This window comes from Erinaceus europaeus, chromosome 7, assembly GCF_950295315.1.
Source record: "Erinaceus europaeus chromosome 7, mEriEur2.1, whole genome shotgun sequence".
Classification (NCBI taxonomy): domain Eukaryota; kingdom Metazoa; phylum Chordata; class Mammalia; order Eulipotyphla; family Erinaceidae; genus Erinaceus; species Erinaceus europaeus.
In genome coordinates, this window is record NC_080168.1 from 84924073 (window position 1) to 85068251 (window position 144179).

The 144179-nt window shown below is 42.6% G+C and overlaps 1 long non-coding RNA gene and 1 pseudogene across 2 annotated transcripts; one reads left to right on the plus strand and one right to left on the minus strand.

The window, feature by feature from the left end:
• Positions 1 to 4033: 4033 nt before the first annotated feature.
• Positions 4034 to 117956, plus strand: LOC132539293 (uncharacterized). 2 transcript variants are annotated; one of them, XR_009550551.1, is made up of 4 exons: positions 4034 to 4167; positions 22471 to 22509; positions 27108 to 27171; positions 116874 to 117956. It is a non-coding gene; the product is annotated as an uncharacterized LOC132539293 (long non-coding RNA). The 2 variants fall into 2 exon arrangements; XR_009550550.1 differs by lacking the exon at positions 27108 to 27171.
• LOC103112198 (proline-rich protein 14-like) lies at positions 56358 to 58198 on the minus strand (annotated as a pseudogene).
• Positions 117957 to 144179: the final 26223 nt, after the last annotated feature.

A 144179-nucleotide genomic window follows, 5' to 3' on the forward strand; every position in this document is an offset into this window, starting at 1 on the left:
CCAGAGTTAAATAGTAGCCTGGTAGTACTTTGTCTAAAAATTATATCTCTATCTGTATCTGTAAATACACACACACACACACACACACACACACACACACACACACATACACACACACACACACACATACACACACACACACACCTGAGCTTTATGCATATGCAGGTTCACCACTCTGAACCATTCATACATCCATCTAGATTCACTCAGATGGATAGATACATAGATATATAGAGACAGAGAAAAGGAGAGAAGCCACAGCACAGGAGTTTTCTCTGTTTCCATAGTATCATTCATGTGCTGTAGGTGCTTAAATATGGGCTGTGTGCACGTCGTGCAGATCCTCTCCTTGTGAGCTATCTTTCTGACCTCAAAATACTTATCATTCAGGACTGGGGTGGTAGCGCAGTGGGTTAAGCGCAGGTGGCACAAAGCACAAGGACCAGTGTAAAGATCCCAGTTTGAGCCCCTGGCTCCCTACCTGCAGGGGGTTTGCTTCACAGGCAGTGAAGCAGGTCTGTAGGTGTCTAACTTTCTCTTCCCCCTCTGTCTTCCCCTCCTCTCTCCATTTCTCTCTGTCCTATCCAACAATAGCAACAATAATAACTACAACAATAAAACAACAAGGGCAACAAAAGGGAATAAATAAATAAATATTAAAAAAATACTTATCGTTCATCCCCACAAATCTGTGTCTTCTTTATTAGCTACTGGAAATGTAATATGTTTATATATCATCTTAAACATGAAGTTTTAAAAATGAAATCTTTCTTAACCTGAAATGTTCAGGACCAAAAAGGATAGTCATGAACAATAGAGAACTGTGAAGGGACAGAGAACATCAATTGTGCCAGAGCAGGGCCCAGGTTTTGAATTAATTAATTAATTAACTAATTAATTAATTAATCTATTTATTTATTTCAGAGAGAGAGAGAGAGACCTTCAACAGCAGTGCTTCACTGCTCTTGAAACTTCTCCCCTGCAAGGAGGGACTGGGGGCTTCAAACCGGGACCTTGCACACTAATACATGTGTTCAACCAGGTGCACCACCACCCAGCTCTGCCAGTTGGTAATTTTAAAGCTTCTTTCTTTCTCGGCTTTCTTTAGGGGACTTATGGAGGCCAATGCAGGTTCAGAAGACTAAGACAAGCTGCAGATGGGGTTGGGTAGTGGCACACTCAGTTGATCACACATGTCACCATATGCAAAGACCCAGGTTCAAGCCCCTGACCCACACCTGCAGGAGGAAGATTCATGAGCAGTGAAGCAATGCTGCATCTCTCTTTCTCTCCCTTGTTCTTTCTATAGCTCCACTTTCTTTTCAGTATTTATTTATTCCCTTCTGTTGCCCTTGTTTTTTTATTGTTGTAGTTATTATTTTTTTTATTACTGATGTTGCTGTTGTTGGATAGGACAGAGAAATGGAGAGAGGAGGGGAAGACAGAGAGGGAGATAGATAGACACCTGCAGACTTGCTTCACTTGTGAAGCGACTTCCCTGCAGGTGTGGAGCTGGGGGCTCAAACCGGGATCCTTATGCCGGTCCTTGCGCTTTGTGCCACCTGTGCTTAACCTGCTGTGCTACCACCTGACTCCCTATCTACACTTTTTAAATTTCTCTCTGTCTATATCCAAAATAAAGAAAACATTTTTGGGCCTGATAGTGACGTACCTTTTTAAGCGCACACATTACAATGCCCAAGGACCTGGATTCGAGCCCCCAGCCCCTACCTGCAGGGGGAAACTTTACAAGTGGTGAAGCAGGGCTGCGGGTGTCTCTCTGTCTCTCTCCCTCTCTATTCCCCTCTCAACTTCTGTCTGACTGTATCCAATAATAAACAAATAAATAATAAAAAATAAAATATATTTCTTAAAAAAAAGAAAATATTTTTAAAGTTTCTTTTTTTTAAAGATAAACTGCAGAGAACAGACTTGCTCAACCTTCTATGTGAAATTCTAAAAGCAGAGCTTGACACACAGCCAATCCTTAATCAATGTCCATCATAGTCACTGCCATCAGCATTTTCACTGTCTCCTGAAGGGGTAGGAGGGTGGAGATTACTGGGTAGGGGCAGCAGTGGAGGAATCAAGAATGAAAGAATATGTGACAAAGAGCAGATGACTTTAGTGGTTCCAGTCTCCTGAATGTTCTGGGTTCTGATGGAGACCACAAATAAGTCTTTGCTGAAAAAGGTGATGTGGAAGAATTAGAGTGAGGGGGGTAAGGAAGGAGTGGGCACCATATATGAGAAAAGCACATCAGTAAGAATTGCTTTTCTAGGGAAGGGTGGTAGTATGTAAAATTGAACACACACATTACCATGTACAAGGACCTGGGTTCGAGCCCCTAGTCCCCACATTCAAGGGAGGAAATCACTAGTGGTAAAGCTGTGCCGCAGGTGTCTCTCTTCCTCTCTATCTCCCCCTGCCGTCTAAATATCTCTCTGCCTCTATCCAGAAAAAGGAAGAAAAGAGAAAGAAAAGAAGCAAAAGAAAGGAAGAAGGAAAAAAGGAAGAAAGAAAGAAAGAAAGAAAGAAAGAAAAAAAGGAAGGAAGGAAGGAAGGAAGGAAGGAAGGAAGGAAGGAAGGAAGAAAGAACCACTTGGTGAGCCCTCCTTGTCACTCCGGAGAGAATCTGAGATTGGAGTTCATCTTGCTGAATTATGAATTACCTGATTAGGGAGGGGCCTCATCTCCATCTGAGAAGCTCAAGATATTACAACTGTGTTGCTATGCCCAGGTAGTCCTGGGCAAGACAAGCTTGGCAGGAAAAGGCGAGAAAAGCATTGGGTCAGTAGAAATTCAGGTGCTTGCAGAAGGCGAGGTGGGCACATGTGGGGAGATGAGAGAGTTAGGGACAGAGTCACAGTTGCAAAGGGAAAGATGCTTGTTGGACTTTATGCAAAGAGAGAGGTCCAGAAAAAAGTGCGCTCCCCTTCCCCCAGGAGGCCAATGCAGAGGTGGCAGGCTAACTCAATGGAAAGAGCCCAGATGGGGAGAGAGGTGGCCACACAGGGATGACTAAGAGAGGAGCAGAGTGGGCAGTGGGAAGGGAGCCACAGTCTCCCTGATTGAGCTCCTTGGCACACGGCGTCAGGAAGGCACTTCAGTCCAGTCTACATTTGCAGTAGGCAAGAGGGAGGCGAGGACAGAGAAAAGCTGTCTGTGACGCAGCTGGGGATGTAAACAACTGGCCAGATGTTTTAGACACCTACCCCACACAGTCATCTGAAATGTGCCAGTTGTGCACACTACTGAATAAGCAGGAGCAGTGTGTGTGTGTGTGTGTGTGTGTGTGTGTGTATGCGAGCCTGAAGTGACTCTGGGCTCTGCTGAGTTAATGAGAAACTTGGCCTCAGAGCTGGAACCTGGCAGGGGAGGTGAGAGATAGAGTTTACAGCAACCTTGGAGAACCCAGAGCTTGCTATTTGGACTGTGATTGATGGATTAGGGCTCAAGGGTGCAGCCATGTTAGAACATCCTGTTCCTGTCAGCACGGTGTGGCCCAAGCTCAGCTCTCTTGTTGGTGGGCCATTTTGTGCCTGCTCCTGTATTCTGGGGCTGTGCAGGGAATCCTTGGGGCAAGTCACAGAAGTCCTGCTTGGTAACAGCCTTTCTCTTAACTCTCCAAGAACACTTGTCATGGGAGTTTTTCAACCCTGAATGAGCAGACTTGTTGTCTTGGGCTGACTGTCTTTGAGGGCATTGGTTGGGGAAGGAGCTGGCTACAGTCCAGAGCCCACAGCCCTGTGTCTGCCGTGGGGTGGGTGGTTAGTTCTCTGTGCAGCAACTTAGGTTCAGGACTACCTTGGACACTTCTGGCTTGCTGTACCCAATTAATTCCCTTCCTCCCTCTCTAAGCGTGAGCTGGGCAACTGTTCCAACATCCAACATGAACAGACAGGGAAGTAAGCAAAAAAAAAAAAAAGTGTGTCAGCACAAACAAAATGTCAGCTAGCAACATTCAAGACTGGCAGATGCTTGGGTAGCGCGAGACACGCAGATCACTCACTAGTACAGCTCTGATGGAGTGGGTTTCTGGAACAGGTGCTGGCGATGGCATGAGAGGGAACAACGGAGGAGAAAAGGTGCCTGAAATGTGAGCAGGCACAGATGTGGGCTGCTGAGCTGGAAAAGGAGAGACAGGAAACAGACTGGATGGCAGAGGTGAGGGTCCTGACCCCTGTGAGTCCAGAGTCCGTATGATGACAACAGAGGCCTGTGTCCTACAACCAGCTGGGCAGCAGGGAGACCTGGAGATACAGCAGAGGCTGCCCAGGTGTTGGGTGGGACATCGGGGTGCCATTTGGAAGTGCATTATGAATGAGGGGGGGTATGGCACTCTCTGGGGACCTGGGGATGAGCTGTCATTTGTGTGAGGCTGCAGGTGGAGGTAGAGAACAGAGGCCTTGAGAGGCGGGAGTCACTGCAAGATTGGTAAGAGGACTGCAGGGTTCTCTCCTTGAAAGAAACCACTGGAGTTTAGATCCCAATCTAAACTCCATTTCTTGCTGATTAGAAAGTATGACTTTATATTCATAGTGTATCTAGGAAAAAAATGAATCTGTTGTGTGGAATTGTACCCCTCTTATCCTATGGTCTTGTCAATATTTCCATTTTATAAATAAAAATTTAAAAAAATGAATCTAGATAAGCATTCCCCCCCCCCGAAGAAAAAAAGAAAGAAAGTATGACTTGGGGCCAGGCAATGGCACACCTGATTGAACACATATATTACGATGTACAAGGGTTCAAGTCCTCAGTCCTCACCTGCAGAGGGGAAGCTTCCCAAACAGTGAAACAGTGCTGTAGATTTTTTTTGTTTTCTCTCTCCTAGTCTATCAAATAAAAGAAAAAAAATTAAAGTGAAAAGAAAATAAGGCTTGAGGAGCTTTGCTGTGAGAACTCTTTATGATTTCTCTGTCTTTCCTCCTCCCACCCCTTCACATTTTCTCAGCCGAGAAAAATGCTTTTTCAGCCAATCAGGTAGCCTGGATCCTTCAGCTCGATGTAGTGTTCCTGTTTGTGCAAGTGCTTGCACCTTGTGAACATGGTCAATGACTTGAATTATAGGCCTTTCATTGCCTCTTTTCTCCCACACTCTTAAAAACTGATTCTCTTGTCACCCCAAACCCTGAAGCAGCATTGCCACTGGGGACCATTTGCACCATTTGCATCACTGTTTATTAGTCCTATGCAAAGTTTGGGGTCAGCCATCTTGGTGTGCTGAACAAGGAACCAAGAATGAGGTTCTCCAGAGACTCATTGGACAAATTTCCTGTATGCTCACATCTTCCCCAAGGATGTGTTTGATCTACAAATGCCCAAGGAACATCAATTTGGTGTAAGGGACTATCTTGAGCTCTTGAGGCTCTGAAGATGAAGGCAAGGCAACCCTGTCTTCATTCTCTCTGCAACAGGGACTTCAGGAGGCATTCAGGGAGCTTAGCTTCTAATAATGAACAACAGGCATTTTCCTGAATAACCATCGTATAAAGCAGCGTGTGATAAGTAAGCCAAGGGGTGTTTAGATTTAAATGCTTGGGGAGTTCAAAGGAGGAGAGATTTACTGTGCATGTTGGAATCATATTCAAGTACAAGTTGTTCTGGGAGAAGATAAATAACCTATTCGTTTCACAGAAATATAATAAATAAAATAGTATTGACATGGCTGGCAGAGGTGGCTAATACCATTTGGGTGTTGCGAAAAGGGACACATAAATAGACATGGATTTGTAGAACCACAGAGTCTAGAAGGCTAGCAGTGCTGCAAGAGAGCTTGGAAGACTTCCAGCTCAACCTCCTCATTTTGCAAATTTACAAACAGATGTCCAGATAGATTAAGTCAATTACCCAAGATCGCAGACTTCATTTGTGGCCAAGGCAGGGGCAGAGGCCAGAACTGCTTACTCTCTGTTCACACTGGAGTGGTGACATCAGCCACTGGGCTGCCTCTGCCCAATAAGCATCTTGAAAAATACTCTGGTTACAGGGTTTATAGCCCTACTGCACCTTTCCTCCCTTCCCCTACCCTTTACTTTCACCCTTTCTCCCTTCCTCCCTTCCTCCCTTCTTTCCTTCCTTCCTTCCTTCTTCCCTCCCTCCCTCTCTTCCTTCCTTCCTTCCTTCCCTCCTTCCTTCTTCCCTCCCTCCCTCCCTCCCTCTCTTCCTTCTTTCTTTCTTTCTTTCCTTCCTTGCTTTCTTTCTTTCTGGACTTGAGACCTAAAACATGCATGCTTTCCCCAACTTGCACTGCGTTTTTCATTCAGCTAAAGAGACAGCGATACCATCACATCTGGGGTAGGTAGAAAGTGCCGCAGAACCCCTAGGGATTACCTGGGTTGAACCTAGGGTGAATGCACGGCAAGGCACATGCCCTACCCAGTGAGCTATCTCTCCACTCCTCTTGCATCTATCTTTCTTACTAGAATGTCTCTATAGCTCATTCTCTGCTTAGTGTGAAGAATGTGTTCGCTTTAAGAATTAAGATGGATTAAAGATAAACCAGAACAAGGGAAGAAACAATGGTGGACTGGAATGTTTTGCTTTTATAATTTTGTAGATTCTTGAAATTTTTTTTCTCTTGATGCATAGAGACAGAGAGAAACCTAGAGGGAACGGGGAGATAGAAGGCCACCTGCAGCATTGCTTCACCACTGGTAAAGTGTCCCCCTGCCACTGGGGACTGGGGCCTTGAACCTGGGTCCTTGTGTTTGATAATGTAAGTGCTTGTCTATGGCCATACCACCTGATCTCATCTGATAATGTAAGTGCTCTACCAAGTGTACCATTGACCAGCCCCCTTTTAGAGGATTTTTTTTCTCCAGGGCTCTGGGTTCCAGATTGAATCTAGGACTTTTGGTGCCTCAGACATTAAAGTCTTTTTGCATAACAATTATGCTATCACTCCCACTCTGCCCTCTTAAGAATTTTGAGAAGGAAGATCTGATTGTTTGGTCCCCTAAGCTAATGCCTAGTCTCACTTCTTGTGTCACTTTTCTGTCAGACTATCTCAAATAATAGCCATTTGGTTTGTTATTCCTTTCTGTCTAATTCTTTTCCTTCTGTTTCCCTATCAATTCTCCTCCTCCTCCTCCTCTTCCTCCTTCTTCTTTTTCTCCTTCTCCTCCTCCTCCTGCTCCTCCTCCTCCTCCTCCTCCTCCTCCTCCTCCTCCTCCTCCTCCTCCTCCTCCATCTTCTACCAGAACACTGTTCAGTTCTGGCTTATGGTGGTGCGGGGGATTGAACGTTGGAGTCTCAGGCATACCTATCAATAATTCTTTCTCAGTCTTTTCTCTCACTGTTAAGGGCTGCATAATTTCTCAATCATTGTAGTTTTGTTTATCTCCTAGTTTAATCCCCAACTTTCTCATCAAGAAAGTCATCTGTGGCTCCCATGCTAAGTCCTGACTCCTTTCAGATTTTCTTTCCAAGCCTCTGCCAGCCTCTTGCTCCAGACTCAAAGCCACATCCCCAAACACGATGCCCAATGGGCTCAGTTCATCTTTTCTCTTCTGGTTGTGCTGTTACCTAATTTAAATGTCTCCTCTGGATCAGTTGTTCCAAAACAGGTTTCTTTGCACACCACGTGGTCATGTGCAGTTGCCCACAAATCAGGCTCACAAGGGGTGAGGATGGGTTTGGTGGCCCTGGTGTCCATTCAGTCATTTTTTCAGGACTCTGTTTAGTCAACTGGTCCTTCTCCCATGATACCAGTAGCCTGTTGGTTATGAAACTCATGTGTCACTTTTGTGACTCTGCCTTGGCCTTTAGGACGGCCTTCCGTCTTTATAACATTAGGATTTAATGTATAATAGGAACCCCAATTTGAGCAATTTATGTCAGATTTGGACACTGTCTTTCACAGAGATGGTTCAGAATAAGAGAGACTCTGAATTTTCCATAAATCCATGAACCTACTCAGGCACAGCCTCCCTGCACCATTAACACCTCCCAACCAAAGTGGTGTATTTGCTACACCACGTTGTATTTGACCTAGACTCTATCTCCCAAAGTCCTTTCATAGTGCGCACTCTTGATGTTGCTTCAGTTGGACTATTTTTGGGGACTTCTTTGTGGATTGGTAAAATCTATTTACAGGACTAGGTTCTGGATACATGACATTATATTATAGTAGTCAAAGTGACACAGATACCACTACCATGACTGATAGAACCTTTCTGCCAGGTACCCTCCAGAAACACTTAGCATACTTTATCTCATTTAATCCTAACCACAGCCTTATCAAATAAGCACCCTTATCTCCTTTCTTCCAGATATGGACACTGAGTTTCAAAAAGGTTGAGAAACTCACCCAAGATCACAGAGCACGTAACAGAAGTGCTGGGCTTCTAACTAACATTTAGTGCAAATCTGAATTAACTGATGGGTGTTATTGGCAGAATAATGGAGTGAGAGTCTTCTTATTTTATTTTATTTTATTTTATTTTATTTTATCTTTTAAGCACTTTATTTATTCACAAGAAAGATGTGAAAAAGAAAGAAACAGATATCACTCTGGTACATGTGCTGCCAGGAATTGAACTCAGGCTTTCATGCTTGATAGTCAGTGTTTTATCCACACTGTACCACCTCCTGGACCATGAGTCTTAACTTCTTATTTAGCTAACATGCTAGTGTGTGCAAGACCTCTTTTGCAGCCATTTTGCTTTGAAATATATATGTTCTCCACCACAACCCCCTTGGTTTATTCAGTGACATTCTTATATAAATGGATAGTACTTTTTTTTTTTTAATCTTCTTTCAGATTTTTCCTTCCAAAACAAATCATTAATTGCCCTGCTTCTGAAGCTTATGTCACTCTTTGATCCTTGGCATCTGAATTGCTATTAAAACATTTTTTTGCAGTTATTCCCTAGGACATTACAGCCTGGGTTCTTGCAGCATAAATCCACTTGCTGGCTTTTCCCCTTTGCTTTGAGTTGGGATGATGAATGTTGACATAACGCTCCTAATATCTGCCTTTCTGTCTTCAGAGACTGATTGCCAGTGGCCTCCTCTTTACTTTTGATGCCCCTGTTCGCCTTCTGCAATGGGCAGGGATTAAAAGTATTTTTCCCAAAATATTTTGCTTTGGAAATTCCAGTTTCCCTCTATTTCATTAACTTATTTATTTTTCTCTATTTCTTTTTTATGTCATTTATTTATTTTTGGCAACTTGTGTAATTTCACTGCTTCCTTTTTAATTTCAGATAGATAGGTAGGTAGGTAGGTAGGTAGATAGATAGATAGATAGATAGATAGATAGATAGATAGATAGAATGTTTCTTCGTTCTGGCCACTCCGTTCTGGCTTTGCTCTCTAGTCCTGTGCTCCCTTGCAGCTCCAACCATGTGACAAAATCCTGAATCTTTAGCTCATTCGTGGAATGGGTGCCATAGTGCCCCTCTGTGCCTTTCTCTCAGGCTTCCTCCAGAGTTGCTATTGCAGAGCCCTCCTCATGGTCTCCTTGTTGCCTCTGGTCGCAGCCGAGGGCGGTCCTTCATCTGTTTGTCTTGGTTGCAGGGAAGTGACTGCCCTGCCATTGATGCTTCCATTCAGTGTGCATTTATGAACCTCTTTTTGGTGTGGCTGCAGAGTGGAAGACATGATCTTAGAGACTTGTGAAATTTAGATATTTTGATTTTTTTAAATTTATTTTTTATTTAAGAAAGGATAAATTAACAAAACCATAGGGTAGGAGGGGTATAACTCCACACAATTCCCACCACCCAATCTCCATATCCCCTCCCCTCCCTTGATAGCTTTCCCATTCTCTATCCCTCTGGGAGCATGGACCCAGGGTCATTGTGGGTTGCAGAAGGTAGAAGGTCTGGCTTCTGTCTGGCTTCTGGTCTCTCTTCTGTCCCAGTCTGCCTCTCTCTTTCCACAGAAGGGTGGGTCTCTGGGGAAGCGGAGCTTCAGGACACATTGGTGGGGTCTTCAGTCCAGGGAAGCCTGGCCGGCATCCTGATGGCATCTGGAACCTGGTGACTGAAAAGAGAGTTAACATACAAAGCCAAACAAATTGTTGAGCAATCATGGACCCAAAGCTTGGAATAGTGGAGAGGAAGTGTTAGGGGGTACTCACTGCAAACTCTAGTGTACTTCTGCTTTCAGGTATACATTCTGCACTAGTTTAGGGATACGTGTGAACATATGCTCTCTCTCAGAGAACCTGGTCTATATCTAGGTTTGGGGACTTTGTTAGAAAGTGATCCACCTGGGATGGAATTAGAGAATACTATGAAAGGAAAGGTCTTACCCGAGTAATGAAGCTGAAGGGTTGTCATTCCACACGTGAAGTCTCTGGACACAATCTGAGCTGAAGCATGTTGAGGTGGTAATTCTTGCGTTGATTAGGTTGCAATCGGCAGATGCAATATTATTTGATATGGATTGGGAGAGGCATGCGGGAAAGTGGGCCCTATCCTAAGGTTCTAGGACTGGGGGAAATATAGGCTCTATAGTGGAGATGTGAGGTTCCTGCTATCTTAGGGTTCAAAAAGACAATGGATAGTTAATGTTATCATCACATTATTTGGTAATTGTGTTAACTTTGAAAAGTCCTTTTGTTAGGGTTTGCTGTATAGTACCCAGTATCTTATATAGCTGTGCCACTGGTTGCTTCTGGTTTACTTGGTCTAGGCTTTTGAGAGAGTTCACATATCAAATACACAGCCTGTATATTAAAAAGACTCAGTCAGTGTTTTAAAAACTTTGAGACATACAATTAATTTTCCCCCTCTCATATTAATTAACTAGTGATTTATATGACTACACTTTACTAGGAGTGTACATAAACACCATTCCCACCACCAAAAGACTGTGTCCCATCCCACCCGACCACCCCCACCCCCCACCGGCCCAGGAAGCTGCATGTCCACCCTCCCTCTCACCACAGGGTTTTTACTTTGGTGCCCTAGAGATTTTGATTTTTGACAGCAAGTTGAAAGTACAGAGAGTTCTTGTTGACCCCTAGTCCCATTCAGGCACAGCCTCCCTGCTGTGGGCTCCTGCACCAGAGTGACACATTTGTGGCAATTGGTGAACTACCTTGATACGTTATCACCCCATGTCCTTGACTTTCTTCAGATTCCTTCTGGCATACAAATTCTGTGAGTCTGGACAAATGTTCATAGACATGTACCTGCATTATACTATGATGCAGAACAGTTTCATTACCCTAAAGCCCTCTGTGCCTTTGTATTTTCATAGCCTGTAAAAGAGACTGGAATATAAAAATCTCAACAGACTTATTTTTTTTAGTTTTATTTATTTAATATTAAAGAAATTGTGTTTTACAAGGTCATTGTCATAGGGGCACACTTTCACTATCTCCCCCAAATTGGTGTCAGCACACCTCATCTACCATTTGCAAACTTGTCTGCTTTATTCTTCTATTTTCCAAACATGAGTGAAGCCTTCTGTAGTCAAAATGTATGTGATCTCTCTATTAGCATTGAGAGTTACTAGACCTTTCAGGAGTGATGGGACCCCACCTCCCCACACAGCCAGCTACTACTGCCTTCTGCCATCCAGGCTGCTGTGAAATAGAAACTTTAGTTCAAATCACAGCTCGGGAGGGAGCTGACTACCAGCCCCAGGTCTCATAAAAGGAATGGATGATTGATCCAGGAAACTACACAGTTGGGCACACCCCACTCCCCAGATTGGTACAAGCCCCATGTCATGTCCCCTTCCTTGGAAACAGAGGGAGATCATTATCCTGAGAGACATGGATGTTGCTTAGTAACCTCAATCAGCCAGAAAGCATGACCCATAGTCTGACAGAGCATTCAGGATGAATTGCTCCCATTGCTGAGTGTGCACAGTTCAGGATCTTCTTGGCAACCCCAAGATTACATGGAAAAGGGACAGGAAGAGAGAATGAGCGTCCAAGGAGAGAGGAAGCAAAGGGACTCGACACTGGCAAGAGGTAGTCCACCCTAGTACACAGATTTAATGTTCTGCCCGTCTGCTGTTGCTGCTGCTGTTTTCTGAGCTCTCAGCCCAGCAGGCAGCTTCTCCAGCTGTTTACTGGCCAGGGAGGCAATGCTGGGGCCCTCTCTGAGTCAGGGTACCAGACACTGGAGAGAATTTCCTCAGGAGGATCTTCAAGTGCACCATTCTATAACAGTCAATGTTATCTACCCTAAGTGTTACTATTTTTAAAAAGTGATTTATTTATTTGGTAAAGACAGGGAGAAATTAAGAGGGAAGGAGGAGAGAGGGAGAGAGAGAGAGAGAAAGAGAGACACCTGCAGCACTTCTTTATTGATTGTGAAGCTTCCCCCCATAGGTGGAAACCGTGACCTTGAACCATTGGGATCACTGGGTCCTTGTTCATGATAACATGTATATTCTGTCAGGTGCAGAACCACTCAACCCCTCTACTATGATGATGATGATGATGAAGATGATGATGAAGTCAGGGAGGGAGAGAGGGACTGAGAGAGAGGAAAGACAGAAAGAGAGAGACTTCAGCAATGAAGCACCTTCAATGCTGTAGGGGCTGGATTTGAATATGGGTCACATATATGGCTAAACAGTGCACTATCCAAGTGAGCTAATTGATAGGCCAAAGTGTTACTATTCTTGACTCATATTCTGATAGGAGACTTTAGTGGCAATTCTGGAGACACCTGGGAGCATCTCGAGTCCACACTCCATGCCACCTTGTGTGGGTGTGGGTCAGGAGGAGACTCAGTGGATGAGATTGGCATCCTCCAAACCTGCAAGACATCAGAGTCCCTGGGAGAACAAACATACAAACAATCAGAGACAAACAAGCCCCAGGCAAGCCCCAAACAGGCAAGAGTCCTCAGCCTCGCCAAGCCCAGAGAACCCGCCCAGGGAGCAATGCTGGTGCACAGCCAGGGTTGCAAAATCATAGAGAACTGTTTAGGGCAAAGAGAGTCTCATTGGCTTTCCCTGCATTGGGAAATTTCCCATGTTTGGAATGAAGGATTCTAGTAGCCGAATCCTTAAGGCCCTGGTAGCTTTACCCATCACATGAAAGCCTGGGACATGTGGACCATGGGAGAGTAAGTGGGGCATTTCTATCATCACGATGTCCTGTGGATTGGAAGCAGGAGGTGTTCTATTGCCTGGTGAGCTCGGATGATTACTTCACTTCTCTTTTTCTCAGTTTCTCTCATCTACACAATGAAGCTCTTGCTCTGTGTGACAGAATTCTGAGTTTCCTGTTGGGTCCCAGATCTGTGACCAGCATTGTTCCTCTCAGCAGTGACCTTTCCTTTCTTTTTTATTTTTAAATTAAATTTATTTTGCTTTTAATGAAAGAGATATAGAGAGGAATACACACACACACACACACACACACACACACACACACACACATCAGAGAACTGCTCAGTTCTGGCTTCTGGTGTTGCTAGAGATTGAACCTGGGATTTTGGAACCTTAAGCATGAAAGTCTTTTGAATAACCATTTTGTTGTCTCTCCAACCTGACCTTTTAAATTTACTTTTTTAATATTATTTGCCACCAGAGTTGTCACTGGGGCTCAGTGCCTGCACAACAAACTCTGCCCCCCAGCCCCACTTCTGGCAGCCATTTTATTTGATAGGCCAGAGAGAAATTGAGAAGAGAGGGGGAAATAGAGAGGGAGAGAGATAGAGAAACACCTGCAGTGCTTGCTTCACCACTTGTGAAGCTTCCCACCAACCCTGTTCTTTCTTAGGTAGTGAGCAGGGGCTCAAACTCAGGTCCCTGTGCATAGTAATGTGTCCTTAACCAGGTGTGCACTGCCTACCCCCTCTTTAAAATATATATTTTAATAGTAATTCAATCATGACATAACATAATAGAGGTGTAATTCCACACCACTTCAGCCACCGAAGTTCTGTGCTTTTGACCCCCTCTAATGGTTCTCCAAGGTCATAGATATGGATTGACTATATCTATCTATCTATCTATCTATCTATCTATCTATCTATCTATTTCTATCTATCTATCTATCTATCTATCTATCTATCTATCTATCTATCTATCTATCTATCTTTCCTCTTTTCATGTTCATGTGTTTCAATTATCTGTCCATTACATATGAGTGAAATCACCCCATAGTGTCCTTCACTTCCTTCCTTACTTTACTAAGCATAATCATGGCCAGTTTTATCTGTTTAGTCCCAAAGGACACATTATAGTTTTTAAAATTCTGAGTAGTCCTCCATTGAATATGTCCCATGATTTCTTCTTTTTAAATTTTATTTATAAGACTGAAATTAGTGACTTTTATTCCATTGTTAAAGTCCTTCCTCCCACTCCCTACTCCCAGCTCTATCTAAATGTACTTCATAGAGTTTTCCCTCCTGATATTTTAATTTTTTTATCAGGAAAATGAAAAGGCCAGGGAAGCATGTGGCCCATTTAGGCAAAGATGGATAACTATATGGAAGCTGATGCCTTTTTTTATTCACTTCTAAGGCCCTGCCTTTACTTCCTTTCTAAGCTACACCTGCACCTATTACTACTTCTAGGTGTCTTTTCTTTTTCTTCTTCCCTCTCAGAAAAGAGAAACAGCATCTGACTTCCCCAGGTGTTCTTCAGATTCTCTTCCTACTCAGTCATAGGTTAAAAACAAAGGTTCCAGGTCACAAAAATTCCCGGTCCTGATGGAATTGGGGTTCAGGGACCTCTGGTCATCTTCCCCTCACATTTCTTCCTCTGGAAGTATTTACCAGAATTATTTTTGGGTGCAGAAAGGAGTTTTAACAATTCCTTCTCCACTGGACATGAGCATTGACAGGTTTATCCATACCCTGAGCCTGTTTCTATCTTTGTGTAGTAGGGAAGGGCTACACAGAGGTGAGGTTCTGGGATACACTGGGGTGGTCATCTGCCTAGGGAGGTCAAGGTGCGATCCTAGTTGTAGAAAAAAAAGTAAGAACTACTGAGGGCTATTGCTGGGAGTTATAAAAGCAGCAGGTTTATTAAAAAAATAAAAACCATGAAGAGAAGACAGGAGAAAAAGGCTACCTAGACATGTGGATGTAGCCATGAGTCCTTAAACTTAGTTCACCAGCATTCAGCTACAGTATTCTCAGGTCCTGGAAAAAGGTTTTGACAGGAACAGCAACAGCAAAGAAGGCACAGAAAAAAGAGCGAAATTCCTCCAATTGCTCACATAAATAATGTCATATATCCACAATCCCTCAAGAGTTTAGCTGTATGCTAATTATATACATGGCCCACAGTCCCTCTTGTTTACAATCAGTAAAGCACAGCATTCCCAACCCAACACCTAGTAGCATCTAGAACTTGGGGCCCAGCCCAACCTACCTTTTCTTTTCCCTTCCTTCTTTTTTTTCACCCAACTGGGGCCTCACACATAAACATATTCTCCACTGTGGGCTGCCTTCTAAGTCAGAGAGAGAGAGAGAGAGAGAGAGAGAGAGAGAGAGATACCCAAGCACTGGAGCTGGTTACAGTGACACAGCACCTTGCATGTGGTGCCAGAGTTTGAACCTGCCAGCACTCACAGCAAATAGCACACCCTTCCTAGTGAGCTATCTCTCCTGCCATGGAGCAGCCTTTTTTGTCTAGTGATTGAAATAAAATGATCAAGTATTTGCTGAACATGTTCCATGTGTCCAGAACCCGAAATTACTTGCAAAGTTGCCTGTGGCATGAAAACAGAGGCAGGGGCAGGGAAGAGAAGGGGCAGATGCCAGTGAAGAGATATGGTGGAACCCAGTAGCTCAGACTTTTTGATCTCTAATAGCGCCTGGATTGTCTCCTATAGAGTCCTTTTCTGTGGTGTAAGTATGGTCTGCAGTGAAATCCACAAACAGACATTCCCTGCTTGATGGTAACCACGAAACTCAGCCCTTTGGATGACAAATATTGCTAGGTGATAAGAAGCACTAATGCATCAGGTGCTAAGCTGGTGCAAAAATGCTGCATCAGGAAAAATGTTTTCCCAGAAAGGTAATACTGACAATTTGATGGACAGGAACAGCTGGAGACCCCAACATCCATCCAGATTGGAAACAGGAAAAAGATAAAAACAGAAGTTGAATATTATGTACAAGGAATTAGTTTGGGTTGCATTTCTCAGATATCTGTTCTTACTGCTGAAGGTTTGGGAGGGTGGGGATTGTATTATCTGCAGTTATATGCAGGGTTCAGATTTTGAATTTTATGGCACAGTGGAAGCCTTGGTCACTGAAAAGCCCTTGGTACAATGACCATGTGTGTGTGTGTGTGTGTGTGTGTGTGTGTGTGTGCGCGCGCGTGCGTAGCAGCTGGGCTGGGCTGGGCTGGGCTGGGCTGGGCTGAGGTGGAGCCACCCAGTGACTTCAGTTACCATTTCAGAGGAGCACTGAAGGAGAAGTGGGTCTGAGGCAGAAAGAAACAACATGATGTCACCAACATCTCTTTCACTCAGGCCCATTCTGCTCCTGCCTGCTGGGTCTCTAGGGCTCTAAGCCAGATGTTAAGATAGTTGAGCAGCTGGCAGGACTCAGAGCTACACGGGTGGTACTGACTGCCTACTTGGCAAAGCAAAGGGGGATGAAGATTGAGTGTTTGGTCACCCAATTTGTTGGGGCAGTGACTGATTGTGTGTGGGCTGAGTTTGCTGGATCACATGACCAACCACTGCACCAGTAAACGTGCAACAGTCACTCTACAAACACACCTTGAATGAATCATTAATGAGGAACACAAACTGAGTAAGGTATCAGTGTATTAATAGAAATGCTGGGATAGATGTATTAATAGAAAACACTTTCCTGAGCCCGAGTGGTGGTGCACCCCACTGAGAGCACACATTACCATGAGCAAGGTTCAAATCCCTGCTCCCTATCTTCAAGGGGGAAGCTTTAGGAGTGGTGAAGCACTGCTGCAGGTATCTCTCTTTCTCTCTCTCCTTCTCTATCCCCCACTTCCTCCTCAATTTCTCTCTGACCTATGAAAATAAAAGAAAAAAACCTGATTGAGCACACATGTTACAGTGCACAAGGACCTGGGTTTGAGTCTCTGGTCCCCACCTGTAAGTGGAAAGCTTCACAAGTGGTTGATGCAAGGCTGCAGGTATCTCTCTGTCTCTTTCTCTCTCTATCTTTCTTTTCCCTTTTAATTTCTCTGTGTTTCTATTCAATAATAAGTAAGAAAGAAAGAAAGAAAGAAAGAAAGAGGGAAAGAAAGAAACAAAGAAAGAAAGGAAGGAAGGAAGGAAGGATGATTGAAAGAAAGTTGTAGGCACTGTGCCCCAGTGACAAGCCTAGTGAAAGGCATTAAAAAACAAAATAACTCTATTCCCCAGAAGGGGACTTTACACTGAATCAAAACCTGGTCTTTACTTATTATATAAAGTTGCTGAAAACTTGAGGTGCATCACATGCATAATTTCACTGCTCTTAAGCCTCTTTTTCCTGCAGACAGCTAGACTGAGACAGAGAGGGAGAACAGTGCTTCTGCCATATCACTCCCACAAACTTGGGTCTTGGGCATGACAAGACATACACCCTACCCAGGATGCTACTTCTCCAGCTCTTGACATGGTTCCCTGATTGTCTGGCACTAGTTATAGTTTGTGTGTCTGAGGTAAGCTTGCTGCTATGTCATCCTGACAAAGCTAATATTCTGCAATGGAAAAGCCTTGGGTGGAGTCAGAGATAGATACCTTCTTCCTTTCCTTTTTTTTTTTTTTCTTGGAAAACATATCAGATGGTGTTTCTCTCCAGTATTTTTTTTGGAGGGGGGAAGGATAGCAACCCCAATGAAACATATAACCTGATGTGCAAGGGGATTCACTGAATTCCTCAGTCAACTGGGAGGTAGGTAAAGAAAGCTCCAGGCGAGAAAGACAGACATGCATACTTGTGACCTTCTTCTGGGTGTTAGAAGAGCATTGATTGAGAACCTTTGACTGATTCAGGATTGCTGTCCTGGGAGAGAGTGGGCACAGGGTCAGGCTTAGAGTGTGCACACTTAGAAGCTAATTTACTAGGCCACTTGTCAAAGGTCCTCCATTTGTGCTCAGTGCTGTCCTCTCTAGAACAAAGTCTTCTCTGAAAGCAGGTTGGCCAGAATCTTCCTCCAGAAAGACAGGTAGAATTCTTCTGCCCAGGGCTGGCATTCAACCTTTCTTCATGGTGTGGTGACCAGATTGCCTATAGCCAGTGTCCATTCTGACTGTCTGTGCATGTTGTTTATTATATAAATAATACCTCTCGCCATCTCCATAATGGTGATTAAGAGAATCTCTAGCCAGTTCCACAGGCCTCTATTCTTATCTTTGCCCCTAACCAATGACTCTGAAGAAATGGTATAAAGTATCGTTTGGTGATGAAGCAAGTTTGGTATCTAGGTATCTTGTTATATAGTTAGATGTTTTCTTGGGTCTTGGTTTACGTGTTTCCTCTCTGGAGATGCTCTCAATAATCACCATATAAGCCCATAGCTCACTTGTTTAGGATTAATGATTGAAAGTTTCTAAAAGTATGGTTTAGTTGAATATGCATAACAAAAATCTACCCATCAAGTACATATTTTAAAATAAAAAGTTCATTGGCTCATTGGTCATAACCTTTTTTTGAGAGAAGAATGGAATTCTATCATTATTATTTTATTTTAATAAGAGAGATATAGACAGAAAGGTACACAGTATAAAGTTACAGAGTACTGCTCAACGCTAGCTTCTGGTGGTGCTAGGGACTGAAACTGGGACCTTGGAGCCTCAGGCATGAAAGCCTTTTGCATAATCGTTATGCTGTCTCTCCAGCCCAGAAAGGGACTCTCTATTATTGAGTATTGTAACAGTGGTACCTGTACCTTGGATGCAACAATTTTCTAGCACATATCTATTAAATGAATGAATGAACAGGTTATGAAATCCTTTTCATCTTCTATTAAAGAACTAAACAGACAGTTTTATTTTATTTATTTATTTTTCTATTATATTTATTTATTTATTGGATAGAAACACCCAGAAATCCAGAGGGAAGGGGGCAATAGAGAGGGACAGAGACAGAGAGACACCTGCAACACAGCTTCACCACTTGCAAAGCTTTCCCCTTACAGGTGGGGACCCCGGTCCTTGAGCATTGTAACATGTATGCTCAACCAGGTGTGCCACCACTCAGCCCCTGAAATCATTTTCATCTTGATGTTGAAATTAGTGTCTACACCACTAGAATTAGGTGAAATAGTTCTTACCACATTATATTCCAACTTTTCTTTTGACATCTCCATTTCTTCTCTTTTTCTTTTAAAAATATTTTATTTATTCCCTTTTGCTGCCCTTGTTTTATTGTTGTGGTTACTGTTGTTGCTATTAATGTTGTTGTGTTAGATAGGACAGAGAGAAATGGAGAGAGGTGGGGAAGACAGAGAAGGGGAGAGAAAGATAGACACCAGCAGACCTGCTTCACCGCTTGTGAGCTTGTGAAGCGACTCCCTTGCAGGTAGGGATCCAGGGACTTGAACCCATATCCTGATGCCTGTCCTTGTGCTTGCGCCACCTGCGCTTAACCTGCTGTGCTACTGCCTGACTCCCAACATCTTCATTTCTGACTAGACGATGAGCCCATCAAAGATAGGGTGGTATCTGATTATGCTCATTCTAGTTCCTGCAGGTGTTCATTAAGTAGGGGATCATAGAAATTAATATAGTTGTTATTATTATTATTATTACTGAAATCAGTTCTATTTAAGAGTGAAGGGTGTGCTGACCAGATGGGAACCAGTCCCACCCCCTGCACAGGCAAATAGGCACCATGTGGGACAGACCAGAATGCATTGCTGCCCTTATTAGTGTGCACTGTGGAATGAATACAAAATGACTGAGTTTCAGGAGCCATCACCGACAGGGTGTGCAAATGGTCCCCTTATACTGAGATTTGAAGCTGCTCCCTGGGAATTCCACCCACTGGGCTCAGTTCTGTTTGACTAGACACACAGAATGCGTCTAGACTTTCTTTCATGTGGCATTTAAATATTTAAATTCATTTACTGCTTCCCTTGGGCTGCATGTTCTCTGTGTCAATATAAACATTCCTGACATTGTCATCCATTCCTTATTTTGCCTGGCATTTGGTGCTGTGGCTTTTGGACTCTTTGCTGTGGATGGGCTTCTATTTGACAAACTCAGTTTCAGAACTGCCTACATGGCCCCAGTATGTGTGTCTCCATCCCACTGTAATTGGCCCCTTCATACCTGCCATCTTTTCTGTCTTCTCACACCTCAGGTTCCTTGGTCCCAATCTTTTAAAAATCTTTTTTCTTTTTTTTTTTCTTTTAATTTAATTTACTGGGTAGAGACAGAGAAATTGAGATGGGAGGGGGAGGTAGATAGGAAAGGAGAGAGATATTGAAGACCTGCTTCACCACTCATGAAGCCCCCCCCCCCATACCCCAACACACACACACACACACACACACCCCACACGGAAGACAGGGGCTTGAACCTGAGTCCTTATAACATGTGCACTCAAGCAGGCATACCACCTCCTGGTTCCAGTCCCACCTTTTTCCTGCCCACTCAAACTTGACAGAATCAGGAAGGAGTTGTGGCCACAGCAGAGGGAATTTAGAACATTCTGGATCCTTGTTCTGTAGCTTTGCAGCTTAACCTCACAAAGTCTTCATACTGGCCCCTCCCTCTCCTGGAGACCCAGTTCTCACCTCTGTGTCTTGTCTCAAGGCACCACTTCCCTTGGTCCTAGTTCTGACAACAGGCCCTCTCTCCTGGTTGGTTGGATTGAGCTTGTGTTGGTCATTGTTTTGTTCTTACTCCTCCATCTGTTTCTGACCTCAAGGATGTGGCCTAGGCCCATGAGACCTTGCAGGGAGTTGTCTCTTTCAGTTCGTTGTGTCAGATTTCTATCCTCTGTCTGCTTGGATCCTTATCATTATGTCTGGATTGGGGGTTCTGCCTGCTTACTTGGAGGCCTTCCTACACCTGCTGAATCATCCGGTTATATAGGGACACTCCCTGGCTATGGCATAGTTGCCCTTTTCCTATCTCATTGTGTTTTTGTGTTTTGTTTTCTTTCTTTTTATTTAATCTGATGCTGGGGAATGAGCTCACATGCTCATGCTACCATTCGAGGGTCTCCCCAGTCCAAGTTTTTATGAAAGAGAAAGATAGATATAAAGTTAGATAGAAATAGAGGTAGATAGAATATATATATATATATATATATATATATATATATATATATACATACATATAGAGAGAGAGAGACAGAGACAGAGAGAGAAAGAGAGAGAGACACACACAGAGAGAGGTGAGGGCTAGAGATAGAGATAAAAAGTGAAGAGACAGCAGAGCACTGCTCCACCACCCATGTATCTCCACAGATGTCATTCATTCCCATTCTTCTGGGACTTGAACCTGGGCCTCAAGCATAGCAAGGCATGTGCTTTACCAAGTGATCTATATCCAGACCATTTTCTTTCCTATTCACTTCTTTCCATCTATTCTTATTGTCTTTCTGTTTTCTCCATATTCTATTCTTTTTTTTTTCAATTTTTAACCTTTTTATTTTATTTATTTATTATTGGATAGAATCAGAGAGAAATTTGAGAGGATAGGGGAGCTAGTGTGGGGAAGAGACAGAAACATCTGCAGCCCTGCTTCAGCACTTGTGAAGATTTCTCCCTGCCAGTGGGGACCAGGGGCTTGAACTGGGGTCCTTGCACACTGTAATATGTGCACTTAAACAGGTGCATCACCACCTGGTCCCCTTCTTTTTCTTTTCTAGATTTAATTAACAGTCTTGAGGAAGACAGGGAGCTCTCAGTTATACTGTTGCTCTTTGTTTTCTTTCTTTTGACTTTTGCATTTACTAGCTTTCAGTACAGGGTAAAATTACTTATTTCTCTATACCATTTTAAAAGTTAATTAACTAATTAATTAATTTTTATTTGATAGGACAGAGAGAAATTTGAGAGAGGAAGGGGAGGTAGAGAGGGTGAGAGAGACACTTGCCACACTGCTTCACTATGAGAGAAGCTTCCATCCTGCAGGTGGGATTTGATCCTAGGTCCTTGTGCATAGTGACTTGTGTGCTCAACCAGGCACACCACCACCCAGTCTCTGCTCTTTGTTTTTATGTGAGAACAAAAGGGAAAATATCTCAAGGTCTCGAAATTCCTTGCAGCCAGGGGCTGAGCTTTCTGCCTACTCCCCACATATTCTCCTGCCCTGGGAAGTCGCCCATCTCTCTGCAAATTGACTATCACTTCAAAACATAACCAAGAGATAATAAAATCTTCTATTTTCTTCCCTTGGTGGAAATCACTCTGTATAAATAAATGTATAAATGTATAGCATTACTATCAGATTTCTGGCAATCCCTGAAGAAGAAACTGACCTTTTTCAAGTTAAGTCACATTATACCCTTGAGCTACATGCCCCATAAATTCTGGAATAAAACTCGAGGTCTCCAAAAGGTTAATACTCTCAACTGAAAAGGGATTTTTTTTCTTTTTCAGGAAAGGATGATGACATAGCTCAGCAGTCACTAACACCAGGTGAGTAGGTCTAGCTGCACTATGGGGGGTGGAGGGGAGGGGGAGTAAATAAAACAGCTTAGTCCTTTAAACTTCACACCGTGTCTCCTCGCTCTATTTCTCTGTGGCCATCTGAGAGTGCTAGGGAAACTTTTTTTTTTTTCATTCTAGGTCTTATCCTTTTATTCCTAAAAAGTGGTTGGAGGCTGAGTGGCCTCTAAAATTTTTTTTACAGTGCTTGCATCTGATAATTCAACACCAACACTAAGAAATAACAATTCTGCCAGGCTTATCATGCAAATAGATGCAGGATTTTCTGTGATTGTGACTTGTGTCCAGAATGACAACACCAGCACAAAGAGGCTCTTGCCCACATCCTGGAGTCTGGAAACTCTCCATGGCATCAGAATCTAACTCCGTGCAGTGGGTTAGAGCTCAGCAGACAAGATAGAGACAAGACAGTGCCACAGAATACATCACTTGGTTGCTTTTTTTTTTTTTTAATTGAAAAATGAGTGAATAGTGGAATGAGAGGTCAAAGCACTGCTGCACTGTTTATGATGTTCTATATGCTCCCCTCCCCCACAGTTTTCCTTATTGGGCAAAATACAATAGTTTGTACATGTGTAACATTTCCCAGTTTTCCACATAACAGTTCACCCCCCTCCGCTAGGTCCTCCTCTGCCATCATATTTTAGGACCTGAACCCTTCCCACTCACCCCAGAGTCTCTTACTTTGGTGCAATATACCAGCTCCAGTCAGAGTTCTCCTTAGTGTTTTGTTCTATTTGCTTTTAGGCAGTACTGGGGATCTTCGAACCCCAGGCTTAACTCATGCAAACCATGCTCTAGGCCTCTGAGCCACCTCCCTGGCCTCCCACTTAGCCACTCTTGAAGTATCATGTGTCAAATGTGTGTAATAAAAGTACCAGCTTTGAAGGGCATGGAGGAGGGATTAAAGGAAGTACTGTGTAAAAGTCTCACTTTGTCCTGGAGACAGAGTACATGGTCAGTGAATGTTTGTTGTCATGGCTTCTCATCTGTGATAGTGGGCTATGTAGATAATGGCATATATCATCTCTGGGGTCCCTTCCAGTCTAAACAACTGTGACTCATATGGATTTGTAGAAATAGAGCACCAAGTCACCTCCAGGATGAGGCTGAAGATCACATGAAAGTTCTAAGACCATTTTACCACACAGACATAAGGGAGCTTTTGGAAGTTAAGTATGTCTCTTGGAGGCATTCCTAGTCTGCTTCTTCAGTTTTGTTTTCTTCTGGGAGGTGGAAGAAGCCAGGGATGTATTTTGTGAGACCTCTTCTAGGAGGCAGAGTTAGATATACTGACCTCTTAGAAATGTATTGACTGATGAAAACAGTTCCTGAAGTGAATCTGAAATGATCACAATGGAAGAAGCAACATCACTATCTAGTCATTCATAGGGTGGAATGGCGTGTCCAGGGCTAGGTCTGAGCACAATCACAATCCAAATCTGGATCCAGAGTCCACAAGCTTAAAGCTCCTTGCTAGTTCTGCTTGAGGAAGACCAACTAAGACTTAGTGAAAGACTTGTTCTCCTGGGCGCCAGTGTCCTGCACTCTGGAAGTACTGGGACGTCATGATAGACCTTTGTGACTCTCCCACCTGCATGTACTTCTGACTGTGATGCTGACTAGTCTAGAACAGCTGGGCTAGCTCAGCTGATGGTCATGTGGGCATGAGGACTGCTGTAACTGGGCTTCGGAGATCTTGTAGGCAGCGGCAAAAGAAACAAGCAACTTGGGTAGTCCGGTAAGTGGTGCAGCAGAAGAGTACAGGTCTTACAAGCATGAGGTGCTGAGTTCAGAGATTAATAGCACCTATACCAAAGTGATGTTCTGGTTCTCCTTCCCTATCAGTAAGTAAATAAATCATTAAAAATTTTATTTATTTATTTATTAGATAGAGACAGAGAGAAACTGAGGAGGGAGGGGGGATAAAGAGGGAAAGACACAGAGAGTCACCTGCAGGCTTACTTCACCACTCATGAAAACTTCACCCTACAGGCGGGACCAGAGGCTTGAACCAGGTTCCTTGCGCACTGTAATGTGTGTGCTTACCCAGGTGTGCCAACACCTCAGCCCCAATAAATCTTTTTTTTTTTCTCAAGAAAGTTATGAGCAACTCTGAAACTTAATGTTTTGAAACTCAGTGTATAGTGACTATGATGGGGCTCTTGTATTTCCATGTGAACTTCGACCTGCAATCTATTATATCCAATGATTGGCTTTTAGGGTAATGTTCACAAAATTAAAGTGCTGACTGGTGGCACACTTGGTAGAGCGCACACATTAACACAGGCAAGGACCCAAGTTTAAGCCCCTGTCCCTACCTGCAGAGGAGATTTGTCAGGGGGGGAAGCAGTACTACATGTATCTCTCTCTCTTTCTAGCAAAAGAGAGAAGAAAAAAGGTGTCCAGGAGCAGTGGATTAGTCATGTGGGCACTGAGCTCCAGAGATAACCCTGGTGGCAATAAAAAAATTACATTAAAAGTAAAAGCAACTAAGAAAATGAACTCAAAGGAACTGCTCAGTAAAGTAGGCATATAACAGTGTGAAAGTAGCTGGGTTCATGTTCCCAGTTCCCATTTGCAGAGAGGATAGCTTCACGAATAATGAAGTAGTGTTGCATCCTCTCCCTCTCCCTCTCCCTCTCCCTCTCCCTCTCCCTCTCCCTCTCCCTCTCCCTCTCCCTCTCCCTCTCCCTCTCCCTCTCCCTCTCCCTCTCCCTCTCCCTCTCCCTCTCCCTCTCCCTCTCTCTCTCCCTCTCCCTCTCCCTCTCCCTCTCCTTCTCTCTCTCCCTCTCCCTCTCCCTCTCCTTCTCCCTCTCCGTCTCCCTCTCTCTGCCTCTAAGGTTGTCACTGGGGCTACATTACAAATCCACTGTTCCTGGTGGCCATTTTTAATTGATTTTATTGAATAGGACAGAGAGAAGTCGAGAGGGGAGGAGAAGATAGAGAGGAGGAGAGAAAGATAGACACCTGCTGGCCTGCTTCACCACTTGTGAAGTGACACCCCTGCAGGTGGGGAGCTGGGAATTGGAACTGGAATCCTTAAGCGGGTCCTTGGTGCTTTGTACTATGTGTGCTTATCCAGTGCATCACTGCCCAGCCCCCCATCTTTTTCCCTTTCCCTCTCAATTTCTTTGTCTCTATTTCAAAATAAATAAATAAATAAATAAAATATTTTAAAAAAGAAAATTGACCCAAGACATAGAAAAGTGTTGTGAGAAGGAATTCATATCAATTCAATGCATGTCCATCCACGTTTAATAGTAAATAGTAGGATCTGTCAGCCAAACTGAATGATCTGTTAACTACAGGTAAAAAGAAATTGGAACCAGTGTAAATCTGGAAGAACTACGGATAGTATGCTTGATTTGGGAAGTTGTATTTTTTAAAATCTTATCCCATTCAGCCCCTGCACTTCCTTCTTGACTGGCAGTGCCAACTTCTTTATACAAAGAGGGCAGAGTGTGGTTTCTTTCCGGGTTTATGATCTTCTGTTGGCTGTGGAGTTGTCATAATATATGTATCAGGCACAGGGTGGAGGCTGTTATTAGTAAGATCAAAGATAAGATGAAAGGCACACAGATAAGTAATACTAAAAAAAAAATCAAGTTTCATTTAGGTCCAAGTAAACTAGAAGTTGAGTTGTGAAATTAAGCCAAAATGAATCTTACTTGACCCTTGATTCCTATAAGGGACTTTTTCTATTACAGCCTCTAAGGTGCAGCTACAGTCTTCTGCTTAGTGTGACCTGTTTACAATGAGGTCATGTCCTGCCAGTCTCCTGTGACCAAGCAGGACTCCCTTGTTCTCTGCTCTGCCACCTCCAGTCTTGTGCCTGGCTCTGATTTGCTATGGCTCATGCAGATCCACTCCCAGTGTGGCTCCAGGCTCCTCTGTTCATGGCAGATGCCTTGTGGGTATCTGGGGCCCTGAGTGAGTCATCTGCCTGGGAGTGGGCCCTCAGCTGGCCTTGTGCTCTAGTACCCGTGTTCCGCTAGCGTCTGCAGCTGAAGCACTCCTGTTGGCTAGATCCCTGCCCGCTGGCATGCTTCTGCTCCTCCATCCAATGTGTTCCCTATGCTATTTGTCTATAGGCTCTTGGCCCTGCCTTATCTCTTTGTGAGTTGATATCTCTATAAAGCTGTTGCCTCCTCCCATCTCTCCTACCCCATCTCCCCCAGTTCTTCTCACAGAATGCTGACCTAGATTCACGGCTGGAGTCACTCTCCAGTGGACAGTAGCTTTACCTGTCTCAAAAGGGATTCGTAGACCTGATGATGAGACCATGTTTTTAGGCATTACTTTTCTATTCATCTATTTTCTCTGTAAAGTGTGCATTTAGCTATTTTGTCCACTAAGAAGAAAAAATTGGACTGCTTTCTTCTATTGAGTTTTTCATTCTCAATACAGAGCTTTTGCTTGAATATGCTTTGCAAAATTCTCTCCCACACTGTGCTTGCCTTTTCATTCTCACTAATATACTCAAATGAATAGATGCATTTAGTTTTAAAACCATTTAATCATGAATAATTCTTATTTTGTTATTTAATTAATTTATTTATTACCAGAGAACTGCTCAGTTTTGGCTTTTGGAAGTACTGAGGATTGAAGTTTGGACCTTTGGTGCCTTAGGTATGAACTAATGAATTATTTAATGAATAGTATTGTTTTTTCTTTTGTACTCTCTAAGAAATCTTTGTCTAGTCAAAGTTGATTTGTGACCATATTTTTTGTGTTTCTAATCATATCTTGTCTGTCTCTATATATTTACATATCTATATGCATATATCTCTATCTGTATTGGGTGAAGTCACATTGGAGTTCATCATTTTTTCACTGAAGGAGTAGCCATGATGAAATGTCACTACATATCTATAGGAACAGATTAAAAGTAAAAAGACTGGCCATACCAGTTGCTGATCAGGATTTGGGATCCAGACTATTTCTGGGACTGCAAAGTGGTCTAACTACTTTGGCAAAAAGCTTGATTGTTTCACAAAAAGTTAACCAGATACCATAATTATTTAGGGATTTACCTCCAAAGAACTGAGAGCATGTATCTGTCCAAGGACTTGCACATGAAAGTGTGCTGCTACTCACTTTGTAATAACCCTTAATGGAAACAACACCAGTGTCCACACATAGGAAAATGAATAAAGTGTGTCCTACCCACGCAGTGGAATATTCAAAAGCATTGATGTGGGTGAATCTCAAATAATTATGGTGAATGAAAAGAGCCATACAGTTATGATAGAAATTGGGGAGTCGGGCTGTAGCACAGTGGGTTAAGCGCAGGTGGCGCAAAGCACAAGGACTGGCATAAGGATCCCGGTTCGAACCCCGGCTCCCCACCTGCAGGGGAGTCGCTTCACAGGCGGTGAAGCAGGTCTGCAGGTGTCTATCTTTCTCTCCTCCTCTCTGTCTTCCCCTCCTCTCTCCATTTCTCTCTGTCCTAACCAACAACGACAACAACAATAAAACAAGGGCAACAAAAGGGAATAAATAAATAAAATAAAATATTAAAAAAAAAAGAAATTATAGAAAATACAAACTGATCAACCGTAATAGAAAGAACTGTAGTTGTGTGGATATGGGAGTGAGAGTGACACAAAGAGATTATGAAGGGACATGAGGATTTGTAAAAATTTGTAGGATTAGGGATATGTCCCATCATCTTGCTTACGGTGATAGTTTCACATAGCATCAAAAAGTGCCAGACTGTACACTTAAATTTGTGTATCCTACTAAAATTATTAAGTGGAAAGATGTTTGGAATAAATATTCAGCAATGTAAAGAAATAAGTGGATTCTATTTCAGGTTCTACTTGTATTTTCTTTTCTGATCTTGTTTTTCAACTTCTGCCTGAGAGTGAGATCATCCCATATTCATCCTTCTGTTTCTGACTTATTTCACTCAACATGATTTTTTCAAGGTCCATCCAAGATTGGCTGAAAACGGTGAAATGGAATTGGCATATTGCACCAAAGTAAAAGACTCTGGGGTGGGTGGGTGGGGAGAATACAGGTCCATGAAGGATGATAAATGACATAGTGGGGATTGTATTGTTAAATGGGAAACTGGGGAATGTTATGCATGTACAAACTATTGTATTTACTGTTGAATGTAAAACATTAATTCCCCAATAAAGAAATAAATTAAAAAAAAAGAAATAAGAGGATTCTAAGTCCCTAGTGAGGTAATGCCCAGGAAACTTCATAATTAGCTGTAATCTGCCAGAAAAACGTGCATTGCCATTATTATCTGCACCACAAAGACTAGGCAAGTTTCCTAGATGGGAGATAGACCACTTTCTGGGAAGATGCTAGACTCTAGCTTTCCTAACCCAGCCAACGGAAAATGCCAAACTGTGATTGTAACGTACATTACTGCACCAAGGCCTGGTTGTGTGCATTGATTCAGACCATCAGGGGATTTCTTTCACTACTTGACCCCATTTCAGCACCCTCAGCCCTATCATCCACTCCCATGACCCAGAGAATCTGTGTCTTAGATCCCAAGGGTTTCCTGTATATTTGATACAGGAGCTTTCAAGCCACTGCAGAGCAGAATTTATTGGGATACTTTCAGGAGATGCTGACACCTGAGAATTCTAGTTTGCTTTCTAGGTTTTCTTTCTTTCTTTTTAATATTTTGTTTACTTATTATTTACTGGATAGAGACTGAGAGAAATCTATCTATCAGATAAATAAAGATAAAAAACATTCAAAAAAGTGAAATCAAGAGAAAAGGGGGAGATAGAAAGGCAGGTCAGGATGGAAGGATTTAACTGCATTATTGCTTCACTACTCGCAAAGCTTCTCCTTGCAGGTAGACACCAAGGCCTTGAACCTGGACCCTTGTGCATGGTAACCTGTGTGTGGGCCACTTCCCAGCCCCTGCTTTTTCACTTTAAGAACTCTCTCAGTGATTCTGAAGTGTAGCTCGGGTGCAGAAACTCTGAGCTGGGACCCTCTATTTGCATCACCTTCTCCCAGGTATTCATCACATCACCAGTTCTTTTATTATTAATTTTCTGTTCAACTAGTGTCCCGAGCAGTCAGGAGACGTTGATTATGATGACAGGAATAGCTGACATTGCAGTAGTGCTCACTTGGATATTTTTCAGAGTCTCCAGGAGCATTTTCTCATGGTGTCTCATCAACAGCCCTAGAAATCGATGAGAGGACCCGATGATAACCTTCATTGCCTTTTCCCTGAACAACTCTACGTGCAATAAGTGGCTGTTAAGACTTTTTTAAAGACCATGAAAACTGTGAAGAAAGAGAAAAAAATTACACGGAGTCCAATCTCTCAGAGAAAATCAGAATTGACATTTGGCTTCTTTTAATTCAGATACACGATGATATACTTACTTAAAAAGAAACAACACAAGATTTAAGCTGCATCTTTGTTTTGTAACCTGTACTCTTCACTTACTACTTTGTAATAATTTACTACATGTTTTTAAATTTTTTAAGTTATTTTATTTTTTATTCATTTTTTAAATAGATAAAAACAGAGAGAAACTGAGAGGGAAGGGAGAGGTAGCGAATGAGAGAGAAAGAGACACCTGCAGCTCCGCTTTACTAATTACGAAATGGTCCCCCTGAAGGTGGGGACTAGGGGCTTGAACCTGGATCCTTATGCATTGTAACATGTGCACTCTACCAGATGCATGGCCACTCAACTCCATAATGTACCATATCTTTTAACATGCTTTGGGAGTAATAATTTCTTTTTTTTAATATTTATTATATTTGTTTATTCCCTTTTGTTGACCTTATTGTTTTATTGTTGTAGTTATTATTGCTATCTTTGTTGTTGGATAGAACAGAGAAAAATGGAGAGAGGAGGGGAAGACAGAGATGGGGAGAGAAAGATAGACACCTGCAGACTTGCTTCACCGCCTGTGAAGTGACTCCCCTGCAGGTGGGGAGCCTTGTACTTCGTGCCACATGCGCTTAACCTGCTTCGCTACCACCCGACTCCCGGGAGTAATAATTTTGAGGATTGTATTCTATTATGATGTGTGGAAAAAATCATAATGTATCTAAGATTGACAGCTTATTTTCCAAGTTCCCTATATGAAAGAAATAACTATGTGTTATCCTTATTTGTCACAAAAATTTTCCTGTACTTCTGGTGGGACTGTAAGTTTGTGTAACTACTCTGGAAAACATTGGGCAGAATCTTCCAATGTTAAATATATGTATGCTATGATTTACAACATCTCTGCCAGCATATAGCCTCAAAAAATGTTTTTATGTTTTCAACCAAAAAAGGTAGGAGAGTAGGGGCAGTGAAACATTTCACTGGAATGGTATGTTGCCTTGCTATGTATGCAACCCAGGTTTGAGCCCTGCCCCTATTGCATTGAAGGAAGCTTTGGTTCTTCCTTCTCTCTCTCTCCTCTCTCTCCTTTCTCTATCCCCATTTACAACAAGAAAAAAAAAAAAACCCTACAGGAGTGTTTACAGTGACTTTACTAGTTATCACTCAAATTGGAGACAACTCACATATCCATCAATAAAAAAAGGCATCAATTAATGGTAACATGTTCATTAGGTACATCAGTGATAACTAATAAATTATAAGACTTCCCAATAAAATGATGACTCCTACAGATATAATTCCAAGTGAGAAAATCAAATGAAAGAGAATCCATACAAATAGTTTACCTTGTTAAGAGCTAGGTTAGTCCCAACTCCTGGAGAAGGGGCAAAAAGAGACTCTTGGCTTGCCCCTTGGGCTGGTGGGTGAAGAAACTGGATTTGCTAACTTTATGAATAGTCATTGAACTATGGATTTTTAAAAAAGATTTCATTTATTTATTCATGAGACATGATACAAGAGAGAGAGAGAAAAAAAAACAGACATCACTCTGGTACATGTGCTTCCAGGGATTGAACTCAGGACCTCATGCTCAAGAGTACAATGCCTTATCCACTGCACCACCTCCCAGACCACTGAGCTATGAATTTATGACCTGTATTTCTTCCTATGTTTCTTGCTAGAGTAAACACTTAAGTAAAACTGCCATATATTTCACTATATCTTCATACATTGCAAGGCAACTCTTTTTACCTCCTTCTTTTGGCTGGCAGAAAATGTGACTTTGGAATGCTTGTGGTCTTGAGTTATGGCTTCCCCTAATTCATATACTCAAACCCTAGTTCCTAGTGCCTCAGAAGGTGACTCTGGAGGTAAGGCTTTGAAAGATATAACTAAGTTTCTCTTTAAAAGTGAGGTGTTGGGCCTGGGGGGTGGCTTTTCCAGTTGAGTACACACACTACCATGTGCAAGGACCCTGCTTCAAGACTTCATTCCCCACCTGCACGAGGGAAATTCCATGAACAGGGAAGCTGGTTTTAAGGTGTCTCTCTTTCACCCTTTCTACATCTCTCCTCCATTTCTCTCTGTCAAATAAACAAATACAATTGATTAATTTTTTTAAAATGCTTTTGTTAGGATGAGCACTAATCCAGTCTGACTGGTGGTCTTATAAGAATTGGGAGTTTGGACACAAAATCAGAGATAGCCACCCGAGGAGGACACAGTGAGAAGATGATGCCTATGAGTCAGGAAGAGAGACCTCAGGAGGAATGAAACCTGCTGGCACATTCTTTGATTTTTGACTCCAGTCTTTTGCAGAGTGAATACATTTCTGTAGTTTGGACTCCCAGCCTGTGATATTTGGCAGGACAGCCCTAGGAAACCAATATGAAAACTGAGGCCATTATTATTATTATTATTTTTAAATTATCACACATATAACAAGTGGTTGAGTAGGATTCCTAATTCTGACTCCATCACCTGACTTCACATTTCATAGCTTTTTCATCATCTGTGAGAGATTGCCCCCAATGAATCAACAACTGCTCTAAAGAGGATATTTTCCAAGATTGCCAAGAGGTCACCTGCTACAAGCAGGCCAGAACATCTTTTCTTCTCTCAGGCTGCCTTCTCAGGTGTTATGACCATTCAGTGTAGGAGACTTTCTGGAGGAAGATGATTTAAAAAAATTTTTTATATTTATTTTCCCTTTTGTTGCCCTTGTTTTTTTAATTGTTGTAGTTATTATTGTTGTTGTTATTGATGTCATCATTGTTAGATAAGACAGAGAGAAATGGAGAGAAGAAGGGAAGAGAGGAGGAGAGAAAGATAGACACCTGCAGACCTGCTTCACCACCTGTGAAGCAACTTCCCTGCAGGTGGGGAGCTGGGGGCTCAAACTGGGATCCTTATGCTGGTCCTTGTGCTTTGTGCCACATGAGCTTAACCCACTGAGCTACTGCCCGACTCCCAGTTATTTTTTTTAACCAGCGCAGGACTTTTTACTGGGCAGTATTGTGTAGTAATTAATTATTTCTGCTTATTAAAAGTTACCTTAGTCTTCAAAAGCATTCTGAGAAATGACTATGAGCAATAGCAATACTACCCTATTTCTCTTGTCTTCTGGGAGCAGAAACACTCTGTTTTCATATTTATTTGTTCTTGATTTTTATAATGTTCACATTTAAGGCATATCGTGTGAAGCTTTCTTCAGGATGTGAAATTGTGTTTCTGAATCTTAGAAAAGAGAAAATTAATGCTTATTTGATGTTTAATTCTAAATCCATCAGAATAAAAATGCGTGTTTGACCCACCTTCTGGAATTTTCCTGATTGACAAATGGAGAAAAGGGACGTGAATGGTTTTCTGGAGAATGAATTTGGGAAGTCACCCATCCTGTGAAGGTCTTAGTTTTTCCCACTTTGGAAGGTGTTTATGACTTTCTTTCAGGTTAGCAAATCTTAGTTGAAAACTTACTCTCCTTGCTGGATATCATATTACAAAGAGAAGAAAAGAGAGTACCTTCATCAAAAACTCATGAGCTTGGACTGGGCAGTGGTGCACCTGGTTGAGTACAGTGATAGAACGTGCAAGGACCTGGGTTCAAGCCTCCAGCCCTCACATGCAGAAGGAAAGCTTCAGGAGTGCTGAAGCAGTGCTGCAAGTGTCTCTCTTCCTCTTTCCCTCTCAATCTCTTCCCTTTCCTTTTGGTTTCTCTCCATCTCTATCCAATAAACAAACAAAGAAATAAACACATACCAAAAAATTCATGATTAGTTGTGTAGGAAAGTGGCTTGGAGTCTCTGCTCAGGGTTCCCTTGACTTCCTCTACTGAGAGTATTTTCACACAATGACACAGAAAAGGTGACTCAGGCAGGGGCTCCCTGAATTGAGAAAGCCCAGTTGAGAACCTCTCCAGAGTTCAGAGAACAGGACACGAAAGAAGCAATTGCACAGAAAGGGAAAACACACATTCAGAGAGGGCCCCTCTCAAGTACTGGTTCATCTGTGCGCATGTGGAGACTCCCTGAGTCTGGGGAAAACCGATGAGAGGAAGTGATGCCAGGTGCCCTCACAGGCCAGGGATAGCACCTTTCCACACCCACCAGAAGGGGAAAAGTCACCATCTGGGTCAGGAGCTAGCAATTCTTGCAAGAGTTGTTATCAGTAGTGGGCCAATTAGTTACCTGTGAACGGAGCTCTTTTTTAGTCTTAACAAACTTTGAATTTAAAATGATCCCCAAATATAGAAACTTTTCCCAATAAATACAACTGTGAACCAGAGTATAATTGAAGACTATTTACAGCAATACAGAAGTACTCAGTAATACTGTAAATGACACTATGTCTGGAGCTAAAACAAAATTTACCAGGCATGTGAAGAAATAATAAAGTACAAATTAAATGAAGATAAAAATTTGATCTACTGATGGGGCTGGGTAGTGGCGCACCTGGTTGAGCACACTTGTTACAGTGCGCAAGGACCCAGGTTTGAGTTCCTGGTCCCCACCTGCAGGGGGAAAGCTTCACAAGTGGTGAAGCAGTGCTGCAGGTGTCTCTGTCTTTCTTCCTCTCTATCCCCCCTTTCCCTCTTGATTTCTGGCTGTCTCTATCCAACAACTAAATAAAGATAATAAAAAAATTGATCTATTGAGACAAACACATTTAATTTAGAACTGACAAAGAGGTTTAAATTGGCAGGAAAGAACATTATAATAGTTACTAAGCTGTATTTTATACATTAAAAATGATGTCTAGAGTCATGGAACATAGGAAAAACATTTATCAAGGTTCACAAGAGGAACATTACAGTGTCTGAGATGGAAAAACATAAGATTGACTAGATTACACATTATAAAAGTAGTTAAAAGAAACTTTATTATTATTATTTTAAAATTTATTGCTGCCAGGGTTATCACTGGAGCTTGGTACTTGCATAAGGAACCCACCACTTCCAGGGGTCATTCTTTTCCCCTTCCTCCCTCCCTCCCTCCCTCCCTTCCTTTCTTCCTTTATATTTATTTTTATTTATAAACAGAGAGAGAGAGATAGAGAAAGAAGGAGAATATAGAGATGAGGAGAGAAAGAGAAACACCTGTAGCCCCGCTTCACCACTTATGAAGCTTCCCCCTACAGGTGGGGAGTGGGGTTTGAACTTGGGTCCTTAAACATGGGAACGTGTGCTCAACCAAATACTCCACTTACTCCACTGCCTGGCCCCCACAGAACCTTTTCTTTTCTTGTTTTTCTTTTTCTTTTTTTCCTTTCTTTTCTTTCTTTCTTTCTTTCCTTCTTTCTTTTTTAGAACTTCTATTAGTGACTGAATAGTGGTTTGGTTTACAAAATTACAAGACTACAGGATAGAGATTCATACTGCATCTATCATCATAATTCTGTGCCTTCAGGACATAGAGACTTAAACGAACCGAAGTTCCATATATAAGAGAAACGGGATGGTGTTGGCTGAAGGAGGTTAAAGGGCACTAATGATCTGTGGAATAACTTCTAGCTGCCTATTTGGACTATATTCGGAACCCATTTGAGATGGAAGAACATAGAAAATCACGTGAAGAAACAATTGTTCAAAGTTTTATACATTCGATGGAGAGTATAAATTCATAGTTCCAAAAAGTTCCATGAACCCCAACAATGAGATACCTGAAGAAAACTACGTCAAGTCACATCATTGTCAAATTGTTCAAAATTCATGATAAAGCTCTATTTAAGTAAGAATAAAAGCAATTAAGTATGACATTCATGGCATATAAAAATCAAAATTCATGACAGCAAGTTAAAGCCAACACAAGCAAAAGAAAAAAAAATAAAGAGCTTTGACTATTGAATCTGCTTCATTGGAACCAGTGAAGGAGAAATAAAAAAAACAAAAGGAAAATCAGTTAAATCAAAAGTTGGTTTTTTTGAGTTACTCAGTCAATCAAATGGATAAAACTAAAGTCAACTTGATTAGAAGAAGAAGAGGATACAGTAATTACAGTCAAGAATGAGAGGGCCCAGGAGATTGCTTCCCTGGTACATTTTACCTTGCAGAAGGGTCTAGGATCACACCTTTGACACAATATGGCAGTGCTGTCTACAGCACTGAGGGAAGCTCTGTGGAGTGGTGCTGTGGTGTCTCTCCTCCTCTCTCTGACTCTCCCTTTCTGTGAAATTAAAAGTTAAAGGAAAAAAAAAAACTTCCAAGAGTGGTAGAATTCTGGAGGCAGAAGAATCCAGTGGATAAAAAGGAACAAAAATTAAAAAGATAAATGAATGAGGAAGGTAGCATCACTAGAGATTTTACACACGTGTACTTATGCACATGCTCGTGCGTTTGTGCATGTGTGTGATGAACAACTTCTGCTAGTTAACTTGACAGTTTAATTAAAATAGAATGATCATTAAAAGGCAAAAGCTACCAAAATGCATGTAAGGAGAAACATATACCTATACAAATATTCAATTTAAACATTTTTCTCTCTCTTTTTTTTCCTATAGAGAGAACTCCAGATTTAGGTGATTTACTTAGAATATATATATATATTTTGCCAAACACAGAAAAAAAGCAGTTACCACAACTCTATACTCACTCTTACAGAATTCAAAATGAAAAGAAAATCATTCTGAATCACTGAATAATTGGTATTAAATAGCTATGACACAGAAGCTGGGCAGTGGAACACCTAGTTGAGTATTTGAGTTACCATGCACATGAACCCTGGGTTCAAGCCTCTGGTCCCACCTACACTGGGAAATCTTTATGAGCAGTGAAACTGTGTTGCAAGTGTCTTTCTCTCCCCCCCCTCTACCCCTTTTCTCTCAATTTCGGTCTCTTATTCAAATATATGTGTGTGTGTGTGTGTGTGTGTGTGTGTTATAATAGTGACACCACAGAATATATTGCAAGGAAAGAAAGATCCAGACCACTTCCAGTCATAAATACAGAAGCAAAATAATTTAAGTCAATTTTTGGCAAATTTAATGCAACAGCGTATAAAAATGGTAATACATGTTGATCAAGTGGGATTCCAGCTGGTTTACCATTCTAAAAGCCATCAATATAATATACCATATTAGTGAACTAAAAATGACAAAAACATATATAGTCTCATATCAATAACATTTGCTAAAACCCAGTGTCTATTCTTGAAAAACTTTCTTAGTAAACTGGGAGTAGAATGGAACTTTTTCCACCTGAAGATACAACATCAATTAAATATATAATGGTAACATTTTACAAAAATAACTTAATGTGAATAATTGACTTAAACCTATATAAAACATCTAGAAGAGGGGCCAAGTAGTAGCACATCTGGTTGAGTGCACATGCGACAATGCACAAGAACCCTGGTTCAAGCCCCAGGTCCTCACCTGCAGGGAAAAAGCTTCATAAGTGGTAAAGCAGTGCTGCATCTCTCTCTCTCTCTCTCTCTCTCTCTCTCTCTCTCTCTCTCCTCCCCTTTCAATTTCTCTGTGTCTTCCAATTAAAAATAAATAAATAAAAATTTTTAAATATCTAGATGAAAGCAAGGGTACTAAATTGGAACAGGGAGAAGAACCAAAGGAATCAACCAACTAAGGGCCTGCCTTCTTTGGAAAAAGAACATTTGGAAGTGGCAAGGGCAGGTCAGACAAGCACCATTTGCTATGCTGTCCCATTCACAGAGTCCCTGGAGATGTTCTGTTCTCTGTGCTTAACAACCCATGAAAACAATAGTGTGTTCCCAACAAGGCTGATCTGCCAATATAGGTAACATTTCAAGGAGGCCAATTATTGCTAATGGATCTGAGACAGAAGACAAGGAGCAGGAAATACTACGGCTTACAAGGGGACCTGTGCCTGTTGGGGGCGGGGTACAGACAACAACAATGCTGGTCTACTTGAGTTCATGTAAGGTCTTACATTTGCTTTTTTTTTTTAAACAAAGATTACTTACTTTATGACCCACAGAGAGAACTATAATATCATTTTGTCATATGTGATGCCAGTGATCAAGCTGGGGCCTCAGACATGCAAGTCCTGCACTCTACCACTGAGCCACTCTCTGGCTGTATGGCTTACACGTGGATGACAGTGACCTGAACACAGTGTGTATGTAAGAGGTGGAGGAAGATATCTGAGGAACATATTTTCCTCACACTGTACAGGTGATCCCTGACTTATGATGATCAGACTGATATCTATATCTATACATACATTCATACATATACACATACATACATATTTAATGTCACAGTGGTGCAAAAGCAATCTACATTTGGTAGGAGTAATATGTTGGAGTTTGGATTTTGATCTTTTCCTGGGCTAGTGACATACCATCCAAAACCCGCCTGTGATCCCGGGGAGTCACAATGAGGCCCAGCCCTCAGTCAGGGTAATTTACTCTTTAAACTGTTTCCATTTTCAGTTCAGTCTTCAATAAAGTATGGGAGAATTCCATACTGTATTCATTGCCAATACAGGGCTGTGTGAGATAATTTTGCTCAACTGTAGGCTCCTGTAAGTGTTCAGAGCTATTCTAGACAGGCTAGACTAAGCTATGATGTTCAGGTTAGGCGTATCAAATACATTGTCTACTTCTGACAACTCCAACTTGCAAATCACACTGTAAGTTGAGGAAGATTTACATTATGTGCCCAATCCTGACAGGCACTTGATATGTGTTATTTCATTTCATCCCTATAATGATCCTGGTAGTAGGTACTTTTCTCATGTTATATAGACTCATAGAAACTATGTAACTTGACTAGGTTCAGCAGCTGCAAAATACTAAAATTTGTCTGATCATTGTTTTTTTTTTCCTATTTTCTCCCCACATTTCCCATTGTGTGTTTTGTCTCTGTAAGAGCAAAAAAGGTTTTGCTAGATTTCAAAGAATATCATGGCTATCTAACACTTGAAAATTGTGTTCCCAGAAATCTTTTGTTCCTCTATGAAAAAGTGATACAAAAACCTTGCCAAATCTTGAGCACTTGAAAGTTTTGAAGCCAAAACATTAAAAAATGTTTACAGTTGGATTCATACATTTTATTTATTTATTTATTCATTGGATAGAGACAAAGAGAAGTTGAGAGGGAAGGAGGAGATGGAGAGGGAGAGAGAAAGTGAGACATCTACAGTACTGGTTCACCAGTTTTGAAACTTCTCTCCCTGTAAGTGGGGACCTGGGGCTTGACCCTAGATCCTTGTACATGGTGACATGTGTACTCTACCAGGTGTGCCACACCTTGCCCCTATGAATGTTTCTTAATAAAAAGTCTTAACTGATTCTTGAAACAAACAAACAAAAATGTTTGAACAAATATGGCACCAGTGATGCCAATAGAACTCAGCTTCACAAGGCTAGGAATTGATGATAAACCCAACAAGTCATGATCCCACAGAGGACTTTTGTGATTTTTCAGGACTCAATTTTAATCAAAGCCCATTGAGTAGATTTAGAAAATGGATAGAAGTTTAACATTGCTTGTTAAGACAATTCTGGAACACCAGAGAAAGAGCAGTGAGTCCATCCAGGGGTTGATTTTATGCAGGAGTTGAACTATCCCTGTAGTGATAATAGCAGGGACCCCTCCCTCCAAAAGAATATCTTTGGTGAAAACTTTCTTGTCCTACAACTTTCAAAGTGGTCACAGATAGACTAGTTGCTTTTACAGTAGAAGCTAATAGATGAATAAAAGCTTTTCCCCTCCATTGTTCAGGTTTCTTATTTTGTATGTACAGTGAAAGACTTCTAAAGAGCCCCCACTAGCTTTTAAAAACATTTTACCATTAAGTTTTCAAAAATGCACTAAAGCAGAGACTCTTCTCTTTCTGGATTCAGTGATTAGCAAGATTTGACCAGAGTATCTATAGTTATTTCTTCCTCACTGATGAATAGCTTTGCCCCTGCCTTCTTGAAAAATAATTTCCAGTGAAAAGTCATTTTAGTACTTTCATTAGGTCCCTAGATGGCTGATAAAGAAGCTTAACATTCTTAGTAGATATGTAAAGTTGTGTTCACTCTGGATCCAGCCTCTTTTTGCAGTTTTTTTTTTCTCCCAGTGTGCCCCAGCATGAATTCTCAGTTAGAGACAATTTCACCTGATCATAATCCCTGAATACATATTGAAAATCCTTGTCCTGAGTCTTCCTACCTGGTGTGTCTTCCCTCATATTAACCTGGCGAGGAAATATCCTCCCTACCAGCCAGACCCTAGTTCTCTGTTCCTCTAGCAGACGGTGTTTCCTAGGCTCCTTCTCTGTTATCTGTGGTGAAGTTGATTTGCACTACCTCAGGCCTGCTGTATGTTGGCATGCTGCATGTAAATACCAAGACAATTTTGCTATTCAAGTTAGAGCAGCGAGTGGAACCTTCACCCACATAGTCCCTAAAAGACTGCATGGCACAGAGCCTCTCTTCTATGTTTTGGAACTTCTTTTAAAAGATTAATTTTATTGATTATATGACAGAGATGCAGAGAGAGTAGCCAGAACACCACTCTGGCACATACAGTGCTGAGGAACAAATTTGTAACCTCAGGCATGCAAGTCTAATGGTCTACCAGTTCAGCTATTCCTCCAGTCACAGTTGTTTGAAACTTTCATATGTTATTGACAGATGACCATGCAGCTTATGTTTTATGATTTAGCTCTTAGGGTAGTGTTACCTTAGAAGATAATAATTGTCCTTTAAGCCTGATTCAGATCTCCTCTTCACTTTTATATCAGCTTTTTAAATTGCTCCTTTCCTTTCATTGTTACAGCATAGTGTGTGTGTGTGTGTGTGTATGTTTGTGTGTGTGTGTGTGTGTGTTTGCTGTTTGTACAGAATATTCTGACGTCTTCTCCTCCCAGAGCCTTTAGGCTTCATGCACTACCAGGCCTATGAGTAGCCATGGTGCCATGGTTTTCCTCATGTAACTATTACCTCGAAGCTCCCTTGCTGGCCTTTCTTTCCCTCTGTGTGTTCGGTGAAGGATCTTCTCTTTCCTGGTGGCTTCAACTTCCTGGCTACTCACGTGTTCTCTGGGGTCTTGGCTGATGCCTAATTCTCAGACCCGTTAACTATCATGTGGATGATAGAGCTGTCTCTGAGTGCTCTCCTGGCCTTTGGTCTTGCAGAAACTACAAAAGTCTCCCAAACAAATGTGTTATAAAGTCCACGTGTTATGGAACCACTCCCAACATACATTTCTACAGTGAGCCCAGTCTTCTTTCTGTACTTTTTTTGTTTGCCACCAGAGTTATCACTAGAGTTTAGTTCCTGCAGGATGATCCCACTATTCCTGGAAGCTTTTTTATTTTTCTTTATTTTTATCTAACAGAGACAGCAAGAGAGGGAGAGTAAGAGAGATCCCTGCTCCACTGCTAACAAAGCTCCACCACCACCACCACTGCAAGTGATCACCAGTAGTAAGTGAAGAGGACGCATTAGGAAGCAGTTTTTTATGAATGGCACTCAGTTCAGCTCCATGCAGACTCAGGTAGCTCTCGACTCTTTGGTATTGAGAGGGTCCCGAGGCCAGATTAATTGACATTGTCATTCCCATTCCGCCATCCATCCATCCATTCACTTGAGCAATATTTGTTGTATGCCAACAATACATGGGTCAAAAGCTACAGGGGTTGAGAGAGGTTGAGTTAAGTATGTTTTAAGTCTGTGGAGGACATAAAGGTAATAGATAGAGGCTTGAACCTGGATCCTCAAGCATGGCAACGTATGTGCTCTACTGTGTTTACCACTTCCTGTTATTTCATTTCTATGCTTCTACTGGCCCCATCATCTTCTCTAACCTTACTTCTTGCTTCCATTCTATTGCATTTTGTGTTTCAGTCATACTGAATTACTTTCATGTGCTGGACTCTTCATTGCTGTTCAGTACTGGTAGCACCTCCTCCTCACGTATGTTCCTTGATTGTTCTCAACTCACGGAAGCTGGGTTAGATGTTCTATTAACTGCTTCAAAATCATCTTGCATCTCCTCTGTTATCATTCTTAACATGCTTTAAAATATATATATTTTTTAGTTTCTTATGAGAAGGGCTACCACACTGGCATATGTGGTGCCAGGCATTGAACTTGAGGCCTCATGTGTGCATGTCGCATTCTCTACCTACTGAGGCACCTCCCCTGCTACAGTCCTTAATAAAATCTTAATGCCACTACTTCATTATTTTTAACTCATCCAATCAGGTGGATTTTTGGATTGATCTGTGCCCCTTAGTTCACATCCCAAGTTCTCAACCTCCACTGTCTCAGAATGTAGTCATATTTAAGAGGAATCAAATAGTGGTTAAGATAAAGTTGACAAGATGGGGTTCTCATTCATCTGATTGGTGTCCTCATAAGGGGAGAGACACCAAGGATTACACACATGGGGGAGTGAAGATCATTCGAGAACCCAGTGAGAATAGGGCTGTCTATCAGGCTAGGAGAGAGAGAGAGGCCTCAGGAGATACCAAGCCTACCAACATCTGGATCCTGGACTTCCAGCTGTCTGCACTTTTGGACACTAGATTCTGTTGTTTAAGTCACTCTGTGGGCAGTATTTTGTTCCACAGCCTTTGTGAGCTATTAGAGATGACAAAAAATTCAAGACCAATTCTAAGTCTTGCTTTTCTCAGTGTCCTTATCTTTATTCCAAAATATCAACACATCATCAAGGCACATACTGGGTTGTCGGAAAAGCCATGGCACATTTTTGCATACAAAACCCAGAAAAAACACAACACAAAATTTCCAATAACCCAATAGATGTCTGTGTGCTCACTCAGTTGATGAATGGATCAACACAGCTGATATTGATAAATAAATATATCTATAATCTTGAGGATTTGCTGGAGTGTTTGATTGTTAACTACTTTGCAACAAGAAACCCTAGTATGAGTAAACTGGCACATCATAGATGTTGATTGGCAAATAATAGGGTAAGATCATAACAGAGTTCTGTATTTATAGAAGCTTCTCTCTAAGAAACAACCTCCAACTTCTATTAATATCATCCTTTGGAAGCGACAGTGAGCGGTGTTTATAATTGGCTCTTTCAGGGAAGGAACCGAAGGTGCGTGGGGACAAACAGCTTGCCTGGGCCCCTGGGAGTCACTGGCTGGATGAGCCTTTCAAAGCTACAGTGAGGGAACTCAGTTATGCTTGTTCCAGAATGACAATTTTCTCCTGAAATGCCCCTTTTGTAATGGCAGTGGAGATAAAACAATAACAAGAACAACAACAACAACAACAACAACAAAAGAGAGACAGATTTGAGGGAGAAAGATTCTGTCAGTTTTATATGACAGCAAACATCTGGGCAAAATGTGCACGGGGGGGTTGACTGATCAACCAGATGTTTTCTGTCTGAGAATATGGTAGTATCTTGAAACAGCTGGATGGCAAGTAGAAGGGCTTGTGTTTTCCCACATGTGTGGCCCATTTGGGGCAAACCCAAGCAAGGGATGGGCTGGGTGAAGAGGGAGTGAATCTACTGTTGCCATCATCTCCTACAGTGTTGCATGGGATTGGAAGAGGCTGAATTTGGTTGCAACTGTGGCTGAGCAGACACTCACATACAGAGATGTCCACACGGACAGTCAGAGGCTGCTTGCATGGATCCAGAAGTACTGTAGCCAGTCCTTTTGGAGAAGATGCTCCTGGGCACTGAGGACTATTAGACCATAGCCTTGTCCATAGCATGGAGCTATCCTATTCCCGCACTTTTGGTGACCAGCGTTTATCACCAGATTGACAGAAGCCTAAGAGCACAGTTGGACAATGTGCTCAGAGGCAGGGTGATGATAGAATCAGGCCACTGACTGATGGTCTTTGTAGTTAAGATGATTTACACCCATGAGAGTCAGCTTGTAGGATAAAGTTCTATCGATAGTTTTTAGGAGTAGAGATCACCAGTGATGAGTGAAGAGAACTCACTAGGAAGCAGGGTTTATGAATGACACTCAGCCCAGCTCTGTGCAGATTCATGCGGTTCTTGGTTCATTGGTGTTGAGAGGATCCTAAGGCCAGATCAAGTGATGTTGTTGTTCCCATTTTGCCATCCATGCATGCATTCACTTGAACAATATTTATTGCATGCCAGAAATACATGGTTCAAAAACTACAGGGGTTGGGAAAGGTTGAGTAGCATGTTTTGAGTTTGGTGGAGGACACAGAGGTAATAGGCAGGACATGACTTTACAATGGAGCAGGTGCTTTGATGGGGAGATGTGCTGGGCAACAGGAGCTCACTTCCCATGGGAAGTGATATCGACATGGAAACCTAGAAGATGGGTGGAAGTGAGCCAGGGCAAAGGCAGTTCAGAGCCTTTACTGAAAGAGGGAGCAATAACTGTTTGGTGCCCCAGAAGAGACAGAGTCAGTTGTTCTGAAAGGCTGCTGTGGTTAGTGGGAGAAATGAGGTTGGAGTTAGATTTGACAAGTCCTGTAGAGAGACTGCTTCTCCTGGTGGCCAGGAGGGAGCCCAGCAGGCTGAATATATCGGGCTGCAGCTTTGCTCCAGACATGAAGGAGGCAGGAGGTGAAGGTTTGGCTATCAGTCAGAGAAAGGCATGAGAGCCAGAGAGGTTGGTTCCCTCTCACAGAATGGTGTCCAGAGTTGGAAGCAGGAGCCCAGGACAGACTCCTCAACATTTAAAGACTGGACAGAGTTCCAGTGGCACTGATTGACTGCATGGATAGTAGAGAACTGAGAGGAAAGCCAGAAGCAAGGGCAGAGAGGCTCCCCAGTGGGGAACAGGATCATCACTTAGGGTGTCAAAAGGGCTAAGAAATCACAGAAAATTAGCATCAAAACAAAAGTCTACTGAATAACACGGGGCTAGCTGGTGATCTTATCAGGACACCCCTTGACACTTAGCGGTGGGGGGGGGCAGTAGAGAGTAAGGTGAGACAAGAGTTTTGCAAACTTTCTAAAGTGTTTTCACCACAGTGGCAGGAAAGAGATTGGACCAGAACCGGAGGACTGTGGTGGGGAGGCCCATTTTAGGATGGGAGGGGTGAGAACATGTCTGGATTTCAGTCCTCATCTTGGAGAAGTGAAACATTTGGGAAGGGAGGTTTGAATTCCAGAGTTTCAGAGGTGAAAGCTCAGAACTCTTTTAAATGTTGTATGGTAGAAAGGGATTGGACTAGATCCTGTGGATTTAGCCCTGTCTTTTCCATAGCTTGATTGTATGGCCGTCGGCAAGTCATTTAAGCTCTCTGAACCTCCATTCCTTAATCTGTAAGAAAAGGATAGACTATTTGGGGAGGGGGGATGTGTAATGATGTTCATACTGTAGCTAGCTCAGTGACTGGAAGCATGCTAGCCTCTGACTACCTTGTCATTATAACCTCACACATGGGTAGCTTGTCTGCAGCTTGTGACTGAGTGGTGTGGAGACCTTCCTCCATTGCCTACCTCTGTCTTGGACAAGGACTCATACATTCATTTATTTTTTAGATATAAACAGTGAGGAAGAGTGAAAGAGATCACAGCACTGAAGCTTCCTTCAACGTGGTGGGGCCTGTTTTGGAACCTGAGTATCACACATGGCAAAGCAATGAACTATCCAAGTGGGCTATCACACTGAGCCAGGACTCATTCATTTTTTTGATGGCTAGAATTGCTTTTCCAGCCCCAGAAGCCAAGCACAGCCCTCACTGATTTGTGCTGTTCAGCCTGTGTTTATTGTGTGGGAGCCTCCACTGGGAACAGCAGCTGGGGACACACCTACAGGAAGCTCAGCTTGGCCAGTGGGTGACACTCAGGGGAAGCCACAGCCTCTTTGCTGGCCCCACGCTCTTTCTCTGCCTGCAGGAATGTTGTTAAAGGGAGAGCAGACTGAGCCCCTGAAACACCCTCTGCTACTCCTGAATGTGGGTTTCCAATACTGCCTTGTTGTGTGGTGTGATATAGCAGGAAGGGGTGGTGCTAGGGAGGGCAAAGACATACCTCACTTTCTTTTCCCTTTCTTTCTTTCTTTCTTTCTTTCTTTCTTTCTTTCTTTCTTTCTTTTTTTCTCTCTTTCCTTTTTGCCTCCAGGGTTATCACTGGGGCTGGGTGCCTGCACTATGAATTCGCTGCTCCTGGAGGCTATTTTCCCCATTTTGTTGCCCTTATTTTAGTTGCTATTGTTGTCATTGTTATGGTTGTCATAGCTGTTGTTGTTGGTTAGGACAGAGAGAAATCAAAAGAGGAGGGGAAAACAGAGAGGAGGAGAGAAAGATAGACACCTGCAGATCTGCTTGCGAATCAACTCCACTGCAGGTGGGGAGCCTGGGGCTGGAACAGGAATCCTTACTTCAGCCCTTGCACTTTGCGCCATGTGTGCTTAACCCGCTGCACTACCGCCCAGCTCCCCCTACCTACTTCACTTTCTAAACCAAATCTGATGCTTTCTCTCTCATTTGTTTGTCTCCTCATTCCACTCTCCATAGTTCCTTCCTATAGCTCAAGCATGGGAGAACTTTTTTTTTTTTTGCCAAGGACCATTGGATGTTTATAACATCATTCATGGGCAAAAAATATTAACTTCAAGATTAGCACTTAATGTTGTGATAAACAAAGCTTCTTAATTTATTGAGTTTATTTTAAAATATAAATTTACTTTTTGTTAAATATGTTATTTATTTATTGAATAAATTCAGACAGAGAGAAGGGAAGGGGGAGAGAGACAGAAAGAGAGACCTGTAACCCTGCTTCATGGCTTGTGTAGCTTCCCCCCTACAGGGAAGGACCAGGGATTTGAACTTGGGTCCTTACACACTGTAACATGTGCCCTCAAACAGGTGCCCCACTGTTCAGCACCCAGTTTATTGAATTTAAAGTCTTGCCAGCAGTTCCTTAGCTAAACCAGAAAAAATGGTTTCACGGGTCCCCACCCCTGCTGTTGACTGTGGCTTCCTCCTCTCTACTGGAATCAGATAGAAACTCAGGGGTAGAATCAGGGGGCTATGTATATGGCCCAGAGTTAGGCTCATGGTCACATCTCATGTAATCGAGGACTCAAAACTTAGTCCTCCCAGCTCCTATCCCACTGCTCTTTTCAAAGCTTCTCCCTATAAATGCTAGGTTTTTAAAAAAATATTTATTTATTTATTCCTTTTTGTTGCCCCTTGTTGTCTTTATTGTTGTAGTCGTTGTTGGATAGGACAGAGAGAACTGGAGAGAGGAGGGCAAGACAGAGAGGGGGAGAGAAAGAGAGACACCTGCAGACCTGCTTCACCACCTGTGAAGCGACTCCCCTGCAGGTGGGGAGCCGGGGGCTTGAACTGGGATCCTTACACCGGTCCTTGTGCTTTGTGCCATCTGTGCCTAACCCGCTGAGCTACAGCCCAACTCCCTTTTTTTTTTTTTTTTTTTAAGTAATCTACCCATCTCCCTTTATCCCCTCTGACTGTTACAGATTTTATTCATTTGGCATGCACTATATTTTATGAGCCAGGTCCTTCTTAGACACTGAGGACTTGTCAATCAAACCAACATAAATCTCTGCTCTTAAAGGCATGGCTTTTAGTCCATCGAGGGGAGACAGATAATAAACATAACAAACAAATAGATGATAGATAGAGCTACCCTTACAATGTCTCCCCCAGGGAACATTTTCTCAGTAGAAAGCCTCTCAAATTATCACAACACTGATCATAGAATACATGTGCCTCAGTACAATGCATTCTATTCAGTGATTATTTAGAAAAACGAGTATAGCTAGATTCAATTTTTAGATAGTCAGAATTAAATAGTAGTAATAATAATAATAACCCCTGTGATGTTGAGTCTCAGACTCAGGACCTCATGCTTGAGAGAACAATGTCTTTTCTACTGTGCCACCTCCTAGGCCATGAAAATCAGAATTTTTTAAATGTGCATATTGAATGTTCACCTGAGGCATGCTCTGTGGTTGTAGCAGCTCAGAGACAGGGCATACCAAACTCACCAAGCAAGTCTACTACAGACACTAAATTTGTGATTGCTCATGAAGAAAGACTTGTAGTGTTTTACATTCTCACAGGAACAGATAAGTGTTTTGCTGCACATGTGTAACGTTTCAGGAAGCTGGGAGCTTTGGGCTTCGGCATCATAACTTTTCCCAGATAAAGTCATAGGCAAGAGACTCTGGTTAGCATTATTGGCAGAAGGTTAGTTTTTCAAAGACTAGTGTTGAGTTCACCATTGGGAAGTGAGAGGTAATATAAAATCTCACACAGATTTGTTCTTATAACAATGTCTGATTGGAACTCTGATCATAGTTTCAGTGTCCCCAGGAGTGAAAAATCCTTTTCATGAGGACTATGGCAAAAACAAACAAACAAACAAACAAACAAACAAACAAACAAAAAAACCTGGTCTTTTGTCAAAGATTTTGATTAAGCACCATGGTTATGAGCATGTCTTCCCTTAGGAAGCCTAGTTAGATGATGACGACCATGGTTACTTGCAAAATAACTTCAACAGGAAGACCAAAATGGTCGTTTCATCAAGGTCCACGTGGGGTTTTTGGCAGAAGAGGTGGCCCCAATTCCATGAGCCTTTTTTTTTTTAATGGTATCTATGGAATGGTAGGAAGTCTCCCACACAAAGGATTTCCTTTAGTCATTGTTTTTTTTTTTTTTTTTTGGCTTAGGGAGAAATGTGTAGCAGAGAGAGATGAGAATCTCCCTCCCTTTGTGAGTTGTGTGATTCAGAGTTTCAAAGGCCAGTGACAGGATCTAGGTCACAGACATAGTTTCTTTCTTCTGTGGGTTCTGGTACTTGAGCATGACTGTCCCTTTAAATGGTAGGACCAGAGCCCATCCGGCTTCTGTACTGGGTCACATGAGTGACAAATATTTTTCCTGAGATTAGAATCTGTACTAAGGAAAGTACCATAGCCTGGAATATAGATATTGCATGTTAAATTTTGTATAGTTGAAAGGTCACTTAGCCTCATCATCTCTTCAAAGAAGAGCCTCCCTCCTGCTCCCAGTACCAGCTAGGTGAGTAGATGTATTGCTCCGAGGACATTTGATTGTCTTAGGGGTTCCCAGAGCAACAGATCCCATAGAATGTATCTACACGGATTAACTCGAAGGAGCCTGCTGACAAGATGGTAGAGGCAGACGAGTTCAAAATCTGCAGGGTAGACCAGCAGGCTGAAGATCCAGTGTTCTAGTTTAAATGTTGATGTCATTTTCTCCTTCAAATTCACATGTTGATATTCCAAGAATATTAAATCAGTAGAACCTTGCAGGGGTAGGATGATGTGGTTGTGAAAGTGGAGCCCACATGCATGAGGTCAGTGTAAGTGAGAGCTCTCTTGTTCCTTCGGCCTTGTGAGGGTCCAATGAAGGTCTCTGACCCAGTAAAGGGTTCCTGTTCATCCATGCTGATACCTACATCTGGGACTTTAGCCTCCAGAAATCTGAAAAATGTCCTCAGCCTGTAGTGCTTCATATAAACATATAGCAGTACATATAAACTGAGACATCTGGCAAGAGCTGAGGCTACATCCCAAAGCTGAAAGCTCCGCTGTTAGAATTCCATCGTGTTCAAGGGAAGTCAGACTTTTGTTCTGCTGAGGCCTACAGCTGACGGGTGAGGCCTGTCACCATTATGGAAGACAATCAGTTCTACTCAAAGGCCACTTCCTTAGGCTTCTATCTTAAGAAAAAACATCTAATGGGGCTGGGTGATGGTACTCCTGGTTAAGTGCACATGTTACAATGCACAAGGATCCAGGTTCGATCTCCCAGTCCCCACCTGCAGGGGGAAAGCTTCACAAGTGGTGAAGCAGTGCTACAGGTCTCTCTGTCTCTCTCCCTCTCTATCTCCCCCTCCCCTCTCAATTTTTGACAGTCTCTATCCAATAAATAAATAAAGATAATTAAAAAAATTTAAAAAAGAAAAAAACATCTAGGATAATGTTTGATTAAGTACATGAACACTGTGGCCAAGCCAGGTTGACATAGAATTCAACATCATGGTGGGGTACAGTATCTGGAATATTTAAATATTTGTGAATTTTGTGTAGTGAGAACACATACACACACACCCTGAACCCACCTGTGAGAAGGAAAAGGAAGAGCAACCCTCACCTGAGGAGAGTTTCTCCTTGTTCTTTTTTGCCTTGGGGAAGGACTGTGCAAAGGAAGTGACACCTGGACTTCAGTGACTGATTATGAGCAGCCTTGGAATCAGGGTTGAAAATCTGGTGTTAGTGAGCTGCAGGATTAAGTGTGTGGGGATTAAATGAAGTAGTAGCCCTGAAGTACTTAACAATAAGGCCTAACACATAAGTCCTAGAGGTCTCTCTCATTATCATCACTGACGCATATCCGTTCTCTGCATACATACAGCACACATGCTTCTTTATAAGCAAAGGCAGCCCAAGAGAGACAGCACAGTGGTTCTGCAAACAGTTTTCACAGGAGGCTCGAAGTCCCAGGCTCAATAACCAGTATCACTAGAAACCAGAACTGGTTAAAAAAAAATTCAAGGGGGGAGTGAGGCTGTAGGGCCGCGGGTTGAGCACAGGCGGTGCAAAGCTCAAAGACCTGCATAAGAATCCTGGTTTGAGCCCCAGCTCCCCACCTGCATGGGAGTTGCTTCACAGGCGGTGAAGCAGGTCTTCAGGTGTCTTTCTTTCTCCCTTTCTGTCTTCTCCTCCTCTCTCCATTTCTCTCTGTCCTATCCAACAATGATGACAGCAATAATAACTACAACAATAAAACAACAAGGGCAACAAAAGGAAATAAATAAATAAACATTTTTTTAAAAAAATCAAGGACTAGATAGATTACACATGTTCACATGCTACCATGTATAAGGACAAGGTTTCAAGCCCCCAGCCCCCACCTGCAGGCTTGGGAGGGGGAAAGCTTTATGAGGGATGAAGCAGTGCTGGAGTCATCTCTCTTTCTCCCTCTGTCTCTATTTCTCTTTGTCTCAATTATTAAAAAAAATTGTAAAGATAGCCTACACCTCTGGCAAATCCACAGTGGGACTCTTCTACCTAACTCCACTAATGCACTGCAGCACAGCCATGCTGGCTCCGGCTTCATTAGAAGGCGCGCGCTTCTGCTGCTTCACTAATGAGACCCTATTGGCTAGGAGCCAGACCATCCCTCCTTTGAATGAGATGATCATCGTTATTACTGTAGTAAGCAGTGTTACAGCATGATGCCAGCATGTCACGGGAGGGGATTAGGCGTTCGGGGTTTGCAAGGATCTCCCGCAGGCAGGCAGCTTTTCTGCTGGAGAGGAGGGGTGCCTGGGTCTCGCCCTTGCTTGCTTGCACTCAATGAACACACTGGGGCCACCTGAGGCTCAGGTGTGCCTGTGGGCTGTTGGAACGGGAGTGCAGCTAATGACAGCTGGTGGCTCCTGTGCCACTCAGCTCCTTCTCTCTGATAAATGGCTGCACAGATGCTGCCAGCTTCATGCTCAATTAATCTCAGTTGAATTGATCATCCAGTTATAAAGAAAACCATTAGCAATAAAGCAAAACTTCCCAAAGAGCTTTTCTTTTTGGGGGGGGAGAGGAAGCAAACTTTTTTATTTTTAAAGAAATTAAGATGATGAACTGTGTTTGGAAAGAACTCAGCACCAGCCTTCTTTCTGCCCGGCTGACTCAGCCCTGGGGGTGGGATAATAAAGAAGGTTTTTTTTTTTTTTTTTCCATTTCATTTGTTCATCTTTAGAATCATTAAAGGGTATTATCTTTGCTTTTGATTTATTTTATTGATTTGACCTTGGTTTCCAAGACCATAAGTGTAAAGGTTCAGTTTCACACCTGTATATAAACATATATATAAATATACTCACAGCCAAGGTGCCACCACACCAAAAAGACCCTTATGTCCTCTACTCTTTCCCATTTCCTTTAAAAGCCACCAGAGTTTTTTTTTCCCTGAGTTTAAGAGTGTCAATGTTATTATTTTTGCAAGTGCCTTTACTTCAGTTCTTTACATTCCACTTGTGAGAGAAACCAGCTGGAAATTGCCTTTCTCTTTCTTCCTTATTTCATTTAGTATAATTACCTGAAGTTCCATTCATTTTCCCCAAGGATGCAACTCTATCTTTTTTAATGGCAGAGGATATATTCCCTAGTTTCTCAATCCAGTCATCTGTTGAGGGGTGCTGAGGTTGATTCTATTTTGACTATATTTTGTGAATCATACTGCTTTGAGCATAGGGATGCATTTATTTTTTCACACCAGTGTTTCCATATGTTTAAAAAAATTAAAATTATCTTTATTTATTTATTTCATAGAGACAGCCAGAAACTGAGAGGAAGGAGGAAGATAGAGAGGGAGAGAGAGAGAGAGAAAGAGAGAGACATGCAGCACTGCTTCACTACTTATGAAACTTCCCCCCTGCAGATGGATATGGGGGGCTTGAACCCAGGTCCTTGCACATTGTAACAATGTGCTCAACCAAGTGCACCACCACCCAGCCCTGTGTTTCCATTTCTTTGGATAAATACTGAAACAAAGAGAGGGAGAGGAAGAGAGAAAGAGAGAAGGAGGATAAGATTGGAGACATGCAGTACTGCTCTACAGCCTGTGAGGTTTCCCTCTGGAGGTGTTTGCCTGGGGCTTGAACCTGAGTCCTTGTACATGGTAATGTGGGTACTCTACTGGGTGAGGATCCCACTGGTCCCTCTAATTGTATTTATAAAAGAAGTTTCTATACAAATAAGGAGAATATCTTTAAAATAAAGCAAAGTGTGGGCCCTGGATGTGGCACAGTGGATAATGCTTTGGACTCTCAAACAAGAGTTCCTGAATTCAGCCCTGGCATCCCATATGCCAGAGTAATGCTCTGTATTTCTCTTTTACTAATTTTTTAGAAGTTATCTCTATTTATTAACTGGATAGACATCTAGATATTGAGAGGGAAAGGGGTGATAGAGAGGGAGAGAGACAGAGATACCTGCAACAATGCTTCACCACTTGCAAAGCTTTCCCCCTACAGGTGGGGACTAAGGGCTCAAACCCAGGTCCTTGCACATTGTAACATGTGCGTTCAACCAGGTGTACCACCACCCGGCCCCTTGCATCTCTCTCTCTCTCTAACAAAGAAATCTTTAAAATAATAACAAGTGAAAAAATAATAATTGCATTTAAAATGTAGCAGTGTGTGTCAGACTTCATTTGAATCTGAGTTGCTTTGCACACCATCAATTCATTTAGCTCAGTGACAACACAGTAGAGTTGGAGAGACACTCTAATTTTCACCCATTTACAAATGAAGAAATGAGAAAAAGGAGGAGGAGGAGGAGGAGGAGGAAGAGGAGGAGGAGACACTAATTTGGCCAGGACCTCAGTGGTAGAGGGGGTGGATCCTAAGTCTGCATCCTTGGCCATTGGCTACACAGATCACATTACTCTGCCCCTGCTCAGACCAGATTCCAGGTTGGCCAGACTCCCTACCCCTACCCCACCCCTTCCTTCAGGTGCTCATTGCCATATCCTGACATCTAACTTTCCTGCTTGTATTATCACATGCATGTCTTCAAAATGCATGTAATACATGCTGATTATTCTTAAAGGTAGTGGAAAATACTGAGACACAAGCAGAAGAAAATAATAATTATTCATCTGCCTGATTCTAGTATAATCCTGGAGAACATTTTCCTATATATTCTATATTTTTTTCAATGCACATCTTTTCATTTTAGACAGCAATGAACTCATATACTGGTGGGGTTTGTTTGTTTGTTTATTTCCAGAGCACTGCTTAGCTCGGTCCTATGGTAGTACTAGGGACTGAACTTGGTATCTGTGGGGCCTCAGGCATGAGAGTCAGCTGCACTACTAATGGCAACAAATTTGTAATTTGATATTGTTTCCCCATTCAATAATAGAATGTCATTAATTTGGGTAAAAAAACATCACCATGACACTGTTAATTCTTAAAAGATAGTCATTCAGCCAGATAGATACATTGCAATTTCAATTCAATCAATTCATCTTTTAAGTTTTAGACAAGTGGGTTGTTTCTAAATTTTGATGCTAAAAAAACACTACTATGACTGCTCTCCAGCTATTTTAATTAATTAAATTATTAATAAGAATTATGATGAATAATTATTATGCATTCTGATTCATTTGAGAGGTTTCTTTGCAAAGCACCACTGTTCATCATTTTGACTCACTTCCTTCATATCAGAGGCGACTGGTAGGCTCGGTAGTGAGTTCCATATTGTCATTAACACACATCTTGATTTCATTAAATTTGTATGAACTTCACATTAAAGCTATTGTGAACTCTGCTTTTTTAGTGGATAGTTAATGAGCCATGAATAAAATATATAGAAAGTAGCATGTTCTGTTTTGAGCCCTCAGGAGGCCTCCTTATTATAGATCCTGGTGCTCAAGACCCCAGGGGCTGGGTTCCTAGGGGAGGGAATTTGGCTCATTTTGCCTTTTTGCGATGCAGTATACAGAACCAATGTTCCACTTCCGGGTGATGCCTCTGCCACTTCTCAGCTCAGAGCCTCCCTATCCACCCTTTGAAATATTTTCTAGTATTGTATTTATTTATTGGTTAGAGACAAAGAGGGACTGAGATGGAAGGAGAAGATATAGAAAGACAGAGACACTTGTGAAGCTTCCCCCCCTCCACTCTGCAAGTGGGGAGCAGGGACTTGAACCCTGGTCCTTACAAATGCTAACATGTGAGTTCAACCAAATGCCCCATGCCCTGGCCCTCTCTGCATATTTTTTCCTCTCCTATCTTCCTGGTTCTCCTCCTCCTAGAACTACTCTTCCCCTAATCCATGTATACATTTGGTCAAGGTTGACCTTCCAGTCTGATAGTTCTCAAATGTCCATAAGCTTTCAGAAAAGAGTAAGGGATTGGGCAGTGGTGCACACATCACGGTACACAAAGGCCTGGGTTCAAGCCCTCAGCCCCTACCTGCAGGGGAGGAAGCTTCTTGAGTGGTGAAGCAGTGCTGCAAGTTTCTCTCTCTCTCTCTTTCTCTTCATTCTCCTTTCCTCTCACTTTTTATCTGAGTCTATAGAAAAGGTACGGGAATGATTGCCCAGAGAGTTGGATTAATTGCACAGGCACCGATGCAGTGATAACCCTGGTGGAAATTTTTGAAAAAGTCAATAAAATGAAAAGGCCCCACCCAAACCCTAGCTTCAAGGTGTTCGTCTCCCACTGCTCTGGGGATTGCTCTGTGCTGCTGGTAACCAGTGCCCTACCCCTCTGCTTTCAAAATAAGTAGATATGTAGCATTCCTAGAGACTGCTGGGGGGCTTTTCTGCTTTCTACACTCCAGCCCCCTTTAGTCTAGACTCCCGTGGATGGTAGCAGCTATTATTTTTTATTATTTTAATAAATATTTATTTTATTTGATAGGACAGAGAGAAGTTGAGAAGAAAGAGAGAGATAAAGAGAGAGATACCCACAGCACTGCTCCACCACTCATGAAACTTACCCTGCAGTTGGGAAGCAGGTCCTTGAACCCAGGTCCTTATGTATGGCAACATGTACACTCAGCTAGGTGTGCCACCACCGAGCCCTGGTAGCTGTTCTTCTCTGTGGTCCCAATGAGTTCCCCTGGGTCCTGAGTTCACCTGTCTTTAAGCTGCTTGCCCTCTTGGCTAAGGGCTGTGATTCTGCCCATTACAAACAGTTTTTCACCCACTCCTCCTGCAGCTCCCAGTCAGGCTGGAAAGTCTGTGAACAGGTGCATGTTTTCAGTTTCAGTAAGAAAATGTATTCTTCCTCTAAAAGTGTCTTTAATTGGGAAAGCAGAAATGGCAGGAATTTACAGCCAGAGTGAGGGACAGCATGACATTTGTTTTCTCCCAGCAAAGGTGCTTGTAAGGAGTTTTGCCCTTATTAATGTGATGCAAATGGAACCAAGCTTGAAAACAGATTAACTGAGTGCGCCAGGTCTCTCTTATAGCTCCTGGGCTCTTTGGAGAGTGGGTGGCTTATCATGATTTTGCTATTTTAATGGTCTTATAGAGAGAAGTGCTCATTTTCTTGCTTTTCCTCTTAAGGTCACAGATGATTGGGTGCTCAGAAGTTGGAGACAGCATCACATAGCTTCTATGCTGAGGGAGCAATGGCAGGGAAAGATGGAGATACTTGTGAAGTGTCAAAGGTCTCAACGGTGTGACTGAAATGACAAACAGCACTTGTTCTGTGGGGCTACAAGACTAATGTCCTGGAGTATCTTCATGGCACATCTTTCATTTACTGGACACTTAAGTGTGCAGGACACTGTTATTACATGGTCTCACGTTCACATGGGACAGTCAACTCAAAAGGAGTTTGAAGCCTGGCCCAGAGTCACTGTTCTTCATGTGGCTAGGGGAGACAGCAGGACTTTGGATCCAGGTCTTTCCACTTGAATTCAACTGTCACTTGGTAATAGATATATCATATATCATATATTTCAGTACCATGTTGAATTGATTGCATTTCATGACATCCCCAGCCAAAATGGTGAGGTTAGGTTTTCTTTTTTCTTTCATTCTTTTTTTTTTTCAGAAACATATTGCAAAATTTACTAGAAATATAAAGAAAAAGCAACTGCCTTGGGAGTATTGCTTTCCTGGGGGACGGATAGACGGATGGATGGACAGATATACTGAGCACCTAGGTCCAGTGACATCTCCCTCTCCACGTCCTCCTCCAGGAGTAAGGCATCCAATTCTTCTAGCTGCTGCTGTAGCAGGGGTCCCACATCTGGGCTGGGGGTAACATTGGTAACATCAGGGTCCTGCCAGCTGCAGCCTGGACCCCTTGTGTTGGCCACCTGGATCAAGGGAGGCTGCTGTCCTGAAATTCCATAGCCCTCTAGAGCTTTCTCAAGCCAGTGAAAGTCAGTTCTGTTGGACTCCCGGGATTCCTCAAAGATGGTCTCAAATGTCCTTCTGTTGGTTACTGGTAGTTCTTGCTGGTATAAATTTCTTCTAAGCTGAACTCCTTCTTGTTCAACTTGACTGGTCGAGGCAGCCCCATGGGTGTGAGGGTCAGCTGAGGCTTGGCTGGTGTTCTGCGGATCCTGATTCTAGAAACCTTCCCCATGACATTGGTCTCAGGGTCTGAAAGCACCTGGTCCTTGGAGGCCCTGGGTACCTTCCTTTTGACTGAGCCTGACCTGGCTTCTGCAGGCTCAGAGAAGGACTCCGTGGCTGAGCATGATGTGGTGATGGGAGAAAAAACTCTCATTTCTCCAAGAGGGAAGATTTCCTTCCAGAGACAAGGCCGAGGTGGTGGTAGGGATCGGGCCATCTCACCTTCACCTACCTTATGCCTCCAGCCGGGGCTGGCTGTGCTGAGGCAGGAGCAGGTGGCCAAGTACAGGTGTCTGGGCCTGGAGCCTAGGTCAGGGCAGGATTGGCTTCCACCCATAGATGGCTTCGGGAGAGGTGGTGAGGGGCTGTGGTCTTGGGTCTGCCACTGGCAGATAGGGGGCCGGGGACTGACAGTCTTGGTGGTCAGGGCAGCCATAGACTGCTCCTGCTCAGCCTCTGAGATGGCAATCTTCAATTTCAACTTCACGGGGGATGATGGAGGTGGGGCCTCAGGGCTTTGTGAGGCATGGGGAAGATGTCAGTGAAGCTCTCCAGCTTGGAGCGAGCGGATGGAGCAGAAGAGGGGAGCCAAGCCCCAGGGACTGAGGAGTGGACAAAATGCTGGATGACTGTGGCTTTAATGGGGGTTCTGGAAGAGCATCTGAGGCTAGTACTGAGCTCTCCAGAGGGCTAGCAGCTGGTAAGGACTGTTGGAATGAAGCCTCTAGGTCCCTGGGCGAAGAAAGCCCTGGTTGGTGAATCATCCTCAGGGGCTCGGCTCTTCCTGCTGGGACCAAGTGGCTGGATGTCTCTCTGGTGAAACCCTCAGCTGGGGGCCTGGAGTGGGCAATGCCCACTAGCACTACCACTACCAGAGTGGGCTGGGGGGCCTGGTCCACCTTTTGTGAAGGGCCCTCCTCTGGGCCAGGGATTGCAGCCTGAGGCTGGCAGGGTGGTGCTGGGCATAACTCAAAGGCTGGCAACATAAATGCAGTCGGTCTGGAGGCCTCTCCTGGGAGGCCTCTGAGGGCTGGCGTGGCTGTGAAACAGGCTGGCTGCAGACACAATCTCAAGTGTTGCTGAGGTCCCTTGGCAGGGAGGGTTCCTCTCGGAATGCCAGGGGCACCCTGTGGGCAGCCATAACATCTTCCAGCACTACAGTCAGGATCTGCCTGGAGGCTTTTTCCAGCGGGGGAGGGACCCCGTGGGGCTGGAGCCTCTGCCTTTTGGGGCTCCGGGCTCCCCGTAGTGATCGAGGCAGGGGCTGGCCGCACAGACATCGAGAGCCAGGCAGGCTGGAGTCCCCCTGCAAGTCCATTGGGGAAGCAGCGGCTCCCGGGAGTCGCTGGGGGGTACTAGGCTGGCAGTTGCCTCCACAGATCCCTGGTCTTCCGGTTTTCTTTTTACTATCTTCCTTTTTATTTACTTTCTTTATTGGGGTTAATGAACCACAGTGCAGTTGTTGACACATGAGTACAATCTCTCATCATCCTGTGAGAGATGACTCCAAATCACTCTCACCTCCAATTTAGGTCCTTTTCCACCATTATGTCCCAGGACCCCAATTCCTTCCCCATCCCCACCCTCTTACCCCCTTTTACCAGTCCCCCCCCCCCCGTCTTTCTTTTTAGATAGAGGCAGAGAGAAAGTGAAAGGGACCACAGCACCAAAGTTTCCTTCAATGTGGTGTGGGCCAGGCTTGAACCCGGGTCTCGCACATGGCAAAGCAGCACACTATTCAAGTGTCTTCCACTGGTCTGAGATTCGGTTTTCAGTGTGAGCTCATCAACTCTATCTCCCTGCCACCTTTTGTGCAAGAAGTTGTAGGAAAAGAGTGCTGATGAACTTGGATGGTGGAGAGTGGGTTGGATTTCACAAGTACTGGGGCACAAAGCACAAGATATTACGACTGGTCTCTTCACTATGTTCTAATGTATTCATGGGCTGCTGGAGTTGGGGTGGAATGGAACAACCAGCCTATGTCCCTCTGGGCTCTTCAGAGACTGGGCAAATAATCCAACAAGCTTGCAAAAAAAAAAAAAAACACAAGAAGAGAAAAGGTAAATGGGAATATATGAATGATGACATGTCTGCCTCCTGTACCCATGGGACAGAGCCAGAAAATCTGAGTCGAGAACTATGTGGTCTTAGAGACTATATTCCAGTTCTTTTCTAAAGCAGGGGACTTGGGGAAAAAAGAAAGGTGTGTCTGGAAAACACAGTGAGGCAAGTTCAGCCTTCTCCAGGATGGAGGGAGGATCTGTGGGGAAAGAAAGATACCAAAACAAGGCACAGCTGGAAGCAGAAACTTAAGTTCTGTTCTGTCCATACATCAGCACCTCTTTTGGGAGAGTCTTCTCAGAGCTGGTCTTCTCTCTGCTCTAGCTAGAGCCCTTTCTATGAAATCCACCTTTTGACAAATGTCACCATTTTGGAAGATGACAGATTTCTGCCCCCCCCTCCCCCCGCAATGCCTACCAAGTAAGTGTGGCTCTTTTCCCAAAAGTCCCTGGCTTTGGATTCCACTCAGGAGGATTTGGGAAACCCAGAGGCAATGGAAGAAGGGGGCAGAGGGAACTGAGCCCATATTGCCCTGAGGCTGTTATCTTTTTTGCCAACCATAGTCAGGCCTCTCCTTGTTCTAGGCCAAAGCAGTAGCACTTTGACAGTGCAAGGTGAGATGAAGGTATTAACTGGAAATGCATTTTAATATTCTCTGCTGTCATTAGTGTCTTATGTTCCTTTTAAACTGGACTAGAATGTCGGGGGAAAAAAAGTGACATAGGGGGACAGGTTGACCTTAAAGGATGTATAATTATTGCCCTGAATGCTAGTCCACAGAAGTGTTGACTATTTCAGAGAGGAACTCAAGGAAAGACAAGCAAGTTTCTCTTTTTAAAATTAAATTAAATTTAATATTTATTTATTTTTGTCTCTAGAATTATTGCTAGGGCTTGATGTTGGCACTTGAAATTACCACTTCTGGTGGCCTTTTTTTCTTTTCCTTTTCATTTGCTAGGACAAAGAGAAATTGAGAGGGGAGGTAGAGAGGGAGAGAATTGCTCATGAAGTGGCCCCCTGCAGGTGGGAAGCTGGGGCCTTGAACCTGGGTCCTTGCTTATATCCCTGCACTTAGTATTATGTGCTTAACTGGGTTTGCCACTGCCCAGCTCCACTTTGTTTTTTAAAATTTAATATTTATTTAGGATCGAGATGGAGAGAGAAATTGAAAGAGAGAGAGAGAGAGAGACCTGCAGCAGTGTTTCACCACTTGTGTGAAGTCCCCTCCCTGAAGGTGGGGACTGGGGGCTTGAATTTGACCCCTTGCACACTGTAATGCATGTGCTTAACCAGGTGTGCCTGATTCAGATAAGCAAGGTTCTTGAAAGCTGTGTGTGAACTAGAGAAGAGGCTTCGTATTCAAAGAGAAACTTGGCAACATATTCCTAAACTGGGGGGTGGGGGTAGGGATTCTCTGTATGTGTCTTCTTTTCTGTGTTTCTTCAGCAATGGTCACAAAGCATCACTTTACTGAGGCAGATTCATGAGTAAGCAAAGGAACTAGTGAAAGGAATGGAGTCCATGGGGTATAGGAAGCCCTAGGGAATTTAGAGTAACTCATCTTTTCAATCAATCTTTTCTCACTCTGTTCCTTATAAGACCTTTTATAAAAACTTACTTGTTTCTGGTAGCGCAGCGGGTTAAGCACACGTGGCACAAAGTGCAAAGACTGGCTTAAGGATCTCGGTTCGAGCCCCCTGCTCCCCACCTGCAAGGGAGTTGCTTCACAGACGGTGAAGCGGGTTTGCATGTGTCTATCTTTCTCTCCCCCTCTCTGTTTTCCCCTCTGGCTTAAGGATCCTGGTTCAAGCCCCCTGCTCCTCACCTGCAAGGGAGTTGCTTCACAGATGGTGAAGCAGGTCTACAGGTGTCTTTTTCTCCCCCTCTCTGTCTTCACCTCCTCTCTCCATTTCTCTCTGTCCTATCTAACAATGACCAACAATGACATCAATAACTACAACAATAATAACTACAACAACAATAAAAAAACAAGGACAACAAAAGGGAAAATAAATACATATAAAGAAAAAAATTCAAAAAATTTATTTATTTCATAAAGACAGAATTTCCCATCAGTTCCTTTGGAGAAGAAATAAGTTTGATATGCCTTGTTAAAGATGTTCCCTATCTGTTATGTGCCATTTTTAAACCACACTCCTACCTACATTACCTGATAGTATGCCCCCCCCCACTTTTTTGCTTTGTGATACTTTCAAGAAACTTCTACAGTAATATCTTTTATGACATTCTAGTGGTTTACCAATGGGTCTGGCTAATTGAAAACTTGGTTTATGGGCAGACTACTGTAAGGCTGCCAGCTTAGATAAACACAGCAGTGATTGTGCAGTTATTGAGTATCACTGTTTAACATTTCCTCTCTCACAAAAGTTGAGACCCTGAATGAGGACTACCGCTAGGAATGGAAGGATGAGCTTCAGAGATTGGATCTGTGAGGCTGTCTTTACTTTTGAAGAGGCAAAAGTGCAAAATATTAAGACTGGAAACTATTTCTTTTTTTTCCTTTTCTTTTTGAGTGTATATTAACACCGTTCCTGCCAAAGGTCTGTGTCTCCACCTCCACCATCCCTATAGTGAAAAATCTACCTGCTCTCCTCACCCAGAGTTTTGTTTTTGTTTTTGTTTTTTTTGTTTTTTTTACTTTGGTGAGATACTCTGAACTCAGTCAAATTCTACTTGACTGGAAAATTTTATGTAATGTTGCCTCTTGAATACTGATTATATTGGGATGTCAAAAAGGTCATGATGCTTTTTCTCATAGGAAAACATGCCATTTCTGTGGCCATACCACCCTGAACACACCCGATCTTGTCTGATCTCAGAAGGAAAACATACCATAACTTTCCTGACTGTCCGATATTTGCTTCTTTTTGGTAAATGCCTCATCCTATACCACTATCTGACCACCTGATGAGAATGCCAGATGTTGTGTAGAATGTTAAAACCAATCCTGTTTTTTTTTTTTCTCCTAACATTTGTAAACAGAGAGGTTAATTTTCTACCTCAAGTAAATTGCTCCAAGAGTGAGTAGTATTGTGGCTTAATCTGAGTCTATACCATCTTTCTTTCCTGCCATCTGAAGGTAGTGTGACCAGTGAAAGCCTAGAGGTTAGGCTCCAAAAAGTTCTAGAGAATGAGAAGCACTGGAGTGCAGGACTCTGACTAGGCATCCTATGACTATGCATGAAACTTTGCAGTGTCTTGATCAGTTAGACAGGAGAGACTGACACTCTTGAAATCAAATGAATTACACCTAGATTTTTCTGTTTTAGAAATTAAAGAAGCTTGCAAAAAGGGGGGGGCAGGAGGAACATACAATAAGGTTGAATGGCCTAGAAATGGAAAATTAGAACCAAAGAAAATGAGTCTGTGGATATGCTAATCATAAGTAATTTGCCTTGATTGAAACCTAAATTTGGCTTTGGCTTCCTAGAAGCCCAGACAAAAGGGAAATGAGACAAGTTGTATTCTTCCCAGCTCCTAGGAGGAGATAAGTGTGATCCACCACTCAATCCCTAAAAAGACTTTTCAGGGACCGTAATAAGAAAATTTGCATGTACGGTCCATCCGAGTTCCTTATTAAAGGAATGATCTATAGCAAATTACATATTCCAGTTTTCTCCACCTTCTGAAATGCAGTTGTCAGGTGAGCGATGTGGCAAGAGGTAGTCATGATAAGCATGGCTATTAGCTAGAGGCATCCTGGTTGGTGTTTCCCCCCCCCCCCAAAATACTGCTCAGAGCCTCAGTTATGAGAGTCTTTTTGCATAACGATTTTGCTATCTCCCCTACCTGGAATCCTGCTCTTTTATCACTGAGGAATTTTCTATTTTACCACTGCCCCCATCATCTTTTCTCAAGGTCACCCTCCCAGTCACCATACCTTTAGCCAGTCAGTTTTTGTTTCCTTCCTAGAGAGACAGGGTATAATCCTGGACTCAATACTGGACTTGGCCACGTGTTTTGCTTTGATCTGTGAAAAGCAGGCAGAGTGACACTAGGAAACTGAAGCCTTAAGAGACATTTTGGGGCCACTCTTACTCTTTTGAGCACCTACCTCACTGCAAAACTATGATGTGTTAGTTATTTGGTCTAAAAAAGGCCATGAAAAACACCTGGAGGAGAGAGGAACATGCCTCATGGAGACTCTCTGTGTATGGGAAAAGAAAAACAAAGAGTTAAAAATGCTCTTGAGTCATTATGTGTTGAGATGAATTGTTACACAGAATTACTGTAGCAATGGGAGGGGTTGGGGTATGGAGTTCTGGTGGTGGGAATTGTGTGGAGTTATACCCCTCTTATCCTATGGTTTTGTGAGTGTTTCCTTTTTATAAATAAAAATAAAAAAATTACTGTAGCAATAACTGAGAGTGGCTTTTTGTCATTGCACTTGGAGAATACTAGCAATCTTTGTTCAGTGAGATTAGCAGTCTGAAATACACAACTATATAAATCTCTTATTTTTGTGGTAAAAAATAATTTGCTTTAGTCTCTGTATTCCATATATGAGAGAAACTGTCCAGGTGTTGTCTTTTACCTCTTTCCTTATTTCACTTAGTACAATCACCTGCAGTTCCTTCCATTTTGTTCTGAATGATGCAGTACTAGGTGGCGGAGGAGAGGGAGCAGCAGAAAGACTATTAGTCCAGTGTATCCCAGCCACATTGATGCTGGGGTAACCAGTTACTAAATTGTCCAAACGAGAGACTCCCAACAGTGAACCGAAGCCCCCTTAAAGATTCCTTCATAAAGACAGACATAAATGAATACTCTTTCAGGCAGACCAAATCACCTGGGTCACAATTCTTTTGGGATTATTGAGCAGAGATGAGCTGACAATACTTGTGTCTTTGTGCACCTTGACTTCATTTTAATTAACACACCCGGAGCCTCCACTACTCATATCCCTCAAATATCCCCAAGTTCTAGGAATTCCTAGTGTCTTTGTTTCTCCCCTGTAGAGTCTGTATCTTAATTTTTTTTTCTCCCTCCAGTAAAATAGGTCTAACAACCATAGACGAGTACCAGCCTGATTTTGTTGCTTATGTGGCATGTGCAAAACAGACAGCACGGCTCATCTCTCCATGGTCCTTGAGAGATATGCAAAGGGTGATTAATGCACAGTAAGTACTTAGCACAGCGCCTGGCACATGGCAAGCACCTACTTTTTTGTTTTTGATTGCTTTTATTATCATGGTAGTCATCACATAGCAGGACCGAGTGCTTGAATTCTTATTTTCAGAACCCTGGCCATGGTGGTGAAAGGATGCATTGAAAGCACAGTGGAGATGAACGCCTTTGCTAATGCTGTACAGAAATGTGAGCTTCAGAACATTGTGGGGGTGACTCATTGTGCCTGTAGGTGGTTGTAGGAGGTGATCTTTGATTACCTTACATTCCTGTAAGAGGTGCAGAAGCTTCTTAGTAGGAAAATTCTTTTGTTTAGATATTTGGTTTCAGTTGACATCAAGAGAAATCCTTTGCTTGAAAGGGAGTCCAACAAGTTGGTATTTGTATTCTATAGCAGTAAAAAAAAAAGAATGAGCAATTATGCATCTTTAAACATTCACAGGAGGAGGTGGGCAGTGACATACCTGGTAGAGTGCACATATTACCATGGGCAAAGGACCTGGGTTCTAGCCCCTGGCCCCCACCTTCAGGGGGAAGCTTTACAAGTGGTGAAGCAATGCTGTAGGAGTCTCTCTCTGGCTCCCTCTCTAGTTCCCTTTCCCTCTCAATTTCTCTCTGCCTCTATAAAACAAAGAAATAAACAAGAAACAGAAAAACAAAAAAAAAAAAAAGGAAAAAATAAAGGTCACTGGAGGCAGTGGCTTCATTGTACAGGCACTAAACCCCAGCAAAATTTCTGGTGGCAATAAAAATAAGTTAATTAATTAATAGTAAAAGAAAAGTCATATACTTTACCAGGTAAGAGCTTTGGTTTTGAGACAGAAGGCTGAGTTTGGATTCTGGCTTTCCCCTTAGACTGATGTTAAAAAAGTGATTGAATCTCTCGGGATCTCTGTGAATATTAGTAAAATAGATATTAGTAAAATTTACCCAAAGGGGTTCTTGTGAGGACTAAATAGTTAAATCAGTGGAAAGTACCCAGTAGAGGGTTTGACATGTGGGGACAGTGCCACAAATGTACCTTTAGTGGACGCTTCAGCAGTTCCTGCAGTTGACAAAGAGCCACTGTGTCAGTTAACCTCCGTAAGGTGGGAAGTACCTCCTGGGTTATTGTTGGGGCTTGGTGCCTTCACTATGAATCCACTGCTCCTGGAGGCTATTTTTTCCCACTTTGTTGCCCTTGTTGTTGCCATTATTATTATTGTCATTGCTGCTGTTGTTTGATAGCACAGAGAGGAATTGAGAGAGGAGGGGAGACAGAGAAGGAGAGAGAAATATAGACACCTGCAGACCTGCTTCACTGCTTGTGAAGTGACCCCCTTGCAGGTGGGGAGCCAGGGGCTTGGACGGGATCCTTAAGCCAGTCCTTGTGCTTTGTGCCATGTGCGCTCAACTCACTGCGTTACCACCCAATGCCCTGTCTTTCTGGTTTTATCAACACACAATATTTATATATTGTGATAAGTTGGATGGTATTATGCTTCCTTTTAGGAGGTGATTTTCCATTATTTTTCTGTAACAGTAAGACAAGTGGTTCTCCCAGGAAGGGACTAAAATTTTTTTTTCTTAAATAAACTTAAACCAGAACCACTCTGGACCCCAAAACATAATGTTAAAGAATGGATGGAAGGAAGGGTGGATGGATGGATGGATGGATAAAGCTAGAGGAACCACCAGCACAGTCCAGCAGACTTTCTGGATGAGGACGAAAAGGGTAGCAAATCAAAGAGATTAGCACAAGTTCTGTTTTTTTTTATTTTAATTTTTTTTATTATTCTTTCCCATTGGGATGTCATCCCCAGCTGACTCTCTCTTTTCCCCACCTCTCCCCACTTCAATTTTGGATAGAAACAGAGAAAAAAAATGTGAGGGAGAGAAACAGAGACAGAGTTAAACCATGGCTAATGTTCTCTGCCGCTGATTGCTTCCTTTTAAGCAACCACAGAAATTCCCAGATCAGTTTTCCTTTGTCAGCTCTTGAGTGTTTCATAGTTAATGTTAAGACTGTGACCCCAAGCCCCAAAGTTCTTTCCTTAGATAATTTCATAAACTGGCTCTCCTTTCCATTTTTTACCTCCTGAAACTATAATTGCTGTAACATTATTAAATAGGAATAGTAATAATACATAGTGCATAAAATTATTTCAAGATAATTTTAATTTCACTAGAGAAGTCCTTCTAACAGTGCCCAATGTATACATGTTATCAGTCTGTATTTACCATTATTATTATTATTTCTCATCTCTGTGTCAGATATTAGGATTAATGCCTTCTGTTTGCTAGGTCAATGGTTTATTCACTTCCTTTTCTGAGTGGTAGAATTTGATGATCAGTTGGCTTTCTTTTTTTCTCAATCACACTTTACAGTACTGTATTTTCTTGTCTCTCTTTGACTGATATCAACTTCACACCAACCTCATGGATTATAGTCTTAGACTTCTCTCTTTCTCAATACACCTCCTCTTTATCAAACTGGGCACAGTACATTCCCCTCTTCAAAGCCAGAGAGGTGGCACAGTAGCTAATGTTCTGGAGTTAAAGCCCCTGATCCCCACCTGCAGGAATGAAGCTTCATGAGCTGTGAAATAGTGCTGCAAGTATCTTTCTTTCTTTTCCCCTTCCCCCTCTCAAGTTCTCTCAGTTCCATCAAATAAAAGAAGGTAAGAAAAAAAAAATAAAGCCCTGAACCTGTAAGCTTGGGCTTGTTAATTTGATCTGTGTCATTGTAGGTGCCTATGCAGTGTTCTGGTTTCTTCTCTTTTGTGTAAATGAAAAAGTAAATAAATAATTTAGGGCTGGAGAGATAGTATAATGGTTATGTAAAAGGACTTTCATGCCTGAGGCTCTGAAGGTCCCAGGCTCAGTCCCCAGCATCACCATAAACCAGAGTTGAGCATCGCTCTGGTCTCTGTCTACCTCTCTTTCATAAATAAATAAATAAGTAAATAATTCACCTCTGATGATTGAAAAAAATAGACAATTAAAATAGATAAATTAGTTAAAGTATTTTTCATCTGCCTTCCATTTCCCCTTTCCCTGCCCTAACCTGGTTCAATGGACCTCATGGAACTTCCTAACCAGTTCTTGTCTGATCCATTTTGTGTACTTCCTAAAGTATCTTCCTATAGCCTAGTTCTTAATCAAATGCCTGGTCATTGGAGGTGCTTTACTTTCTCATCCTTTTTCTTTGAAATGCTCTCTGAGCTAGTCCCCCTGTGAGCTCCATTCTACCACCAACCTGTCTGCCCTTTTCACATTTTTATTCAAAATGTTAGCTGCCCCATTTCCCGGGGTGGGGGAGGGGTTTGTTATTATATGAATACAGTTTCCTCCTCAAATCCTTAAGCATTATGTGCAAGTCTCTTTTGGCCAGCCTCCTGACAACTCTCACCAGAGATTGGAGATTGGTACCATTCTAGGTCAAAGGGGCCTCCTTTCACTCCTTTTCATGCCTTGACATTCATGCATATGCACTTCTGGTGCATATAGGGTGTTTGTTGTTTGGTGTGTGGGTGTGTCTATAATATAAATAGTATCCAACTGCGCTTATCATTCTGCAACTTGCTTTTCTCCCCCCAACAATATGTCCTGGCAATCTGTCCATCAAGATTCATCTTAAATGCCACTAAGAAATCCCCCAATTTTGCAGGATTCCAGTTACTGGAAGTATTCTCTGTACTGACACTCCTTGAAACGTCTTAGGAAAAACTTTATTTATTTATTTATTTATTTTTTAGTATGGGTGTATATAGTAGGATGGTGAGTGATTTTTTAAATATACTTATATATATATTTTTTGGTTTTGTTTTGTTTTATACTTATACTTTTATAAGATTTCCCAAATATTTCCCCATGCTAATTTAAACAATGCTATTTAAACCTATACATTCATTTTTCCTTTCTTTGCTGTGATTTTGTATTACCTGGGCATCTGATAATTTGTCCTCTTGATGACCTTGGTACTAGGGCTACAAGTGCCTAGAGAACCAGGAAAAGCGCCCCTACTGCCATTCTCTGAATACACTTTGTTTCAGCATTGACCTCAACACCACAATAGGAGGAAACAAATCTCCAATGAAGGACACAGAAGGAAAAAAAAGGAGAAAGAGAAGAACTGTATCTTCTCCACTGAACATGGGTATTGGTCAATTCATATTCCCAGCCTGTTTCTATCTTTCCTGAATGGGGCAGGGTTCTGGAGAGATGGGGTTCCAGGGTACATTGGTGAAGTCGTCTCCCCGGAGAAACCTACCAAATCACCGAATCTGGATCAGCTGCAGGGAGGCCCTGTGCTGACACCAAGGGACAGAGAACTAACCAGGAAAGTCAGAAGATCTATAGCTCCGTGGCATATTGGTGGGGCTGTGGAAATCTCTTTGCATAAGTACTGGATTATCTCTGCCCCACCCTGCTTTATCTCTTGGTCAGGAGTCAGTGATTAAGCTAAGAAGCCTACTTATAGTTTAAAAGCCCTCAGGCTCCCATAGCCTACAGGGAAGAAAAAGCACAAAAGAGGCTTTTTTAAGCCACTGTGCTCCAATTCAGGGAATAAAATAGCATTGAAACAACTGCTAACTTCCACCATTGTGAGCACTTTAATTACCTTACTTAGACACAAGTCAATCCAGGCAATAGTGATTAGTAATTTGAAAAGTACTGAGAGAGGGACCTCAGAACATAATATATAAAATGGTTAAACCAACAAGAATAAATATTGGAGAAATGAACCAGGACAAGAGTCCAGCTAAAAGCCCCCCAAAGGCTGAACCACAAAATAATGAGGCCAACATCCAAACACTAGTTAAGGAAATAATCACCGGAGTGAGTGAGTAAAGATTTTGGAAGAATTGTCATCAGAAATGCAGAAACAACAAATGAGACTCTGGAAGAAAAACATAATTATCTCAAGGTTATTAGAGAGCTGAAAGCTGAAATAGCTGAGCTAAGAACACAACTAGCTGAACAAGCTAAAACAGTATCAGAACATGGTAATAAAATAGATGAAGTCCATAAAACAGTAGAGGGGAGAGAGAATAGAATAAATGAGGCTGAAAACAGAATTAACAAGATTGAGGACAAATTAGAGACAACTAAAAAAGAAGCAAGAGATCTCAAAAAGAGATTAAGAGATACTGAAAACAACAACAGAGACCTATGGGATGACTTCAAAAGAAACAATATATGCATTATTGGCTTACCAGAGGAAGAAAGAGAGGGAGAGGAAGAAAGTATTCTTCAGGACATAATAGCTGAGAACTTCTCTAGTCTAGACAACATCAAAGACATAAAGATTCAAGAAGCCCAGAGGGTCCCAAACAGAATTAACCCAGACTTAAAGACACCAAGACACAGATTTTTATTTAGATTGTTATACCATAAAGAACTTTTTTTTTTTTTTTTTAAATCCATTGTCCTATCCTTCATTCAGAGATCCGGAGGGATGGAGGATTTTGTCAGGAGAGTAAATTACACCTAAGTGATCTTTTCTTTTCTTTTTTCTTTTTTATTGGATAAGACAGAATTTGAGAAGGGAGAGAAAGAGAAGAGAAGAGGAGAGAGAGAGAGAGAGAGAGAGAGAGGCAGCGGGGACTCGAACTCAGCTCCTTTCTCATGGTTACCCATGAGCTTAACCAGGTGAGCCGCCACTTGGCCCCCTATTTTTGTTATTTTGCTAAATCAGAGCACTGCTCAGTTCAGACTTATGTTGGTGTTGGGGATTGAACCTGGGACCTTGCAGCTTCAGGCATGGAAGTCATTTTACATACGCATTATGCTGTCTCTCCAGCTGCTCCATTACATTTCAGTGACTAATAACATGAGGCTTCACAGAGAACATATTGCTGAGTCTCAAATTCCCACACACAAGAGTTTCTGGGCCTATCTAACACACCCAGGATTTATTTTGAAATCAAGAAAATTGTGAGGGCTGATAAAAGCATGAGTAGATCATTCCTTTAAAGTGCTCATTCAGAAGAGGTCAAGTGGCACTTTAAAAGTGAAGAAGGAGATGTACACTGATATCTAACCGGCGAGCAGAACACCCCACCAACATGTAGCTTGTAGTTTTGTCCCAACCCTGTTCTATGTGTGGGTACTTTACCAGCTGGGCAGCAGCCTGTACATGGGAGTGAGTCCTGGACATGTGTGTGGGGTGGGATGGGGGAGGTGATCTGTGCCAGGATGCCATGATCCATCATGTGTGTGATCAGGGAGCAGAGAAAAGTGGAGGACACAGAGGGACCACATGGATTATTCAGATCTGCGAGGAGATAGTGGGCGTGAAAAATGGAGAAAAGACAGGGATTTGCTGGGGTTGGTTTGCAAAGTATGAACTAGCTGGTCCTGGTGGGTTTATGAAAGCTCTTGGGCTTCCCAGAGATGCTTTTTTATTTTTCCATAGGAGGAAAGAGATTTGATTCAATCCAGTATGTCCAGCAGAGTAATATAAGCTCTGTGAGGTCAGGACTATGTCTAAGTCAGCTTTGCGTCCACAGCTTAGGGAAGTGAGTCACCGGTAGTGGACAGAGGCTTAATAAATGAGTATGGAAGGAAGGGAAGAGGAAAGGAAGGAAACAAGCAAGGAAGGGAGAAGGAATGCATGAGGGAGGAAGGGAGAAAGAAGATGGAATTGGATAGATGGATACTAGTGGGGTCTGGATAGGCATTCCAACAAGCATCATTCAGATCATGGCTAGATTGTCCTATGGGATTTACTTCTGATTTTCCCACCAGTCCACACTGTTTTCAATATTTTGACCACTAAAATTACACTTTATTTGGTGACCCAATACGTACATACACACACAGAGACACATACCACACCACACACACACACACACACACACACACATACACACACACTCTCTCTCTCTCTCTCAGTGTGATGCATTTCATCTTAATCTGTTCTGTTTCATTCCATTTCTAAAATACTAGCATGTAACCCACAGATGAAAATTTCTAGGGATAGTCCTTTACCTTATTTATTTATTTATTCCATTTTGTTGCCCTTATTGTTTTTTTATTGTTGTAGTTATTATTGTTGTTGTTATTGATGTCATTGTTGTTAGATAGGACAGAGAGAAATAGAGAGAGGAGGAGAAAACAGAGAGGGAGAGAGAAAGATGGACACCTGCAAACCTGCTTCACCCCTTGTGAAGCAACTCCTCTGCAGGTGGGGAGCCAGGGGCTTGAACTGGGATCCTTATGCCGGTCCTTGCGCTTTGCACCACCTGTGCTTAAACCTTTTTTTTTTTTAAACTTTTTCTGGAACATTGTTCTTGCAACAATTATTTTCCTTTCCAGAATGTTCAATCTTTTTGTCTGACGTAGAAGTTTATCTGCTCTCTCCTTGCAAGGGAAATGTCAGGTTTATTCTATTTTTGTAAAAAGTAAAGATAATTCTTAATTTGACTTGTTCCCTTTCTAGTTAAGTTTCCTCACAATAAAAAGAATGACTTTTAAGAGCTGGCAGGATAGCTCATCTGGAAGACTGCCTCAGGCATTGTCATATGTGCCACCCAGGTTTGAGTCTGGCACTCTCTGTACTGAAGGAAGCTTTATTCTGTGGTGTCTTTCCCCCTCTGTATCTAGTTGAAAATAATTTACCTGGAGAGGTGAAGTCATGGTGATGAGAGAGAGAAAGAGAGAGAGAGAGATAGAGAGAGAGAGAGAGAGAGAGAGAGAGAGGATAGCCTTTAAGTAAGCTATCGATATTCTTTTTTAAAAAAAATCATTTATTTGATAGGACAGAGAAAAACTGAGAGGGAAAGTGGAGGTAGAGAGTGAGAAAGAGAGACTTCTGTAGTACTGCTTCACTCCTCATGAAGGGTGGAGATTGGGTCTCGAACCTGGGGCCTTGCACATAGTGAAGTGTGTGCTCAACCAGGTGCATCACTACCTGGTACCACTCACTGCTATTTTTTCCCACTAGCCTCTTTCCTTGTCTGCCTTGTAATGAGCTGCCCTTCTCTGCCATTTTCTCACAACAAATTGTCAGGATCTTTGCCTATGCAGATTCAAAGCTATTTGCTTTGTCCTTCTCTTCCTCCTCCTCACTGTCTCTTTATTCCTATACTTCTTGAGTCTGGATAACTTTGAACCCTATTCTTTTAATGGTCATCTTCTTGTCTTGGTTGATTATTATTCATGGAGCAGTGACTGCTCTCATAACCATTCAAGTACCAGCAGCAGGAACGGTATTAGGGAATTTACCCACTAGTTCCTGTGGTAATTAGCTAGAGAGATTAGAGTTGTTTTTCCTTTTTTATAATCAAGATTTACAGGGTCAGAGTAGTTTTAGACACACGTGTTCTCACAGAATATTTCATTCCTTCTAGATTACTTCCATTTCAAGGAACTATGCCTAGCAGAAAACAAGGCTTGGTGATCTAGGTTAGAACCAGAGTCTTTGGCTGGCAGGTGGTGAGCCTGATGGATTCATTTTTCACTCAGTTACTCAACTACCTATCCAGTTCCTAGTGTTATTAAGTGACACTTGGATCACATGGATCAGAGCTATTTATTTATTTATTTCCTTTATTGTGGGATTAATGGCTTACACTTGACAGTGACTACAATAATTTGTATATACATAACATTTCTCAATTTTCCACATAACAATACAACCCCCCCCCACTATGTTCTTTGTCATCCTTTTCCAGGACCTGTACTCCCCCACCCCCACCCCAGAGTCTTTTACTTTGGTGCAATACACCAACTCCAGATCAGATTCTACTTGTGTTTTCTCTTCTGATCTTGTTTTTCAACTTCTGCTTGTGAGTGAGATCATCCCATATTCATCCCTCTGTTTCTGACTTACTTCACTTAACATGATTTCTTCAAGCTCCATCCAAGATTGACTGAAATGGTGAAATTGCCATTTTTAATAGCTGAGTAGTATTCCATCACATATATATAACTTGTTCAGCCAGGTTAGACACCTGGGTTGCTTTTTGGTTGGGTGTGTTGAGTTCCTTAGGATATATCCCCAGGAGAGGAATTGTAGGATCATAGGGTAGGTCCATTTCTAGCCTTCTGAGAGTTTTCCAGCCTGCTCTCCACAGCGGTTGGACCAATGTACATTCCCACCAGCAGTGTGGGAGGGTTCCTTTGACCTCACAAATCTCTCTAGCATTTGCCACTGTTACCTTTTCTGTTGTATGACATTCTCACAGGAGTGAAGTGGTATCTCATTGTTGTCTTTATTTGCATTTCTCTGACAATCAAAGACTTGGAGTATTTCTTCATGTGTTTCTCGGCTTTTTGGATCTCTTCTGTGGTAAATATTCTGTCCATGTTCTCTCCCCATTTTGGGATGGGGTCATTTGTTTTCTTGTTGAGTTTGGCAAGCTCTTTATATATTCTGGTTGTTAGCCTCTTGTCTGATGTATGGCATGTAAAGATCTCCTATTCTGTGAGGGGTTTCTTGGTTTGGATAGTGGTTTCTTTTGCTGTGCAGAAGCTTTTTAATTTTATGTAGTCCCGTAGGTTTATACTTGCCTTAGTCTTCTTTGTAATTGTATTTGTTTCATTGAAGATGTCTTTAAAATGTATCCAGAAAAGAGTTCTGCCACTATTTTCCTCTAAGCATCTGATAGTTTGTGGTCTAACATCCAAGTCCTTGATCCACTTGGACTTTACTTTTGTGTTTGGTGAAATATAGTGGTTAAGTTGAATTCTTCTGCATATTTCAACCTATTTTTTCCAACACCATTTGTTGAAGAGACTCACCTTCCTCCATTTAATATTCTGGGCACCTTTGTCAAAGATTAGGTGTCTATAGGTGTGGGGGCTTACTTCTGGGCTGTCAGTTCTATTCCACTGGTCAGTGTGTCTATTCATGTTCCAGTACCAAACAGTTTTGATGACAATGGCCCTATAATACAATTTGAGATCTGGGAGTGTGATGCCTCCAGTTCTGTTTTTTTCTCAAGATTGTTTTGGCAATTCTAGGTCTTTTATGGTTCCAGATAAACATTTGCAGGGTCAGAGCTTTGTTGATCATGTTGAATCTCTACATTTCATTCTGTGAAGGAGTCTTGATTTCAAAGCACCACTCTTTTGTCTAGCCCTCTTACACATCTTGTAGGACAAGACAACTAACTCCTTGGAGGGCTCTGTGGTATATGTGGGAGTCTGCAAAGCATTCTGTTGTCAAACGAATACTTTCCTGCCCTTCCTACAGCTTCTGTGAAATGAGCTGCGGGAATCTTACAGGTGAGAAGATAGAAAGGTGCTTTAGAAGAATTATATGGAAACTTGGGATTGATGTGGAGGAGGGCCAGCAGCTCCATGGTGCTCCCTGCGGCTGAGCATGGAGTCATAGACTTGACAGCGGGCCAAAGAAGAATAGGAAATAGGAAGAAATCCACATGACTACCCATAGGATGAATGGGGGATGGGGTAAAGGGCTGGCTATGGGACCATGGCTCAGTGAGGGGGTCCTCATACTAGATCTAGGGCCTGGGTCAGGCTGCTCAGAGATGTGACTCTCAGGAGGTGAAAGGGCACAGCAACAAGTGTGACTCCATGTTGAATGGCCTGAACTCTGAACCTGAACTGTGAAGCCCAGGACACTTTTCCTGGCTCAGTTAAGGCAAGGAACCATACCCATGCCAAGCTTGGAGGTAGAAGTCAGAAGGCCCCACTGTGGAGAGAAGATTCCTGCTCATAGGGCCAGGGAGGATGTTTCTCTCTCTCTCTCTCTCTCTCTCTCTCTCTCTCTGGATGCCCCTGCCTTTGACCTCTTAACCTGCACTCCAGTCTTCCCTCAGCTCTCAGACTAAATGTTTCTTCCCCATGGAACCAATACCCAGCATCCCTGGGCAGACCAGAAACCCTTGTCATAAGTTCTCATTCCTCTGGTACCCACCCTTTCTTACCCTCAGCTCATCTGTAGAACTAATTGAACAATTACTTAACACCTGTGCTCTCTACCAGGCAGGGAGCCCAGTGAGGGCAGGGCAGGGTTGGCTGGGATCAATTCTATATCCACTGCCCATGTGGTACCAATGTGGTACCAGCAAGAGCTAGAAGAATACATCTATGAACATTGCCAAGTGTTCCCAGGACCTCTGTTCTATCACAACTGCCATGTCCATGGACACACAGACAATAGTCCTCCCTTCTCATCCCATGGACACTCTTTGTATGGAGATGTTGACCTCATGTGACACAAAGAGGGCTGAGGACAGGAAGTAAATGCCACATGGGTACTTCAGAGCCAGCTCCGTGTCCTCCCTTCCCTCTGGGAAAAGTCAGACTGCACATGTCAAATGAGCTAAGCAAATGGTCAAATGAGAGCTGGGGAAGGTGGGGTGCCAGTCCTGCCTTGTCTGAGAGTCCTGGGGAGGGTCCTGCAGCTTAGTGCCAGGGTGAGAGTGATGCTGAGGGTCCACCAGGTGCCTGTGCTGTTCCATGTGTAGGAAGCCATCTCAACTTCATGGGACTGCCGAGCTTATGGGAATGAATGCCACATTCAGGCCAGTGTGCCGAGTGGAGCGGTGGAGGGGGCTGTGAGAGCTCTTTGTTTCTCTCTGGCATGTGGATGCACAGGCTTTGATGTCAGGATTTTGGCTCATTAATAACTAATTTACATTTCCCAGACAGCAAATTGTGATCTGACACAAATTTATAAAAGAACTCCAAATGGTGAAACTCTCTTATACAATGAGTCCTTTGTGGTTTTTTTTTTTTCTTCTTCTTTCTCTCTCTCACTAAGTTAAGGAGTTTGTGATTAAAATTTTAATGCAATCACTGAAATCTCATGGGCTACTTAAAAATAAAACACCATCTTATTTCCTTCCTCTTAGAGATCATGACAACTGGCTGTTCCTCTGTGGATGGTTTAAGTGCTACAATTGCCTTTTCTTCTCCTCCGAGGCACTGAGCACCATAGAATGTTCCCAGTGTGCCAGAGGAAAGGCACGTGGAAAGAGATGCAGGGGGTGGCGGGAGCTAGGGGCACTGTGCTCTTCAGCTTCTGAATGTTTCTGTGCACATTCTCAAGTGGGGCATTCTGCCTCGGGTGGTCTTGTTGGTTTTTAAGAACTCACAGGGTTAGCTGTCCTTGCTTTCAATGCTTCAGAGCTGGGATAAGTCATTTCAGAAGGAGATGGACTCACCAGAGCTGTCATGATATGACATTTATCGGGGTCTGTTGGTGACACAACTGGGAAAGAACATGAGTCGCCATGCGCAAGGACCCAGGTTCAAGTCCTTGACCTCCACCTGTATCCATAGGGGTTGGGGGGGTAGCTTCATGAAAAATGGAGCAGGCTATAAGTTTCTCTCTCCCTTTCTATCTTTCTTGCCCCCTCTCTTATTTCCACTTTTCTGGACTGTGATTTTTTAAAAAAAGAGGGGAGGCCACCCAAAGAGCTGGATTCATCATGTAGGCACTGAGTCCCAGTGATCACCCTGGTGGGGGAAAAAATAAAAAGAGAGATGAAATTTATGGTGATGTACATACGTGATGAATGTGTACAATGTGTATGTATGCAACTTGTTTCTTCTTGCCTAGATCTTGAAGGACCAACTTCTTTGTGGATAATATGGTAAGCTTTCTGTATTTGACCCCATGCTATTTTTAAAAAAAATATGGGGGTCCAGGGAAGATGCATAGGAGCTCTCAGGGGACACATGTAGGTGAATTTGGGTTCCTCTTCTGCTTCTACTTGTCTCTGCCCAAGGCCTTGTCATCCTATGTGGGTGATTCATAAGGAGGCAGGGCAGGGTTTTGCCCCTCATGTTGGAAGGAGAAAATGCCCTGTGCAGCCAGTCACCTGGAAACACCTTCCTCAGATCACAATGGGAGGTCTGTGCCCAGAGAGGCCTGGAGAAGGACCTGAGAAGTGGACCTGAGGGCTGGCCCGGGCAGGGCTGTAGGGTGGGGCCAGAAACAAGACACTGGGGAGCTTTGCCGATTGCATCACTTCTGGCAAGAGGCTACATCTACTGGGTTACTCTTTGCTTGGAGAAAGAGTTTAGGGAACAGTCATGGGCTTGTGTGGGGAATGGAAACAGACCCAGAATGAAAGGATTGGAAGACTGGTACCACTTGAGGTCAGATTTCAAATGGTCACTCAGTATGAGCCAAATGGACTCCATGCAGAGAAGCAATAAGCCACCCCAGTCCCCTGTATTATTTTAATAACAGAAAGAATGTATTAGGAATTCCAAGCAAGACCTCCACCTGGACACCATCCCAGATTCTAACTCCTCTGGGCAGGCCTTTTTCAAATGGGCCTTTTATAGAAAGGCTGTTTTTCTCTCCAACCTTCTTTCCGGACCAAGGGAGGAATCTGAGTGTCTCCTCTCCCAGCTTGGGCTGAAGGACCCCAGGGATTTGAGAAATTTTCCTGGGCTGTGTGGCTCAATGGAAAGTGAATAAGAAAACTGCAGTAATGATTGAGGTGGGCTTTGCTTCAAAGAGCACTCCTAGGAGCTGGCTTGAGGCATGCTCCCCTAATTCTCTCCTCCTCCTCCATAGTGGTAGGAAGCATTCCTGTAGAGCCTATAGACCATGCTGGAGGCAGGGAGACCTGTTGCCTGTCCTGACAGTAATCAGCGCTCCCTCAGTATCTAAGACCATTGTTACTATTGACAAGTGAAGGCAGCTGTCATGCATTTGAGTTTCAGCCTCTGAGGGCCCCCATGGCTCCTGTAACACACAGCTGTTTTGCTAAATCATAAAAGCCAGACTAAGTTGCTACATTTCCCAATGTAGAAACCCAAATGGAAAGACCCCAGTGCTGTCTGAGAGACAGTTGCTGCTGGCAGGATGACACTCAGTGTCCTCTGTCTTTGCATTCAGGCTAGGGTTGCATCCTAGCCCTACCACTTGCACCTGTGAGCCTGGATTTGTTACTTTAATATTCTGGAGCTGTCATTTCTTTATCCACACAAAGTGCATGATAATAGTTCTTAATCGGATTAATTGCTACATTCTTAGCACAGGACTTGGCACCTTCTGAATGCTCCCAGGGAGCATTCAACTGAGGGATTGTTACCCTGGGAGTAGGCTCAAGAAACACCAAAAAATGTCTTTCTATGAAGTGACAGAGTTTTCTGAGCTGCAAACCACTGCTATGACACTCAGATTTAGGGACAGTCTAGGCTGCAACTGAGGCTCACCCATCAGCAGGAAGTCATGCTTCCCACCCAAGGTGTTGGTGGTAGTGATCCCAAAGAACTTTGCTCTTCTGGGGAGAATCCTTTCCCTGAGCAAGCCAAGTATGGGGTAGGTGTAACCTCCCCAAAGGCAGCCCCTCTGCTCCATGTATTGTGGACTTCATCTCACGCAGCACGTATTGTGACAACTGCGTGAATATCTGGGGAGAGCTGAGGACTTTGGGGCTGCTTCTGGGCTAAACTGCAGATCATTTTCAAACAAACATGCTGGAGCGACAAAATCCTCCATGGATGTTGGTTCGGTTCTTAGGAACTTCACTCTGGACAACTGCACAGACCCCTAGCTGTAAGATCACTCTAAAACTATTCACAGGAGCTGATGTCTTAGAGAAGAGAGTTCCTGTTGATAAATAAGAATAGTGAGCAAGAGTGAGTAGTGAGGTGCTTTGCCATGACCCAGACTTCAGCCTGGTCCCCACCACAGCAAAGGGCATTTTGGTGCTGTTATCTCTCTTTCTTTCCATATAGATGTATATCTGGAGAGTCTTCCTGGAGTAGGCAAGCCCTGAGTAAAGAGAGAGAGAGAGAGAGAGAGAGAGAGAGAGAGAGAGAGAGAGAGAGAAAAGAAGGAAGGAGGGAGAGGAAGAAGAAAGAGAGGAAGGAAGGAAGGAAGAAAGAAAGAAAGGAAGGAAAGAAGGACGGAAAGAAGGACGGAAGGAAGGAAGGAAGGAAGGAAGGAAGAAAGGAAGGAAGAAAGGAAGGAAGTTAAAGAGGTCTAGGAAAGACCTATATCTTGCCTATATTGGTTAAGGCTAGTCTTTTTTTTTTTTTTCTCCAGGGTTATCGCTGGGGCTTGGTACTGCACTATGAATCCACTGCTCCTGGAAGCTATTTTTCCCCTTTTGTTGCTCTTGTTTTTTATCATTATTGTTATTATTGTTGCCATTGCTGTCGAACAGAGAGAAATCAAGAGAGGAGGGGAAGACAGAAAGGGGGAGAGACAGACACCTGCAGACCTGCTTCACCGCTTGTGTAGTGACTCCCCTGCAGGTGGGGAGCTGGGGCTCAAACCGGGATCCTTATGCCTGTCCTTGCGCTTAGTGCCATGTGCATTTAACCCTCTACAATACAGCCCAGCCCCCTCGGTTAAGGCTTTTCATCAGTTTATTTCCTTCTCTTTCCCTTTCCTTTTTCCCTTCCCCTTCCCCTTTCCCTCCCCTTCCTCTTTCCTTTCCCTTCCCTTCCCTTCCCTCCCCTTCCTCTTTCCTTTCCTTTCCCTTCCCTTCCCTTCCCTTCCCTTCCCTTCCCTTCCCTTCCCTTCCCTTCCCTTCCCTTTTCTTCCCTTCTCTTCCCTTCTCTTCCCTTCTCTTCCCTTTTCTTTTCTTCCACTACAGCTGAGTGCATGCATAACTCTACCATTCCTAATGGCCATTTTTTTTCAAATAAAGGATGATAGGTAGATAGAGTGAAGGAAAGATACTTTCTTCCTGCCCCATTGCTTGTAAAGCTTCTCTCCTGCAGGTGGGGACCAGGGCCTTCAAACAGAGTCATTGAACATGGTGATGTGTATGTTCAACTGGGTACACCACTGCCCAGCCCCTTTGCTACTTACTATCTTGCAAGAAAATCTAGGATAATATTTTGTTGTGTAAGAGTATCTAATGAAGTAATGTTCACTTCTCATTACAGGGCTTAGCAGCTCATGGTATTCATTATACAAGCTTTCAGTTAAAGACTCCTTTCAGTTTTATTAAAACCCTGATGTCTATAGTGGTCCCAACAAGATTCTGTTAAAAGATTAATCCTATTTGGATGGGATATTTAGTACAAAGGCATTTATCAGCACTTAGTGTAAGTATTGTGTGTTATATCTTTGACTCAGTTAATTCCCCTTCACGTCTCTGCTTTCATTTTATCCTCACATTATTTGTGACAGGTTAGCAGGACAGATTAGGTGACCACACCATTCCAATGTTATTATTGAGGGACTTAGGCTCAATTTTACCTTTTCTTCAGTGGGATGGGCTCAGGGGTCATCAGGGATAAGAACACAGACTTCCCCAGGGTGGGAGTCTTTGCATCCTACCTAATGGTGGTTTAAACTGGTTAGGCTAAAGAATTGACCCCTCTGGTACACCTGTATTCTAAATCTGATAGGTAGCTTGGTGGGAAGAATGATTACTCTTCTAAGAAAGGTCCAGGATGGGACCTTGTCAGCAATTGGTGCACACTATGAAGAGGAGGTAGAGGACTTTGCAAGCCATTGGGTGTACATACCTTTTACTAAACCAACATGTCAGCTTTTAGAAACATCAGGATCATGGGGGCCAGATTTAGAATGTCATCTGTCCAGAGCTAGAGGAGCAGCTGTGCCTGGTCTGCTGTGTTCATGGGCCAGAACCAAAGACTCTTGGGTGCATGAGGATGACAAGGGCACGAGGTGACAGTCACAGTCATCGCACTCTTTGATGTGTATCAGATGACAGGCATGTCCAGACAGTACAGGGACTGCCTTGCTGTCTGGGCTGCTGAGTTTGTCCTGGAATGGCTCAGCTGTTTGGCTTAAGACTTGGGCTGCCTGCTTCTCTGGCAGCTCTGGCTAGAGATTCAGGTCTTCAGAGGGGTGAGGATGCATTTCAGGGCCTGTGGTTTCCAAAACGGTATGGTTGCTTCAAGCTTGAGTTGGATGGACCTGGGAACATGAGGTCTTAAAGACTATAGAACATAGTTGGGTGGGATGAAAAGGGGCCAGGGAGCATTTTATTTTCACTTATTAATAATTGTCTAAAATCTTTATGAGAGAGAGGGAGAGAGACAGACTAGAGCATGGCTCAGCTCTGGCCTAGGGTGGTGCCATAGATTAACCTCAGGGCCTCAGGTTTGCAAGTCTGGTGCTCAGCTGCTGTACTGTCTCCCTGCCTAAGATCTGAGTTGTCAGTTCCCACTGCTGTCTTCTGATGACTGGAAGGTGTTTGGGGTTGCCTGCAAATGCCTTCCTGCAGCACATAGCCTACAGGTGGATCTCCTGTTACCCCATTCTTCCTGAGCTGCAGGAAAAGCCAGCCCACTGCCTTGCCAGGTTCCCAGGACAGTCTGTCTCACCAGAGGCCTCTTCCCTGTCCCCAGCCAGCCCATCTGTCACTCCAAGAAGATTCCCTGCACAGCTGCTCATGGGCAGTCCTCCTCCCTTCCTCCCTGTTGTGAGATGCAGAGGATGAATGGCCTTGTCATGCTTTGATTTTGTGTCTTTGAAGCTAATCGGCTTAGATAGCAGATCAATGCAGCAGGAGATGATCCAAGGGGAATCTCACTCATCTGATGAGCCCTCTAAATGGTTGACTGTCCTTTCCTGACTCTCTCCTTACATGAGAGATCTTGGGTCTTCCTTGGCCACTTTCTGTCCAGAGTGTTGGCTTCCTAATGTGAATGACTTCAGAGAAATGTGAATGACTTCAGAGAATGGAGTAACAGGGCTTCTCTGCAGGCTTTGGAGGGGGCTTGAGAAAGCTGCTTTTTCTGTATCCTAGTGCTGTATATATCAACATGTCACCTTGTTTTTGAAACCAGGCTTCTTGGGAAATCTGGAAGTCATCTATGGTGATTTCTGGAAGATGTGTTTTGCTGTGTGATTTTCCAATAGATTTATTTCTTCTCTCTCTCTTTCTTTTCTTTTCTTTTCTTTTTTTCCCCTCCAGGGTTATCACTGGGGCTTGGTGCTTGTACTATGAATCCACTGCTCCTGGAGGCTTTTTTTTTCCTTTTGTTACCCTTGTTGTTTATTGTCATTATTATTATTGTTATTATTATTGCTGTCTGATAGGACAGAGAGAAATCGAGAGAGGAGGGAAAGACAGAGAGGGGGAGAGAAAGATAGACACCTGCAGACCTAATTCACCACTTGAGAAGACACCCTCTACAGGTGGGGAGCCAGGGACTCGAACAGGGATCCTTACACCAGTCTTTGTGCCTCACATTATGTGTGCTTAACCTGGTATGCAACCACCTCCCAAACCCCCAGTAGATTTATTTCTAACCAGAGCACTCACTGCTTGGCTCTGGTTTATGGTGGTGCTGGGGACTGAACGTGGGATCTTAGTGTCTACACTGAGACCTGGAGTCACCCTCCAGGCTCCCTTGCCCCACAGTCTTGAAAATTCCACCAGTTACAGCAACATTGTGGTTTATTAGAAGCATGCATTTGGCTATTCAGATGACCACACTGTTGCCCTCACAGTTAGCTGGTCTTGGTCCACAGTCCTTGATTTATACCTCCTATAAGTTTTGGGACTCCCTAAGGTTGAAAGTGAGTCAGGTATCTCTTGTTATGTGAATAACAAGATGAGAAATGACTTTTGGAAGCATATAAACGTGGGAGCTGGGTGTCAGGAGAACCAATCAAGTGCTTAGAGGATTGGGACTTCCAGTCCCATCCCCAGACCTCCTGCAGGGGAGAGGCTGTGGAAGTTGAATCAATCCCTAGTAACTCTGATTTAATCAATCACGCCTATGTGACACAGCTTCGTAAGAACCTCAGAGGAGGAGGTCTGGGGAGTCTTCAGGCTGTGGACACGTGGAGTCTGGGGAAGCATGTGCTTCTGGGAAGGTCACGCCCTGTACTCTCCACAGCTCTGCCAGCTGGCTGCTCCTGAGTCATATCCTTTGTAGTAAATTGGTGAGTTAGTGAGCACATGGACTTCCTGAGTTTCATGAGCTGAGCTAGTAAATCAATCAAGCCTAAGGAGGGGTCATGGAATGATTGATATACTTCCAGATGGTCAAAAGCACAGGAGGTCTTGCCACTGGATGTAAAGTCTAGCTGCCAATGATGGCTGCTTGGTTAGAAGCCTGGATAACAGCCTGGGTTTGTACCCTGTGTCTGCAATTGAGTGTGGTCTTAGAGGACTTTGCCCTTAGCCCATGGAACCTGATACTTTCTCTGGATGGATGATGTCAGAATTGAGCTGAATCAAGCTGCATTCTTGGATACTTTCCTGGTCATCAGGTTATAGGTGTGGGTAGGCCTTCTCTAATACACATGCTAGCGCGCGCGCACACACACACACACACACACACACACACACACACACACACACACACACACACACACACACATGCTGTTTGGTTCAGGAGAAATATTAGTCCTTTATATCTAGGCCCCTCTCATTTAGTTAGTTCCTCATCATTTCTTGTCTGAGTTACTACTGCAGTGCATCTTATTAATTCAAAATTTTGTTTATTTATTTTTGAGAAGGGAAGAGAGAGAGAATAAGAGCATCGTTCTGACATATGCATTGTTGGGGAATCAAACTTGGGACCTCATACTTGAGAGTCTAACTCTCTGTCCACTGTGCACCTCCTGGACCACCCCATTAAAGTTCTGATGCTGCCACCAGAATCAGTTACTTGGTGTCACTCCGTGAACTTCAAGGAGACATTCTGATTCAGTGCCCTGGGAAAGCCTGCTCCGTCTCTAGCTGCATTTTCTTTAGTCCCCTCCTTACTGTGTTCATATCCTCACTCTGAGCGACACTATGCTGAAGGACTTCATGTTCTGTGGAAGCACCAGGTCCTCCTTGCCTCTTCTCCAGGATTGTCTGTTCTCTCTGCTGAAACATGCTTGCACACACTGTGTCATTGGCTCATGCCTGCCCACCACACTTGAGTCAGCTCAAGTGTCACCTCCTTTGGAAACGGTTCTGAACTTAGGCTGAATTAGATTTCTCCTTTCTGAACTATCACTGTGCCATCACTTCATGGTCATTAATTTTTCTGGCCTGTCTTCCAGGAGTGCAGAGACTATGTTCTAGCTTTGAGACCTGTCTGTGCAGGGCAGCATCAGCATCTAAGCAGTGTGAAGCTCTGTCAGTCATTCACTATCCTTATGAAATAGATGATGGAAGGACAGCAAAGTGACCAGCACAGAACCTGGCTTCTGGAAGAAGCCCAGGAAGATCACTTTCTTTCTGACACACCCCCTTGGGTTTTCCATTAGTTGAGGACTATCACCTTTCTGGGTCTCCAGTTTCTCATTTGAAATAAAATTCACAGATTAATATAGCCACACATAGTACAATTTCAACAATTAATATAACATAGATCTGGAATGGAAAGAAGTAAATAGAAAACAATGTGTAATAAAATTTCATGAATTCCCTAAATAAAAACAGTGACACTAAAGAGTGTCACAAAGTTGTCACATTGTTACATCTACTTATAATTAACAAATCTTATAATTTGTTTTTCAGACCATTAAGACTTCCTTTATGAGGCTGGCTGGTTGTACACCTATACCTGGTTGAGTATACATATTATGATGTGTAAGGATCCAGGTTTAAGTCCCTGGTTCCCACCTGCAGGGAGAAAAGCCTCATGAGCAGTGGGACAATGTATCTCTTTTTCTTTCACAAACTCTAGCCAACTCTTCTTCTCTCAATCCTCTTTGTCTCAATCAATAAGTCAGTCAACCAATAAGAATAGTAAATACAAATTAAAATTAAAAAAAGACTTCTGATACTTATACATTTTCTTTAAAATCCTCATTTTGGAATAAGATTCCAAATGTTCTATTAACTATTATATGTTCTATTTTGTAAAATAGAACTGTGTGTAAATTGAAGCGGAATAACTGTGAGTGGGCCAGGTGAAAGCAGACAAAAAGGCTATTGTCTGACTAACTAGCACAGTTCCTTATGCCACCAGAGTCCATAGTGCTGGGGACAGAACTTTCTAGATGAAAATCCAAAATGGTAGTTGACTCATAGTAAAAGCTCAAGCAAAGCATCACAATTGATTTTTTGATTTTTCCAGGCACTAGGCTTCCTGGAAGATTCAATTTGTACCAAAATATGCTAAGAAAGAGTGTTTCTATGTAAAATGAAGTTGGGTACTGAGCTCAGTTACATAATTATACATATGCTTTTCATCAGTGTGAGTGTCCAGAGGGGTGGGATCAGAAAGCCAGACAGGACGAAGAATGCTTCTCTGTGGTGGGAGTGAATGTTCATGTTAAAGCCAGTTCAGCATTCCTGGTCCTCCTGCCCTCAAGGGCAGTGGTGCCCACTCATCAGTGAGACATTAAACATCCCCCCCATACACATTTCTAAACACACATGCTGTACATCTAGTAGGAAATGAACTAAGTATCAATGCACTGTTTAGCAGCTAACCACTCTCCACATGCATGTCCCCTCCCGTTGGAAACATGTGCACAATCCTTTGCCTAAAGTCAGTTTGATCTTGTGGTGAGAGGTCTCCACAAGTAGGGGAATAGGCACTAACTACAAAGGACTTGCTGCTGAATGAATGTGCAGATGGAAGTGACTTCATGATCACTGTGATCTGGGCTACATTTTCCTGATTATGATTTGTTCTTATGTGTCATTTTTCTTGATCTGCACCCACTATATATATGGTTTATTTATTTATTTACTCATTTATTGATATCAGGGCTTCACTGTCGTTTTATGCCTATGCTATTCTACCCTTCTCAGTGGATTTCCCCCTCTTTCAATCCCAGATAGAAAAGGAGGAAATGAGAGAGATATCATAGCACTGCTATACTATCTGGGCAGCCTCCTCTTATACATGGTGTTCCCTTGTGGTGCCTCAAGTCCAAATCCAGGCCCTCCATCATGGTAAAGTGTGCACTCAAAAGGTGATCTCTTTCCCAGTACTACATCATCTACTCTGACCATAGTAACAGTCTTCTTGCTTAGGATGTACTCTGTTGCCAATACTTACAACACTAAGTAACTTAGTCCCCTGCACTATTGTTTATAGCTGCATTATCATCTGAAGTCGGTTAAGTTAGGATTGATTGCTCAGTGATGTTTGTCTAGATTACCCTGCTCCTGCACAGTGAACTCACTTCTGATTTAAGATGCTGGGAAAATAACCCAACTGGCAGAGCACTGGACTTGCATACCTGGGATTCCTGGTTCATTCCCTGGCATTGCAGGTGCCAGATTGATGCTCTGGTCTATTTCTCTTGGTGTATCTCACAAAAAATAGTGCTTTCTCTCTCTCTTTCAATTGTAATAAAAATATTCCTAATTTAAGTCCTGCCCCCACTCATTTGGGTTTCTTTCTTTCTTTCTTTCTTTCTTTCTTTCTTTCTTTCTTCTTCTTTTTTTTTCTAACTCTGTTTTCAGTGTTACTGAGAACAACCAAATGCACGGTCTACCTTCTCATCAAGGACTGCTTCTTAGTTGTCTTAACATCTCCAAATCCCATCTCAAGAATCAGCTACTGGCAGGCCTGTTATAAATAACTGTTGAATGGATGAAACACAAGGTGCTTCATCATACAACTCTCATACATACACAATTTGAGATTTAATAAACCAAATTAATTTATCATTAAAAAAACAATTTGAAATGCTATTTCTTGTTTTTTTTGGCCACAAGGGTTATGGCTGGGGCTCAGTGCCTGCTCTATGAATTCACTGCTCCTGGTGATCATTTTTTCCCATATTTTTTCCTTTCTACTTTTATTTGACATGACAGAGTGAAATTCAGAAGAGAAGAGATAGAAGGAGAAAGAGAGACACCTTCAGACCTGCTTCACCATTTATGAAGCATTCTCCCTACAGATGGGGAGCAGAGGCTTGAACCCAGGTCCTTGAGCACGGTGATATGTATGCTTAACTGGGTGCACCAATGCCCACCCCCCTGAAATTTTATAATATTGAATGTACTTATAGAGTAATACAAATATTTCCTTTTAAACTGTGCCCCCCCACACACACCATTTTCTATTATAGCACTGCCCTTCTCTGCAAGTTTGTAAACAGGACATTTGGAGACCATCTTTGACTCTTTCCAGTTCATTTCATACCACATTGACCATTCACTAAACTTTGATTTAGAAAGTCTTTCAAATTTGTCTTCATTTCACTGTATTCACTAGTATCATGTTGCTTGATTTTTAGCTACACACTCTGACTTATTTATTTTATCTATCTACTCTCTCTCCTTCCGAGACCTCTTTCAACATAAGGTTGATGTGGTGCAGAGGGAATAATCCTAACTCTTTCTTACCACGAGAGAGAGAAAGCATGCTTCTCTTTCTTTCTCTCTCCTTTCTGTCAGATCCAACTTCTGAGGTCCAGCTCTTCCCAGATTCTCCCACACTCATTTTTATCACTCACCCCAATTCCCCCCAGACCCATGCTATCCTGAGTTGGACTTACTTCTGTACTGGTCACCATCTTGCTTATTCACTGTTTTTGTAGCATGCCCATTCCTATGTCCTGCCTGGAAATCTTTGCTTCCTGGACATTTACACTGTATCTGTTCTCTTGTCAAGTTTAATTTATGCCCCATTTCTCTTGAAAAGCATTATCCTGAGACTCTAGCCTACTTTTACTTCTGTTCTGACACCCCTTTACCACCTGGGCACTGTGTAATTTTCTATGACCCTTTGCTCTCCATGCTGAAGTCTTTCCCTGCTGGGAACATATTCATTATATTTGTTAACAATCCCAAGCTTACCATGTCAAAAGTACTCTACGAATAAGTTGAAGTGAATATATTAATGTAGTTACAGTTTGGTTGCTTAGAGCAGAGGAGTAAAAGGTCAGATACTAAATAATTTTGACTTGCAAATCTTTCGGTCTTGTCCCACCTTGCCAGCTTTGCCACTGTGGTTTAAAAGTAGCCATTAATGCTTTGTAAACAAATCAGTGGGACCATATTCCAATAAAACTTTATTAACAAAAATTGATTTGGCCAGAAGTTTGTCTCCTGAGCTCCTCCTGGCTTGTGGTACTGTGTTAATGAGCCTATTCAAGAATCCCCTCAGGTCCCTATTAGTAAACTTAGTTGCAATAGTAAAATTTCTAACCCTAACCAATAATAGCGTTTTAAAAGAGAGTGCTCTGTTGCAGCAGCAGATTGTGTGTTTCACAGTATCAGAGCTGCCTGTAAGACAGGTCTCTTGAAAATTAAGGTCCCCACTAGGAAAAGATAGAAACAGGCTGGGGGTATGAATTGACCAACCAACATCCATGTGCAGTAGAGAAGCAGTTACAGAAGCCAGACCTTCCACCTTCTGCACCTCCCAAATTTTTTAGTCCATAATCCCAGAGAGGTAAACAATAGGGAAAGTAAACCAGAGGGCTTTATACCCCAATTCCACCAGGATCCAAAATGTTTGTCGCCAGGAATCTTGTTTTTATACTACTAATGAAACGGAAGAGAATTGGAAGAAGACAGGTGCAATTTCGCTTATCTGAGAGAGAAGAGGAAAAAAGGAAAGACACTTGGATGTAGTAATAGGCGTGGGGGTGAACTAGAAAGGAATGAAGTTAGGACTGTTAAAAAATGGGGAATATATATATATATTCCCCACTTTTATACACACATAATATATATAGAGAGAGAATATATATTCTCTCTCTATATATACACAGAATATATGTTGAAAAATGGGGAATATATATATTCTGTATACCATATATACATACATAGAGAGAGAGAGAGAGAGAGAGAGAGAGAGAGAGAGTTATATAATCAGCCTGTATCGGTGACCTTAGGGCAACTACTGCAGTTCCCAGTGGAGGGGATAGGATATAGAACTCTAGTGGTGAGAACTGTATGGAATTATACTCATATTACCTTACAATTTTGTAAATCAATAGTAAAATATAATAAAAAAAAAGAAAGAAAAGCAAGGTCTTTCTAGGGCAAATAAATTGGCACCTTCCTGCTTGTTGAACACTGCAATTGATAGCACTGCCACACATTTGAGTGTTTGCTGTGGGCCAGGTACTGTCCATAAGTTCATTAAATACAATCATCTTCTGAGGCATCAGTATCATTTTCAGTTTCCTAATGAAGAGACTGAAGCACACAAAATTAGATAATTTTACCCAAGGTCAGAGATGGGATGTTGGCTGGACCTATACTGGTCTTTCTGACACTAAAGTTTGTTTTCTTTCCACTCTGGCATCCCAGAGTTATTATCATAATGACTCGAGTGCTGGTGCATGAAAAATCCAAACAGAATGTAATGTTCCTGGCAAGGCAGGCCGATATAGCAAGTTCATATTTATGGGTTCTGGTCTAAGCCGAATTTCTGCTGTCAGCTTTAATTATTGCAGTTCTTGTTCCCTCAGTCATTAGAGCCCATGGGTGACTGATGTGCTTGTGCTGTCAAGTATATCTAAATGTCAGAGATCCTTAATTTTGAAGGAATCATCTCTAGAGGTACTGATATTTTTACACCGTAGAAATTGTAATAAAATTATAGTCTCATTTAGATGAGCTGGGGGTGGGGGGTTGGGGGGGGACTCAGAACATCACTTTGGCATATCTGATGCTGGGAATTAAACTTGGAACCTTAAGAGTGCAAGTCTGTCAGTCTGTTCATTTTAATTTTATTTATTTGTTTATTTTCCCTTTTCTTGCCCTTGCTGTTTTTCATTGTTGTTATAGTTATTGTTGTTATTATGTCATCGTTGTTAGATAGGACAGAGGGAAATGGAGAGAGGAGGGGGAGACAGAGAGGGGGAGAGAAAGATAGACACCTGCAGACCTGCTTCACCGCCTGTGAAGCAATACCCCTGCAGGTGGGGAGTTGGGGGCTCAAACCAGGATCCTTATGCATGTCCTTGCTCTCCGTGCCACGTTTGCTTAACCCGCTGTGCTACTGCCTGACTCCTGCAATCTACTCATTAGAAATATTCCTGGGCTATTGCTAAAAGTAATTTAAATAGGATAAACAGATATTTCCCCCATTTTCCTGCTCTTGTTACCTCTATTATGGTAAGCCAATATGAAACTTACTGGATATAAAAAAGAAAACAAAAACAAAACAAACAAAAAACTTGCTACCTTTCCCCTCCTCAACTCAAGTAATCCTCTGGGTAAAGGCAAGCCCTCAAGAAGACAACCTAAGTGACATCAAATCCCCTTGTATCCTTGATTGATTACCAAGTCTGGTGGAGAATAACAGTAAGGGGGGGAGCCTAAAGCATTCATTTCAGGATTTTAAGCTTGACTTCTTAAGGCCAAATATTGGTGTTTTGCTATCTGCTATGTCTTCTTGTCAAACCAGGATATAAACTCAAATTCTTTCTTGCTCTCTTGCTTCTTTTCTCTTTTTTCTTTCCTCATTTCTTCTCCTTGTCTCTTCCTCCTTCAATTTATCTATCTGTATTAGTCTATATCTGTCTATCATCTATCTGTCTATCTATCTATCTATCTATCTGCCATCATCATCTATTATCTGTTCCTTAAGTATTAACAGTATTCTATTATTCTATTAACAGTCTTCTTGTGGTAATCCTGAGTCCGGCTTATCTACATTTCTCTCATTGCCTTTTATCATATAAACAACCAGTGTCATAGATAAGAGAACAAAAGTTCTATAGAGGACTGCTTTTTAGTATTATGTCCATCATTTGCTCATCCCAGCAATCCTGATTCCAAAGATCACATGCTGTCAGACTGGAAATCCCAGGAGGAGCAAAATCATAGGAGGTGGATCCCATTGCACTTAGTGCTTTTAGAACACTTTGCCAAAACATTAGATTCAACAAAAGCAACAATACTTAAAAAGCACACTGCCAAGCCAGCCCTGGAATATTGCAGACCAAAAAGATTACTTTGTTCTTCCAGTGCTGAATACAGCCTAGTGTATCCAGCTTTGAACCTATGAGAACTAAGGACTTGCTGGTAGGTGCTTCAATCTGGGACCAAAAGCCTCCATGAGTTTCCAGTTCTCCAAAGGAGGGTTCACAGCTGAGTATGGCAAGACTATGAGCACATGCTCACCTCCAGCTATTCTATTATTTCAGGCTTTTAATTTCCAGCAGCAAAGCAAACAGGACCGCCTGGTGCTCTGCCTTGCCCCACGTTATCTTTCAAGACAGAAAAGGCTACATTTCCAGCTCAAGTAAAGATAGCAATCCAGTTTTTTATGTATTCAGGAATCCACACCAATTTCCGTATTTTGATTTCATTATAATCACAATGCCCTTTGACATTGCCTTTGGTGTTGTGAAAATGAAAGCCTAATGAAGTATAATAGCTTGATTATAGACTGTGATGGAAACCATTGATTGGCCAATTTCACAGTATTCTCAACCTCTTTTTCTCTTATCAGCCTCCCACAATAGAGAGTGAGCCACACACTTATTTTCCCAACTACATTTGCTTAGGGTGACAATGTGATACAGTTCTAATCTAATATCAATAGGATATCAGTTCTACTGGTTCTGGGGAAACCTTTCTTGCTTTCCCTGGCAAAGGACACATTTGGGCTGGTGCTATTATTCATTTTGTTCTTTCTTCCTGTCTCCTCTTTTCTTTCCTTCCTTCCTCCTTCTCTTCCATCCTTCCTTCTACCCTACCTTCCTTGCTTCTTTTTTTCTCCTTCCCCGCTCCTGCTCCTTTCCCACCTCCTCCTTCTCTTTCTCTTTGTTCTTCTTTTCTGTCTTGTGTGCAGATACGATGTATGCAGTCATTTTGAAGCCAATGATAATTAAGACAACAAAAAGTTCATATACTAAGGGTGCTAGAGATGATGAAAGGAAAAGACAAAGGAGTGCATGTCCTTGATAATTTTATCAAGCAGCTAAATGAACATTAGTTAAAGTCAATTTTTGAATTCTGTTGCTAGGTGAGAAAAAATGAATTCCTGTTTGTCTCAACCATTGTTGGTTGGGTCTTCTGTAATTTGTAGCTATAAACTTTTTATCATCAACTTTTTAAAGTCAATTTAAATATAATAACTAATAGATAACACAAGGAGGTTGATTTCTTTAATTAATATTTCTGAAGTGTCTATAATACAACATAATATTTCAGTGTAGTATAATACTAACTGTGTATAGACTGTAACAAGTTAATGATGCATAATGCTACTGGTAAGGCAACTTTTTAAAATGCGAAAATACAACCCAAACATTTGTAGGAAAGTTTAAATGAAATCCTAAAAGATACCCATGTAGCTTTCATGGTGTGTGTGTGGTGTGAAATGATAACCCTACAACCTTAAAATCTTGTAAACCATTATTCAATCATTAATGAAATGTGAAATAATTTAAAAAATCTAAAATGATAATAATAATAATTTTCTAATTCAGGAATGGAGGAACGAAGCTCAAAAGAGACAAGTTAAGAAAAATGTAGTGGACACCAATACAAGCATTACTAATCATTTCATTAAAATTCAGTTAATTGCATACTTTATAGTCATGTGTCATTAAATATTGTTTCAGCCAATGACAGATCATATATACAAAGTGCTTCCAACAGTCACTACCATGCAGTATAGACCTGTGTAGTAGAGGATATCATCAAGATTTGTGTCATCATGCTCTGTGATAGTTGTACAACAGCAAAAAACTGAAGGATGCATTTCTTAGAATATATTTCAGCCCCTCATTATATTAAAAGGCATACATGTGACTGTATTTAACAGATTGCCAAGGGTTTTTGTCATTGAGGTGGCATAGGCTTATAACCTATAGGGTTCAAAAGTTATGCATTATAGATTGACATCTATATATATTCTACTGTGATCTCCAGCTAGAATCTAGTTTCCCTTGTCTACCATTGGACTGACCTACTTACCTGATTGGCTCATCCCTTCTCCCTTTCCCTTCTGGTAAACCACCATTTGGGTTCTAACAGTTTACCAGTTTGTTTTGGTTTTGCTTTGCCTATTCATTTGTTGTGTTTAGATTTCATCTTCCACATATGAGTGAAATTGTACTGTGTTTGTCTCTGACTCATTTCACTTAGCATAATCTCCTCAAAGTCCTGGCTACCACTTTTAATTAGGTAATCCTGGCATGATAGTAGTCTGTTGTTTACTGAGCTAGTGGGCTTATCCATGAAATAATAAACCTGGTTTCCCAAACTTGATCTTTGTAATCTTTGTGGGGAGAGGAATGCTTTTTCAGTAATTAACGAAATAAGAACAAGTATGGCATTTTCATAGACTCCATTCTCCCTCCCTTCTTCAGGGCAGCTAGTTTAATCAAACATGTCCTCTCTCTAGCATCCTAACAATATATTCACTACAGGAAAAGCAGTAAGTTATACAATCTTAGGTTATAAGAAGTTTTAGTGGAATGTACTTTCAAAACTCATTTATCAATGACTGAGTGTTACTAATACTCCATGTTAGTGTTATGAACAGTAAGAAACCAGACCATTAAGTCAACAACTTGTATGTTTTACTCAAACCATTGCATTTTTTTCTTTCTTCCCAAAGTCAGGCATATGAATTGTGAAAAACAGTTCTTTGGGGGTATATCCCTCAAGTTTTCTTAAGAATCAGAGTAGGGTATTGGATGGTGGCTTACTTGGTTGGGTGCATACATCACCATGCTCAAGGACATGGGTTCAACCCCCCACTCCCCACCTGTGTGGGGGAGCTGCTTCAGGAATAGTGAAACAAGTGTCTCTCTTTCCCTCTTTATCTCCTCCTTCCCTCTCAGTGTTTCTCTGTCCTATAAAATAAAATAGAAGTAAGGAAAAAATAATAATTATAAGAAAATAATAATCTCTGAAAGTGGTGGATTTGTAGCTTGTAGCAGTGGAACTGTACTAAGCCCCAGCAATAACTATGGTGGCAATAAAATTAAAAGAAAAAATAGCTAGAGGAAATAAATATTAAAAGAGGCAAGAAAGTATTAACCCTCCTTTTTATTCCTTAGGGTGGGTAGTCATCATTGTTTCTCATTCCAAAGAAAGCAAGTCACTAAATCCATTTTGTATTTTAACAGAAGGTTAACGTTATTACTTTTGCTTGATGTAATTAAATATGACCAACAAGGCAAGTTTGGAACTAGTTTAGGTTGTAATGCCACCTTCTCTTGTTATATAGTTATATTCTGAACAAGCCCTGACCTAATTTAGAGATGAAATAATTCTTCTTTTTTTAGAGAGAGAGAGAGAGAGAGGGAAAGGATGAAAGAGACCACAACACCAAAGCCTCCTTCAATTCCTTCAGTGTGATAATGTTGGACTTGAACCTGGGTTGCACCCATGGCAATGTAGCACACTGTCCAAGTGACCTATTCTACCAGCTCTGAAATAGCTTCTCTTGGTGAGAATGAACTACAGTAAGAATAAAATAAGTGGCCTGGGAAGTTGGGCAGTGGGTAGAGTGCTGGATTTGCATGCATAAAGTTCTGAGTTTGACCTCAATTGACAGAGCTTTGCTGTGGCTCTCTTTCTCTATCACTCCCTTGTTAATTAATTAATTAGTTAATTAATTAATCTTCTTAAAAAGAATGTGGGTTGAGTAGAGTACAGGTTACCATGTATGAGGACCTAGGTATGAGTCCCTGGTCCCCACTTGCAGAAGAAGGTTTCATGACAGGTAGTGCTGCAGGTCTCTTTTTCTCTGTCTTCTTTTCTGTCTCTCACCCTCTGTCAAAAAGAAAGTGAATGAGAGCAAGTACAGAGAGAGAAAGAGGAAGAGAAAGGAAGGTAGGTAGGAAGGAAATAAACCTCTAGAAATGATGGAATCATGAGAGCACTATGCCTTAGTCATAGCCCTAGTGGAAAATAAATAATGAGCTAAATAAGTAGAATGAAATAGAAGTCTGGATAACAATACACTGCTTAGACATGACCTGAAAATGAGAACATTTGAGTGGTTTGAATTCAAGAAGGGTGTGTACATTGCATTGTGATCTAGTCACCGAGACGTGCCTTCCTCCATGTTTGCCTAGTTTTCTATTGGGACTTCCATTCTAGAATTTTATATTGTATCAGGGGTAGGGGGTGTTATGCATGTGCACATCTCTCTTCCAGATCGTGGATTTCTAGACTGCATTAGTCAGATGTGCTTTTCTTCTGTGTACCACTCTTCTGACTGTAATAAGTTACACTCATTGATGGTTGACAGATGTTGAATTTCATCTATGCCGCTGAAACTTTCCAATGCCCTGCTCTTTGGGGTGGGGAAACCCTGAGTCAGATGATCCTTAACAAGGCTTCTGAGACACTTGAAAATTAATTTGTTAGTATCACCAAGCATTGGTTACTCACTGTTATATAATTATGCAGCAATTAAACTAAGAATAAGCTGTATATTTAAATAACTCTAACAGAATTAAAATGAGTGGGTGATTCACACAAATGTCCCTGATCCTCTTTTCTTGGTGGATAAAATTAAGTACTTCGCTAGCAAAGCTTGAATCTTTCCGGCACTGACAGAGGCAAGCACAGACTCTAGAAATTTGGATGGGTACAAAAAAAAAAAAATCAGGGCATTACTTTTCCATTTAAAATGTGTCTGTGTATAACATTCCTTTAAATAGTAATTTTTTAAGTTTGATTTCATTTTGAAATATTAATTATAGTCTTTTAAAAATAAAGCAGTGCACAAATGTGAAACATTTGAGCCTTTTCTGGGGAAGAACTGGCAGCATAGGAGTTAATGATGGGAGTCAGACCTATTTCTCACCAAAATCCCATTGTGTGCACACATTCCCAATTGAAATAATAAATGTCTAAGTGAACAAATAAATATATGTAATACAGTTTCTGGGTAGATGAAAAAGCTCACTTGGATAGTGTACTGCTTTGCCATTTGCACAACCCAGATTTGAGCTGGACCCCCACTGAATGAAAGAATGCTTCAGTGCTGTGGTCTTTTTCATTCTCTCCAATTGCCTCTGTCTTTCTGTCTCTATCTAAATGTAAATAAATAAATTTAATGCAATTTTGAAAACTTGACTTTCAAAACTGGATAGGTTTATTACTACAATGGTGAAGTATCCAAGATAGTGTGGCATTGGTGCAGGTAGAGACCCACTGATCAATGGGACAGAGACAGAACCCAGAGAGAGATGAACATGCATATGGAAGACTGACATTTGATTAAGTTACTAGCTAACTCCTTTCAATAGCTATATGTCCATGGGGGTAGAGAGTATAATGGTTATGTAAAGAGAGTCTCATGCCTGAAGCTCTAAGTCCCAAGTTTAATCCCCCACACCAACATAAGCCAGAGCTGAGCAGAGCTGGGGTGGGGTGGGGGGGTAGTTACATGTCTGTGAGGGAAGAAATCAACTTTGACATTTAACATGATGTCTAAAGACAACTCAAAATGAATCACAGGTATAGTTGTAAAATTGACAATAATGCAGTTTATGAAAGAAAATTGGGATAGAATCATTATGACCTATATCACGATTCTGTAGGTAGAACCATCCCACCCCCAGGACATACCTTAAAATAGTTAAAAAAAAAAAACCCAAAAAACAACAACTTGATATTGTCAAGGGGGAAACATCTGTTTTTCAAAATAATGATATTCAAATAATGGGGAGCAAACCACTGTACAGAAATATCAGCAATGTAAGAAAACAAGTGTGAAATGTATATCTCATTAAGAAATTATGCCTTCAGTCATTACAATGCCTGTGCTTCTGTCTTTGTGTCTGTGCCTCTTCTCATTGGGACTCTAGTCATACTGGATTAGGACCCACCCTAATGACTTCATCTAGAATACAGAATTCACAGCCTCCAGAGCAAAATGAAATCACAGGCCACAGATAGGATGCCAGGCTAGTGTGGGGGGTACCTCTTCCCAGGCGGGTACTCTCTGGGTTGGAGAGAAAGCAACCGGAGCCAGCCTGGGCTGCTACTCACTTAGAGACATGAGAGAGATGACTCAGGAACAGACTTGTGGTGGCAAGGCAGTTCAGTTCTTTTTTAATCAGGGAGCCCAGGCTTTTAAAGGTCGGACCTGGAAGTGGCAAGTCAGAAATGGAAATGGCTTGGAAAGGGGTTTGGAAAGGGGTGGAGAAAGGCAAAAGGAGTGGGAAAAGTAGGAACTTCCTTAGCAACTGTTGCGAGGGTTTTAACTGGTAGGATTAATAATAGTACCCTGCAGGCAGGGAGGGTCTTGAGGGTAGAAAGAAGATAGATCAAAGGAATGGAATGGGTGGGAATTTTTCAGGCAAAACAACGATTATGTAGATAATAAGGGAGCAGGCCATAGTATCAGGAATGCAGGGTAGTTTGTGAGGCAGGGAGTCTGATAAGATGGGGAAAACCTTTGGGGTTACTCCTGTCCCTACTTTCTCAACCTCTTGGTAAAGAGAGAAACTGACAGGATAGATGCACTCCTCAGGTCAAGCCATGCCAGGCTCTACCACATCCTCACAATTTCCTGACAATAGGACAGGGAAACAAGTCTCCCTTCACACAGATCAGTACCTCACTCCACAGTGGAGAGCGATGCACAAGGGTCCACACCTCCACTTTAGGGGACCTCCACATCTGGAGGAAGGAGGTAAGGGGATGAGCCTACAGGGGTGCTGAGAGCCTGGGACTGGATAACTCTCAGTTTGCCATGTTCTAAGACATGGGGGAACTGTATGTCTCACCCCAACTTTCCCTGTACCTCTGTCCAGAGGAGGTAGAGGAGGGGGCACAGAGAGGGACTGAGTGGTCTGGGAGGTGGCACAGTAGATAAAGTGTTGGACTTTCAAGCATGAGGTCCTGAGTTCCATCCTCAGCAGCACATGTACCAGAGTGATGTCTGGTTCTCTCTCTCTTTCCCCTCCTATCCCTCTCATTAATAAATAAAATATTAAAAAAAGAAAGTTCAGCAATCACATGATTAAAATTTATTTTAAAAAAAGAGAGAGGGACTGAGTGGGGAGAGGTCAGGTCAGGGCTGATAACTTGGTTGGGGGCAAGGCAGTGATTGGTGGGTGGGGAACTAGAGAGTTAAAAAAAAACCCTCCAGCCTTTGTTCTATTGTCCCATGGACTTAGCAAAACCCAAACTGAGAAGAAAAAATGGTTATGGATTTCAAGATAGCAGCCATAGAGCATCTAAGGTCAAGTACAGGGCCCTCTGAAGGAGCACTTTATGTGACCATGAAGCTGACCTTGATTCCAGGCTAGGACAACACGACAGTAGCAATAAGAACTTTTATCTTTTTCTGGACATCCCACTGTGAACAGATAAAATGATCTTGCAAAAGTAGAAACACACTTTAAAAGCAGATTGAACAGTAACAGTGGAGCACCTTGAAAGGCAGACTAAATATGCAGAAGTTCTCCTGTAGGAAAGAGGAAGTGGGGAAGATTTGAGAGCCAGAGAGTGACAAGGTGAAGGGGCTGTTTTACAGGATGAATTTCCAGTGAGATGCCAGAGAGAAACTGGTGCCTTTCAACTGTCCCTGTTTTGTTGTTTTTTCTACATACGGTCTGAAGGAACACCCTTTTGGATCAAAGAAGGGCAGCTGCCTTGAAGGCTTCCGTCACTCACTTTTTCCTACTGTTTTCAGGCGCGAAGTCTATTGGAACCTTTGACATTTTGCTCTCCTTTGCCTCTGGATTTTAATGCCAGCCAATTAATGTGGAGGATGCCAGCAGAAAATGACTTCCACAGGGCAGAATGACCTTGCATTTTTGGTCAGAAGAGAGATGTAGCAGACACACTAATTGCTGAATTACAATGAACCTTGCTAAGATCCTTTAACTCCCCCAGAGGAATCAAAACAAAAGCAAATCTGAGCAGGGAAACCAAGCCACCAGATTTGCATGCAGACAACAGGTGGAGATAAAAGCCAGCCCCTCAATTTCTCTCAAAGTATCAGAAAAACATGTGACTTCTGTCCTTAAGGGACTGCTAACAGTATTCATCTATGTTCCTTTTAGCTTAGTAGCAATTTGCTACAAGTATCCCCCTGGCTAACACACACACACACACACACACACACACACACACACACACACACACACACACACACACACACACACCATGTGTGCATACACACACACACACACCCTATAATCTCTTAGCCCAGATATAAATAGACTGGAGCTGCCAGAGGACTGCTAATAAAGCTTAGCAGTTGTTGCTGAGGATGCTAATATTGTAGGAAAACAGATCCTACTAGGGTGGGATGAAGCCAGAACAAGAACTTTGATAATGTTATTAAAAGCATTTGGCAAGGGTGGGGAAAACCCCTTTGAGCTTTGCTAGAGACAGAAAAATGGGTGCATTTTCCTGATGGAGGGTTCTGGTTCTCTCTTTGTCTTTCTCTTCCTTCCAGCCCCCCCAGCCCCCCGCCCCAGGCTTGGGGAAATGACTTGGCTCTCTGTTTGCCCAGTTCTGATGAGGAGATGAACAGTGCTCAGCCCTCCCTCCTGACTGATTGTGGAGATGGTCCTCCCTTCCTGATTATACTGCCCCCCCACCTCTATATTTTGTGTTTTATTTCTACTTGTTAGGTAGGTCTTTAAAATGTGTCCATTTCTTTGACAGCTTCCTGCATAGACACATTTGTTTCTTAAGTTATTACCACAGTAACTTTGTCACTGGGTGCATTTTCTGGTGGGATCGACCTTCTTGTGGTGCATCCCGTGAGTACCCATTCATTGGGGAAACTGACGATCCTTCCTAGCCGACTGAATCTACATGGATCCCAGTCACTTTCAAAGCCAGCAACAAGCAGCTCCTGACAGCTTTCAACCTGACGCTGTTGACTGGCTACGGAAGAAGGGCAAACGCTAGAAGAAGAAGAAGTAGGATGGTCTCTCTTGGGAAAGAAAGTCAATGCCAAAATCAGGCTAACCTTTGTTTGGGATCTGGTGCTGTCTTTTGCTAATTCTATGATTTCTAACATGTAGCATGGGATTCTGTATCTTCTGAAAACAGGAATGTGGATGAACCCATCCACTGTGTGCTGTGAATGTGCAACAAAATTACCTGCATAAAGCACCTGAACACACAGACATGCAGCTGTTCCCACTCACTCTGTTCACCTGTTACCATTCATTCTATCTACCACCTTTACTTCTCAACTCTTTCACCTCAGACTGTGGAACCAGGCAAAACCCTTCTGTCCAGCACTACAGGCCTGAAGTGTATTTCTGCAGGTCAGTATCCTCAGAGGTATGTTTATTCTTGATATATAACCAGGCTCGACTGTTTTTTCCCCTGACAAAGTCATTTCCTGTGAGTTGGGCATATCTTCAGCAGCTGTATCTGAACCAGGAGCTCCAGCCAGCTGTATTTTGGGGACATATGTGGAATCTCCAGCCAATCTCCTCAGTTGTGACTCCTAAGTGTACATCTGGACCAGAGACTATCAGTGTTGCACCTGCCTCCTTAACCATGGCAATAACTTAAGAGATAAATACTTAACCCACTGTATTCTCCTGTTCCTTTGAGATGGTCACTCCAACTCTGTGTGTCCTCTGCCTCCTGTCCCCCTACATCTGCTTCATCTTCCCCTTACTTTCCTGCCAAAGGATTCTGCTGACATTTGGAAATACTTTACCCTAGACACTTGCGGGGGTGGGGGGAATTGGAGGTTGAAGCATGGCAGCATTAGAAGTTTTTATGGGTGACATAAATCAGGCTTGTATTTTTATAGATTTGACAGCACTTCTTTCAAAGGCACCACTGCACAGCATTGTATACTGGGGAATGTCTCAGTAGAGCCCCTGACCTAGTCTATCGGTTATCTCACCTATTAATTATCTCCCAGTGCACTGGAGGACGTGAGAGTGACTGATGAAGGTGCTAAGAACTGGTTTGAGACAGTTTGCCTTTACACACAGTTTAAATGCACATTCAGAATAATTTCTACCTTTTCAATGCGTTGGTTATTATTGTGTGGTGTGTAACAGCACGGCAAGAGCAACATGGTTAATTCGATAATCTGATCTTCCATCACTTTTAGGAGACATTTGCATCATTTCATGCAACACTTAATTGACAGTTGCCCCACCAGTCCTCCCCAGTGGAACCACCCATTACACCAAATTGATGGCCAGTGCTTTCTAAGTCAGATAAATGGCATGAAATAAAAATCTATTTTAGATGACATTTAAGGAAATCTTTTCTCTGGCTAGAAAGTTGCACTTTGGAAAAAAAAATTATTTACTCTATGATTCTGTAAGTCATCATGTCCACATGTGGGGGTTGGGAAGCAGTTTTTTTCTCTGGTGGGGGTGCATCTGCTTTAGTTCACAGGTACAAGTGCTAGCCAGCCCATTCTGTGATGTAACAGGCAGGGTTGACAAAGTGTGTATTCCTGGTGAGCATGTGCTCTTTGCTTATTTTTTCTCTTCTTCTAGAGCTTCAGCTCCATGAGGCAGTGCTTCCATTCTACTCATTGACATGTTATCTATCACATGGACCAGTGCTCAGTAAATCTTCGCTGAATGAATGAATGAATCGATCAATCAATCTATATTCTGTATATCTTGGCCTTTCCTCTTGTGCAATTATGATACAATATGTTATCTTCCCCAACTCATTAAGTTCTTATTCTCCAAGCCACTGAGCTTTATGGTGGAGCATAAGAACAGATGCTTTATTTATGTAGTTTTAAAGAGGTGGGCAAGTCACTGTAGCTAAGAATGGGCATCTTTCCCAGATGGCTGATGGATGGGCCTCCCAAGGTGGCCAGTAGCTTGGATGGTTGGTCATGTCTTTCAAATATGATCCAGTGTGCCAGGCTCTGGGTGGGGTTGGCAAAGTGAGTGAGAATAAACATAAGTTTGGGAAGAGGAGTCAACATTTTGATATTTGACTTGGGTAGAAATCAGTTTGTATATCAGTGCACGTGTGTGTGTGTGTGTGTGTGTGTGTGTGTGTGTGTGTGTGTGTGTGTGTGTGAAATCATGCAGAATGGATGGATGTTCAGCTAACTCTTTCCAGAATGGACCTGAGGCATTTACCCTCAATAAAAGACTCTAGGGAATATGAACTTGCCCCAAGTCTTTCAGTGTCCTGAGAAGCCTGCAAGGTCTCACAGCACAAACACCACACCTACCACATTCACTCTGGTGGCCCCTGTGCCTGATATCCTTCAATTCATCAATGTGTACTGTACTCTGTGAGCATGAACTGGTCTTTACAAACACTATTAAATGAATAAAGTCATTTATTCATGTTTTGGGTTGATACGATTTTAGGGTAGATCCAGGCTTATGGAGACTGAAGTTTACATATTTGGGGGGAGGTCCTTTTCAGTTAAAAAAATAGATGTGAGTGCAAACAGTTACTTGTAATGGGTAAAGAAATAACATTAATTTATTGGAAACTTAGAGGTTCATGTGCCTTCCTTTTATGTTCTTTTTAACTAACACTTGACCAGAAATGTATTTTTAAGGAATGCCTCACAGTTTAATGCTTTCCTTCTCCACTGAGAATCTGTAATGTTCAACAATTTGGAGCCCTGCAGGGTTTATACATGTGAAGGGCTCCAATTGTTCATGTTCTTCAGAGTCACAGTAATCCCATCCCTCCTCATTTCACTGTGGTCTGGAAAACTTGGGAAGGCCTTAGGAAAAGGGAAGTGGGGGTTCAAAGAGTAGAAGAAAACTCTTGACCAATGCAAGCCATGGACTCTTTGAGAAAACTCTAGAAACAATTTGGGACCTAAACTCAACTCTAGTCAAGAAATATGTTCAATACCATGACACTCTACACAGTCTTCCTTGGGACTTCTGCCATGTCTCCTTCTTCTTTTTTAATTTTTTTTTAAATTTTTTTAATATTTATTTTATTTATTTATTCCCTTTTGTTGCCCTTATTGTTTTATTGTTGTAGTTATTATTGTTGTTGTCGTTGTTGGATAGGACAGAGAGAAATGTAGAGAGGAGGGGAAGACAGAGAGGAGGAGAGAAAGACACCTGCAGACCTGCTTCACCGCCTGTGAAGCGACTCCCCTGCAGGTGGGGAGCCGGGGTTCGAACCGGGATCCTTATGCTGGTCCTTGTGCTTTGTGCCACCTGCGCTTAACCCGCTGCGCTACAGCCTGACTCCCACGTCTCCTTCTTCTTCTAGCGTTTGCCCTTCTTCCGTAGCCAGTCAACAGCGTCAGGTTGAAAGCTGTCAGGAGCTGCTTGTTGCTGGCTTTGAAAGTGACTGGGATCCATGTGGATTCAGTCGGCTAGGAAGGATCGTCAGTTTCCCCAATGAATGGGTACTCACGGGATGCACCAGCCATGTCTCCTGACTTGTCCTGTATCTTGTGATCAAGGCTTGACAGCCACCAACATCCTGATTTTGGGTCGTTATTAGTACAGACCTGAGGCACATATAGAGTTGAATAAATTTCCAAGCTCTACACTTTAGTTGATGACAGCAGGGAAAAATAAGGTCAGTTGTTCTTCCTTCATCTTATTTTCTACTTTCTCAGAAACGGAAGCAGTGCATGAACAGCCTATATCTGTTGTTCCTCTTCTGAAACCTAAAAACAAGTTCTCACTTGCAGGAGGATGTCATAGTCATTTTTTCCACTCTCTACTGGAGCTTCTTCAATTTCTTCATAGATCTTTCAAGACCATATTTGCGTCACACATAAGACATTAAGTCTTTTCTGTACAGACATGTCTTTTTTTTTTTTAGTATTTCAATGAAAAAATATCTTAGTCATACCCATGTAGATCAAATGAATTTAGTAAATTTGTATGACATTTTTATAAAGGAAGTAACAAGAAGTCAGGATAGACGTGGAACTTTCTAGAGAGCATATGGTATAAGAGGACAGATGGAATATGACAAATGCATCATATATAACACAGAGCCAACTATGATGATATATCATAAGGAAGATTAAAATATATGAGTTATGGGTTATAAAATTCCAAGAGGTAAAAGAGTACTTTATGTCTTATAGTCTTCATGGAACAGGTATATGCTATGGAACTTTATTTTATTTTGAATATTTTATTTATTTGTTAGATCGATAGAGAGAGAGGTATCAGTTCAGGCTTATGGTGGTGCTGGGGATTGAACCTAGAACTGCAGAGGCTTAATTTAAGCATGAGAACTTTTTTTGCATAACCAGTATGCTCTGTACCCAACCCTTCTAAGGAACTTTATTTTATTATTATTATTACTAGGACAGAGAGAAACTGAAAGAGGAGGGGAAGACAGAGAAGGGGAGAGAAAGACACCTGCAGATCTGCTTCACCACTTGTGAGGTGACCCACACTGCAGGCGGAGAGCTGGGGGCTAGAACCAGGATCCTTATGCCTGTCCTGTGCTTTGCGCCATGTGCGCTTAACCCACTGTGCTACCCCCCAGCCCCCCAAGGAACTTTAAAGACAGGTGTATTTAATAGTCTTGGATGAGCTGGCAAAGTGGGGAAATGGGGCACACTCTAGCCACAGCATGACTGAAACAGCATGACTGAATTGGGAGAATAGGTTGTGTTTGGGGAGAAGTAGACATGCTGCTTTTACTAACGTGGGTGAGGACATGGAGGAATATTTTTCTTAATTACAAGAAAGAATACACTTGGGATTGGGTATCCTTGAATACTGGCTTTAAAAAGTTAAATGAGTAAGCATGTAATGTGTTGAGGAAATTGCAATATGGGATGAGGATCTCTGGGTTCATAAGACAGTAATTTACTGACTCAGCAAGCCATTACATAATTGAAGATTTCCCAGTAGGATAGTGGATTAATGGCTGAACTAATGGTCACAAAATTGTAGTGAAGCTCAAAACAAAATGGTATTTAGTCATCAATGCTTGTACAAAACACTTACCTAGTGCCTAGGTCTTACGGATACTGAAGAAAATGGCAACCTAGGACTGTATTCTCAAACACCAAGAAGAAATAATGGTGCTTGCTGTGGAGGTCTTACTGGGTAAAGAGCAATGAGATAGGTTAGGAGAAGTGAATTGTCAAACCTAAAATGGAAGGAGGAAGTCAGGCAGGAGACAGAGGTGACAACTTAGGCAGGCAGTGGTGGTGGCTTAGAAGGATGTTTATGGGAGCACAGAAGTGGCTGGATTTAGTCTATTTGGAACATAGGAACTTGCTGATAGATTAGCTATAGATAAAACACTAAGCAGAAATGTTTTGTAATTTGAGAGCGTTGTATACACATGCAGTACTGGTATAGCCCATTGAGGGTAGTCCAAGGGGGAAAATCAAAGGTTTGGAGCTTGAGAGAAACATAATGAAGCTGTTTTGGTGAGGGAACCAGGGTGTCCCAGATAATACGATAATGTGTAGAGACCACGAAGGAGACACAGAGTCCAGGGAAGTCCCTGAATATACAGGCCAAATTCTGTAAGTCTAGAATCAGCCTGAGATTCTGCATTTGTAGCAAACTCCCAGGTGATGTGAAAGCACCTGGGCTACACCTCCCACTTCCAGCAGTGACACCAAGTTCAGGAGGACAATTAAGTGAATGCTCATGAGATGTGGAGTCAGAAAAGGAATATGGATTTAAAAACAGTAAAGAAAATAGTTAAGCACACATAGTACTAAGCACCAGGACACACACAAGGATCTGGGTTGGAGCTCTGGCTTCCCACCTGCAGGGGGGACACTTAACAAGCAGTGAGGCAGGTCTGCAGGTGTCTATCTTTCTCTCTTTCCCTTTCTATCTCCTCTTCTCTCAATTTCTCTCTGTTTCTCTCAATCTCCAATAAAATGGAATGAATAAATGGCTGCCAGGAGCCTTGGATTTGTAGTACTCACATTGAGCCCCAGTGATAACTGTGGAGGCAAAAGAGAGAAAAAGAAAAAAAAATATATTCAGGCAGGGGTAGATAGTATAATGGTTATGCAAACAGACTCTCATGCCTGAGGCTCTGAAGTCCCACATTCAACCTCCTGCACCACCACAAACCAGAGCTGAGCAATGCTCTGGTAAAGGAAAAAAAAAAAAGGAAATTATATTCAGTTATTATGCATGCATCACATGCTTTTGCAGTAGAATGAAGTATCAGAGAACAAAGGGGAAAATAAGAAAAGAAAGAAAGATTTTAAATTGAAGTGTCCAGGGCTGATCAACGCAAGTTTAAGCCTACCCCCCACTGGATTGAAGGGAGCTTTGGTGCTGTGGTGTCTTTCACTCTTTGTCTTGCTCTCTTTCTATCAGAAAAATTCAGTCCTTGGAGAAGACCCCCTCCTTCAAAGATAAATAAACAGAAGTGACCAAGGAACCAGAGTTTCAGTAGCACATATGCTGACTAATATTAAGAGACAGTCTGGGGAAGGGAAGAGGGTGATTTTCTAACCCCCATCATTTTCACTTGTGCTGCAGTGTGGGGTTGGACTTGGGGACTCAGGGTGGGGGAACCATCATGGTCTAGTCAGTCTGGTCTGGAGGATGTTAGTCAAAGCTATGTCCCTGACTGAGTATGACAGCACAGAGACTGTATGTGTTTCAAGAGCCCCAAAGCCAGGGAGGGCTGGAACCTCACTCCCAGTTGTGTGGTTGGAACTAGAGCCAGAAAATCATCTTGAAAGTTAAGGCCACAGCTCCTTGAATTGTGCTGTCTAGTCCCTGACTGTTTACTGCTGAGCGACCTCTAGGCCAGTCCCCACCCATGTCTCCTGAACATGACAAGATACTGGCACCCACTATTCATACCATAAAACAAGCACTCTGTGTGATAGTGGTACTCCTAGCAACAGACCACATTACTGAGCCCTTCTTCTGCACTGGGCTCTGTGGTGAGCATTTTACAGTCGTTTATTAAACCAGCACAATTCTAGGAGGAAGATGTTAGTATTACCCCCAAACCCCACCCCAGATACCACCCACTACCACCTTGTAGCCAAGACCTGTGAGGTTTTACAGGGCTTGGTGTTTTGCCAAGGCCCCATAATAGTGTGGTAGAACTCAAATTCGGATGAATCAGTTAAGTAATTCTTCCAGCAAGCAGGTCTGGGATTCTGGTTCCAGCAGCTTTGCTCCAAACATCAAGTAAACCCTTCCACCTCCAGATGCACTGGACAGTGCTGTCATCTATATACATACTTATATACTCCCCTGTATATAAGTCTCTCATCACAGAAATTATCCTAGCTGAGGTTTGGTTCAGACTCTGGCCTTGAGTACATGTGTGTGCCCCTAGGCAAAGCACTTGAATGCTCTGAACTGATATATTCTCATCTTGGAAGATAGAAGTTTGATGAGGACTGTGGCTTGGCTAATCATTTAGTTCAGTGGAAACAACTTCAGTCAAGATACTGAAGCTGGGTCTCCTTCACTTTTTTTTCGGGGAAAGACTCAGACATCAGATCTTTACTGAAGCTTCTCAGGAAGTGGCTTCCTTGAACAGTAAGGGTGACAACCAGGGGTGAGCTCCAGACTGGCTAGTTACACTATGAAAAGACTAAAGGTGACCCTACAACTCCCACTACCTTTCTAAGATTACTGGAGCAAATCTCCATATGACAAAGATGAAAAGCCCTTGTGATTCCCATGACCCTTTGTGGGACCTTTGATGTGGCCACAAAAGCTTAAGTGGGGCTCTGGGTCTGAAATGACAGATATCAAAGGGGTCTGATAATAAAGATTTTATTTGGCAGTAAAAATCCCATGTTTTTCTGGTAAAAAAATGAAGATGGAGAAGATAGTATTTTATTTTATTTTTTATTTTCTTAGTAATTTAATGACGATCAACAAGATTGTGGGATAAGAGGGGTACAATGCTATACAATTTCCATCACTGGAGTTCTGTATCCCATCCCCTGCACTGGAAGTTTCCCTATTCTTTATCCCTCTGGGAGTATGGATCAAAGATCTTTATGGGGTGCAGAAGGTGGAAGGTCTGGCTTCTGTAATTGCTTCTCCACTGGACATGGGGGTTGACAGGTCAGCCTGTTTCTATTTTTCCCTAGTGGGATAGGGCTCTGGGTACACATTAGTGAGGTCGTTTGCCTAAGGAAGTCAGATTGGTGTCATGGTAGCATCTGCAACTTGGTGGCTGAAAAGTCTTAAGATATAAAGCAGAACATTTTTTTTTTAACAATTAAGAACCTAAAGGTAAGAATATAGCAGATGAGATTTGGAGAAGAAAGCTAGGAAGTCTATTTTAATTATATTCCCTGGACCCATGACTTTAATAATTTTTGCCTGAGTCCAACAGCTAACATGCAGGTGGGCTAAAAGTATTGTCTGGGAAGATGATGTCAGAGTTGGAAAGAGGACCAGGAAGTGGGGTCAGGGCAGAGAGAAGCTTCCAAATATGGGAAAAGTATATAAATACTGTTAACTGTAACCCCCACTGATCTGACCTAGGGCCCATGTTTATTCGTATTTAGCACAAGAACCTGTGTAGACTGCATCCCTTTCAGTCTGAGCTCACATTCCATGGTCATAGCTAGGAACATTCTAAGTTGCACTCATTTCAGGACCCGTCTTCCTTGAGTGGTGGAGTATGTTGACTCAGCTTCCTTTTGGAGAGTGGGGCAATTTCTACCACTGTTATTCTACATTGAGGGCAAGGTCCTGTAGAGGCCCACAAGAGGGGAAGATGGCCCTTTAAAGCAAATGAGTATCTGAACTGGAGAGATATCTCACTGGAAGAAGATATGCCTTGTAATGCACTCAGCCCAGGTTCCAGCTTTGGGACTGGGTGCTACAGAACCAGGGGAAGCTCTGGTGCAGTGGTGTCTCTCCATCTTTGTGTGTCTCTTTGAATGAAAACGTTGGTTTAGGAGTAGTAAAATCACACATGTGCAAGGCCCTGACCTCCCACACCACCCCCAACACACACACACACACACACACACACACACACACACACACACACACACACACACACACACACCTCTGAGATATCCCAGGCTGTGATGGGAAAGTAAGTCCTAAGCTCTACAAGTCAGTTGTCTCATCCCTCCCTATATAAGTGTCAAACATCCTGCAGGGCCTTTTGGGACTGGAGCATCCATGGTGGTCCCAGGTGCAGCACCTAGAGCACCAGAAATTCCCACTTACTGGAGGCAACCTTGAAAGCTGTGACCCTCACCCCTAGGATTTTCAGCCCTGTCTCACAGATGGCAGTGAACCCAGCTCCGTGTTCAGATACTGCCCCTATGAGAAACAGAATGTTTCTCTCTCATTGCCCCCGAAGTACCAAGCCTGGTCAGTTCCCTTCACTCCCACCATCCCTCACTCTGGCTCTGAACTGCTGAACCCAGAGATGTTTGCCTTCCATGGAAGGATGACATCAGTGAGGAGGCAGCTCCTTGGCCAAGGGAGCCAAGTCCTCAGACATGATCTCGGAAGTAGGACAAGTACATTTTGTTTCTACGATTCCACCCAGAGAACTGCCTGGTCCCTGCAGCTGGTGCCAAATGTGTTTGCGCAACCTCCCAGCAGCTTCCAGAACGCGGTTTCAGAGTTTGCCAAAGTCTCATTTCTTTGGGGAGTGGAACTCCATGCCCAGCACAGTGGGTGCTGGCCAGAAAGGTCCCTGTGAACTGGGTGGGGGTCACACACCTCAAGAAGGACATGGGTCATCTGAGCTAATGTCCTGACTTGGGTAGACATAAGACACAGCTGCGTCACTCACCCCTGTGGGGATGCTTGGCCCCAGAGAAGGGCAGAGATCAAACTGGCTAGGCTGCAAGTTCCATTTTGTTTTGGTTCAGGGTGTGTGAATGCGGTGAAAGGAGCAAGCAAAGCTACCAGTCTGGCTGCAGTTTGTGAACATTTGCTCTGCATTCTCTCCTGGATAAAGAGAACTTTCTTGTAATTCTTTCCCCCAGGGGTGATGGGCCAGGAACACACACTCTTGTTTGTATCCAACACACAGAATTAAATTCTTTTAGGTACTGTAGGTTTGTATGGCATCTGTACCCACATTCACCTCCTCCTTTTGGGAGAAATTAAGGATTATTGAAATGGGGGGAGGGGTTCTACATACATATACCTGTCCAACGTCTTATTTTATTTATTCATTTTATTTTTGCCACTAGCATCTTTGCTGGGGCTTGTCACCTACATAAGTCCACCACCATTCCATGTGGCCATTTCTTTCCTTCTCTTTTAATAGAAAATGAGAAACAAGGAACCGAAGAGTGGCGTGCCTCTACAGCACATGTTAACAATGCTCAAGTCCCCAAGTTCAAGCCCCCAGTCCCTATTGGCAGGGGGGAAACTTCAACAGTGGTGAAGCTGTGCTGCAGGTGTCTTTCTTTCTCTCATTTTTCTATCTCCCCCTTCCTTCTCGATTTCTCTCAGTCTCTATCAGATAAATAAATAAATAAATAAATACATGAATAAATTTTTTAAAAAGTGACAGGCAGAGAGACACTGGCAGCCTGTCATTTGCTCATGCAGTTCTCCAGCAGGCGGGAACCTGGGTTCTTACGTATGGTAACATGTGTACTCTACTGGGTGTGCCACCACCCTGCCCCCCACCACATTTTCAAAGCCTAGCCTTTTTAAAAATTTTTTAACTGGGGAGTTAATGGATTAAAGTTAATAGTAAAACAAAACAGAATAGTCTGTACATGTGTAACATTTCTCAGTTTTCCACATAACAATTCAATTCCCACTAGGTCCTCCTCTGACAAAAACTAGTCTTAAGTACATACACTTCAGAGTACTGTACAGTTTGAGAGCAATGTAAAAATGTCTCCTTGGATCCACCCAACAACTTTGTATTGTGGGGATTAGTTTCCTCTCCATTTTAAGAACCAAGGAAAGGAAAGACCAGGGAGTTGAAGTGATTTTGCTCAGGGTTTCACAGCCATGTGTGCATTCAGCCAGGTGTGTCACTGCTTAACCCCCATTAGTGTAAAGCTTTTAACTTAGCAGTGGTGACCAATGCATCGACACTGAAGTGCAGAGGCCCCTGTGGCCCAGAAGAATGGCCTTCCTGGTGCAGATCAAGCTTTCATATATCCACCAGCACTGGTAGAAAAATCAGTCATTGAAGACGTCATTTGAAGGAGCAGAGCTGATGCCTGGGAGAGAAGCCTGGCTATTTCTGAGGCCCTATGAGGCCCCAAGACATTATTATGCTCTTGCATCTCTTAAAATAATGATGATGATAATAATAATAATAGTAATAATAATAATAATAAACAGCAAATTGTAAAACAAAGCCCATGTTTTCCGGTGTATACAGAGCTGTGCTGCAAGTCTTGGGAATAAATTTCCTCTGTTGAGCCATCTGCATGCAATACCAAGAGAGAAACATCCCTCGGGAAAGATGGAGCTGGGTCAGGGGAGGACAGCTGACCAGCTGAGGCCACCAAACCAGCCCATGAGTGAACCCTGTAACACAAGCCACCCCCTATTTCTTGGCTTCTTAGATGAACAGCAAGAATGCCAGACAGCAGGTCCCATGCTGATTTACTGGGCTTTGCAGAACAATCCAGAAAGACACAGAGGTTCCTTGTAGAGCCTGCCCTGTTGGTGCTAAAGAGGCACGGATAGGCGTTATTGTCAACTGACACCTGCACTTGTCAGGCCTAACGCAGGCCAGGTGAGGTCAGATGCTTGATCTGAGTGCCACACTCAGAAGGCAGGCAGCTGTTGCCACCACCCCTGCTGCTGGGCTCGTGCCTGTCACCCTACTCTGTGTTAACTGCCTCTCCTCCTTCACCCTCAGCGTAGTGGCTTAGCAGCTCTGTGGCAATTATGCCAGCTTCTCCCTCTCACGTCCTTCTTACTACTTCCTGCCTATCTCTCTTTGGCCCATATGCTCAGGGCACCACTCAGTTCCCTGAGCTAAGCTTCCTTCTCTGTTTCTTCTGTTTCTCTCCAAGAGCCCCCTTCAAGAATTTGGCCTCGTTGGGCTGGTCCTTGTCCAGGTTGAGAGCTGCTACTGTTCCATCTTCCTTGGATGAGGTCTTATGTGGTGTCAAACTGCTCAGTTCTCACTTGCCAGACACTGAATGCCACTTTTCCTGACATTTGTGTATTAAAGCACATGAAAAGGCAAATTGGGGGTGGGGGGAGGGGGTGGTGTCTCGCCCAGTAGAGTACACACATTACCATGCCCAAGGACCTAGGATCAAGCCCCCATTCCTCACCTGCAGGGGGAAATCTTCATTAGCCATGAAGCAAAGCTGCTGCAGGTGTCTCACTTTCTCTTTCCCCCCCTTTATTTTCCCCTCCCCTCTTAATTCCTGTCTGTCCTGTCAAAGAAAAGAACGGAAAATAAGACAAACTGGAGTGAGGCTGGGGAATTATCACAAGAGTTGAATCTGCTTGCCTGACGCTCTGGGTTTGAACCCCAGCACTAGATATGCCAGAGTGGTGCTCTGGTTCCTTTCTCGCCTCACCTCGCCTTGCCTTGCCCCACCCTGTCTTGCCCTGCCCCTCTCTCTGTCATCTGAAAATCTTTTCATCACTTGAAATAAATTTGTTAAAAAGAAAACAGGGTTGTCATTCCACACGTGAAGTCTCTGGACACAGTCTGAGGTGAAGCATGTTGAGGTGGCAATTGTGTTGATTAGCTTGTGATCGGCAGATGCAATATTATTTGATATGGATTGGGAGAGGCATACGGGGAAGTGGGCCCTATCCAAGGGTTCCAGGACTGGGGGAAGTAGAGGCTCTATAGTGGAGATGTGAGGTTCCTACTGTCTTAGGGTTCAAAAAGACAATTGATAGTTAATGTTACCATCACATTGTTTGGTAATTGGGTTAACTTTGAAAAGTCCTTTTGTTAGGGTTTGGTGTACCGTACCCAGTATCTTGTATATAGCTGTGCTATTGGTTGCTTCTGATCTACTTGGTCTAGGCTTTTGAGAGAGTCTGCATATCAAATACACAGCCTATATATTAAAAAGATTCAGTCTGTGTTTTAAAAAACTTCAAGACATACAATTAATTTTCCCCCTCTCATATTAATTAACTAATGATTTATATGATTACATTTTACTAGGAGTGTACATAAACACCGTTCCCACCACCAAAAGACTGTGACCCATCCCTCCCACCCACTCCCTCCCCCCACTGGCCCAGGAAGCTGCATGTCTACCCCTCACCACAGGGTTTTTACTTTGGTGCCCTACTTACAATTTGGTCAGGTCCTGCTTTTAGTTTCCCTTTAAGATCTTCTTACTCAACTTCTGTTGATGAGTGGGATCATCCCATACTCATCTTTATCTTTCTGACTTAGCTCACTTAACATAATTCCTTCTAGCTCTGTCCAAGATGGGTCAGAGAAGGTGGGTTCATTGTTCTTGATAGCTGCATAGTATTCCATTGTGTATATATACCACAGCTTTCTCAGCCACTCATCTGTTGTTGGGCACCTGAGTTGCTTCCAGGTTTTAGCTATTATGAATTGTGCTGCTATGAACATAGGAATACACACCTCTTTTTGGTTGGGTGTTATAGAGTCCTTGGGGTATAACCCCAGGAGAGGAATTACTCGATCATATGGAAAACCCTTCAGCTTCATTACTCAGGTGAGACCTTTCCTTTCATAGTATACTCTAATTCCATCTCAGGTGGTTCACTTTCTAACAAAGTCCCAAAACCTAGATATACACCAGCTTCTGTGAGAGAGAGCATATGTTCACACGTATCCATAAACTACTGCAAAATATATACCTGAAAGCAGAAGTACACTAGAGTTTGCAGTGAGTACCCCCCTAACACTTCCTCTCCACTATTCCAAGCTTTGGGTCCATGATTGCTCAACAATTTGTTTGGCTTTGTATGTTAACTCTCTATTCAGTCACCAGGTTCCAGATGCCATCAGGATGCTAGCCAGGCTTCCCTGGACTGAAGACCCCACCAATGTGGCCTGGAGCTCTGCTTCCCCAGAGACCCACCCTACTAGGGAAAGAGAGAGGCAGACTGGGAGTATGGACCGACCCGTCAATGCCCATGTTCAGTGGGGAAGCAATTACAGAAGCCAGACCTTCCACCTTCTGTAACCCACAATGACCCTGGGTCCATGCTCCTAGAGGATAGAGAGTGGGAAAGCTATCAGGGGAGGGGTTGGGATATGGAGATTGGGTGGTGGGAATTGTGTGGACTTGTACCCCTCCTACCCTATGGTTTTGTTAATTTATCCTTTCTTAAATAAAAAAAAAACAAAAAAACAAACAAACAAAAAAACGGGGGAGTCGGGCGGTAGCGCAGTGGGTTAAGTGCACATGGCGCAAAGCCCAAGGACCAGTGTAAGGATCCCGGTTTGTGCTCAGGCTCCCCACCTGTAGGGGAGTTTCTTCACAGGTAATGAAGCAGGTCTGCAGGTGTCTATCTTTCTCTTCCCCCCTGTGTCTCCCCCTCCTCTCTCCATTTCTCTCTGTCCTACCTAACAATGACGACATCAACAACAACAACAATAACTACAACAACAATGAAAAACAATAAGGGCAACAAAAAGGGAAAAATAAATATGAAAACAAAAAATTAAAAAAAAAAGCAAACAGGGATACCTCGTGTTTGCTGATCCCACTGGAGCAAGGTTAATGTATAGGGTAGTTCAAGGAAAAATACAGTTGCTGTTGCTGACTGGCACATCTGGTAGCTGATTAACTGCTCATAAAATGTTGCCCACTTGTTCTCCCAGAGGGACTGACTGAAAACTGTGATGTGGAAGAACTGGACTTATTTGTAATTACACATGCGCTCCCATGAAGCACTGCTCACATCTAGGCCTCTGTGCCAGGGTTGGACTGTCATTGCTTATTCCATTATGTTGTGTCCATAGCCTAATGGCTTTTAGATTTGTGCTAATTTCCTTTGCAGGGGAGCACCTCCAGTGGGGTATCATTTGCATATCTGTCACAGCCACCCTATCCTGAGGGGGTGTCTTTATCCATTTGGGTAAAACTGGTTTCTGCTGCAAGGAGTCTGGGAGCTGCTTCTAGCTGCCTCACCAAATTGCCCCCTGCCCCCCCCTCCCAAACCACAGGTACTTAAGACTGGATCCTTAGATGCCACAGGTCACAAGGCAAAGTTTTTTTTTTTTTTTTTAACCAGAGTATCAGCTCTGGCATATGGTGGTACAGGGGGTCCTCCTCCTTTTAATCACTAGGGTTATCTCGGGTCTTGGTGCCTACTTAACTCCAATATTCCTAGGGGTTATTTTCTTTTGATAGAGGGTGAGAGAGATAGAAAGGGAGAGGGGGTACTTATTTTGATAAAGCTAGCTTTGGAGTGACTGAGGGAAGTATAGTAGGAAGTAGGAGAGGAGGGTATCTAGGTCTAAGTAGACACTATTTCATTATAAACTTTATGGTGTCATTTTAGGTCTTTCTACTTGCTTGCTGCATATATTAAATCACTGTAGACTATTGTGCACTTTTGCTTTCAGGTATATATTTTTCCCTAATTTATGGATACATGTGAACATATGCCCTATCTCATGGAATGTGGTCTATAATAAGGGCAAGAGACTGGCATACTTTCACGATGACTCTTTTTAAAAAATTTCTTTATTGGGGAATTAATGTTTTACATTCGACAGTAAATACAATAGTTTGTATATGCATAACATTTCCTAGTTTTCCATATAACAATACAACCCCCACTACGTCCTCTGTCATCCTTCTTGGATCTGTATTCTCCCCGCCCCCACCACCACAGTCTTTTACTTTGGTGTAATATGCCAATTCCAGTTCAGATACTACTTGTGTTTTCTCTTCTGATCTTGTTTTTCAACTTCTGCCTGAGAGTGACATCATCCCATATTCATCCTTCTGTTTCTGACTTATTTCACTTAATATGAATTTTTCAAGGTCCATCCAAGATTGGCTGAAAAAGGTGAAATCACCATTTTTAATAGCTGAGTAGTATTCCATTGTGTATATATACCACAAGTTGCTCAGCCACTCATCTGTTTTTGGACACCTGGGTTGCTTGCAGGTTTTGGCTATTACAATTGTGCTGCTAAGAACATATGTTGATGTTAATTTGTCCATCCCATGAACATGGAATATCTTTCCACTTTTTCATGTCTTTTTCAGTTTCCTTGAGTAGGTTTCTCTCTGTCCATGAGCCACATGTGTTTGCACTCACCGGTGATTTGGTGGGTTCCTGAAGTCGTTCTAGTGCTATCTTGTCGCCGTCCCACGTGGTCTCCTTTGGTATTCCTAGCTGACCCACGAGAGGAGAGGAGAGAAACACAGCTGCTGCTGCTCTGTAGCCCCGCCTCCAGAAGTCCCCATGATGACTCTTGAGCCATTATCAGGCCACCCCATCAGTTGGGGCCCTAATCAGGGAGTCCTGAGATTCCCAAACAGACCTGATAGGCCTAGACCTAGAATAAATCCCTCTCTCCATTGTTACTGGTCATCTCTATCAGGAACAACAAAACAGACCCCTTTGTGGACCTCCATAGGACCTTGCCCTTTAGGTGGATCAACAACGGTAGAGAATGTTCCATCCTCTGAAAGGAGGATGTGATCTGGGGCACATATTCAGCTTAGGAGCCTATGTGACCTCTGCATCCCTGTAGATCTGAGCTCACATTCTGTGGTCATGAGTAGGAACATTCCAAGTTGCCCCAATTTCAGGACCCATCTTCCTCACGTGGAACATAGAGTATGTTGTCCAGCCTCCTTTCAGAGTCATCTACAAATTTAATGCTATCCCCATCAAGATTCCAAGCACATTAGGCTCCTTAGCTGAATATAGGCCCCAGATCAGATCAAATCGATAGGGCTTACAGTCAACAATATTTATACACCTTTCCCATATTTGGGAGCTACTCTCTTCCCTGATCCAACTTTCTGGTCCTTTTTACAGCCATGGCAACATCTCCCAGTCAATAACTTGGATCCACTCGTATATCAGATGTCAGGCTCAGGAGAAAAAAAAAAAAAAAACTAGTATAGCCATGGTCCCTTTGGAATATAACTAAAATAGGCCTACTAACTATCTACAAAATGGAGACCCCCAATTCTTCATCTGAACTATTCCAGCCTTTAGGTTCATGATTAATCAATAATTTGTTTGGCTTTATATGTTAACTCTTTTTCAGCCACCAGGTTCCAGATGCTACCATGATGCCAACTGGACTTCCCTGGGCAGACGACCTCACCAATGTGTCCTGGAACCCTGCTTCCTCAGAGCCCTGCCCCACTAGGGAAAGAGAGAGGCAGGCTGGGAATATGGATCGACCTGTCAACGCCCATGTTCAGCAGGGAAGCAATTACAGAAGCCAGACCTCCCACCTTCTGCACCCCATGATGACCCTGGGTCCATACTCCCAGAGAAATAAAGAATAGAAAAGCTATCAAGGGAGGGGATGGGATATGGAGTTCTGGTGGTGGGAATTATACCCCTCTTATCCTATGGCTTTTGTCAATGTTTCCTTTTCTATAAATAAAAATAATAATAAAAAAGAATGAATATATCAATGGATGAGTGAATGAATGAACACACCAAGGCCTTTTCTATCTCTAATGGTCTTCTTGCTATCAGAGAATTCCTGCTAATGGTGTAAAAAAAAAAAAAGAAAAAGAAAAGAAAGGGAGAGGGGGGTGGAGAAAGAGAGAAATGGAGAGAGAAGAGGAAAGACCTGTTTCACTATTCCACTACTGGTGATGTTTCCCCCCCACACTGCTACCCCCCCACAAGTACAAACCAGAGACTTGAACCCAGGTCCTTGCACATGGTAATCAGATGAGCCAGCACCCAGCCCCAAGAGTGACTTTCTACAGGGGCACTGCTACATGAGGCTGGGCAGTGTACACCCAGTAGAGCTCACACATTACCATGCACAAGGGCCTACATTCAGACCCCAGTTTCCACCTTTAGGGGAGAAACTTCACTAGCACTGAAGCAGGCCTGTCTCTCCTTCTCTCTTCCTCTTTATCTCCCCTTTATGTCTCAATTTCTCTTTGTCCTGCCAACTAAAATAAAAGGAAAAAAAAAAAAGGAAAAATCTACCACCAGGAGTTGCTGTGCAGCCACCTAACCCCAGCAATAACCCTGGTGACCATATTAAAAAAATTACCAAAATAAAAAAATAAAAGGGGCACTGTTGTAGTAGCTGCACTCCTGACTGGTAAGGGCTGCTTATAAAGAAGCGAGAAGAGTAGGGCTGTCAGAGTCTCAAAGTCTCATCTGTCCTGAGGCTCCATCTAAAGGCATTTTTTTTTTTTTTATGACAGTTAATCTATTTTCAGTGCTGCTGGGCATGTGAAATTGATGAGAGTGACTATTGAAGAACTGATTTTCTTACATACTGAGAGTGACCTGAGTACCACTGTGCCATTTTATCTGTTGCTGCGAATCCAACCTAGGGCCTCATGCATGGAAATCCCAGAGCTTCTGGTCTCTGCATTTTCACAATTACTTAAATCTGACCCGTTTAAATTTGAGTGTGTGTAATGCCAGTGTCTCCACAGTAGTTTTAGTTACCATAGTCAGATCTACAGTCAGAGAAGAGATACCAACCTGGAGAGTGTGTGGGACCCAAAAAGGATGCTGGAATATGGCAGGATATTCCATATTGGTGTCCTGCCTAGGAAAACTTGCTGGGTCTGACTAACAGTTGCCATGCAGGAACGCTATGGGGCTTCAATGGAGTGATGTTCTGATTTCTCAAACAAAGGCCACAATCTAGGTTTTTCTTTGAAGTCTACAAAGAAGAAAATATTCATACATTCGAAGAGCTTGTGCCTTTTCTTCTACTCCAATAATTTCATCTAACAGATTGAAGGAATAGACTTGGGGAAAAAGACATGTTTCATCCTTTCCCATCCACGGCCGCTCAGCGGGTAGGAAGTGGTTTCTTCAGTCTGAATTATAGGTCTGTCTGTTTTGTTTTGTTTTTCCACCAGGGTTATTGCTGACACTCTGTGCCTCGGGCAGACTATTTATTTATTTATATTTAATTTTTTTAGATATAGGGTGAATGACTGAGAGGCAAAGAGAGACAGAGAGTGGAGAGACACTTCAGCACTGTTGCACTGCTCATGAAGCTTCTCTTTTGAATAGTGATCCTATGTGGGATCATGGTGGCTGACGGTTCGAGCCTTTGCTCTCATTCCAGATCATGTGTGCATTCTGCCCACTAAACCATCTCACGACCTCCATCATCTATCTCTTAGTCAGTCTCTGCACTGATTCTAGTTCTAGGTGGTTCCTGGTTTATCCCCCAGACACTTTTGTTTTATCAGACCAACCTGTGTGTTATTCCCCCCTCTTCCTTTATTCTGTGAGTTGTCAAGCATCTTCCCCAGGCATCTGCAGGCCTCCCCGGTCAGAGGGCAGGGTATGTTTGCCTCCTGGACTTGAGGGTCTGGAAACAGTCTGATCTGGAGGTTAGACTTTTCTTTGAAGTCTCATAGTTTATCTTAAAAATAAAGACAGGCAAACTTGGCAGTCTATTCCCTAATATATTTGTGCTTATTTGATATTAAGACATAATCCTCCTTCATATCTTAAGGAAAACTGAATTTTCAAAGAGGAACAACAGCTTTATCTTGAAGTCTCATGAATCCTTTTGGCCCAGACCTCAGATGGCTGAGAACCTCGGTCTCCACAACTTGAAAAATGCTGATGCATGGGAACATTTTGCATGGCGACTGCAGTGTCTCTGGTGTTCCAACTCCTCATCCTCTAACAGGAAGGGAAGGGAGGAGGGAGGAGACTTCTTTTATTCAAAATTTGTACTTTTTAACTTTCCTTTAATCTGTTGGATAGAGACAGCCAGAAATTGAGAGGGGTGGGTGATAGAGAGGGAGAGACAAGAGACACCCACGGTACTGCTTCACCACTCACAAAGCTTTCCCCCTGCAGGTGAGGACTAGTAACTCGAACCCAGGTCCTTATGTACTGTAATATGTGCACTCAACCAGGCGCACCACCACCCATCCCCTTGGGAGGAGACTTCTTCATTTTTGCCTCCAGGGTTATTGCTGGAGCTTGGTGCCTGCACCACGAATCCACTGCTCCTGGAGGCCACCTTTTCTCCTTTTGTTGCCCTTGTTGTCTATCATTGTTGTTGTTAATATTATTGTTGTCATTGTTGGATAGGACAGAGAGAAATGGAGAAAGGAGAGGAAGACAGAGAGGGGTAGAGAAAAATAGACACCTGCAGACCTGCTTCACCACCTGTTAAATGACTCCTCTGCAAGTGGGGAGCTGGGGGGCTCAAACTGGGATCCTTATGTGGGTCCTTGAGCTTTGTGCCACGTGGTCTTAACCCACTGCACTACTGTCCGGCCCCCAAGGGAGGAGACTTCTTGTGTGAGGACACCAGGTTAGCTGAACTGTCTCAGGAAGATGCTAGTAGAGTGAGGTCATGAACTTGTACTTTGATTCATTACCATTGAATTTCAGATCATTTGGAGGCTGGGGTAAGACAAAACAGGCAATACAGTCAGAGGCAAAAGAATCAACTGAAGGTCTGGTATTTGAATGCAGTTGTCTTTCAGGCTGCTCTCACTCATCTTTAGAAGGAAAGACTCCTGAGAAGTCAGAGAAGTTAGGAGGGGAAACCATACAATGGGGAAGATAGAAAAACATAACTTTAACATTAGTTTTCTGAGGTGTATTCTTCAGATTGTGTAGTGTTGTGGCTGGGCATTCCAAACAGGTGAGTAACTTGAGAGACTTCAGATAAAAGAAGGGTATTGCTCACTAAGAAGCAGGAGCCATTTGATCCTGTTTTTTTTAAATTTAATTAATTTATTGACTTATTTACTGAAGAGAGACTGTGAGAAATGAAAAGGGAAGGAGGAGTGAGAAAGAGAGATACCTGTAGCACTGCTTCACCATTTGTGAAGCTTCCCTTCCGAGGATGGGGACTGGGGTCTTGAACCTAAGTCCTTGCACATTGAAACATGTACACTTAATCAGGTGTGCCATCACCCGGCCACTCATCCTGCATTGTTTTTTTATGACTCTTTTATTCCTGGGATATTAGAACAAGAACATCAGTTTATTTTCTTTGTTTTTGCCTTACTTTCTCCATACTCCAAAAGCTTGCAGTCAGAGGATATACAGGAAAATTTGAGAATCTTGATAGGGGAGGTGTGATTAGTTCTGGCTTAGTAAAAATAGTAGTAGAAGAGCAAGAGAAATGCATTCTGAGCATTTTTTTTTCCTGCCATCACATTTATTGCTGGCCTCCACTCCTGCATGATACCACCATGCTCAGTAAACTCCTCCTTCCCTTCTTTCTTTCTTTTCCAGATAAATGGCAGAAGACAGAGAGGGAGAGACAGACAGGAATGGATTAACACTGTTCAGCTCTAGCTTATGGTGGTGCAGGGAATTGAACCTGGGACTTTGGATCTCGGGCAGGCAGGAGAGTCTCTCTGCACAAACATGCTATCTACCCCCACCCTCCACTGCTCATGATGTTTCCTCCACATAGGTGCTCCCATGTGGTGACTGAAAGCTTAAACTTAAATGATCTTAACTCATGATAAAGTTTGTACTCTTCTGGGTAAGCCACCTTTCCCCAAGACAAAATATCGGGGAAAAAAGTGAGGACCTTTGTGCAATTACTGCCATTCTCCATTCTCCACTGCTACTGAAGGAGGGTGTACTGCCATAAAGATTTTGGAAAGCCATTCCTTTAATCCTACTCTTTGGGTAGTCTTACAGTCTGTCTTTTTTTCCCCCATCAAGTCTTGAACTTAAAAAAAGGCAATTTATCTGTATTCATCACTAGTTGATGAGACTCTATAGGAACATGTTCATCTAAAGCCAAACACAGTCACTGGCCCAAGTAACTACCCAGCTTGTAACTAAAAGCTGATCTTATTAATCACTGGTGTCAACGGTGAATCCCACAAGAGGAGAGATTGTGTCTTATACATCTTTGCGTTATCTTTGCCTGCCATGTTCCAGGGCCGCCAAATTGTATATGGACTCAGTGGATTAAACATATCCAGGAAACAGATATGGTGCTAACTAGCTCTTTTTCTGTCCCTCACCTGTATGGCCTTGGAAAGTTAGAAATCACCATAGAAGGGCACTTAGATTTACAAAGATGAACTGTTCATCATGGCGGCCATATATTCTGAACCTATTTCCTTTTGATTCAGAAATTACTCTGAGAACATTGATAGTTACAGTTTACTGAGGTCCTTCAATGTGTCTGAGTCTTGCTCTAAAAAATTTCTCATCTAGTTAGCAAATCTTTAAGTGCTCCTACAACTGAACTGAAGGCTATCATCAGGGGAAAAAACAACCTCAGAATTTATTTAAAATTACCTTGTGCACATCTGAAAGACTCAAATTATTGTTTCATCCCCTTAGACATTACACCACTAATCCTTTTCTAATGATCTCTTCTGAAGAAAAAGACTCTGACAGGAGGACTGTTGAGCTTCCCCTCCATAACAACATAATGAGCAGATTTGGGTATTTACATAATCACTTAGAATGATTCCGGGGCATTTTAGGCAAAACAGACAACCACTTAGGTTGCTGTCATGACCGTTATCTCATCACTCTGAGAAATTAAATGGAGATGGAAATGGAAAAAGTGAAGTTCTGGGAGTATGGAGATCCATTACAGTCAGGTTAGCTACTTACATGCTCCAGGTCTCTAGCAAAATGCCACAGTCAAGAAACTTGTCTCACAAAACACGCAGCCACTGAGGTTCTGAGCAAGAGAGCAAAAGCTGATCTGAACTGGAAGTAATGAGATTCCAGAAGGCCTCTGGAAAAGTATTGTTGCTATTTAACTTTCACAGAAAGAGGAACCAATATTCCTAGGGTTGAGAGAGGTTGTCAAATTATCTCTGTCTGACTCCTGCAAATTTGGTTAATATATCCTGTCTTCACTGCTTATTGCAAAGCATGCATTACTTCATTGTTCTGGGATTTTTTTTTTTTTTTTTTTTTTTACTTACTTGGATAGAGAGCTATATAGAGAGGGAGAGAGAGACCATAGCACTGAAACTTCCTCTGGTGCCATTGCACTACCCATGTGCTACTCGGACTCAAACCTGGGTTGATTCAACTTGACTTATTCACATTGCAAAGAAAATCCAGGAAATCTGGGTTGGGGAATACAGCATAATGGTTCTGCAAAGGACATCTATACCTAAGGCTCTGAGGTCCCACGTTAAATCCCCAGCACCATCATAAGCCAGAGACAAGCAGTGCTCTGGTCTCTCTCTCATTAAAATAAAATAAGTACGATAAAAAAAAAAAATCCACAAAATCCCTGGTACTCCTTAAAAGGAAAATTCAGTACTACAGACCTTTTCTTCTGTAAAGCCTGAAACTCATCATCCCTAGCTACTGTTCCTTTAAATATCAAATGCAGGGCAGAGGATAAATAGCATAATGGTTATGCAAACAGACTCTCATGCCTGAGGCTCCAAAGTCCCCAGTTCAATCCCCCATACTGCCATAAACTAGAGCTGAACAGTGCTTTGGTAACAAGTAAATAAGTAAGTAAGTAAATAAACAAACAAACAAACAAACAAACATCAAATGCATTATGACAAAAGGGGACATTTAAATTGGGAGAGAAAAATCACAAACCCTAAGGCATTAGACAGAAGAGCTCTGGGGGTGCGGTGGGTGAAAGCACATCACTTTCAAAAAAGGAGCTGCCATTTCCAGGAGAGGGAAAAGTGTGTGTGTGTGTGTGTGTGTGTGTGTGTGTACGAGTTTGTTTCTCACTATGTTTCTATTTTCTTATTGTACGTTCATTTGTGTGACTGTGTGTGTTGTATGGGAGGTGCTCACCTGGAGGTGGGGTGAGAAAGCCATGGAGAGCTGTTTCACAAGAGTTATGGATGAACTGGGACAGTGTAGTTCCTCTGGAAACAAAAGCCTGTGCAGTGTCATGCCTGGCAGGAGAGGTACAGATCGATTTTGACATAGAGTCAGGTCCAGAAATGCAGAAGGGTAGTTAATCAAATAACTCCATCAACCCAAGGCATGCCTGTATAGGCTATGGCAGGGGTCCCCACTAGGCTTGGGCTTATTTGAACTCTGGCTAACGGTCTGGAGGAGGGTGTTGTTAGTCCACGAATAACTTGGAATCACCTTCATTTTTGAGGCTTAAATCAACATGGTCTGAAAAGAATTCACATTGTATTAATGTTCTGTTCCTGCTGAAACAAATGATCACAGTTTTAAATCACTAGATATAAAACAAGGCAGGTTTATAACTTTGCAGTTTTTGCCAAGCCAAAAGTTGACAAGGGCCTCAGAGGACTTGAGTCAAGATATTGGCAGGGCTGCGGTCATTCCCAACGGGTGAGTCTGATGCCTTGTCCTTTCTTGCTTCTAGAAATTTATCTTGGTCTTTGCATCTAAGCTGCTCCACTTCAGAACTAACAGGAGGATGCCAAATCCTCCAACTATTATTTCCCCTGCTTCTCCACAGTCAGAAAAAGGACCTTCTTTTCCAGGTCCGCTGGGATCACATTAGTCACTCAGATAATTCGGAACTCTCTTCGTCTCAGGGTCCTTGCCCTCAGGCTCACCTGAAAGTTATTTGTCATGGGGCTGGTTGGTGGTACCTGGTAGAGCACATACATTACCATACTCAAGGACCCAGGTTCAAGCTCTGGTCCCTACCTGTGGTGGGAAAGCTAATGAATGGTGTAGCAGTATTGCAGGTGTCTTTCTTTCTTTCTTTCTTTCTTTCTTTCTTTCTTTCTTTCTTTCTTTCTTTCTTCCCTTCTTTCTTTATTCCCTTCTTTCTTTCTTTCTTTCTTTCTTTTTGTTATTTTAAATTTTACTTATTTATTTTCCCTTTTTTTTGCCCTTGTTGTCTTTTTATTGTTGCTGTCATTATTATTGTTATTGTTATTGATGTCGTTGTTGTTGGATAGGACAGAGAGAAGTCGAGAGAGGAGGGGAAGACAGAGAGGAGGAGAGAAAGATAGACACCTGCAGACCTGCTTTACTGCCTGTGAAGTGACTCCCCTGCAGGTGGGGAGCTCAGAGCTCGAACTGGGATCCTTAAGCCAGTCCTTGCACTTTGCGCCACATGCGTTTAACCTGCTGCGCTACTGCCCGACTCCTGCAGGTGTCTTTCTTTCTCTGTCTTTCTCTACTCCCCTCTCCCTGTCAAGTTATCTCTGTCTTTATTAAATAAATAAATTACAGGTTCTGGAGATTAGTGTAGGGGCATTATTTTGTCCCTCCCCCAGCCCCTGCATACATAAAGCATTTAGAAATCAGGGCCCTGAGGCCAGGAAGATAGCATAGTATTTATGCAAAAGACTTTCATGCCTGAAGCTCTGAGGTCCTAGGTTTAACCCCCAGCACCACTATAAACTGGAGTTAAGCAGTGTTATGGTCTCTCTGAGTCTTTCTCTCTGCAGCTTTTATCCTCATTAAAATTAAATGACATGTTAAAAGCCCCATGACCAAAGTAGAAATGAACACATGGGGAGAAATGGCTAGAACTAAACCATGATTCAGCAGGCCAGAAGTGAGGAGGGATTCAGATGTGGTCAGAGCAGGGAGCCAACTCATAGCCCACTGGGGGAATAGAACAGACCCACATAAGTGTCTTCTAGTCTGGATTCAGGGCTATTTGGGGGAGAAGAGAAGGACATGCCGTCGCTTCAGTTTATGGGTGTTAGCCTTAGTGTGTGCTCTTTAGTTCACAATCAAATATTGGAACTAATGTGTCTTAACTAATAAATCATTTCTTTGAATGGGTGTTCTGGATGTGGAGATAGCAAGACAGGTGGGTGTATGTACTGGTGATTAAGATGAAACTAGAGGAAGCCTAAAGGTAATCCATGGAAAGGTATGCCTTTGTGGACACCTTGACACATAGTCCAGGAGTCTAATGAAGATGAGGTGATTAAAATAAACATCAGTTTTAATCAGATATAAAGAATGAGCCCTACTGAGTGGGTTGAGGTAGGCAGAATATTGGTTTCCTGAGAGATTTTTATATCCTAGTGGCTGATCCAGTTGGCTAGATTATCTGATATTATGGCAATGCATTGTATAGCACAGCATGTCACACATGCGGCAAAAGGGACTATATATGTGAACAAGCAATGGACTTTGAAATGGAGAGATTATCCTGGATTGTCAAAGTGGGCACCACATAATCACAATGACTCCTGAAAACAGAAAGGAGAAAGAAGAATAGAGAACCAGAGAGATGGCCGAGTGAGAAATACTCAGCCTCACGTTGCTGGATTTAAAGGGGGATGGAAGGACTGAGAGAAGGGAAAAGTGTCAGAAGTTGCTGAAAGATGGGAAAGACTTGGAGCAGAGTCTCCCCTAGGGCCTGTAGAAGGAGCTCATTCCAAAATCCAGTGTCTGGATTTTAGCCCAGCGGGACTCAATTTGAACAACTAACTTCTTTTCCTTCTTTTTTTTTTTAACCAGAGCACTGCTCAGTTCTGATCTGTGGTGGTGGGGTGGGGGTGGGAGGAGTGGGATAATTGAACCCGGGACTTTGGAGCCTCAGGCATGGAAGTCTCTTTGCATAACCATTATGCTATCTACCCCACCTAAACAACTAACTTCTCAAACGGTTCTGTAATTAGTTGGTGTTGTTCTGAAAGCCTGGGATTGTGTCATTTTGTTACAGCAGCAGTAAGAAAGTGGTGGAGGGAGTTGGGTGGTAGCGCAGGTGGTGCAAAAAGCAAGGACTGGGCACAAGAATCCTTGTTCGAGCCCCCAGCTCCCCACCTGCAGGGGAGTCATTTCACAGGTGGTGAAGCAGGTCTGCAGGTGTCTATCTCTCCCCCTCTCTGTCTTCCCCTCTTCTCTTATTTTCTCTCTGTCCTATCCAACAACAACGACATCAATAATAACTACAATAATAAAACAACAAGGGTAACAAAAGGGAATAAATAAAAATTTTTAAAAAAGGAAGTGGTAGAAGGTGGATTTGCTTCTTATAATGGAGTCTAATGCTAAAGTGATGCCCCCTCAAACTCGGAATAAAACAGTGAATGAATGAGAACATGAACATAGAAACTATAGGGAAGGGTACCTGAGAATTTATGCCACTACTCTACTGTTTAAATTTACTTATTTCCTTGTCCACGAACCTTCATTAGCTAAGAGCACAGCACAACACCAAAGCATAAACACATACACACACTTGCATATGAACAGCTATGAACTTCCACCAGGAGGAAGAGTCTCCTACTGCCCCTCTGCGTCTTTAAATGAAGCCAGGGTGGAGGACACAAAACATTCACCAGGTGGGGGTCCAGAAGTGGTGGGACAAGGTGACCCATCTCCTTCCTAATGTTACAACTCAGGCCCTGAACTGTTCTGAATTGTCTGACCTGAGACTCAAGGTTCAGGCTCATTAAACCCTGTCTGACTGTACTGAATGTTCTGGTTAGCAGCAGAGGTTGTGTAATAGTTTCTACTCTCAACTTTTGCTCTAGGAGACTTTGCTGGCTTGCCTTCCCTTCTCCTTGGCCTCTCTGGGAAAGACTTAGGTCCAGGTGGTCTGCTTGAAGAATAGTGCTGTGCTGGGGCCACTGTGCTCATGGCTATTTGAGGGGCTGTTTGCAGAGGTGTGTAGTGGCAAGAACCAGCTAGCATCGACTTCTGGGTGCTCAAGGACCTTTTTCCTCTCCTTCCACTTGCCTCTTCTCAAATGATTCTGGAAGAGAGGCCTGTTGCCAGTATGTCTGAAAGGGAGAGCAAGACATTGGTCAGTGGTCATCAAGGAGAGAAAATGATGCTACAAAATGAATGTGTCCAGAATTAGTGTGTGTGGGAGAGAAGCCGGTAATACTTTTAAAAACCATATTCATTTATTTATTGTTATAGAGACAAAAAAATAATGAAGGGGGGTGGGTGATGGTGCACCTGATTGAGTACGCATGTTATAATGGTAGTCCCCACCTGCAGGGGGGAAAGTTTCACAAGTGGTGAAGCAGGGCTGCAGGTGTCTCTCTGTCTCTCTCCCTTTCTGTTTTCCCCCAGTAAATAAATGAAGATAATTAAAAAAAACATTAAAAAATAAATTGAAAGGGAAGGGGAGATAGAGAGGGAAAGAGACAGAGATAGCTGTAGCATTACTGCACTGTGTGTAAAATGTCCTCTTGGCAGGTGGGGATAGGGGCCTTGAACCCAGATTCTCGTGTACTGTAACAGGTATGTTCCACCAGGTGGGCCACCACATGGCCCCTAGTTGTACTTTGAAATTGTCTTACTGGGTGCTTCCTGGCCATGAACTTGGCTTAATGAGGGACCTAGAATGGCTTTTGTGTTAGTGTTCCCTTTAGGTTGCTAGTGAATCCTCTCAAGGGTGAACAAGCAGTAACTCGGAGAATCTGAAGGCACATCTATTAATAACCCAGGGTTTGGTGTCAGCAGGGACTGGTGTTTTTTGCCCTCCAGTTTGGCAACACCATTTGAGCTTTCTCAACCTCAGATCAACCTCATTGCTGACGATCTCTCTCAGGTCAAAGAGCTCCCAGGATCCAATGCAGTGCTGTCATCCGGGGATAATTGCTTAGCTTCTCTAGCTCTTCGTTCCCTTATCCCTAAAGTGGGTAATGACCTCCAACTCAGGGGGTCATGGTGGGGTTGAAATAATTCTGTGAATGCAAATCATGTGGTGGTATGTCTGTCACAGGGTGGGGTCCCTAGAAAAGCTGGTGACTTCTTCTTTTAAAAGCTTCTTTCTCTAAATTTCTTTTATTATCTTTATTTATTTATTGGATTGAGACAGTCAGAAACTGAGAGGGGAGGGAGAGATACAGAAGAAGAGAGACAGAGAGACTGCTTCTCTCTGTAGCACTGTTTCACCACTTGCAAAACTTTCCCCCTGCAGGTGGGGATAGGGGCTTGAACCTGAGTCCTTGTGCACTCTAACATGTTTATTCAGGCAGGTGCGCCACCACTCGACCCCTAAGCTGGTGATTTCTTAGTGACAAACGTGTAGTTCTGAAGTCTGTCAGGTTCAAGGTAGGCTGTTGACCTGTAAAGATTCCAAAGCTATTGCTCTACTTGAGAGGCTGCTTGCATTGTTGTTAGAAGGGAGAAGGATCTGTGACTACATAAAACAAACTGAAGTAGAGTGGATGCCACGAAAGTGATGACAGGTTGGGTGAGGTGGTGGCACATCTGATCTGAGTGTACACATTACCATGCACAAGAACCCAGCTGTAAGCCCTGCTCCCCGCCTGCAGAGGAAATGCTTCATGAGTGGTGAAACAGGGGTTCAAGTATCTCTCTCCCTCTCTCTTCCCTCATCCTCTCTCAATTTATCTCTGTCCTATCAAGTTAAAAGGAAAAAGCAGTAACCAGGAGTGATACATTGGTTATGCCCAAGTGATAACCTAGATTTAAAAAAAAAGACTGGACCCAACAACAAAAGTCCTGGACCAGATGGCTTCACAAATGAATTCTACAAAACTTTCAGGAAACAGTTAATACCCATACTTCTTAAGCTATTCCATAAGATTGAAGAAACAGGAATACTCCCTTCCACCTTTTATGAAGCCAACATCACCCTGATACCAAAAGCTGATAGGGACAGAACAAAAAAGGAAAACTACAGACCAATATCTCTGATGAACATAGATGCCAAAATATTAAACAAGATCTTGGCCAACCGGATACAGCAACACATCAAAAAGATTGTTCATCATGACCAAGTGGGATTCATACCAGGAATGCAAGGCTGGTTCAACATCCGTAAATCAATCAATGTCATTCATCACATCAATAAAAGCAAAGCCAAAAACCACATGATTATCTCAATAGATGCAGAGAAAGCCTTTGACAAAATCCAACACCCATTCATGCTCAAAACTCTACAGAAAATGGGAATAGATGGGAAATTCCTCAAGATAGTGGAGTCTATGTATAGCAAACCTACAGCCAACATCATACTCAATGGAGAGAAGCTGAAAGCATTCCCCCTCAGATTGGGGACTAGACAGGGCTGTCCACTGTCACCGTTACTCTTCAAAATAGTATTGGAAGTTCTTGCCATAGCAATCAGGCAAGAGAAAGAAATCAAAGGGATACAGATTGGAAGGGAAGAAGTCAAGCTCTCACTATTTGCAGATGATATGATAGTATACATAGAAAGACCTAAAGAATCCAGTAGAAAATTACTGGAAGTTGTTAGGCAATATAGCAAGGTATCAGGCTACAAAATCAATGTACAAAAATCAGTGGCATTTCTTTATGCAAACACTAAATCTGAAGAAGAAGACATCCAGAAATCACTCCCATTTACTGTTTCAGCAAAATCAATCAAATACCTAGGAATAAAGTTGACCAAAGAAGTGAAAGACTTGTATACTGAAAACTATGAGTCGCTACTCAAGGAGATAGAAACTGATACCAAGAAATGGAAAGATATCCCATGCTCATGGATTGGAAGAATAAATATCATCAAAATGAATATTCTCCCAAGAGCCATATACAAATTTAATGCAATACCCATCAAAGTTCCACCAGGCTTCTTTAAGAGAATAGAACAAACACTACAATCATTTATCTGGAACCTGAAAACACCTAGAATTGCCAAAATCATCTTAAGGAAAAGAAACAGAAATGGAGGCATCACACGCCCAGACCTTAAACTATATTATAAAGCCATCATCATCAAAACAGCATGGTACTGGAACAAAAATAGGCATACAGACCAGTGGAACAGAATTGAAAGCCCAGAAGTAAATCCCAACACCTATGGGCATCTAATCTTTGATAAGGGGGCCCAAAGGATTAAATGGAAAAAGGAGGCTCTCTTCAATAAATGGTGCTGGGAAAACTGGGTTGAAACATGCAGAAGAATGAAATTGAACCACTTTATCTCACCAGAAACAAAAATCAACTCCAAATGGATCAAAGACCTAGATGTCAGACCAGAAACAATCAAATACTTAGAGGAAAACATCGGTAAAACACTTTCCCACATACACCTCAAGGACATCTTTGATGAATCAAACCCAATTGCAAGGAAGACCAAAGCAGAAACAAACCAATGGGACTACATCAAATTGAAAAGCTTCTGCACATCCAAAGAAACTATTAAACAAACAGAGAGACCCCTCACAGAATGGGAGAAGATCTTCACATGCCAGACATCAGACAAGAAACTAATCACCAAAATATATAAAGAGCTCAGCAAACTTAGCACCACAAAAGCAAATGACCCCATCCAAAAATGGGCAGAGGAAATGAACAAAACATTCACCACAGAGGAGATCCAAAAGGCTAACAAACATATGAAAAACTGCTCTAGGTCACTGATTATCAGAGAAATGCAAATCAAGACAACACTAAGATACCACCTCACTCCTGTAAGAATGGCATACATAAAAAAGGACAGCAGCAACAAATGCTGGAGAGGATGTGGGGACAGAGGAACCCTTTTACATTGCTGGTGGGAATGTAAATTGGTACAGCCTCTGTGGAGAGCAGTCTGGAAAACTCTCAGAAGGCTAGACATGGACCTTCCATATGACCCAATAATTCCTCTCCTGGGATTATACCCCAAGGACTCCATAACACCCAACCAAAAAGAGGTGTGTACTCCTATGTTCATAGCAGCACAATTCATAATAGCTAAAACCTGGAAGCAACCCAGGTGCCCAACACCAGATGAGTGGCTGAGAAAGCTGTGGTATATATATACACAATGGAATACTATGCAGCTATCAAGAACAATGAACCCACCTTCTCTGACCCATGTTGGACAGAGCTAGAAGGAATTATCTTAAGTGAACTAAGTCAGAAAGATAAAGATGAGTATGGGATGATCCCACTCATCAACAGAAGCTGACTAAGAAGATCTGAAAGGGAAACTAAAAGCAGGACCTGACCAAATTGTAAGTAGGGCACCAAAGTAAAAACCCAGTGGTGAGGGGTAGGCATGTAGCTTCCTGGGCCAGTGGGGGGTGGGAGTGGGCGGGAGGGATGGGTCACAGTCCTTTGGTGGTGGGAATGGTGTTTATGTACACTCCTAGCAAAATGTAGACATATAAATCAGGAGCTAATTAATATGAGAGGGGGAAATCAATTGTATGTCTCAAAGTTTCTCAAAAGACAAACTGAATCTTTTTAATATATAGGCTATGTATTTGATATGCGGACTCTCTCAAAAGCCTAGACCAAGTAGATTAGAAGCTTCCAATAGCACAGCTATATACAAGATACTGGGTACTGTCCAGCAAACCATAACAAAGGGACTTTTCAAAGTTAATCCAATTAACAAATAATGTGATGATAATATTAACTATTGATTGTCTTTTTGAACCCTAAGACAGCAGGAACCTCACATCTTCACTATAGAGCCCCTACTTCCCCCAGTCCTGGAACCCTTGGATAGGGCCCACTTTCCCGTATGCATCTCCCAATCCAAACCAAATAACATTGCATCTGCCGATCACAACCTAACCAAAGCAACGATTGCTACCTCAACATGCTTCACCTCAGAATGTATCCAGAGACTTCACGTGTGGAATGACAACCCTTCAGCTTCATTACTCGGGTGAGACCTTTCCTTTAATAGTACACTCTAATTTCATCTCAGGTAGTTCACTTTCCAACAAAGTCCCATAACCTAGATATACACCAGTTTCTGTGAGAGAGAGCTTATGTGCACACGTATCCATAAACTACTGCAAAATATATACCTGAAAGCAGGACTACACTAGAGTTTGCAGTGAGTACCTCCCTAACACTTCCTCTCCACTATTCCAAGCTTGGGATCCATGATTGCTCAACAAATTGTTTGGCTTCATATGTTAACTCTCTTTTCAATCACCAGGTTCCAGATGCCACCAGGATGCTGGCTAGGCTTCCCTGGATTGAAGACCCCACCAATGTGTCCTGGAGCTCAGCTTCCCCAGAGTCACACCCTACTAGGGAAAGAGAGAGCCAGACTGGGGGTATGGACCGACCAGTCAACGCCCATGTTCAGCGGGGAAGCAATTACAGAAGCCAGACCTTCTACCTTCTGCAACTCTCAACGACCCTGGGTCCATGCTCCCAGAGGGATAGAGAATGGGAAAGCTACCATGGGAGGGGGTGGGTTATGGGGATTGGGTGTTGGGAATTGTGTGGAGTTGTACCCCTCCTACCTTATGCTTTTGTTCACTAATCCTTTCTTAAATAAAAAATTAAAAAAAAAAAAAAAGACTGGAGTAGAGTGAGGGGATCCATTGTGTTTGGTATGTGGGGTAAGTGGCCTGGAGGCCAAACCTTGCAATGTATGTAGGTTTAGAAAATGGAGGCGAGAGAGACATTGCAGACCTTGTGCCCATCTGCCCAGGTCCTGGGGGCCTAGACCCAGAGCATGGCTGCTGTCCCCTCCACAGTCTCTTCCGCACTGCTGCCCCTGCTAGTGGGGTGGGTAGTGTTGAGTGCAGGCACGGTAGAGTTGGCTTATGGAAGGGTGAAAAGGAGACCTGCACCTCAGCTCACCTTTGCCAGGCCGTCTTTTGATTTCAAACGAGATTTGAACTCTGCAGAGTGGGGATATCCCTGCCCCTTTCTGCCTTCACTAGTGGCCAAGTAGGGAGAGGGAGCAGGGAAGCAACCCTGGGAGTGATGCCTCTCTTCGTCCATCTGTCATAGGACCTCTATGCAGTGAGTCAGCCTGACTCCTGCTGACTTCAGGTAGCACATGGGACACGGCTCACTATGACACCATTTCTTTTTGACTACCCTGAGCTGGAGGGACCTACCTTGGTTTTTGTGTGTAGTACATAGTCGGTAACCACTGGCTGAGAGAGTGGTTTCTTCTTTTTTAAATATATGTATCTATTTATTTATTTATTTATTCCCTTTTGTTGCCCTTGATTTATTGTTGTAGTTATTGCTGTTGTTATTGATGTCATCGTTGTTGGATAGGACAGAGAGAAATGGAGAGAGGAGGGGAAGACAGAGAGGGGGAGAGAAAGATAGACACCTGCAGACCTGCTTCACTGCCTGTGAAACGACTGCCATGCAGATGGGGAGCCAGAGGCTTGAACCGGGATCCGTATCCCAGTCCTTGTGCTTTGCGCCACGTGAAGGTAACCTGCTATGCCACTGCCCGACTCCCTGAGAGGTTTCTTCTTTATGAACAGAGGTTCTTCTCAGAGTCTATTGGGGCAGCAAGTTATCCTAAAGCAGACAGAGCCCATCTGCTCCCTGGGGCAGCTTGGGGCCCGTTTTTTGGGTGGCTTGCTCAGGACACAACAAACCAGTTGCATTTTTCTAGCTTCAAGCTCATCTCTATAACTATTTCACCTCCCTCTTAAAGAGGTCGATAGTTTTTGTCTCTGAGCCTAGAAGTCTTTTGCATTCCTACTGCTTTTTTTTTTAAATCCAGACCCTGTTTTGATGACAGTTACAAAAACCTCTACATCATCTCCTTCTTGCCAATGTCACCACCCCCTTATCCTTTATTTGTTCACTTTAACGAAAAATACTTAGAGAAAGACAGACAGAGAGAGAGACAGGAGCACTACTCAACTCTGGCTTATGGTGATGTTGGGACCTTGGAGCCTCAGGCATCAAAGGTTTTTGCATAACCATTATGCTTATTCCCTTGTCTGCCTCAACTTCTTTAGTTTCTCCCTTGCTTTTTAAAAGTCTGGAATATCCCTCATGTGAATTCCAGTTCCTTAGTCTGGAAATTAATCCTTTTACAATATATTCTGAATCTCACTCTCAAGATCTGATTTCCTTCTGCCATTTGCTATAATCAAGTGTGCCACTTAGCATTTCATTAACCCGCAGGCTGCCCACTCCTTTATGTCTTCGTGAACTTGCTAGTGGTGTTCACTGCCACTAGAATGTCATACCCACCACCCAGGGCTCAGTTGGAATGCTGGCTTGCCTGAGCAACAGAGGCAAGGGGGTTAAAATGTTAGAGCAGAAAGAACGCTTGGAACTTTTCACTTCTACTCTTCACTGTGTGTATGGGGAGACTGAATAATGACTGACAAGGAGGTGACTGGGTTTGTATTAAAGCAAGGACTGGGCTTGCATCGTGGTAGCATCTGTAGTATAGTGGCTAAAAAGCATGATGCCCTGACTTCCCTGGGCAGATGGCCACACCAATATGTTCTGAAACCTCACTACCCCAGAGCCCTACTCCACTAGGGAAAGACAGAAATAGTCTGGGGGTATGGATTGACCTGTCAACACTCAGGTCCAGTGGAGAAGCAATTATAGGAGCCAGACCTTCCACCTTCTGCACCCCATAATGATCCTGGGTCTATACTTCCAGAGGGATAAAGAATAGGAAAGCTTCGAATGGAAAGGATGGGATATGGAACTCTGGTGGTGGGACTTGTGAGGAATTGTATCCACCTTAGCCTATGGTCTTGTCAATCATTATTAAATCAAACAATAATAATAATAAATTGGTGTGAGGTAACACAAACAAACAAACAAACAAACAAAAAACAAAAACAAGGACTGGGAAACTTTCCTGACTCAAAGTCACTGCTCTTTCTTTCTTTCCTTTTTTTAATTTTGATTTTTTATTTATAAAAAGGAAACACTGACAAAACTATAGGGCAAAAGGGGTACAACTTCGCACAGTTTCCACCACCAGAACTCTGTATCCCATCCCCTTCCCTGATAGCTTTCCTATTCTTTATCCCTCTGGGAGTATGGACCCAAGGTCATTGTGGGATGTAGAAAGTTGAAGGTCTGGCTTCTGTAATCGCTTCCCCGCTGAACATGGGCATTGACAGGTCCATCTATACTCCCAGTCTGTCTCTATCTTTCCCTAGTGGGGTGGGGTTGTGGGGAAGTAAAGCTCCAAGGCACATTGGTGGGGTTGTCTATCTAGGGAATTTTGGTTGCATCCTGTTAGCATCTGGAACCTGGTGGTTGAAAAGAGAGTTAACTTACAAAGCCAAACAAATTGTTGATCAATTATGGACCTAAAGGCTGGAATGGTGCAGATGAAGTGTTGGGGGGGTCCTCCATTTTGTAGATAGCTAGTAGGCATATTTTAGTTATATTTCAAAGGATCTGTAGCTATACTAGTGGGTTTTTTTTGTTTGTTTGTTTGTTTTAATTTTTCCCTGAGCCTGAAATCTGATATGTAGGTGGATCCTACATTGTTATTGTCTGGGGAGATGATGTCATGGCTGGGAAAAGGACCAGAAAGCTGGATCAGGGAAGAGAGTAGCTCCCAAATATGGGAAAGGGGTATAAATATTGTTGACTGTAAACCCCATCGATTATGTGGCCAATGCCCTTCATTTTCTTTCAGTTATTTCTCTTAAAACATTTTGTACACTCTAGCTTTTGAAAAATATTTTGTATACTTAGTTATTTATTTATTGGATTGAGAGAGAGAGAAATCAAGAGGGAAGGGTGTGGTAGAAAGAGAAAGAGAGAGAGAGAAAGAGAGAGAGAGAGAGACAGAGAGAAACTACAGCACTGCTCTACCACTTGTGAAGCTTTTCCCCTGCTGGTGGAGACTGGGTATTTGAACCCCAGATCCTTGCACATTGTAACATATGAATTCAACTGATATCACCACCCAGACCCCAGTTTGTTTTTTTTTAAATAATTGTCTGGACTTTTAGATTTTTAGGACAGAGGCTGTGTCTTATTATATTAATATGTCCTGTAATATTAACATAGGTCCTACACATGATAGGTGCTTCCTAATTAGCATTAAACACAAATGGATGGATAGGTGAATGAATGGATGGACAGCTGCATAGAAGAATAGAGGTATGGAGGGATGGGAATGGATGATGGATGGGTGAATGAAGGAATGGATTCATGGTGAACTGATAGATGAGAGTATAGAATGATGGGGGATTTGATGGGGTGATGAGTGGATGGGTAGATAGATGTCAGATGCATTAACACTTGAATGAATACTTAGAAAGTTATTGCTATAGCATTTCTCCAGGAATGTTCTTAGGAATCCCAAGTCCCTTTATCAGATGTCTTTTTCTTCTTCTTCTTTTTTTTTTTTTTTTGCAAATGTTGGTATTGTACAGCACAGCTGCAAGCTTACTTACATTTTGATATGATGAGAAAAAAGATTATTGTGAGAGGTTGAATGAGGGATGTTCCTTTCCAGGTATATATAATAATAATAAACAGCACAATTCTTCATTTGTTTCAAAGCCTGTATTAAGTTCTCTGTGTCCATTGTCATATTTAATCCCCACAGCAGCTTTATGAATCAAATGTTATTATCCCCAATTTACAGGCCCTTATGAGGCTGGATAACATGCCAAGGGAACTTCAGATAATGAATTTGAACCCAAGTTTCACTGACTCAGAAGCTTGAGTCTACACAGAGCCAGGAATTATCCTGGTGGCAGTAGGTTGCAAGACCTTGAAAATATGAGCTGCTCTGTTTGAACTCACTCAGGCCACTAATTTCTTGAGTGGGCAAATCACTTAATTTGGCTTCTCAGTTTACTCTATGGCTTAATGGAAATAATAGAATCTTCCTAGCGGGAGTGCTGGGCAAATTAATGACTGCATATAAAGTGGCTTAAGATAAAGATTCTCATACAAAAGGAGCTGGAAGGAGGAAGTTTAGAGGGCTGTTAGGAAAGAGTGAGGAACTGCAGCTTATTCTAATTCCCTGGGCTGGGTGATGAGTGGGCAATGTATTTGTAAAGAATTCATCTTCCAATCAATTCATGTTGATGAAGAGTCCTGGGGAGAAAATAGAACCTAGTGAATTATTTCTAGTTTCCATTGTTATGTTTTTATAAGTCATTTTTTACTACCTTATTTTACAAGAGAAGTACTGTTATGAATGAATAGTAACGTAGCTAAATGTCTATGGGAACCAGAAGCAAATGTACCACATAGCCTTGGTCACTGAACCAGCCTGGTTTCTCCAGAATATTATCATATTAATTTCCTTGTTTTGCTTATGCTTGATCATGGGCAAGGGCAAAGGACAGAAAAAAGAGAGGTCACCACACGGCCACTTTCTCCTGTTCTCTGGATGGGAATGTCTTGGTGTCAGGATTCCTGCCCCCCAGACTTCAATACTGGTTATCAGATTGTATCTGACCACCTCATGTATCCTATGGAAGGAATGAACCATATCTCAGCCAGGTACTATTATCTATCCACATGTACTTCCTCTGCTCATCAAGTATTTATGGAACATCAGCTCTGTGCCAGATATTGTTTTAACACCAGGGGTACAATAGACACAGAGAGTGGAGAGATTCTACCTTGTGGAGAGATTCACTGTCAAATAATCTTATATAGCAGAAATAGTTCCACTGTGATCAGACAATGACAAGAGCAAAGAAGGGAAGTCAGGGAAAATCTTGGCAAAATATCGTGACCTGTGGGTGAGGGAAGGAAGGTTCCTGAGCCAGTAATTTTGAGCTGGGGCTGAAAACAGGACAGGAATTCATTGGTTTTTATAAAGACCAGTTCCTGTGCTAGGTGTATGAGCAGTGGGTATGAATAGCACCCAGGAGACAGGCAGCACAGTTCTTACCTCAGCCTGTGTCCACTGTGGTCAGGGAGATGGACCAACACATAGTTGGTGACAGCCGGTTACATACAAGCATTCATGAGCTGGAGAGGGTGTGTGTGTGTGTGTGTGTCTGTATGTCTGTCTGTAATATATATGGGCTGGTACAGTTTTATCAGAAGTTGATCTTGGCAGGGTTTGAACTGCTCTGAGAAATCTATAGGCCTAGTAGATGAATGGCAAGAGGGAGTAAGGGTATCTTTGGAGGGAGGACACCTAGTGTGAGAGCTCAGACTGAAAGAGCACAAGTAGTCTTGCAAATGGAGTGTGAGGGACTTGTTGGGAGGAAGTGGAAGAAGGGAAGGGAGGAAGTCAGATAAGGAAAAGCCTTGCGAGTTGTGTTAAGGAATTTGAATTTGATTCTCTTTCCTGTGCGACACTGGTGAGGAATTTTCATAAGGGAAGCCAAGTGATTTTATTTCCATCAGAGAAATCTCTCTCTGGTAGGAGTAAGTTGGATGGGAGGCAGAGAACCACAGCAGGAAGTCAAGGTACTGAGACCTCAAATAGGAGAGAAGGTGCATTTGAGAATGACTTTTTGAAACTGGGTGGCTCAGGGTGACTGGGATGGAAGAGGAATGCAGTTAAGGAAAAGATTCCTTGTTGCTTAAATATTTCACCTGTCTCAAACACTCCATTATTTGTATCATTTTTTGTAGGTAGTGGTGCCATTAAATTAGTTGAGAGAGGCTGGGTAAGATCAGATTTTAGGGAGTAAATCAAAATGTGTTTTTGTTATCACTTTGACTTGTGTGTGTAATATTCAAACACATATATAAACAAGCTGGTGGATAGAGAAGCCTGCCTGTAGTTGGGAAAACAGAGAAGGGGAAAGATGAAAATTTTATAGCCATTAGAGATATTTAGTCATGGAAAGAAACACCTAGTAAGAGGAGAGAGGGGAAGCACGACTAAGCCCTGAAGAATATTCTTATTCTGATAGGTAAAATAGTTGAAAGAAGAGGGGTTGAAAGACAAAAAAAAAAGTCAGTGATGTGGAGGAGAGCCCAAAGAGAGTGGTTTTCTGAATCTGATAAAGGAGAGACTTCAAGAAGGAGGCTGTGGTTTATTATGTAGAAAAGCAGATGAGAACTCATGGGAAAACTTGTCCATGGAAACAATATTCTTATGACGTTGCTTTTCACATTAGACTAGGAGAGGATGTGGAGAAGCAGACATAATAGGAGATGCCAGCAGAGGTGAGCTTTTGATTTACAGTTATAGAAAATGGAGGGGGTCTGATTAAGTACTTGGGGAAGGATCATTGGACTAAGATTGGAGGCCATGAATTTTTAATGACTTCTACCTGCAGCCTTCAGATTAGTGTGATTCATTTTTGATTCATTTTTCTGGTTAGAAGCATAGAGTGTGTGGTCCGGAAGGTGACACACTGCATAAAACATTGGATTCTCAAGCAGGAGGTCCTGAGTTCAGTCTCCGGCAGCACATGTACCAGAGTGATGTCTGGTTCTTTCTTTCTTTCTATCTTTCTCACTAATAAATACATTAAAAAATAAATAACCACAGAGTGGCAGAAGGCACGATGATGGCATTGAGGTTTTATTGATTTTTTTCTTTTCTTTCCTTTTTTTTGAGAAGAAATTGGGAACACAAAGGTTAGAGAATTGAGGCCAGAGAGTGATTGGATAGGTTCACAGACTGGCCAGGGAAGTGGGTAAAGCAGGGCCTTATGAGATCAGGAAGCAGTGATGTGGCTTCCAGTTCTTGTACATGGGCCTGAGGATGTGGTTGAATGGTAGGCAGAGAGAAAAGAGGTGGGGCAGGTCATTGGGTGGAAGCAAAGACAAGTACTGGGTGGAGGTTAAGAGATGACAGAGACTTAGAAGACTTGTTTGGGGCAGAGAGTGACAGGTGGATTGCTGGCCTGAAGCATTTGTCTCATGAAAATGCTTCTGAACTGACATGTGTATTACTGTTTTTTGAGAAGTCTCTCTCCAATATGCCCCTCCAGGAATTACTTCCTTTCCTCCTTGCTTCCTTTTTCCCTTCTTCCTTTTCATCTTCTTTTTTAAAAAATTATCTTTATTGACTTATTGGATAAAGACAGCCAGAAACCAAGAACGAAGGGGGTGATAAGGAGGAGAGAGACAGAGAGACACCTGTATCCCTGCTTCACCACTCGTGAAGCTTTCCCTCTGCAGGTGGAGACAGGGGCTCGAACCCGGGTCCTTGAGGGCTATAACATGTGCCCTTAGCCAGGTGCACCACCGCCCCCCCCTTTTCATCTTCTTTCCTTCTCCCCTTTCTTCTTTCCTTCCTTTTTTTTCTGGAATCAGCCAGATAGATAAAACAAAATGAAATAGGTGAAACCACTGTGAACACCTCCTAGGCCAAGTGATTGTGTTACACTGAAACTGTGTATGTGTTTACCAGCTCCCAGAAGGTGATGATCTGGCTAAGCTGTCTGTTTTGTTCCCATCTTACCTCTCTTATTCTTCTCCTTCTCCTTCTCCTTCTCCTTCTCCTTCTCCTTCTCCTTCTCCTTCTCCTTCTCCTCCTTCTCCTTCTCCTTCTCCTTCTCCTTCTCCTTCTCCTTCTCCTTCTCCTTCTCCTTCTCCTTCTCCTTCTCCTTCCCCTTCCCCTTCCCCTTCCCCTTCCCCTTCCCCTTCCCCTTCTTCTTCTCCTTCTTCTCCTTCTTCTCCTTCTTCTCCTTCTTCTCCTTCTTCTTCTTCTTCTTCTTCTTCTTCTTCTTCTTCTTCTTCTTCTTCTTCTTCTTCTTCTCCTTCTCCTTCTCCTTCTCCTTCTCCTTCTCCTTCTTCTTCTTCTTCTTCTTGCTTGCCTTTTGCACCTGCAAATCACAAACAATATCTCCATTTCTCTTTCACAGATGTATGCAACCAGGCATAGTATGCTTGAAATATAGACTTTAATAGAAGACAGAATGCAGTTGCTTTGCTCTTATATTTGCTTAAATATTGGTTATCTTTATACATAATCCCCCCAACAAATATTTATTGCTTCTAAACTGTTTTCTAGACACACATACACACTGATAGCAAAACCAGACAGACATAGTCCTTTCCCTCATGCCCTGAAGTCTTCATGGGAAGTTGGACAATCAGATAATCATTATAGTTTGTGGTAGTGGCAAATAGAAGCTTCAAAAGCAAAAGGCAGAACTGAGGGGGCAAAAATATAAGACATAAAAGAACTTAGGAGGGAAATCAGAAGGATGACCCCACGGAAGTTTCTAAAAGTGCCCCTTAGAGGAAGTAGCTGAAGGGGCTCCCGCTCTGTCATCTGATTCCATTCCTTGGAGAAAGCATGAATCTACAATGCTCACATTTAGTTTATCCATCTTAACATTTGCCTTCAAATAGTTTTTAGGTCTAGTTGGTGGAGGTTCAAAAAGAGAAACCTTGCCACATTGTCACATAGCAGGACACAGAAAATGTATCACCCCATCACCACCTTCCATGCCAACAAGAAAGGAATCCATGCTCTAGACGAAACCCTGAAGCAGACCTAGCTGAATGTGAGACAAGAAACACTCAGTTCTTGTGTGCTGCTGACATGACTCCTTCTCCATACAGCTGTCATCTGTGAGACCTGGTGGTGGCTGTCTTTGTCACTCTTCATCTTGCAGGTGTGAAAAGCTGCACTTTCGTCTTTCAGAAGCTGCCTTTCTGTTTCAGAGCTGCCTGGGGCCTGCTGAACCCAGCTACCAGTGGCCTTTGGGATTCACCGGGGGCCCTTTCAAGAAACTTCCCTTGTCACTGTAATGGGGGTCATCTGAGGAAAGGTCCCATGCTTTGAGAAACCCAGGCCAAAGCTTTGTGGACAAAGGTGACTCTCTGTAGACTCAGAAGACTAAGACTAAGCAAAACCAAGGGGGGAAAAAAAAGATCTATAGTTGGGAATTTTAAAAAGTTGGCCACAGGCAGCAATGCAAGGTCTATTTCTTGTCACCACCAGGCACTGGGTCCCAAATGAGCTAGTGATGCTCCTTTCTTTGGTGTCATGCTATGTGTTGAAAATGCTGAACTAAAAGAGAAATAGCTCTTACTTCATGTAATTCAGAAACTAGTAGGGTGGGGTACTGGGGTTGGAGAAATAAACAAATGTAAACCAACAGCAGTATGTGGAGACTTATGGTCTAGATGCAACCAAGTCATGTCACGGAATGAAAATATTTGCTACCGTTTATTGAGCACCTAATACAGGCTGCGTTCTGTCTTCCATAAGTTAAGTTGATGCATCCCTACAAGGCCTGTGAGGAGAAGTCTACTCTAGGCTGTGAAAACAGTTTGCCAAGGTGTTCATTAATACACAGGAGAGCTGAAATGTAGTTATGAGAGGCCGGCCACATTCTCTTTTTCAGTTTTAATTGGTTTGACATTGGTTCACAGTGTTATAAAATTGCAGGAGAACAGTTTCACATCTATTTATGTGTATGTGACTCACCCACCCACCACCACAGTGCTGATGCCTTCATATCACACAGGCCTCTCTGCCTGCCCCCCACCCCCAATTCCCTCCCATATCCACCACTGTTTTCACAGATTTTAAGGGTTAGTTTGGTTTTTATTAATTTTTTGACAATTTTGTTTACATTCCATGTGAGTGAAACCATCCTGTAGCTGTCTTTCTCTTCCTAATTGATTTCACTTAGCATAATTACCTCCATCCATTTTGTCCCAAAGGGCACAGGGTCAATTTATTTAATGGCAGAGTAGTATCCCATTGAATAAATATATATATTTTAATATATATATATATTTAATATATATTTTAATATATATATTTTAATATATATTTTAATCCAGTTGCTTATCCATAGACATTTACAATTATTTCCTTCCTTCCTTCCTTCCTTTCTTTCTTTATTTTTTTTTGGCTATTGTGAATAGTGCTACTACAGCCTTAAGGCATATATATTTTTTGAACTAATGTTTTTTTGTTCTGATAAACTAGGAGTGATATTGCAGGATATAAGAAGTATTTCCATTTAAAAATATTTATTTATTTGACAGAAACAGAGAAATCAAGAGGGAAGGGGGAGATAGAGAGAGAGAGAGAGAGAGACACCTGTAGACCAGCTTCACTGTTCCTGAAGCTTCCCCTCTGCAGGTAAGACCTGGGCTTTGAACCTGGGCACTTGATCATGGTAATGTGCACACCCTACCAGATATGCCACTGTTCACATTGTTCAGCCTCTGGTATTTCTTTTTTTTAATTTAAAAAATATTTATTCATTTATTTTCCCTTTTGTTGCCCTTGTTTTCTTAAAATTGTTGTTGTAGTTATTATTGTTGTTGTTATTGATGTCATCATTGTAGGATAGGACAGAGAGAAATAGAGAGAGGAGGGGAAGACAGAGGGAGGAGATAAAGATCGACACCTGCAGACCTGCTTCACCAGGTGAAGAACTGCAGGTGGGGAACTGGGGGCTCGAACCGGGATCCTTACACCGATGCTTGTGTTTCGCACCATGTGCGCTTAACCTGCTGTACTACCACCCAACTCCCGGTATTTCTATTTTTAAGGATTCTTCATACTGTTTGCCAAAGAAGATACCCCAGCTTGTCTTCCCACTAATAATGTTCCAGAGTTCCCTTTTCTCCACATCCTCACCAACACTTATTTTCAATGTTTTTGGGTCAGGTCACTCTTAGTGTGAGGCTATTTTAGTTTGCACTTCTGTAGTAATAAGTGATGACAACCATTTTTTTTTTTTTTTAATGTGACTATGGGCCATCTGTATGTCTCCTTTGAGAAGAGTCCTTTCAGATCAAAGATTGCAGGAGCTGTGTTATAAAGCCTTACCTAAATGAAAGGGCCTATTTACTGAATACCTCCTATGCCTGGGGTTTGCATATGTAATGTATGTGACATTTTCCCGGGTGACCAGGGCTCTGTAAGGAAAGATGTTGCAAGTACTTGGGCTAGTCC